This window comes from Protomyctophum parallelum (assembly GCF_964188405.1).
Source record: "Protomyctophum parallelum genome assembly, chromosome: 21".
Taxonomy (NCBI): domain Eukaryota; kingdom Metazoa; phylum Chordata; class Actinopteri; order Myctophiformes; family Myctophidae; genus Protomyctophum; species Protomyctophum parallelum.
In genome coordinates, this window is record NC_139713.1 from 32,575,229 (window position 1) to 32,719,407 (window position 144,179).

Below are 144,179 nucleotides of genomic sequence, written 5' to 3' on the forward strand. Positions count from 1 at the left end.
TAAGGGTAGGGTGTTTGGTTGGAAGACACAATAATCATTTTGAATAATGCTTCAGTTTCAACAGCATTTCCCATTTAGAAATACAACGAACTGGCTGAGAGGCAATGTATCTGTGGTAGACATATACTGTAGTAGAACAGTATAGCTGTTTGTGAAAAATGACTAAAATTAACTTTAGTCTGTAGTAAAATGAGAGTGACCTCACCCTGGAGACCAACCAAATGTTAAATACATGTTTTTCATTTAAATACATACAGTATAACATATTGCAATATCATGCAACATTTAAGTATAACATTTCTATTAGTGGTAAAATGAAGATAAGAAGAATAATGTAAGAATCATATTAGCCTATACCCGTATCTCCACAGCACTTTAGTGTTTTGATCCAGGGCATGAAGTAGGAACGTTTGATGTTAGGTGCAGAAGGCTGCAATATTGTCTACAGGGTAATTGCCTCTAAGTGGATTTTTGTTTTGTTTATGTTGACAAGTATAGTAGAGTTTGTCCCGTGTTCATTGCCTTGGGAGAGCCTTCTATAATCCTCGCTGGTTAAAGTATTAACTTTGTTTGTCAGGAATGAGAGGGCCTAAGGTGACGAAAACTCATGTCCATGTTATTATTTTCCAAAGGCCATTCCACCACGTTTTTGCACATTATTCTCACAAAGCAGGCAGAAATGTATGAAGATAAAGGACATGAGGCAAAGTGTTGGGTTATAATGTAGAAGCTTCTGTCATCCTCTTCATATTGTATCAATCAACTGTCTATAGATGACCATAATATAGTTGATTGATCATTAATGCTTTTTAAAATGCTTTCCCTGGTGGGTATTGAAGAGCAAATTGTTATGTTTTTTTAACTTTTTTTATATTACTTTTTTTAATGCCAACTTTGCAAAGTTGTAGGCTATATCGCAATGCTTTTACAAAAGAGCAGTTATTGTAGTCACACCACATAGTTTTTGCAAAGTAACTTTTCACTTATTGGTGAAGATTATTTTGATTGCTGTCCATTTAGAGACAAATCTACTGTAAAAGGCCTATACTGCCTTATGTAGCCTAACAACCTCTCGTGGAGGAAATTGCACAGTGGATGTGTAGCAGTGAAAACACGAGATTGACGTTTCAAATGATATGACTGGCGATGCAAACATAATTGACACCCATAATGCCCCTCTGTATAGGAAGACTAACCTGTAGCTAGATGTTGCCTCCAGGCAATTTTATGATATACTGCAAAACAGACATGCTAGATCTCACAGGTGGGCAGCATCTTTTTCCAGAGGGCCATACTGACTTACGTATGTATAGTGCTGAATTGTATTAAAAAATGTGTTATGCATATTTTTTTTTAACAGAGCTGTAGGCTACTGTACAGTATATGTCACTCTGGTGTACTAAGGTTACAATGAAAATGTTACTTGCGTAAAACAAGCTACCTCTATGCACTCAACTTAACTTATCTTGGCATAGTTGTCTTATATGCACCACTTCATACAATAGGTATGTGCACGATTCTCAAGGCAGACTGTTTGGCAATAATAAACATTTGATATTGGGTATCAACAGTTATCGCGGCATCAGTGGAATGCAGTGCATGTCAAATAGTAAATAATTGCCAAAATCTGCTGCCTTTTATCATTTCAATTTGTTTGTACTGTATGTTACCCATGTGTTGGCTAGATACCACTTTTTTGGTTCCAAAACTTCACTTACTTCTATAAGTAAACAAAGTATAATTGTAATGTGGTAATGTACGCCGTCAGTCCATCACATAAGAAAAAACAAACACCTCTGTATTCTTTTTTGCAGAATGCCCATAGCATATTTTTTCTTTCTTTTATTTTTCTCCCTTTTTTGTGGTCATATAGGCCTACAGTACAGCTGTTTGTGAGATTCTAGAACAGCAACAGCCTCTAGGCTGTTGTACTCCTCTACAGTGTAAGATCATTAAATATCAAGAGAGCTACCTGCCAGATTGTGTGTATAACTCCTTGTAACGTAAAGTGTGGATATATTCTTGTCTGCTGCCTGGAGAAAGGAACAATGCTAACAATAACTTCACCTGTTGGTTGCTGCTTATGGGCTTAGCATGTATTTGACTGGAAGATCGACCATTGTATCCCTAACATAGTCATTTTGGTACAGGATTTAGTTTTCATTGTGTTGGCCATTTCTTTGCTTTTCTCTTTTGTCTCTGTATGGCTTCCTGTTGTCTGGGTAGCTCTGGGCTTTGTGAACTTTGAAAGATCTGTCTCTTTTCTGTGCTTCCAAGCGTAAATGTTTGCAGTGCTGGGCTGCATGGGGAATCATTTCTGCTCGCATGATACGAACAAGTGAGACTGAGTGAAATGGAGGTTGTAAGAAATGGGAATATAAATCTGCTTTTTACATTGGCTCAGGGAATGGCTCCTCATTTTATTTCAAATGTTCTGCCATTGCCCACTTACAGTAAAAATAGCATTAGTTCAACATCTCTTGAAATGATTAGTTGGTTTACAAGAATACATGTTTTCTTTGTGAAGCTCCTTTTGGGTACACTATCACACAGAGAAACAATGCACGTGGGCCTCTCAGTGATTGCCTTTTCCTAAGGTAAACAGGATTTTAAATAGATTATGGTCCGTGTCGAGTAGTTTCACCACTAGAACCCTATAGCATCCCTATTCTGCGGGGAACATTCACCGAAAATAGCCAATCTGCAAGCTCATCCAAATGCTTGAGTTTGTGAGCTTGTAGATTGGCAGGGGAGGAGTGGCCCAAAGCAGGTTACACGGTTAAAGACAGCATTTACCTCCTTGAGCAGAGCACTTCCCACTCTCAAAGCATTTTGCCAAGGCAATTTCCCACTAAAGAGGGTGAAATCCTCCCTATCAATTGCTTCCACCATCTTAGCAATTACCTCATGAAACATTAAACCCAAATGAGTATGATTTATTAGAACGCTGTACCATGATAATTCTGATAATTAAGGCCCAAAGTTGTATCCCTCACCTGGAGTTTGCCCTACTATTGCTACAATGTATTTGGTGTGGGCTGCATTACATTTACTTGAGTACTGCACAAGTACATTTTGCGAGTATATATCTGCACAAAAATGCACTCCTTGAATTCTTGTATACTTTTGACTTTCACTCATTTGAATATATTATGAATTAACCACTTAAGCCCTTTTTAAAATGTAGTGAGGAGTGGGAGGATTTACAGGGGAGGGTGGAAAGTGTGGTAGAGAAGTGCCCTGTAGCAGGCCAAATTATGTGAGCCAATTTATTTGTTTTCAATTGATGACTTCCTAAATGTATTCTGTAATATGTAGCTCAGAAATGTTGCTGGCTGTCTTTAAAGCTATGTGCTCAGTCAGTACATCCACAGAAATGACTGTCGCTGCATAACATTTATAATTTAACATGACTTATTTTGGCACATTGTTCTGCATTGTAATGTGGCACTCATGTGAATCCTGTATGTGTCTTGCAGCATCCTTCAGCCCTCTTGTTTTATTTGATTGAGCTGTGAAAATGCTTCATGCGAAAGAAAATACCTTCCTAGTATGTGGTTCTAAAATGTATGGTAACAACCATACATTTTTATTGCAATACTCACTCATTTCCCAATACAGAGGGAAATCAACTTAAAGGGACACTTCACCCTTTTGCAAAAAGAAAAAGAAAAAATGTTAATCACGTTTAGAAGATTTAGAACACTTTCCTGGGGGTCTTAATATGTGGTTTTAGATATTTTAGATTTTAGCAGTGAGCTGGGCTCACTGCTAAAATCTAAAATATCTAAAACCACAAATTACACACATAAAGACCCCCAGGAAAGTGTTCTAAATCGTCATTAACATATATTTTTTTGCAAAAAAGGTAAAGTTTCCCTTTAAGATGGCTCAGGGTCCATTCAGCAAAATTAAGTCCAATTAAGGGTTGCACGCTTAAAAATGTCAGTATAATGAAACGTTTACAAATTTATTTTGTAACAGACTACACGACTAGTCTAAAAATCAAGGAAACACACAGTAAAAAGCCACATTTCCATCTATAAGGCCAAACCTCAATGAACACAAAACATTGTGATTATGATGAAGTTACAAAATGAGTCTTCATTTACAAAATGGCAAAAGAGCATAATGAACAGATTATCACAGGTGTATAAATAAGTAATTGGTTAATACTCATGGGGCCAGCCATACATCACTTTCTCTTGGAACAAACAATACTAGACCTACAATCTTGTTCAAAACAATGAAAATAACTAATTATATTTTCATTGGTATGACCATGACGGGCCACAGATAAATTAAGCAGGGGCCGCATGCTGCACACAGGCCGCGGGGTGACTGTTATGACTTTAACTTTATAGAGTAGGTGAAGAAATTGTTAAATGTGCCACTATGCGACACCGACATCTTGTGTGAGCTTGTAAATCTTCTGTTTCAGGTGTGTCTTGACTCTTAGTCTTGAGATTTTAACTTGCCCATTGGTGTGCCTTAATTGGACACAAAAGCACTGGCCTAGTGTGAAACAATAAGTCTTGTGTGTCATGTTGTGCTGCAGTTGCTTCCTGTGAGGTAGGCGTTGACTAGCTGGACTTTGTAATCATATGTATGTATTTGTGTACATGTGTTACAGGATGGGTATTGGTTCGGGATTAAAATGTCAGTGATAAGTGGAGGACAATCAATGCATGCATGATGCAGCCAAAATGACAACTCACTCAATGGTCATCAAGCAAATTAAAGAGAACACAATGAGTTACCGTATTTGCAGAGCATGAGAAAAAAACTGGGCAGTACAATTACGCTTCTGCACTGTTCATGGATTTATAGATGAGACTTTTGTTGTTCAAGCTTCCAATGATATAATTAAGCAAAGTATCTTAAAAGCTTTAACATTCTCTAAAAGTATAGTTCCACACCCCACTTTCGTTTTACAAAACCCAAGCATATTAAAATGGCCGCTTTAGATGGCACAACCATTTTCACTACTATACAAAGAAGCTCGATCTAGCAACAAGCAGCAATCATCTCCATCAAGAAAATGTATCCTCTTAAGAACTTTCTTTTCTTTTTTATTTCATTCCACCAGTAATGTATTCTAAAGTTATACACTTACCAGTGCCAGAACCATTTTAGTAAAGATTCAAAGGAAAATCAGGCTAATCTTTGCACAAAGAGAAATAAAATGCAAGAGAGAAACGTTGCAATAAAGATGCCCACATTTTCACAGTTGAATGCACTGAGTGGTCCCCAAGTAGGACAATTCTTCACCAGAGCATCCTTAAATTTAACATTCAGCCAGAGTTTACAGCAAGTGACTAATCCTTTGCTTAGCATTATGGTCACATGCAGAGCGAGGACAGCTCTGCTCTGATGCAGTGGAACCACTGATTTGGCACTGGAATCAGAGCAAAAGGTGTTTGAGTAAGGAATGGACATCGATATTTCACATGGTTAATCATAATCAATCGATGAATGATGGACAGTTGGACACGGTCTGCTTGCCTGGTGCAATGACAAATAACTGAATGTGATTTTGATAAATGCGTCAAGCTTACTAGATTTGCTACCTAAGCACAAGCATTTCAATCAGCCAGCCATGAAATGTCCACAGGCGATGTCATGATTATCAGCAAATCTACCCACAGGAGATGGTTTTCTGCTGAACGTGTTGTACAGAAGTGACTCATAATCTTCTAAGCTTAAACAATCAAACCAACAAACAAACTAAAAACAAACAACTAAGCCTCCTCCATGTAAGCCAAATCATGATTTCTCTTTCCGTTTTACGGGATTAGGCAACAGGTGGTGCTGTACTTCCCCAATCTTCCACCACTGAGACTATAGCGTTTCGAATTCAAGCCATACGAAAACAATTGGCCAATGCATTTTCACAGGAGGGAAGGACTGCATGGGACCGTTTGTGTCACTGGACTCACTGCACCAGCAACTCCTACAGACTGGACCAGTGGTGGGTGTAGAACGGAGAAACGGTGAGAAGTAAGGTGTTCCTCCACGTGTACTCAACGGCAGGTGAGCCTGTACCGATCAACAGTCACATACAGTGTATACATGGGAGAAAAAGGGAAAAATAACAACATATAAATGGGGCTAGATGTGTACAGTAGAGGTTGCAAATATTACAATCAAATTGGAATAATTATAAAGCTTTAACAATCATGGCTTCTGGGGCTCCCAAGCCCCAGATAAAGAACCACTGTTTCACTGCCAGTCTTAAAAACATAATAATTGCGGAATTGGAATTGGGATGCATATTGTTCTTATAGATTTGGGAAAGTGGTACAAAGAAACATTGCTCTTCATATTAAATATAGCCTTTTAATGAGAAATAGATTATTATATGAAACATTCATTTGAAATAAGCTGATATAATGATTTCAACAGAACAGCAAAAAAGTACATAGGCAAGGTATTAAGAGCGGTATCTTCAATCAAACGTTTCCATGGGTATACATACAGTATGCGACACTGCAATGATGTAATGTCAGTAGAATAAATGTGTGCTTGTTTTATGTACTTTATGTAGTGGTTCAGATCTAAATCATAATGTACATTATATTTTGATAATCAAAACAGTCAAAAATGTTTGTACTCTTGAGTCATAATCATATCATTCATATGAGAAATGGGTGCCCTGTACTTTGTGCTAACATACTCAAACAATGGGCTATTTCTTTTTGTCTTTTATTTTTTTTCTTCTTTTTTGGCAATAGTAATTTTGTTTTCCTTTTGATTACTATCACTTATGTCTTTTGATGTCCTGACTGTAATAGAACAGTTAATATTTACAAATATAATGCACATAGGGGACAAGAAATATCCACCATCCCAGGCTTCTGTCTCCTGCTGGTGGTCGACTTCCCCACATGCACAAACTGAACCTACGCTCTTCTCTCAGGTTGAGATGAAAGGGCAAATTCCCATACAAATTCAAGGTCTGAAATTCCGACTCATATATATGTGTATATATATATATATATATATATATATATATATATATATATATATATATAGTTAATTGTTCTGTATAGTTTTTTAAGAGTAAATTTCCTCCACCTCTGAACATGTTAAAGGGATACGTAACAGGCACTTAATAATAATAATAATAATAATAATAATAATAATACATAGGTAGTGTCATTTAATAATTGTGTATGTTAATTAAAACACTTTGATGGAAGATGGAAGTTCCAGCAGCATGAAAACAGAAAAGGTCAACCTGAATCTCTGGAAAAGAAACTCCAAGATGACATTGTAGTGGAGTAGAGACAATGGGAATTGCGTACGGTAAAGAGAAGCTTCATGTTTTAGCATCGCCAAAATGGTAATCCAAGCTTTAATATATCAATTTATCATCCCATTTTCTTTCTCTCTAGACCATATAAACCCAGCAGCTTCATGACACCAATCATGCTGAATGTAATTTTCCCTGTCCACTGTGCTATCTTCTATTTGAAATCAACTCAGTAGATAAGCTTCAAGGGAAGCAGAAAAATAAATAAAATAACAAAACTTAAACAATAGACCATTTTGATATCTCTGGAAAAATCTGTATTAAATGGGAATGGGAGGTGGGCCTTTATGCATTATGTTTACCTCGGGTAAGGGTATGGCTTTAAGTTGTCCTTTTGCAGATGTGCGTGTGGATGAAGAATGTTTTAAACTTTTGCTCTCGGTGCTGAAAATCTCCACAAGCCAGCAGTCACAGACATGTACATTTTGCAAAGCTGTACAAAATAGCATTTGATTGTTCATCTTCAGACCACGATATTGCACTCACGCACCAGGAGGCACCGCCTTGTGAGAAACACAGCTCGAATTTCAAACACAGGAAGAAGCGCTCCGAATGCAGGGAATCGGCTTAGACTGGAGTCACTTACTCTCAAATGACACATTCAATTAACGAACAGCGATAAGCGTCAAGCGAAGAAAAGATACACACATATATATATATTTATATATATTTATATATAAACAGCTGGCTTTTGTTATTAGACATGACGATCCACTGCTGTCCTGCTGTGTGCCTTCAGGCCTGATTTATATACCTAGCCTTGCGACAGTGTTGCGGGCCGGAAATTGCCGATCTGCAAGCGCGCAATGTCATGCAATGCAGCGCGTTTGTGAGCTTGTAGATCTGCTATGTCCATCGTGGGGAACACTGTCGTACGACGGAATATAAACCAGGCGTTGTGTGTCGGTACAATGACAAAGTGCCTCATATGTCACAAAGAGCAATGCAGATTCATTGTGGATTTGAAATGTAATTAAGAGTCTATAGCTGATGCGAAGAGTACTTGCTCACTAGGCTATTTACCTCTTAAAATGTATAAACATTTTTTTATATTAAACTGTCCATTATTTCTTGAAATATTAGCTGAAATAAAAGGATGATATCTGGTCTGCCCTTATGTCACGTATTATCTTTAAAAATGTTTTTACTCAGTAAAGAATGGCAGTTTCAGATATAACCTTTGTTCCCTCGGAGTAAAATCAAGGCCTCTTTTTCAGAAGATGGATTTAAACTTTTTTTTGTTCTTCTTATTTTTCTTCTCTCTCTCTCTCTATTAAATTCTTTTAGGGAATGACAGACATGCTGGGACAAATATGGTACAGTCTTCATAGTGGAAACCATGGATCTCCTTTATCTGCCTAACAGGCGTTTCATCTCGGCCTTTCTCCTTTTTCTCTTTAACATTACACTTACAAAGTTGTTAATATTACATCAAAAAAGCAGAACAAAAAATGGTCAAAAAAACAAAAACAAAAAAGGGAAAACAAAACTAAGATTAATATCCCTCTCAGTTATCGTTGTGGGGTGTCTCTGTTCACTTTTAACTCAATTTGTTAATGTGACTATCTCAGCAGAGTTTGGTAGTCAGGTGATCTGACTGTTTCAGTATCTCTGTGTTGTACATGTCCAAGGCATGGTTCACCCGAATCATCTCACTGTTGTTGAGCTTGAGCCGGTGCTTCAGCATACAAGAAAACAAGTCCAGCTGGGGCTTTCCGGGTGCGACTGGAGGCGCAAGGCGATTAATCCTATCCCTAATGTCCAGCAGCAGAAGCATGACAGAGGATGACGAGTAGAACTGAGTTCCTTGGGTGTACGACTGGTTGACCTGCTGCACGGCGCTGCGCAGCAGGTCAGCGTTAAAGCGCAGGCTGTAGCCAAACACTTGAATGTCAGAGATCTTGATGTAGATCTGCCGTTTATTCGGGTCTCCAAGGTCCACAGGACCCTGACCAGTGTCGTTACGCAGGCCGGTTGGGATCTTAGCGCGGCTACGCAGGTAGATGTGCACCGTTTCGAAGAAGGTCTTCCACCGGTTGCCTAGAAGCAAAGTCCAGTTGAAGCACTGAGTATTCTGCAGGCGCACCTTTTCCCAGCGTGGATAGCCATGCTCACCAAAGGGCATGCTCCAGCCCTCCGAGTGGCTGCCACTGAAAGGGTTGACATAAACAAAGAACATGGGATCAATGCTGCTGTTACGCATCTGGCAGATTTTCATGGATAGGCCAATTATCATATGGAGGTAGTCCATCCGGTTCTTGTTACTCTTCAGGGTCAGGGACATGCGCTTACGCCACCGTGGGTCAAAAAATGTCTCCAGGCGTATCTCGTTGCTGATGAATGTGGTGTGAATGTAGAGTCGTGAATCCATCTTCTGCAGCAAGTACTTGAGCTCCAGGTCTTGGAAATCTAGGTCCGTTTCAAAACTGATGAACTGTTCGCTGCGTTCCGAATCCACATTCTGGGGCTCGCAGCGCCCACGGTACAACTTATAGCCCTTGTTGCAGGAGCCACATTGTGAGATGTTGGCCAGGCTGCACATGGCACAGCTGTTGTTGCCACCAATGACGCATGGTATGGGGCGTTGGCACAGTGTGACGCCTGTGTGGCACACACATGTCCTCTGGCTCTCCAGGAAAGTTCCCCAGAATCCATTCTCGTTGCAGTAGAGGAAGGACTGAACCCTGTTAAGCCACTGCATCACAGACCTGTGGAATAGACAGAGAAAGAAAGATATGGGGATAGCAAGGGACACAGAAGATAAGAGATAATAAAACAGAGGGAAAATGGGATAAAGCCAAGGGATACAATTTGTAATGATTAGTTAATAGTTGGAAATACTGAAGTCAATTTTTAATTCTGCTGTCACCACTAAAGCCTGGTGCTGTTTGTTATAGCCTAGTCAGTGCACAGGAGGATAATGTATTCCTTTCAAGGCGACTGAGTCCCTTTATTTCCCTCAAGTGGGAAGCATTACTTGCTATGCTAATCTTGTCTCCTCTTTACCCCTCAGGCATCTTTCCCTGTCATCTTGACAGTCCTAGAACTTCCTTCCTTTGTGAATGTAGGAGGTGAATTCTGAATCCCGATTTCTCAGAGAGGGATGGGCTCAAGGTTAGCTTGACATGCTAATGAACCTGAGTGATAACTATGATGGATGACCTTGTTGGCAGGCCAGAAATCCCCCAAGCTATGCTCAAAATGATCTTAGAACAGATCGCTTATAAGGAGAGAGGAAACACTTATTTTGACCCTATAGCAACTTCCAAAGTGTAAGACAATTGTTTAATGTTAAAGGTATGCATATGGTGCTGGCATTATTTAAGATTCACATGTGGGACACAAAATTTAATTTAATTTGTCAGTTGTGATGTTGATCACAGTTTTATGTAAACAAAGCTGTGGAAAAAAAGTATTGCTTTTCCCACCATTTTATCCATTTGCACTTTAGTTAATAATAATTAAAATGTTGTTTGGAGACAGCCATCACATTACAATGATGCAAACGACGTGGCCTTATAGATGTGAAGCAGGGAAATAACGAAACATATGCAACAGATGTGTTCTAAGTGTGACATCTAGTGGCTGCATGTACTGAAGGGTGATAATAATAATAACAAGGGCAATAATAATAATAATAATAATCATAATAATATACATTGTGTAATTGCATTGTGTAATACATTGTGTATTCTTCAATAGATATGACATTACATGTAACTCAAATATAGATATGACATCTGTTCCTTCATCTGTTCAATGGCAAACCTTACTCACCAAATATTAAACTATTCCCGTTCATTTTGATTGTCTATTTATTACCGTTTTAGACACAGTCGTAACAATTTACTCGCTTGAATTTATTCGCAATAACTGGTGGGCTATGCTATGTGAAATTCTGGGGTAAAATATGTACCATCCTATAACTGCCTCCCTCGATAAGCCATTACAGAGCATCATGCTGCTAGTTTTATTTTTTGCCTTATTTGCCTCTCTGCAAAGCTTGGCGTGTTGTTTTGCCACAGGGAATAAAATGGAAATGAGGGGGAATGAATGCTGTTTGTTTTCACGAATCAGAGCACAATCTCTGGGTTTGTAATGGGGCATCAGACAGTTCTGGTACACTGGTGACACACATCACAGCCCCCTCTACAGCATGTGATAGAGCAGGGCAAGAAACAGATGAAGCTACATATAGAACAACCAAGATGGTAGAAAGAAATATGTTGTTGTGGCTCAGGAGGCCAGAGCGCTCATCTTGGAATCAGAAGGTTCCCGGTTCAATGCCCGGCTCAACCTGGCTGCATGTCGTAAGTGTCCTTGAAAAGACATTGAACCCCCTACTTCTGCTGGTTGGTGCCTTAATTGCACGGTTGCCTCTGCTGTGTGTGTGAGTGGGTGCATATACTGCACATTGTGAAGCACTGGGGAAAGGTGCTTTAAAAATGCAACATTTACCATTTTTATTTGCCACGAGGGAGGGAGATGGAGTAGACAAAAAAGTACAGTAGGAATGTGAGTGGATATCATTGTGTGAGAGCGTAATGTCTGTGAACATTATAATAATGACATGACAAAAACACCTCGGTCAGGATACTTTCTATTTCTAATATGCATATGAGAGTGCTTTAGCCCACCACCCTGTCAAAATCGATTGTAAATGCAGCTAAACATTATTCATTATACATTATTTGGAAAGGTACATTCATATCTGTAAACATGCTCAATTCCAAGCATGAATAATTAAGGCTGATGCATAGCCTAGATGCAAATGGTCTGGCTGGGAGTGATGCTACTTCATATCTGTCACTATTAATCATTTTATATGAGATGAGTTGTGTTTTCACCATATATGAGGTAACCTATTATATTATTACAGTATACATATACTCACTGTTTATTCATGCTAGTTCAGCAAAGCACTACCCACACAGTTTCTGCATTCACTGTCCACATCGTGCAAGTGAAACAGTGTGAGCCACCAGCTGGCAAATGCCAATCATTTACCTTGGATTTCATGTTTTTCTGGTGCCAGATTAGCTGGTTCCATGGCTGGGTTTATCAGACATGGGGCGGTGATGACAAATTATTCTAATTAGGGCCAGCTCTCATTTAGGAATGGAGAGGGTTATTAGGTGCCTTTCTAACTTTATTGAGCTAATGTAATTATTTTTGACTAGTTTGATTGAACGTTACATTTAGATAATTGATGAAGCACTCATGTTGCTGAAATTGGAACTGGACGTAGAAATCATATCATCCATGAGGGAAGTAAGCTTCCTTCACCTGGTAAGGACCAATGTAAGTCCTTGTAGCTCCAAGGTTGTACAGTTGTACTGCTTTCATATGATGTACTGAAAACCATGTTGCCAGGAGCCAACTGAAGGAAACCTGTTCAATGTACAGTGAATGCTAATATTGTAGGCTACCCTTTCAATGCTTCCTGTATATGCAACTTTTCTAGGTATGCATGTGTAACCTGCAGAGCACCTAGTTTACAGATGTACCCCCGCGGGTATCTATCTAGTTGGTACTGTACAAGTTGCATGCCTACAGTGTACAGTATATTCTTGTGTGTGTACACTACCTCTTTACTCTATGGGTATTTTGTGTGTGTACTGCACATTAGTTGTGTTTGAGGACCAAGGCCGTCAAAGAGCCAATGGCCCTATACTGACTGGCAAGGCCAATAAGCTATTAGACTGGTGTTATATTGCATTACTGTATATTGGAATGGGTTCCAGGAAAAGCACTCTTATTTATGCTTGTCAATTTGGTTATGGGCTTCATTTCAACAGAATTTAGTTCTTTGACCTCATCTATAAATACAGTACATGTTCCTGTGCATTCTCTAAGCTATGTAATTTCATTGTTATGTGAAATCACACGCGCATGTGTGTCTGTCTGTCTGCAGACACACACACACACACACACACACACACACACACACACACACGTCAATGTTAGTAAGCCCTACTACTAGCGTTGCTGATATATATATATATATTTCTTTTATTTTTATTTATTTTGTACTTTAATATTTCTATGGGTAGTCTGTTGAGTTAGTAGTGTTGGATGACAATGTCTAAGGACTAGTTCTAAGCCTGTTTTAAGCCAAAATTATGCTCCTTCTTAACCCATTTAGGCCTGAGGCCTCTAAATCCTGACCTAAGTTTTCTGAAAAACCTCAAATATGTATATAGCAGCATCAAAATGTTTTTTTTTAATACTGTAATACTGTACAGAACCCCAAAATGGGTTCCCGGCCTGAGGGGGTATAAAACACCAAAAGGGGTTTCCGCCCAGAATGGGTTTGTGTTGTGTTCGGAAAATGGCTGATCTACAAGCTCACACGGCGACACATTGTGACCTTGTTTGACAGAGCTTAAATTAATTATTGATCGTTGCGGAGAAAAATCAGTGGTCTGAATATCCTCTAAGGAGTGAGTATGAGGAGTGTATTTAGAAATCATGCAAATTTCTAACAATAAAGTCCACATTTACAGCTTTGTTCCGCTGCTGCCACCTTGACAATTTGACAAATGATCCAATATATTAAGGTCTACTAATACCTTAAATAGCACCCGTTTTGTTGGCGTCGTTGTCAGCTTCATCAGCAATTATTAATTGCGAAGTTGGTGAAGTTGTGATTATTTAGCATGAACAATTATAAGTATATGGTGTAATTCAAACTCATTTGTCACTCATTTGGGAGGTGACGGGAAAAGGATATTAACCACTTAAGTCCCCACATTTCCACAAATGCTGTGAGCTTGTAGATCTGCTATTTTCAACAAAACATTTTTGAATGTCTACCTATTAGACATGCCCAAAATAGGGACACCATGGTTAAGGTCAGGTGATTAATCTTGTTCACATGCCATGTGCACACATCTACAGCAGGTTTTGATCAGTAATCAGTGTACTGTATAAACACAACATTAAGTGAGTGTAGAAAATCCATAGAATAGACGACATGATAAATTAACTGTGGGAATGCAGCAGTGTGCTCTTGTAATCTAAAATTCACATCAAATGGAGATAATACAAAATATATTTACTGTATGTATGCATTACTGTACATACTACAGCCTATAATAACTAGAAGGTATATTAAAAGGTGTGTGCTTGCTGCATGGTTCGTTCTTAGTCAAACATTATGAACATTTAAACACTCAGGGTTGCAAGTAAAATGAGGAAATTAAACTAAAACAGAACGGAGCAGGTTCAAGAAAAATACCGTACTAAACCAAAGTCTAAACGAAAGCCACCTATAGGCCATACAGGGACACGTGCTAGCTCGCACGCACGCACGCACGCACGCACGCACGCACGCACGCACGCACGCACGCACGCACGCACGCACGCACGCACAGCTTGCTTGCTTTAATAGTGATGGCAATGACTCCCTCCATCTGATGCAAAGCGCAGTCACACACAAGCAAGTAAACAAACACCCTGCCTTTCTCCACTGTGCTGTCAGGGGCTCTTGATGCACGCTCCAGCGAGCACAGAGTGCACTGCAGCTCTTTGATAACGCTTCAGGACAAACCTTTGCCAACTCGCATACGAGTGTGCATGTGCTCTTTTTTTTACCTTATAGTGACAGTTGACAGGGGCTCATTTTCAGACTACTTAAATGAATATTTTACATATTATTTTTCTGTTTCCATTTGTCTGTTGACATCCCTGACACAGTTTGAATTATTTGGGGTGTGGTGTGGATGAGGGGTATTCTATTTAGCATGCAGTATACTGTAGGCTACTTAGCATACCATTTCAGAAGTGTTTTCACAATTCTGGATGTGGAAATTCCTAGGTATTTCATGTATTTCAGGTAGTGTTGGTGCCAGGGCCGGCCCGAGTCAAGTGGAACAGTTCCTCGCTTAGGGCACCAGGTCGCTAAGGGCGCTGTGTAGCCCTCAAAATAATATAATAAAATAAAATAAATGTAATATGTATGTGTGGGGGCGACCCTGAACCGGCCCTGGTTGGTGCCACTGCACTGTAGCCGAGCATTGCTCTAAGTTGTGACAGATGTGTGCAATGACCTATAGCCAGAAAACTCCCACTGTAAAAGCAAGATTGAGCCGGGATACTTTGGGCATATGCAAGCCTCAGTACTAAATAGACTTGATGGACGGAAACAACAGCGTTGAAGTTGAAATATATAATGGATATCATTGTTCCATTGTGCATGATTCGAGAGGCAGCACTGAAAACAAAACTTCTGCAGCATCTCTTTCTAGTATTAAATCATCTGCGGTATCTCTGCTTCTCTATCCATGCTAACTAACTATAGACGCTAATACCGCTAATACCAAAAACTTCAACACCAAAATTATCTGCCCCCGAAAATCAACAACCCTTTGTTTACGTTGCTCAATAAAGTCACATCCGATCTGCTTGGCGCCAGTGGAAATGTGACCGTCGATGCCATATTTCTACCCACCTCTCCCTAGGCATCTGGTGGTTGGGATTGTGGTGACAGCGGATGCTGAGGCCAAAGAGCTTGCGGGCAGTGCGCTGGATCTTGAGCCGCTGCGTCTCCAGGGAGCTCTGGAGGAGCCTGTAGCGAGCCTGCAGGTCCCAGTCACTGCCCCACAGGAGATGCACGCTGCTCACCGGCAGGAAGTGAGTGGAGGGCAGTCTCTTCAGGAAGGACTTGAACTCATCTGGGCGACAGGGAGAGGATGCAGTGACAGTGAGTGATGCGAAGTAAGGACAGAAGGGTGGAGAGAGAGAGAGAGAGAGAGAGAGAGACAGAGAGAGAGAGAGAGAGAGAGAGAGAGAGAGAGAGAGAGAGAGAGAGAGAGAGAGGGCGGGGGTGTGAAAGAGAAAAGGGGGTGACGGTAGGGGCAAAGTGAAAAGTAAAGAATTGAATGTGGACAGGGAAAGAGAAGATGGATGAGAAATACATGTGTGGATTGGTTTGCAGGGTTAAAGCGTGTGGGAGGTATTGAGTGAGAGAGAGAGAGAAGGGGAGAAATTGGATGGAACATTTGTTGTATGTTATTGTGAAGTTGTGGCTTCTCCCATTTCAGTATGTCCGCCTGAGTAATCAGTACTTTTTTATTTTTTTTACAGTTCTGATAGAAAAAAAGCCAAAACTAAATTTACAGTTTTGTACTGTATACAATCTACTTTTGTTTAAATAATTTCAAGGCAAACAAGCTAAATAAATAATTATAAACAATTAATTACATTCTCTTAGCATACATGGTCAGTGAAAAATAACCATGAGAAGGTCAGAAGCAGAAGCACTTAAATCTTTAGGCAATTTAAAATGTTTCACTGGTTTCTACTATGAATCAAATTGATGATTGAATAGTTTAAGTAAACAAATTAGACAACTAATTAAATTGCTCACAATTGCAATTTCCTCTGATTTCAATAGCAATTACCTCATTGCTTTGTTCGTGTGGATGATTAGTTATAAGCACCCCAGTATTTTAAGCTCAACCATCTACGGTAAATAAGTAGACTGTATATGTATGTGTGTGTATATATACGTATATATGTGTGTGCAATTTAATCATACTATTTTATGTGATAGAGAACACAAAAAAATCAACCTCTGTCGAATAAGCCTATAGTTATTTAGCACTATTAATAGAACATATGGCCTTATAAAACATTCTGTCGTGAAATCCTATAAGCATAATTGAATTGTCAGTATTACTGAGAAGACTGTCGCCTGTGATGTTGTAAAGCAGGACACAGAAGAGGGTTCAAGCCCATCCTCTCCCAAGGTGAGCTCTTTAATGTTCTCTGCAGCCAATCATAGTCTGCCTCTAACAAGCTTTCAATCTTTCTGCAACCCAGAGAGCTTCAGTCGGAAGCGGAGACCATCAGCATATGAAACGGATACACTAAAAGGCGCTACAAACTGGCTATCTTCTTCTGAGTATCTCCCTCCTACACACACACACACTGAAGAACTCTAGTTCCCTCCAATCCAATTCCCGTCAACATCAATGTCTGTCCTTCCTATAGACCTTCCCCTGACCCTGCCCAGCTCTCTCATGCCCGTCTCAAACAGCAGCCCATTTAACATGTTATCAATGGCTGTGAACTTGTGCCTTTGTGGAAATTGAGACATTTTTAGCTAAGAAATTGAGACTATTAAAGTGACAAATTGAGACACAATGCCAAAAATAACTATCTTAGTTAATTAAGAAACAAGGCACGAGGGGGAGTGCTATATCGGGGTTACTGTATTGGCACAGCTGTGCCAATAACCATCGCCATGCACAGCTGTGCCAATAAATCATAACCTCAAGTGTTTTATTGCTTTTATACAACAATTACCAACAAAATATAACAATTCAAAATGTATTCATATTGTGGGGCAATTCACTCTCAAAATAAACTTTGTGTCATATTTTCCTTGGAAATACATGGTGTCTGACTGAGACAATAAGAATCAACCCATGCCAACTTGAGGAATATGAGATAAATAGAGCTTGTGTTTGTGAAACTGAATACACACCACACACAAAACAGCGAAAATAACTAGCAGCTACCCCAGAAATGAAAGATTTTTACGTCCGGTTCGCGGAATCAGATTTTGGGCTCTTCAAAATACCGTATTGTACCGAATATAAGACCACTCTGATTATAAGATGAACCCATTTTTCAAGACTCATTTGTGGAAAAAGAACTATAGGGATGTATCGATAAGACAATTTGGCCGATATGGATATCCAATATAATTAATTGCTATTATGGCCGATAACCGATATAACCGCTGTCGATATGATCTCATTCTGTATTAAAAATATAATTATTTTGACCATTCTGAAAAAAGGCTGAATTTGAAAAAAGCAATGCCGCTTTATTCCAAAACTAGGGATGCACCGTTATTGTTAAATGTTCAACTATTGACTCTTTCGAAGGCTTCCCCAGAAAACACTGATATAATTTGCAGCCTTCATCATCACAAAAGGCTTTTTCAGGCTTTCTTTAATTTATTTATATGTGTGTGTGTGTGTGTGTGTGTGTGTGTGTGTGTGTGTGTGTGTGTGTGTGTGTGTGTGTGTGTGTGTGAAGATCCCTGATGTCCTCAGTATTTGCACATATATTAAAATGCTGGTCGGTCCCATATATGGACAGACCATATATGGGCGTAGCGGTCAGTCTGTGGCTTTCATGGTAGTGCCTATTGTGGTTTTAGCTAAGACCTGGTAACTGTTAATAGGTTGATCCTTGGGCCAGATCACTCTAACCTTGACCTTAAACTTGGCAAGGAAAGAGTTAATTAATGAGTTGATCCTTGGGCCAGATCACTCTAACCTTTCCAAACGCTACTGACGGTGATTGATTCTTTGCTATTAGTGCCCCTAATGACAAATCCCCTTGGGGTAACCCCCCCCCCCCCCCCCCCCCCCATGAGGAGCATAAGCTAACAAAAGCCACCCTTTTTTAAAATCATACCTGAAAACAACTTAAATTATTACCTTTAATCGTCTCCATCAAATTTTATAATTAAAGTTATTGTTGCTGTTGAACTAATGGTATTATTAATCAAACACAATGCCTTAATTACCTAATCCATTATATCAAAGTATTATCCCAATGCCTTCAATTCAGTAGTCCTCCTCTATAGGAATTTAAGTTTGGATATTTTTCAGTGTGTCACCTCCAGTGACTCATCCTCACCCTGTCCTCTGTGATCCATAAATATATTTATACGTTTCTGCCGGGTTTTATTTGCACACTTTTATAACGTATCAATAATATATAAGCATTGTGCCTTGCCAGGTGGATATTGGGCACGCTCCTTAGGGAATATCTCTACCTTTTATTCTGACTTAATCAGTGGGGTTGAACTTGAGAGCTCTCTTTTCCCGTGCGGGTGCGCACGTATTTGGGGAGTCTGGGAGACATGTGGGTCATCAACTGGAGTATAGTATGGAGTGTAAAGAGTGTAAAGAGGAAATATTGCTATACACATTTCACACAAGCACAGTATTAAAACATAACCTAGTACGCAAATCTTTCATGAGAGGTATGTAAAACTGCCTATTGCTTTGGGTTCACACAGTCAGTGTAGTGATTGCACACATTTTCACCTCTAATACAGTGTTCTCTGCCAAACATGGATTAAGAAGTCACTGTTTTGATTAATAGCTCTGGCTTTGTCTCTTCTAAAACAGAAGGTGTCCAAATGGGTCCTTGAATAATGCAATAGACCACTTTATTGCTGATTGGCTGCTGAGAAGTTAACATGCGAAGCGTTATGCAGTGTGTGTTCTACCAAAGGTGACTTGTTAAATAGTGACACCCCCACACACGCATAAAAAAAACAATTGAGGGTGTGAATTAAAGCTTGGTACACTGTAGGCCTGCACGATGTGGACAACATTTACTGTACCTCGAAATGTAGGCAAAATATCTCAATACAATACAATGTGACTATGGGTTCACACTTATTTGTTATTTTAAGTGCAACAGTCCCCAACTTTGTCATATCACATTTACAGCTAAGAGTGTCTCCCTACATTCAGTTAAAAGAAAAGTATAATAGGGAAAATGAGGATAAAAAAAGAAGAGGAAACATAGTGTACAGTAGAAAAGTACAGTAGAAAGTTTTTTCAGCATAATAAATCTACATTTAATGCAGGGTCTGATATTAATATCTTGCATCTATCTAATGATACTGTTATATTATTCAGCCTTCGTACACTGTTACTGTATATCAGGGTTCCCCAATTAATTTTCCTCAAGGGCCATATTTTGACTAGCGTACCAGGCTGGGGGCCGAGTCTGCACGCGCGAGGTCGAGGTCTTGCCCTGAAAATTCATTTTCAGGGCAAGACCCCATTTGAAAAGGATGCCCAGTTTGACATGCATAGGCTACTGACCCCCATTTAATGCCATTTATATCTGGGACCCTTAAAAAAAAGAAAAAAAAAACATTTTTTTTTTTTTTTTTCATTCTTTCATGGGCCACAAGGGGGCGCTCTGTGGGCCGCAAATGGCCCACGGGCCGCCTATTAGGGTACCCTGCTGTATATGATTGTTTACAGACTTACAATGTCAGCACAGGTACCCATTGACAATGGCTACAATGGGCCATTGTACAATTTGAGAATTAATGTGTTAGTTTACCTCAAGGGCTCTATTGGGTCTACTGTAGGCTATTCATATTATGATAATAAGTAGTGGAAAGAAACCCACTGAGTAACGATGTTATTAGACTGGGAATATTGACTGACTCTAGCTGTATTCGTTTATAAAAACTAGGTAGAAAGTAGGCCACATATGGGTCTTTGCTGCATCAAAATTTAGACAGACAAGATGTCTAACTAATGAAAATGTCAACTACTATACAGTGCAGTTATGCGTTGACAGATATTCCCAGAAAACTATTGCTATAAAAATGGCTTGCTTACCAGAGTTCTCAAAGTCCTTGTAAGAGGTGGCCCAGGACTCAGCCATCCCTAGCAGGGTGTTCTCCATGATCTGGATGTCAGTGATGGGACAGTTGCATTGTGGGTACTCCTCGGCGCACTGACAGATGCACTGGCTGTTGCGGCATACGTACTCACCCTCACCATTACACATGATATAGCTCAGAGCTGACTGGACAAACTTCTCCTGCAGATATTCTGGGAAGATGACCTGAAGACCTGGAATACATATAAATAAATCAGAGGTTTCAGTACCTTGACAAGTGCTAGATGACAATGTATTCTAAAGGTTTTAAAGGCAACCTAAATCCCATTGTTCTGTTGTGAGGCAATCAATAATATACTTCCCTTCTTCTCTGCGAAATGCTTGCACACGCCCTTACATCAGAACATTGTGATAAAGATTGAAAATCCCATTTTACCACATTAAAGGAGAATTCCGCACTAGCCGTTTTTTATTGAATTCTGTTGATAATGTGTATATTAACAAAAATCACACCTGTGTGAAGTGAGGGGCGCTCTTATCATCGTACATCATCATGAATCATCATCTCATACTGGCCAATCGGAAAGCCTGTTGCCACAAATTTACGTCACATTTGACCTAATTTCTCCTTTCATTGTCAAATTTGAGACGTGTGGGGACAAGTTGACGTAAATTTTCCCTTCATTGTCAATGGCATTTAATGTTTGTGTGGTGGACATTTGACCAAATTTCTCCTTTCATTGTCGATGGCAAATATGAGACGTGTGGGGACAAGATTACGTACATTTTCCCTTCATTGTCAATGGCATTTAATGTTTGTGTTGCGGACATTTTGTGGCGACAAAAGCGGTATAGGAGGGGCTAGCGCCCCTCAAAAGAATAAAATAAAATAAATAAATATAGATATAGGGCGCTGGTCCTTTAAGAAACGGTCGGTAGGGCAGGGCCTTACACCGTAAATTACACCCAAATAAATGAGTTCTAGCGTAAGGCCTGTATGTACTGTAGGGTAAATCCGCGAATTCGGTATGGAACGCTCAGCGTGTTATTTTGTGACAAATGGATACGTGTCTTCATCTTACGGTAAGAAAAACAGCTTGTGCGAAATTCTCTCCTTTAAAAGCCTGGCATCCTATTGAGCATGTCACTATAGGCAAACATGTTTCACGATTTGATTTGTTCTACCTTATAAAACAGGGTTAGTTCATCTTAATTATCTACTTTATATCAACTATAAATCAGACCCAGAATTATAGTTTCTTTTTGAATAAGACAGTACTTGAGCATACTTTTATGTTCACAATGGCGTGATGCATGCTAACAGTTAACCCATTCTGAACGGGCACCCATTTTGGTGTCAGCATCATGTTATGCTTTATCTATTGAAAAATAGCAGATCTACAAGCTCATATCGCGCCACCGAGTGGCGCGATACGAGCTTGTAGGTCTGCTATTTTTGAAAAAAATCGAAGAACGACTGACATTTTTAGAATCTGATCTCAGGTCAGAATGGGTTCATCAGACCAGTGTGTGTCCGGCGGAAACCTCGTGTGAATCTGATCTCAGGTCAGAATGGGTTAAGGGAATATAATAAGGTTTTTCCTCACGCATATAACCCACGGGACAGAAACAATTACTGGGATGAGAAAAGTGGTGTTGTTTGGTTGATTCCCTTTCCTGGATTGTTATGACAGATCGTTCATGCATGTTATAATGGTGTGTGCTTAAAAGTTTGTCTGGGGTTGACTTTGAGCTGTCTTCCTGCAGAGGACCGTCTCATAATGTGACAAAATGCAACAGTGATTGATGCCTGCTGTCTTCCTGTGTCTTGGCTTATTGAAGACTATACGGTCATGTGTTCCCTTGTGGCAACGCGTGTGTGTGAGTGTGTGTGTGTGTGTGTGTGTGTCGCAAAATTACTTCTGTATCACTAGGCAATCACTTAAACACGCACTACAGGTAAAAGCCACACTATAGTGTTGCAATCTAGATTGCAGTTCAACCATTGCACTTACAAATGACAAGGTATTTAATACTTTTCAGATTTCTAGTCCATCCATATCTCACCCACAGGATCTCATATAGAATTGAAGCCCTGACAGCTAAGTGCAAAGCCCTTTTCTCCACAGTCCTGGACAGAAAAAATAAATCCCTGGCACTACAAGCTATATTGGATTGGAAAAGAACTAGAATAGATTTAGCCTTCTATTCTGAAACAGCATCGTGTGTGTGTGTGTGTGTGTGTGTGTGTGTGTGTGTGTGTGTGTGTGTGTGTGTGTCCAGAACAGTAATGAAAACATGATTGTATTATTGCATACATGCATTGGTAATGGCACTCAAATATATGAAAATAGGCAGACATTTCAGTTAATTAAACTATTATCATAGTATTTTTTTAAATGAAGGAAATAATCCTTATTTTTAGCACAGCGAATAGGGTCCAGTATTTCTGTGATGCTCAACAGTGTGATAAGTGCACCCCTAGGGGTTGGTGCAGGCACTACATGTATGGGGTATGTGAAAGAAAGTGCATATAGAAAATGGAATATATTTTCCCATTACGTTAATGATAAAGCATTTACTCAAAACTGGATATTGAAATAAATTAATCTGCTCAGGTGGCAATAAATGCAACTCTTTTACTCTTTTAAAGGGTGGGATATTATTAAATCATATAGGCTGACTATGGCGTTCTCCAGCAGCTTTGTGAGCAAAATACTTCAGAAATCAGGGAAACTCCAGAACATCAGGGGTACTGAACCAAATAGGGAAAGAAAAAATAAATAAATTGAGAACGCCTGCTTGATACCACTCTATATGTTGTCAAATGACAAATGGCGGTCATCAATCTACAGTACACGCATCACATAGCTTGTGCATCTACTATTTATTTTATCCTTATTTATTTTTTGTGCCTAAAATGGGGGAAATGAAAACAGAAAACTGGTTAAAAGATAAGAAAGATGATTCTTTGTGACATGGTTATAATAAATGAAACCTTGTCTCAAAAAAGGAGAAAATGGCAGCAGTTCATCGTCCAGATGAAGAGAATAACCCAACATTTTGGGTAGTTCCGCCAGAAAGATCAGCAGCTCACTCACTAAATACCAGTACGTGTATTGAATCTCAGTGTTGCCACGGTGTGGGTTGTTACTACAGAGCAGAGAATGTATCAGTGTTTTTTTTTTTTCGCCGCTTCATTGCACTTTAATTATGTTGGTATGCTGACTTTTCTCCTGCTTAAGTGTGTAACCTTGCCTTGTATCGCCCTTCCTATAGATATCAGTCTTCTCTTGTCTTGTCCACCTCATCAGAGCTATACTGCCCATCAGCGATAGAGCGGACTGAGGCAAGTGGGAGTGAGTGAGTAGAAGGGATGGATGGCTCATATCTGACCACAAAAGAGTTAGGTTGCGTGTGTGGGGCTTTTTCTCCATCAGGCCTGTCTGCGGCCCCCGGAGCCAATATTCATTTAGCTTGATGTATTCCTGGGCCTGAAACTTTAATGTGATTTGTGGGAGAATCCAGATGGCGAGTTCACGGATCGACGCCGCTCACTGACAGTGCCGGTGCCAGCGGCCCGGTGCACAATAACACCGAGTGCCTCCTCGCCACCCCCCCCCCCCGCGCCTCTCAGCAGACCCGCCCTCCCACACACACACACACACACTACACACACTCACGCACACACACACACACACACACACTTTTCTGATATTACAGGGCTCGTGCCAGGAGACTGCAGGAGGAGCCATTGGATACAGTGACTGACACACTGCTCAGCACTCTCAGTCTCTCTCTTTCTCTCTCTTGATTTCATTCTCTCCCTGCCTTCTCTATCTGCATGTCTCTGCCTCTGTGTGCGTGCATGGCTCCCTGATCCTCTCTCTCTCTCTCTCGTCTCACTTCACCACCCTCAGTCCTGCTCTCGTTCCCTCACTCATCCTCATGGTCCCTCACTCATACCACTCATCCTTTTTTGCTCTCATTCCCATCTTCAATCACAGTTTTCATCCCTGTTCCTTCATGTCTCCTATTCACCCCAATTACCTGCGGTGTATCCTTACTCAAACATTTCATTGCTGTCGCGGTGGAAACCTTGCATGTCCAGAACTATTGGTATTCAGGAAATGGACAAAAAGGGCCTGTGTTCCAATTGACCCAATGCAGTTATTTATAGGGTTAATTGGTTAAATATTAATACAGTACAAGCTCACATGTTGCATTGAGACTCAATGTGAGCTTATAGATCATTGTCAACATATCAACATTGTCATAATATTATGACAAAGTATGAAATAAGACATGCCGTAATCAAATATTTGACATTTTAGATCATTCCACTCGACTCATGTAACAAGATGAAGTAAAAAACTGCATCCAGACTATCAACAAAATGTTGGTGCATTGATAAAAAGCACTGATGTGTGTGAGAGCTGGAGTCCTCGGGCTAAAAATGCACTGACAAATTCCGTTTCTGGCTTTGAGTGTTTCAATTTGGTAAAATTGAGAATGATTGGGCCATATGGCTGTGAAACGGAGATACTTTTCCAGTGGAGAAACATTCGATGTTGGAGCATGCAGCATTGCAGCAACCTAGCACACTGGGGAGTTACAGTAAACTGAGTATCCCTAAAGAGCCGCTGATGAAATGGAAGGTGAATATTGCAGTTCCTACGCAGCCATTTGATAACCTCCAACTTCATGCTCTGCCAGTGCACATAATTCCCTGCAACCCGTCTGCCTGGCTTGCTCTAAATAAATAGCACCTCAAAATGGCAGTTAATCTGATTGCATACATCAGAGGCCGAGATAGTTCCTGCACGTCCACTGCATATAGGCCCTCACACACTTCCATGAATGCTAAAAATGTTGGCCCCCGCATCTGTGACTTTGTTGTTTCGCTTCGTTTCTTTTCCTGAGAGCGTTCTATTTTTACAGTGTGATAGATGGGGAGTGGAGGCCGCAACCGAGGCTTGTAACTGCCTTGGCAAGCAGTCGCCCTCATTGTGATGTCACACTCCGCCTCATAAGCTACAGTTTCATTAAAGATTAATTGACCATTGTGGTGGTCGCAAATTCACAAAATAATCATTACTTAATCCACTGGTGCAGTAAAGTGCATTACTTCAATGGGGGCATTAAATTACCATCAGAGGTTACTGTTGCAGCCAGGATAAAACACCACAGACCTCTAAAAATGTAAATCTGCCTGTTTCTCCTCAATGCAAAAGTCCATATCCCTTGTTATCAAAGGGGCACATGGTGTTAAGACTTGAAGTGTTGCCTCAGTTCACATGAGGGCACATCGTGCGAATGAACGCTATAGTAAAAGTGCAGCTAATGTAGCTAGTCATTCCCTTTCCATCTCTTCTGGTCCGTGAGGGTGTGTGTTCAAGCCAAAAGCTCTGTCAGAGAAATAACACATTGCACCATATAGCCTTCCTCAGCTCCTAAAATGTGACAGATCTTTTTAATATATAGTTCTGGGTGTGCATTTAAATGGCTCGAGCATTCCTACGTCTGTTCTGAGTAGATTATCCTCAGTGTCGTCAGCGTGGCACAAGCCAGCAGCCTTCCTGCGCCGTGAAACAGGACTGCCAAGCTTAGATTATTTTGTTTGATCTACAGCCTCATTTAAGTAGTAATGAACAGGTATAACTGTACGGCACACTGACTTAATATAGCTATTATTCCCAAATACCCTAAATTAAATCACTGATTCCATTTCGCAAGGGAAGCACAAAATGGAACTCTTTCTCCACTTGTGTGTTGAGCACCCAGTTGGAGCTCATTGGACTTTTATGAATGCGGAAAGATGCTTATGCAACAGAAAATCAATAGTGTCAAATCCCATTTCCTGGAACACACCTACATACTGACTGCATTATACGTGTATGTAATGTACCCTTCTTATCAATCTGTACCTGGGTGACTCTGGTATAGGAGGAACTTGGTGGTGATATTGTGTACAATATCACCGTACAGGCGGCGAGGTTGGAAATAACCCACACTGCATAGCAAAAATAACAAGAAGCAAGGCGGTAATTACTATAAAAGCAGAAAATTACATATATACTGTATATAAATTGCCCTGGCATTCATGGCTTGCTGCGCCTGCCTCCTGAAAAAGGGTTTGGCCGAAATTGCATGTTGCAGCAATTGGTGGATTGGGGTAGGCAGGCAGTATGGAGAGCTAGATGGGCTGTCCGTGGTGGTGCTGCGCTAGATGAGCTGTCCGTGGTGCTGAGCTATTGCCAATTGTGCTGAACACTGGACACAGACACACAGGGTGAGTCAGGGCAATACCGAGGCACTGATTACTTTTTTTCTCTGCGTCTCTTTCCCGTGCCAGCACAAAGATCACCGCAGGGACAATGGCATTATCGATTAATCAGCGATAAAGCTTTGCCAATATTTCATTTTAAGTATTTCTAATTGCCATTATAGTATTGGCAGTATACAATGACTATACGGATGTCAGGGGTTCCCAATAGAGAGAGAGAGAGAGAGAGAGAGAGAGAGAGAGAGAGAGAAAAAAACATTTATGATTTTGAGGAAATTTTCCTCTCCTTTCCAATTGCCCCCCCCCCCCATGGTGTCCCCTGCCACATCCCCTGGGGGGCTACGACCCCCATATTGAAAACCTGTCGTGTAAGAATAGCGCTTCATAGTGCAATTGGAGACATGCATGTTGTTGGGTGTTTGTGTGGTTCAGTCGCAATGCTCAAGCTGTTCAACTATGTGGCATATTGCTGTTGGAGGCGCTCTGCCATGTGTCCCTGCACAGTAGTGGTACCAGGGCATTGGCTGGTGAGATGTTCCGTTTGTATTCGCACGCACGCACACACGCACGCACGCACGCACGCATGCACGCACGCACGCACTCACACACTCACGCAAACACACGCACGCAAACACACGCCACACACACACCTGGCTCTGGCAAAATATCACATGTTTCACAAGTAGCAGATAGGGTGACGAGAGGTGTGATGACAGGCTTTGATATTTCCATTTCTGCTACAAGATACCAATGCCCTGAAAGTGTCAAGATTCTGAATTTCCACATTTCATGAATAACCGAAAAAGTGAGCCGTTTTATAGCATCAGAATAACATTTAACTCATTCAGTTTCCCTCTTGTATTTTTTCGCCTTTATTTTTTAATTTTTGTAGAGAGGAACAGCGACAGTAGGCCGAGAGAGATGGGGGGGGGGTGACATGCAGTAAAGGCCATCGGGATCGGGAGTCGAACCCGTGGCACACTGCCAGACTGGATTACCAGCCAAGGTACCTGGACCACTGAGCCACTGCACAGGCCACCCCTCTTGTATTTAATGCTGTACAGCAGTTATGCACTTTACAAAACAACAACAAATAATATGTTGAGAAATAAAGTAATGTTTAAGGCATTTAAGAGCAGGTGAGCACACAAACGGGAGATGTTGTGATTTGAAGCAACCTGCTGAGACAAATACTTCTGATGCCTAGGACGTCCACGCACGTCCACAAACGCGGGGTGCCTGGGACTTGTGGGGACATCTTAAGGTCTTTTTTTATCGAAAAACGGCTGTTGCTAGCCTTGCTCAGCCCATTCCGACCTGTTTCGTGTGTGCGTGCACCCATTACTTCCTTGTTTATGTCCCGACAAAACCCCTTATTGTCTCCACCAGGCCGAGGCATGGCGAGAGAGTATGTTTTGCACTCGGTCCGTGTATGTCCGTCCGTGTGTGTCCCCGTCCGTCTGTGTACAGCTAATCTCCGGCACCGTTAAAGACCTTTTAAGGTTCAAGAAAAACAACAAAAAAAGTGTTGTAACCTGCCGTTTCTTCTTTCTAATTATTTGTTCGGCCCAAAACATTGTTTGTCATGATTTGTCACGACAAGAGTTGGCTTTGTCCATGGCGTAAAAGTCTTTAAATAAATACTTTTTGAAAAGTCTATGACGAAAATGAACAGGGAATTATTTTCCGGGTCTCTCGAGGGGGCGGGACTGCGACGCTCTATAGAGGGTATGCGAGTCATCATCATCATCATACCGGAAGTTATACATGAACGCCTACTGAGTGGCAAAAAACTACTTTCTGGCCTTGACAGCCCATACAACAACAAAAAAGTCCTATCTGATTGCATTAAGTGACTTTAAACAACACTTTATGCATGCGCATACCCTCTATTATAGCGACACCGCTATAGGCCACAGCCTGACCTGCCGTGGTGGAGACCTGTGCCCCGAGGGGCACTTTATCTAGCTTTCTCTGAGTCTATGCTGCTATCCTATGGGTGACACAACACTTGTAAAAAGGTAGTTCCATTATTCTAATAAGTCTAAACAGAAAAAAGATGAAGATGAAGAAAACAAGGAGAAGCTTCCAATTAATTGCATCTCTTCCAGAAGGGGACGAGGGGGCATCTTTGGCTGTGTGTGGAGAACTGTGCTTGAAGAGACAGCCTCCTGAAGCTGCTGAGAGGAGGCGGATGAAAAAGTAGATTTATGGTTCTGCTGGCCCAAGTGGAAACTCACTCTTGATTGACCACTTCCAATTGAAAGCTGACCTCTGGGTCAACAGCAAGAGATTTAATCAGGTACCGGGGGCTCAGGATGCTATGGAGAGGTGAAGAAATGTGCTCAGCCATCCATCTTGACAATTTTTTTTTAGTATTGTCGGTTATGGGCCTCTGGAAGTATGCTTTCATGAGTGAAAAGGTTGCCATTGTCTAATGCATGGACAAAAGGCAGTGCAATTTCTACAGTATGTCATCCGCCAGTGAGATGGCAGCAGCCTGTCCCAGTGATATTTGGTTGAATGGTACAACACAGTAAAACCATGAGTGTTCATTTAGATCTGAGAGAGTTATAAATGGCTGATGATTTTACTGTGTATCAGCTGTAAAATATATCTCAGTATTTTGTGTTTGTGTGGTGGTGTGTTGGGGTGTCCGGTTTAAAAAGATGCGACAAGGATATTAGGTCAGCCATTGAATTTCTGTGTACAGAGGAAATTAAATTGACAGAGCAAGAGAGATGAATAAATTGCGAGTGTTTGTAATTGTGCTCATCATCTTTGCTCTTCATGTTTTTCATTAAAGTTTTTCCTAAGGAAAATTATGTAACCAAGGACATGCATGTTTACTGATGGACTTTGGTCAACAAATCCATTTCTCAACATGTCTGTCATCAAAAGCAACTTAATTGATTTGAATGTCTGTTTGTTTTCCCTATAATGTTTACAGCATTTTCAGCTGAAAAGAGGGGCAGGCATCGAGCAACAGAGCAATGAGTATCTAATTCATCACTCTCCGCACGACTTGCCTACAGGGCCAGTTTAATTTATTTTCACTTCACCACTTTGAAAACTGTTGGCTCAGGCTATTCTAACATATTCATAAATCTTCCCAGATAGGCTCATGGAGAGCTCCAGGAAGGTGGAGAGAGAGAGGAGAGAGAAAGGATGAGGTGGGGGTAGAGGAGAAGAAAAAAAAGCAAATTACTTTGCTTTTGTTTTCGAGCTAATTTATGACAGCCATATTGGAGGTGATTCGGGTCCATGCAGTATAATGGTTTGTCGAGTTGTGCAGGCAAGGCCTAGTCTAGCTCTGTCCTTCCTTTTAGCCCTGGTCGGGTGCTCTTAAAATGCAGCCAGCTCCCTTGCTCTCTGCCTTGGTGATATCAGATCTAACAGAATTGGACAGGTGAAATGTGTGTTGTGTCACCCATCTGAAGAAGGAAAAACAAAATCAATATCAAGTCAGTGGATGGTAGCAAGTAAAGATGCATCATACGAGTGTTGAATGGAGAGCATTGTTTCTCCGGCTCCTGTAAGCAGATGAGAGCTTTCACATGACTAGATGATGAAAGACCTGGCTATTTAACACTCACTCGTTAATTCCCTCCTTCATTTAATTCTCACTCTCCTCAATAGGCTGCTGGTTTTATTTATAGGTCCCAGTTGAGACACAAAGTGAGCATCAGGCCAAACCAATATCCTTGGGTTTCTAAGCTTCGGCTTGGAGAGAAGACAAATAGATAAATAAACAACAAATTAATGAGGGCGAAAAGAAAGTCGCTTAAATACCAATTATAGAAAATCTTTCCTAAAAGCAGTTAGTCAATTGGACTTATTGTTGTTCAACTGTATTTTGATCAGCCTTAGGAAAATGTAGTTTTGTTGCGCAGATACAGACGTACAGTACAACGTACAGTACAGTACAGACGTACAGTACAGACAGACAGACAGACAGACAGACAGACAGACAGACAGTTGAATTGATCCCATGGATAAATGCAGGTGTTTGCGAACGCAGTGAGCCACTTACTATGACAGCAAGGGCTGAATGTCTGTGTGTGTGTCTGTCCCACTGTTACACCACCCGCCCGCCACCAGAGGGCGCAGCTGTAGCACACACACACACAGGGCGCAGCTGTAGCACACACACACACACACACACACACACACACACGCACACGCACACACACACGCACACACAACCACACACACACAAGCTGCGTTCGCTTCACGCGTTTGCGCGTCTTACTTGTATAGGGTGCCAGGTGTTATGTCACAGTATGTTCCTATTCCCAACCCATATTATTCCGGTAAAACTTGTACTAAAAAATCTGTATATATATTTCTTTTTTTGGCTGGACTGTGTGGCTGTGTGGCCGTGTGACCGTGTGGCCAGCCCTATGAACTGGTGATGCTGAATGAGTCACTGACTGGCTGTGTCACTGACTGATGGATGTACACCATTGGTCGGCCAACAGAGCAGAGCGTTGGAATTTGTATCATTTGCTACTTGCAATGTATGCTATTAAATTAGGCTGGTGCATTAGACTAAGTGATTTCTGGAAAATGCTAGTTTGAATTTACTGATATATTAATACTGATATATTAATGGCAGATAGAGATATTTAGGTTATTTTGACCAAGATCACTAAGACAAAGACCACATACAGTATGACCGTAGGATGATAGCCAGTAAGCTACTAGCTGCTGACAACACATCTCCAATATAAACAATTGGAGAGGGGTGGGGCAGAGAAAGGCCATTATTGCACCACGATAAATGGTCTTCCGCAGTAACTAAGCTTTTGTAATCTACCTACAGTACACATTTAAAAACCAATTGTTATGTAATTCTATGTCCTCTGAACATGTAAAATGTTGACGTTGCAAAATAAATTCTGTACACATTTTTGCCAAGCTATAATAGGATTTAGGTAGAAAATTGCCAACATTTCCCTTTAACAATATCATTTTAAATACCTAGAGAATGCCCAAAGAAGCCAGCCAGGAGGCTGGTTTACTTAATATTTTACCTATCAATTTTGACTGTGGGAGAGAAGAGAAGTGAGTTTAGGAGTAGCTTTGATACGTAGGTAACCCTTCATGTCAGATTTTCCGCAGTATTCCACTCAAGTGAAAGGAAGAAAAGGGCATATCTGAGGCCGATTGTTATATTCACACTGTGTTATCTGTGACTCACAGCCACACCAGCTCACAAAAAGCAGACCAGACAGAAAAGAAATCCCTCGACTGCCTAAAATGTTCAAGGAAGGAATGTACCCATAGTCCCATACTATATTCTTTTTTTGTACATCTGCGGCATAGCCGGGGCATCAGACAGCTAATTCAGGTCAGTCAGGGTGGCAGGCAGTCATCCAACATATATTTAACAGTGCTTGTGAATCAATAGAAGTACCTCAGCATGCAAACGTACGGCACACTGTCACACAGTGCCTTGCTGCTCAACCCGGACCACCATATTAATACGCTACACATGCTGGTCATGTTTTATACTGCATAGGCCTACAGGTATACCTATCGTATCCCCACAGTTCGTCCCTGATGCTTAACAACTGTTAAAGATCCCCTCCACTCAAAACCTTGTTATGGATAACTCATCTTGGAAGCACGACTCTCTCCGACTATAGGCCTACTGTACAGACTGCTTTTCGTGCATAATTTTTTTACAATAGACAACTTTTCTGCATTGTTCTGCGAGAGAGGGAGAACGTCTCCATACTGTACTTCCCTGAATATCTGAGTTGGTGATGTAACCGTAAGAACAGTATTTGTGACAAAGAGTGACCTATTATGGTGGTCTATATGTAAATTACAGTTGAGCAATGTGGTAACTTGAAACTTTTAGCATACGCATGCACAGACGGCTGATTAGTTGCCAACATTCACAGCTAGCTTATGTGTCAACTAAAGAAACTTAGCAAACCATGGCAGATTTTAGGATGGTGTGCAGAGCTAGGAACTTCCTTCCACTATACCTAAGAACTGCATGCTAAATAGTAATAGTTATAATTCCTAATATTACATTTATATGCCTATAGCAGCATAGAGAATATCCTTGTTTGTAGTGCACATTTATGCCATGATAGCTCAGATGATAAAAACAAAACTGTCAAACTAAACACGGTCTAAAAGGTTTCTTTTTATCTATAGCTTTACAATATATGCAAATAATTGGAAATATGAATGTTGCAGCCTGCCATCTCACTATTGTGAATCGTAGCTAAGTTCTGTCTTGGCAATACCCAGCAATGCAAACAATTTATTTACTTCATTGATGCTCAGCCATAGACCAAAAAAGGGTTCAATATACTGTATGATGTGGCTCGAAAAAGGCCAGCCATATAGAAGAGGTATTGTCTGTATCTCTGTCCCCACAAACGTAGCCGATCCATGTCGTGTGAAACATCATATACGACATACAGTGACAGCACAGCTGCTTCAACACCAACCACCACCACACTTTGTAACTCTGCCGCACTACAGTAACACTGAATGAATATTTTCAAATAAAGAAGAAGCTATTAATATTTCACTGACTATGTCAAACTACCCTAGATATTATGTATACAATGGTAGCTTTACTTTCCACTGTCATTCGAAGGAGAGTCTGAATCACAACATCCCATCTTTTATGTGTTGGGGGTGGGGGGCTGGCCCCTTATCCTTTTTAATAGTTGTGCCCCAGACCTTACAGTACATCTGTATTCAGCTTCTACTGTGAGATTATAGTGTGTAGGGGAATCAAGCCACTTAGCCACGATGGCAATCATTCATTTTGCTGCTGTATTGTCTGAAAGCCTTTTCAATTGCACAGGGAAGTCATGCCATTATTAGACTGTGGATTGTTCCATACAGGCAGAACAAAGAGCTAGTCACAAGTTTCATCTCAATTTTGTTTCACTAACATCTTGACTTTCAGGTCAAGTATGCACTGCAGATCTGGCAGTTAATTGACTTCATGATTGTGTGTGCAACCTTTATTAGTGAACATTTTGGAACCTAGATTTTCAGGCCACTATACAGCCTTCACATCTAGTCCTAATTGCACGGATCAGAGCAATGGTCACTGAGTTATTGTCATTTGAAGTGTTAAACACAGCTCTAACACTGCGGTAGTAGTGACTCATTATGTGTGCAATTTGGGTTTTTTTGTGCGAGTATTCTCTGTGTCAAGTTGGTGTGACTATTCTCATGCCAGACCCCTGAACTGTGTGTCAGGGGTCACTGAGGGGCTACATGAGCGTCAGGGGTCACTGAGGGGCTACATGAGCGCCAGGGGTCCCGAGGGGCTACATGTGGTCGAGGAGCACCATTGCTCCTCGACCACATGTAGCCCCTCGGGACGCTGGTTGTACAATGTGGCCAGCACAATTAATGTCACAAAATATGTTCAGTGGTGGAAAATATACTCAATTGTCTTACTTAAGTAAAAGTATGAATACTGCAATGTAGAACTATTATTATTAAGTTAAAGTCCAGAATTCAAAATGTACTTGAGTAAAAGTACAAAAGGTACTGTATTGGTACCAAAAGTAGAAAGTACTCATTATGCAGAATGTCCCATTTTACCAGTTTTCAACTGCATAAGAATCGGCAGAATCGGCAGCAGGAGCAGCAGAAATGTATATAGGGCTGAAGTGCCTAATGTATGTTTTGTAATAATAATTAAAATCTACAAGTAACTAGTAACTAAAGTTTTCAAATAATTGTAGTGGAGAAAAAGTACAATATTTTCCTCTGAAATGTGGGGAAGTAGAAGTAAAAGTATTGAAAAGTAAAAGTACCTCAAAAGTGTACTTAAGTGAATTTTTTAGTCACTTTCCACCACTGCAAATGTTATTGTTTGTTGCAGAACTATTCATTTGTGCACTCAATCGTTCATTTATTCCTTCATTTACCAATCTTCACCAAATTGCGTACTGTAGGTCCACATGATCCCGGGAGTCATGTAACAATCAGCCGCAAACAGCTTTTTGATATTCCACACTGTTTGCCTGTAATTGGCTTACACATTATGTGGGAGAAGACTTATGAATGCTGCATCCAGTCAACCAAAAATTATAATCGCATGATCACAAATATGAAGGGTTGGACTGCATGGATGTCATATAGAAACACTATTGGAAGGTTTGCATTTACTGAAGGTACCTAGAGCATTGTCACTCAAAGGCGAATAAGGAGGAAATAAGTGCAAATAAAAGTTTAATTAAAAGAAAGAAATGGAGTGGGCTCGCTATTACTGCATCCTTGAACTAGCCTGTGTGGTGCTGCATACTAATACAAACAAATCCATTTCCTTATTTAATTCATGAGCAATTAAATTTGTCTGCACTAGATTAAGGTTTTAGAAACTTGGTGTTTCAAAACATTGCGGTGGCCTTCTCTCCAAAACTCACTCAGTGACAACAAACATGCATTGCTTATTTTTGGTTGGCATGGCCAGCTGTTGTTAACAGGTTCCGTCCATCCACCAGGTTCCGTCCACACGTCCTAGGGGGGGGGGGGGGGGGGCATGTTTTCCCGGCACCCTAGAGCTCCTATTTTGAAGGAATCCCGGGACTGATTGTGTTAACCATCTCGGGCCAGCTATTGTTAATAATAATAACTAGGGCTGTCAAACGATTAAAAGATTTAATCAGGTTAATCACAGCTTAAAAATATATGAATCATGATTAATCACCATTCAAACTAAAAGAAATATGGCATGTTTTTCCTGTATATTGTTGTGGGAATGGTGAGATAAGTGTCAGAAGGTGGATATACAGTATATATATACACACACACACACACACACACACACACACACACACACACACACACACACACGTAACTATGTATGCATATTATTATTCTATATAACAAATCCAGTGTGGTAGGATGGTGTATCTCTGTCTCTCACACCGTTGTCGTGCTATGTGATTTGAGCCTGTGTAAATTGTGCAGCTTTTTATGGCAATAACCAACACATGTTGGTTATGCCATCCAGATAGGGCTAGATAGTGCAGAGTGGATGGGATTATGGGATGTATGGGTGGGTCATCCAAGCATGGATTAATTGCGTAAATAAATAAATAAATAAATAATAATCAAATTAATTCAGCCCTAATAATAACATGATACCCTTGCATCCCTATTCTGGGCATGTTATAATAAACATCAAGAGAAAACAGACAAACATTTGTTGCGCTTGCGATTGGTGTAGAGGGAAAAATGAGGGGATCAAGTATAGACTACTAGCTGGGACCCCGTCAATAAAATATGTAGGGTTTACCTCTACCATGGAAGTTAGATCATGATGTATGACCTGCAAATGTTACATGCCCTCCTGAAATTTCTCAGGAGGGAAGCTAGTACAGTATCTATCTGTCCAATTCTGCTGCGAGGTGGCCAATTCTCTGTAACGTTATGGTACAGTTGACTGCATCCTGCAGCAACCTATGGTACGGCTCAGTGGAGGGTAGATAAAGAAATGAGAGTGAGAGAATGAAGAGCAAGAAAGAAGCACAGAGAAATAGGCCGCGAAGACTAATGGGGTGAGTGAAAGATGGATAAAGGTAGTGGTGAGAGGAGAGTTTCCAGGAGAAAGACTTCAGAAAGAAAGAACTGCGATAGAGGGAAAAAAGATAGTGGTGGATAGGAAATGCGAGTACAGAGATCTGAGTGCACTTGGCACAGTCCATCTTCCCCATTCCAACCCCTTCTCAGCGACATGCTGTGTCTGAACAATGATCTATCTCTGGACCCTAACTCATGGTCAGCCCCCCCCCCCTCTGTGGCCAGGACAGTGTTTTGCAGGACATTCACCAGAGCTAGCATAACATTGCAACGTGATGACAGGCCCAGCCCCAACCCTGACCCCTGCTTTATAGTGGCAATGATGGCCCCCGTCACTCTAAGCTGACCTTTGAAATCTCAGGGGTCCCGTCCGCTGTGAGCTTCAACTGAAAGCTGGTGGTTTGGCGTGGCTGGCCCGCGGGGTAGTGTGCTTTATCTCAACTGCAACCCACAGTGACAGCTCGGGGGGATTTTACATTTGGAGCTTTAGCTTGACACGGACAAATAATAACAAACTGTACTGTGCTCAGACGTGCAGTATACTGCACATGACCATCCATTTGTGTTGAGGTTTTGAATTGGCACGGACGGACAGACGATAAGCTATATGATTATTATGGCTGACCGTTTGCACACCAGTGCTTTATGTGGGTGCTGTTTAGAGTAGACCACACATTTAAACTTGCTGCACATTGACAGGTTTGAGCTGTCTTTCATTGCTTTCATATCTTCAAATCAACAACAGCAACATCAGAGCAGCCAACTTTTGCCTACAGTCTTCACATTATGTTCACTCTTAATAAAAACACAAGTGCATCCAATGGCCACTGATCCCAAGATAGTCATATTTCAAATAAAGGAAAGTGTCATGTGCATACTGTACTCATGGATAATGCTGTCAGTGATCCATGATCTTCCACTTTGTCTCCTCCCCATCGTTTAAATGCCAGCACTTTTGCACTCTTGCTAATTGTCTGGTAAAAGGTCAATGGGCATTTGAAAATGAGACACATGGTGGGTGTTCATTAAATGTGATGAGAGCTGCTTGTGAACAATAGACTGGCCATAGGCCCACTCAACTCCTCTCTCCTCAGGTAATAGTTTTAAAAGTACATTAAAAGCCCTATATGCTGTATAGTCTTTGTCAAAATTAATGATGAATAGCAAAAAGGGATGGATCAATAACCTACTGTACAGTGACAATCTCACAATGCATTGTGAATTTGTGATGCCATTATGTTCTGAGCTTTTAGATTGGCCATTTTCTTCATGTTTGACATTTTCCTGATTTTTATTTTCTGTTTTAGGAGAATGCTGTCAGAACATTTTTTTATAGTTTTACTCACAATATAGCAAGCCCAAAATACACCAGGTTTGTGGTTTAATAGTATGTTGTCGCAGGAGAATCATGACTAAATGCTACAGCTGTTGTTGCTATTGTTATTTCAGGCATTGTCTCCGAGAACATTATAAAGATCAATGTGGTCTCTTTGTGTGGCTGAAGGACAACCGTCTTCTTTTACCCCCCCAGAGACAACCGTGCCCATTGTCCAGGCTGCTTTTCATGAACCACCACAAGAAGAGAGAAGAAAAGACTGTCCCAAATGAATGAACCAAGTTGCCAATTGACTGCTAATTACCACAATATGCTCTAATTTGATACTATACTACAAAAATCTATTCTCCTAAGTGGCCCTGGATAAAGGAAACACATTAGAACGAGTATCCCCATGGCCAAGAGTCTACATCCCGTGTGCATTTACTTATAATCATGCAAATGTTGCTCTTTGTTTTTGTCTTTCTTCTGTTCTGTATTACTTCAACTCACAAGAGAGAGTGATTGCAATTCAATCTTACTAATGGCAACCACAATTCCCTCAATGTGACCTTTCTTAATTCACTTGTAGATACTGATGACGTTCATTGGCACACGATTAAGGGACAATTGGGGTGATCACCTTGTGAGTGAAACTATTGCATATCAATTTGTCATTAATGACAAACTAATGACAAACTAATGACAAACTAACTAACTATATAAACTTTATTACCGGCTCGTGGCCAGGCAGGTAAGACAGTACATCACATATATGAGAATAAAAATAAATACAAATACAGTACATTTACCCAGCCCCACAGGTTACTACTCTAGACGAGGCACTCATGCCAGTGTCCTCTGATGGTAGCAGTGTACCATACAGAACTACGGCCTGGGTCTGTCATCTGTCCAATGAGTCCATTCAGTGAGTGATCCAGCCTGCTCATGAATTTGAATGTCAGAATGTAGTGAGACCCAATGAACAGAAAAGCCCACTGGCTCTAGTGCTCCTGGGTTTTTATACATGTACAGTATATGAATACAAACACCGAAACACGCAATCTGCAAATGAATAAAACATAAATAAAAAGATAAAAAACGCTCATGCAAACACACATCAGCAATAACTCAGCACAAGCATATAGCCCTTATTTGCATATCTCTGTGGTGATTAGCCAATCAAGTCTGATTCACACATAGGAGGGGCTAGTCCCTGCCGGACAGGGACAATATACAGAAGTATAGAGACACACATGTGTGCGCTCGCACACCCACACAAGCAAGCATTCAGTCTTTCCTGACTGTTGAGGGTTTGTGATTGAATATCGTATTGAAATCGCAGGGGTCAGCTGTTGTGGTTTGATGCCGACTGCAGAGTGTAGTAACAAACTCATCAGTTTGTCAACCACCATGTCACGTGCATGACTTCTTGTACTGTGCTACTTGATATTAATGGGTACCTATTTGTCAAAATATAACCCTGGTATTAAATAAGAACAAAAACACACCATCTGGCATACTTGCGTCACTACAAATAATTCCCTGGAGATAGATTGAACTGCATATGGTTAAACGAAAATAAGTGAATTGATCTGAAATGCTACAGCACATCCCACCCATCCAATACACAGTAAAAACACTCAAAGTGATTGAAAAGGTTTGGCCCACAGCTATCTTATAGACACTGGATGTCAAGCTCAACTAGTTGCCTTGAGGTGAAAGGGATAATATCTTAAGTTAATATGCATGTGGTTTTCATGAGAGGATGATGTTGTACTGTGAATCAAGGGAGAGTATCATTATGAGTGTATTGGAGAGGCATAGCCCTAAAAGCACTCTAAGGATGCCGGTGTGAAGTGCCATCTCTTTGAATAGTGCCATGATTGTCAAACGCATCAGTCTGGTGACAAACACCCCTAATTGAAAGCAAACATTATGGCCGCTTTAAAGAGAATGGATTGTCAACAGCAGAACACTATATAAAGCTACACTTTAATTGGCATAATATGAAAGGAAACACCTTTCAAGTCAAAAGCTGATCTGAAAACCATTTCCATTCACTCAAGAGTTTGTATCAAGCCAAAAGATAAATGATTCTTCTTGGGCCTGATTATATCAATTTGATAGCAACACATTAGACTTCAAAGTAACTGAGTTAAATACACCGGATGCATGACAATAAAGCCTTTATAAAACCTATAGACTCCTTTTACTAAGTGGCAGGGGGGAACTTGAAAGTATGTCTTTGACAGACCACGTAATTCTCTGAATCCAGAAGAGCAATAATGATGCCTTTGGGGAGAGCTGGGAAGACAGAGTTGAAAATAGTCTGAGCTGCTTAAAGAGTTTTTTTTAATATCGTCGGTAAACTCCAATAAATAAAATAAATTATCACTACACTCACTTGACCACTGTTTCACCGGCTTTCATCATTCTTTCTCCGAAAACGCAATAATTCACACTAACCATCACTGTTTTAGTGTTTTTAAAACAAACGAATACATAAATATTAACATTGGCTTAGTTTTATATAATGAGTCATGACACATGACAAAAATGCTTCATGGGGTTGGGGGGGGGGGTTAGTCCATTGGATTTACAATGGACTAACCCCCCAATTTACAATTGTGGAGGCACTGCATTACATATGTAGCATACATTCTGTATTAATAGTCTCCTCCATTTGAACATATACATTATGCATACAGTAAAATCACACCTGTGTGAACTGAGTGGTGCAACTCCCCTCTCCCCCTGCCCCTCTCTCTCTCTAATTAGCAGGCAACAGTGCAACACTATCTCTCTCTCTCTCTCTGTTTTTGGCACAACAGCGCCACCTTTGCCCCTACTGGTACTCATTGGGACATAGTCCCATAGGGACATTGCTGTTCCTTGGTGTGGTTGCACCACTCAAAAACCTACATGATAACTGCTATATAGCTTCTGCTCATCACAAGCACTTTGAAGAGTTTGCACAGCTAGTGCACGCTATTCTACTTTATTCAAAGACAGGACTCGTCGAGAGTTACTGTAGAGACCATGTAGTGCTGAAATAAGAGCAGACGTGGCAGGCTGCGAATCTTACCCAAAGCCCCAGAGGAGAATCGGAAGCAAATTTCATCCCAACCATCACACTTAATTCAAAAAAACAAATTGATATTCAATTCACGGGATGGTGAAAACCATACCCCAAACTCCCCTTAACAGGATTCCTTGATGTATGAACAGAATGTTCTTTTCATTTTAGGATTGGACTGGGGCTAAAATAAAGTATTGACCCTGATGCTGACCTCCTGCCTAACCCTCGTTAGATATAGATGGCCCTGTGGTGCAGGGCTGTCGGTGTGCTGCGTTTGTTTACCTTGCAGATGAAGCTTGCTCTCGGGGCTCTGCAGGAGGATGGAACTAACAGAGTCCAGATTGTCATAGCTACTGCATCCCAGCGGCCCCGTCCGTGTTTCTGTCACCTGCAAAAGAATTACCACGCAAATGAGATAAAGCAGTTGAAGAGAATGTGTGTGTGTGCGTGTGCAATGTGCATGATAAGGGATTATGTGTGCATCAGTTTCTGCCTTCCTGTATGCCACTGTGGTTATTGTGGCTATATTGGGAAGTATAAAGGAAAGCTAAACATGTTGTTTTCTTCATATCAACAACATTCCACGGGAATCACTCCACTAATCAAGCACGAGAAACATTAGTTCATAATAAGATGGTGAATTATACATGATATGCATAATTGGACAGTTATTAGGCTGTCTGCCTGTCTGATCGACTCAAGACTTTCATATGCACTATGCACACAAAAGTTAGCACAAACGTTTAGCACCATAGAGAGCCCAAGAGTCATGTGTTAAACTATCAGATTCTTGCAAAAGAACAAAGTCCAATATTCACAGCAACAGAGCACTACGGGGATGACAGCTTTCTGTAGGCCAACCTGGAAGTTACTCACACCATGAGGTCCCACCACAGATTTCCCTATAGATGTTTTTGCATTGAGTTTTGGATTTGGAATTTAGAAAATAATAAGCTCTGTGGCAAACTGGCAAACAAAGGCTTATGATATTAACATGTTTGCTTCAACAAGGTAATTATCCCGAATCAACACGCTTTTTTTGAACCACAAAGGCAATTCATATAATTAGTTTTAAAAAGCACATAATGCCTTCACCATTCATGGTTGGGATATTGATGAGTGAAAAATATATTGAAAAGAAATCCCATTACGAACTCACTTCTGGGCGTTAGGACTACGCTCTATTCCAAATGAGAGGTGAAACTGAGTCAATGATTCACACAGCCTTTCTATATTGGACTTACCAAGTCTCCTCTTATATTTAACCAACAATAGTGTCTCACTTCTGGAGCTTGGGTTCATTTAAGGGACCTTTAAAAGCTTTATTTTCTTTTAAAATAAGTGAAACATTAATAGGCACTGTTCTTCAAAGAGCTGTTGGTCCCTATCATAAACAATAAGGGCATGCTATAAAGTTGCTGCAGTGGTCCCCATTTTCCCATGGCATACTCCAGTCAGAAGAGATAATTGGACAATTAAAATGTGGAGAAGCTGCTCTTAAGTTTACCACCTCTCACACTTTAATAAGAGTGTGCTCTTTTGAAAAAGACAAGACATGAACCCTGTTTTTGATGCCTTTGCTCACTAAGAGCTACCTGGCAGTGCTCAACAGTACTTCCACATGATTCCAAGAAGCCAGATTAGATGCTACTCAGCAAAGGAGATTAACAGAGCGAAAGGAGAATATTGGCAAGAACCTTAAGCACATTTTACTTGAGGGTGTCTTAGACAGGTATTATCATGATGCCCCAGGGACAAAGTGCCTTTGTATCATCAACATATTTTCCAGTTGAAAATATGTAGTATGTTGTTGCCATGTGTCATGTCGACAGATTGTCACTGAAGCATAAATCAGGCTTTTAAGTCTTCTGAAAAATGGATGTGGATGGATGCTTGCACAGAATAAATCTTTTTATTATGTACACAGTATTTGCCATTACTAGCTCTGTAATAATGATGGAGCAGCCTCTCTTGGAGGAAAACAAACAGTTGTCGTGGAAGCTTTCCATTCTGTCTACCTATAAGCCTAGCAGTGCAGCATAAAAGAACCCTACCTAAACTTCAAATAGTAAACCAATTAGCTAAATATTCCAGACATACATTTATTTTAGAGGCATAATGATGACGAGTGAAGAGTTGACAGACAGTAATATATCTGTTTTTTAATTCAGACTATACTCAAACTACTGTAATGTGTACAGAAGTGAGAAGTCCTTCTTTGACATTATTACTAATATGCTGCTTTCTGTCATCTCTACAAAAAATATAAAATCTTAGGGTCCGATTCTCAGTCTTCTGAAAATAAGGCTTTGGAGGGATGGAGAACATCCATGATCACATCAGGAGCTCCAGCCCAATCACAGTCTGACAAAAATATACAAGTGATGGACAAACAAGATCTGTCAATCTGTCTCCAAGATGCTCACCGCCAGAAACCTTATAGGAGGCTGTGAGCCTGCTAGAGCAGTATCTGTCCGTGTGTGTGTGTGTGTGTGTGTGTGTGTGTGTGTGTGTGAGAGAGAGAGAGATTGACAATGTGACACCATTTGCCTGTCTTTAATGTTGATGCCATGCCAGATGGTGTGCTGACAAGCAGGAAATTAGACAGATGCATATCTTACCCTTGGCATCAGGCCGCCGGGATAAAATTCAATGGGGAATGGACAGGAACAAACTATAGTCATGAAACGTTTGTGTTCAGTATAATAATAAAATGGTGTCCCCTTGAGTTGCTGGGGCGTTCTCCAAGTACACAGGAATTTTACCTCTCCTAAATATTAGTAGAAGCTTATGCTTATTATGCTTATTAATACAGCACCCAGGGAGCAGTTACCTGTAGGAGTTGACCACTTGGATGGCAAGGGTGTAAACTTTCATATTTAACATTTTAGATTTTTGTATCGTTTTCAACGATCTGAGATCTGATCGCCTGTGCTTTGGTATTCTTGCTCAAGGACACTTTGACACATAGACTGGACGACCGAGGTTCGAACCGGCGACCAATCTGACCCCCAGACGACGTCTCTCTACTTACTCAGCTTGTTGAGCAAATCATGTAACGAATTAATCTTAAGAAACATACCATGATGTAATATCATAAAATGATAAAAGCCACACAAGAATGATATAATCACTTACGACAGCATGATGCAAATATGTGCAACACTTTGTCATCTTAACTTTTTTCCTTTTTTTTTTTTTAAATGTGAGGACTTTTATGCCACTTGTTCTGTGTCTGAACGTTCCATTTGTGACAGATGCCAGACATCGATGCCGGCCTTCCCAACCTGTATCTGCAGTGTTGAGCGCTGCCAAAACAAGGTCTTTGAAAGGCTCTTCGCGTTCGCAGCCTTGCATAAAGTGCATGTGCAGATTGATTACAGTTCAGGCCTCGCCTATCACGTCAGTTTGTTTTAAAGCTTCTAAACAATTCATGCACACTAATGACAATGCATACATTCAGCTTTTTAGACATTTATTAGTTTGTGTCCGTCTGTCTGTCTGTCGTACATATATAGTATCATATTGCACATGGCAGTTTTATCACGTTGAAATTCTTGTCTAAGAATTATTATCCATAGTGACAAAGAGACACACTCATCCATAAGGCTTTATAGCTGACCCTTGTAATCTGAATGACCTCCCATAAAAAAGCAGCATCTCTCTCTCTCTCTCTCTCGTTGTGTGGTGGATTATGAAAATGCAGTGGAACGTAATAAAAATACAAGGAGCAATATAAGGACTGAAATGGGCCAAGGGGGATTTAGGGGGGGATTTGGATTATTAAGCAGAACACAATGCTTGAATCCAATGGGCTCATCCAATATCGTCACCCACAGTCTTAACGGTGGTACTGTAACACATAGGCTGCTTGTCACCTGTCATGATGAAAAGTATCTATGCCTTCTTTGTACAAACTCTCTGTGTCGTCATACAGAACTGGTTCTCAACATGAGGTCCGGGGACCCCCAGGGGTCCTTGAGGGGTTCCATGAGGTCCCCAGAAATAATAGCCTATATATTTAATATAATCTTATATAATCTAGGCTATTAAAAAATAGTCAATCTATTTGGTTATTTTTTTTAATAATTTAGAAAAACATAATAAAATTGTTCTCTTGTCCAGGAGTGGCCAAATAGGTCAGATGAGATGAGATCAGATCAGATCAGGTCCTTAATATGAAAATATTTGAGAACCAACCACTGACCTACATTATAGCACTGGGTTTTCAATGTGCAGCCTGGGACCCCCCCAAGGGGTACAGTCTTGTATTCGCTGAGGGTGGGCTTTCTGGCGACAGTGGAGTGGATGTAGTTCTATTGTACTAGCAGGCTACCAAGGCAATGTAGTAGGGAGTCCTTGCTTCAGTGAAGAGGGGGCTTCAGATGCCTGGGGACATGCTGGGTACCCCAGGGGCTAAAGTGATTGATAGTTTAGAGATCAAGTTGACCCTTGCGGCTCTGTAACAGGAGTGTACAAATGGAACCATTTGTACACACTGGCTGGCAGATACAAAGCTAAAAGCTACCATTCATTTTCAATGGAAGCCAGTGGCATGAAGATCCAAAGCTACACACAGAGTTTGTAGCGAAATCTACAAAGCTACAATCCAAGTACTGCAGTATACAAAGCTACGAAATGACAAAAGCCCTGTTAAACCAAATGTTACACTCGCCTTCATTATACATGAGATCATGTTCACGTTCATGTACTGAATGTTCTTCAATGTGCATTAAAAAGATTAAGAATAAATGTCTTGGCCCTCATTTGGCCCTCATTTATCAATGGAGTGTACAGACCACCTTAAATTATGCCATGGTCCACGTGGGATTTATCAAGCAATACTTGTACCATCTAAATTAGTGTTGAAACTCAGTGGCCTTGGTGTGGGCAGCTCCATCTGTAACTGGCTATTTGATTTTCTGACGGGTAGGCCCCAGTGTGTTCGCATAGGAGAGAGAAGCTCATCCACAATTCTCACCAGAACCGGTGCGCCCCAAGGCTGCTGCCTCAGTCCTCTGCTGTACAGCTTGTTTACGTTTGATTGTGTCGCCAGATACGAGAATAACATCATAATTAAATTTGCGGATGATACCACAGTGATCGGACTAATAACCGACGGTGATGAGAGGGCCTATAGGAGGGAGATAGAGGATCTAACTCTATGGTGCGATAACAACAACCTCTCACTTAACACCAATAAGACCAAATAAATCATTGTAGACTTTAGGAAGTCCAAAGGCATCCACACCCCCATTTCCATCAAAGGGTCATCTGTCGACATAGTTGATAACTTTAAATTCCTGGGCATACACAGACACATTCACATGGTCACTCAACAACGAGTACATCCTCAAGAAGGCGCAGCAGCGACTGTACTTTCTGAGGCGCCTTAACATTTTTGGCTTAAGTACAAAAGGACTAGTGAACTTTTATCGCTGTATAATTGAAAGTGTCTTAACTGGCTGTATCACAGTGTGGTACGGTAACACGACCGCTCAGGACTGCAACAGGTTGCAGAGGACCATTAAAACAGCAGCTAAAATCATCGGCACTACAGAATTACCCAGTCTCCATAACATCTACACCACTCGCTGTATGAAAAAAGCCCATAACATCATGGAAGACACCAGCCACCCCGCAAATACCCTGTTCAAACTACTCCCCTCCAAAAAACGCTACCAGAGCATCAAATCTCGTACCACCCGTCTCAGTAACAGTTTTTACCCCCAGGCAGTCAGGCTGCTGAACAGCTGACCTTGAACTGTATTGCACTTCACTTCACTTGCACTTTTCTTTTCCTGTTTTTTGTCTTTTCTTGCACTATAGATGTTTGTTTATGTCCTGTGTATGTAAGACGGAGAGTGCTCTGAGCAAAATAAATTTCATTGTATGTATACTCTGTATCTATACAAATGACAAATAAACCTGAACCTGAACCTGAACCTGAACAGCTAATCCTAGTGTAATTTGGTCATTCATTTGATAAATCTATCTATCAGCTATTCCTAGTGTAAATTTGGTAATTCATTTGATAAATCTCACAGCTGAAACAGACTAAATAACACCTTAAACTTTCTCGAATACCCCCCCCCCCCCCCCCCCCCCACACACACACACACACACAACTTGCAAGCCCAACTGTGTGTTGTTCATTTAACTCATGAGCAGTGCGTGTGTGACAAAACTGCGGAAGAAAAGAAAGAAAATGACAATTATGCATCTTTTTTCATTCTAGTCACAAGTAAAGATACTATGAACGAAAACCTGAACCATGAATAAATAATAAATAGCTACGGTGTCCGATTCCCGTATAGCCAACCTTTAACACCAATCACATCATCATGAAGTTTGGGTTTTGATTTGAACCCTGAGCACGAGCAGTGCGCACTTGGAGATGTGCACTTCATGGTCTTGAGTGCAAAAATAGATATTTGATTGTTGTAAGGACACCGGCAGTTTGACTCGGCCATAGTCGTTCAATTCTGAAGGAATTGTTATAATTCAAAGGTGTCAATAATCTGTGAGGTGTCTATTTTATTGTCTCTTTATCAAACAATATCCAGCGAGAAGCAATTGTCGGAAAGAACAGAACGCATAAATGACTCACTTCACCAACGTCTCCATATCATGAAGATATTCCAGCACAGCGCTCCCAAAATCCTCTTGCACATACTGTATGCGCTCATATGTCTAAATTGCTGGATTAAACATCTAACTTAAAACATTGTAAATATGTTATATTGTTTTTTGATTGCTTGTAGGCCTACCAATTTCATACATCAGATTATGTTTAGATCCCGGGCAGACAATGCTGCTCCGTTTGTCTACAATGCACAAACGGGTGTAGACAAAGCCTACACAAGCTGCAGACCAGAATTCACCCTTTGTCAAGTCCCGCCCCTGGTTGTGCCCCTCTTTGCACCCATTGGTTGCTGTTTCGTGGTTGGACAAAAATCCTCTCTCACCATCCACTACCATTGAAATAACGTGTTTTTCAGTTTCTTCGTATTGATATTCTGTGCATTAAATTCTTATTTTAAACTTGATGTCAGTAAAAAGGAACATCACAGGTGCAGCATGGTGACTGACATATCATGTGTTTTTTGTTTTTCCAAAAATTATGTTTTAGCCGTAGTCTGAAAATCCCACCTCTTCAGACTCCATCTTGGACCGTATAGCACTTGCTATAGCACTCGCCCTAGCCCAACGACCTTACAGGCGAATGCAAAGGCACAACTTAGATAGCATTTTATGTAGACATAGCACTATAGTATTATGTATAGTTTCATTATATATCATATATGTTCGTAGCTTACATATGATTCATGATGTATCGCCATGTTTTTGTTCTTGCTTAATGTAAATCGCTCTGGATTAAGAGCGTCTGCTAAATGCATAAAATTGTAGTTCGAGTTATGAACTTGTAGATCTGCTATTTTCGCAGATTGTTCACCTATTATGACATGCTGAGAAAGGACGCTAGGGTATGGTTAAATAATTATTCTAATAATCAAAATTACTACAGCTCCTAGTCTTTCGAAAACTGATACCAAGACTGTGACGTGCTGCACCATTTTCAGACATGCTGTCACTGAAGCTTGAATAGAAAAATATATATATGTTAAAGGCTTTTTTCTTCTTTTCGAGATTAGTACATTTTTTTGGTCCTTTTTCAAGAGTCTGGGATGCTTTTTTTGCTTTGCAAATGTATTTCTAAAGTTTGCACTAGAAATGATTGCTCGACCAAAAGCTCAGAACAATTTAAAAGTTAATGTGTTTCTCAGCACAGCAGTCATGCATCCATTTGATGCTCTGGGTATATTTTCCCTCTTTACTCTTGTGGTTTGTATTTGTGGGCAGTTCTATATTATCATAGTGTAACATGAAGATGCTGAATGCTTTCCTCCGAGAAGGAAATACAAACATATGTTACTTGTGTACATGTCAGAGGGTTTTCTTTGGATTGTGTGAGCAGCTCACATGTGATGTCTATACCAGTACACATGCTGGGGCTGTTTGTTTTGTTTTTCCCCCTCCAAGTACAGTTTCACAGCTTGTGATATGAAATGTCTTAATATTTGAAATAATGGGGATGCATACAGTACTTAGTTTAGACTAGTCATTGGTTAGACATGGGTTAAGGTTAGGTTTAGGTGTGCTGCCCTGTGGGAGGTTAGGTTTAGGGTGAGGGTTTGAGATAGGTTGCAGTTGTAGGACTAATGTCTGGTCTAACCAATGACTAGTCTAAATAAAAAACTGTCTAAACTAAGTACTGCACCCGAAATAATGATGAGGGTATCATTAGCTATGGCAATTGTATAATCCCCCAAAAATGTAAAGTTATATTGAAATTGACACACTTTTAGGAGAGACAGACAGACAGACAGACAGACAGACAGACAGAACACAAACATATTACTGTACATATGCCCATTGAAGGAGATTTGCTGTACATATGCCTATTGAAGGAGATTTGGATCCTTAGATGGCCTTGTCTCTCTCCCTATAAACACCAGGCCATTAACCCACAAATCCTGTGTTGGTTTAAAATAACAATTTCTAACCCACCTTCCAAGACAAGGCAATCTCCCTTTTTATTGGTTTTATTGCTCTTATCCGATTAACCACCTAAGCCAGAAAATTGGAAGCTGTTAATGTCCAACATTGTGTTTTGACTTCTTTGACAGACATTTTTGCTTCAATCTCGGGAAATTGGAATATATTGTATCCAACTAACACCAAGTCTCCCACGCGTCTCCCATCATTGAACTCACTAAAATGTATTCAAAGGTAGCAAACTACAGTATCTTGCAGTATCATTGGATCTAGCCCCTGCAGTTGGCAGTGACCCAACTCTTCTACTATTCGTCTGTGACAAGACATGGGTAACCTCCTCTCCTGAAGCAAGGACTCCCTGCTACGTTACCTTAGTAACATGCTATGATTCTACAATCTATTAGAATTTGCGTCCACTACCCTCGGCGATAAAGGGACAGTACAACAGAAGTAGAAGTCGAGACCCACAAACTTTGCCACAGGATCTGCACTGCATTTCCATCTGACACACTGAACCATCAACAAACAGCCCTATAACCCACATGGAAACTTGGATTCAACACGCGAGAAGACACAGCCTATATACAGAATTGTCCGTCTGTTCAGCGAGGGCACGTCTAAAGTGAAGAAGATACGGGCTCTGCAGAGATGAGCCTCTTTCTAGTTTTAATCTATGTGAACAGAACTTTGAGCTAGTGCTTGTGAAGTTGTGAACTCAACTCGCACAACACTGCTTACAAGTATGATCAATCTTGCCAAAACAAAACAAGAAAACATGTTAAAACAAGTCCCAGAGCCATTCTCTTGCTTTGTCTAATAATGTAATTCTTTCATGTTGTATTGTAATTCTTGTAACATCTTTATGAGGCAACGGTGAATGATTTTTCAATCTCCATCCCAGCCAGATGTGCATTACAGTGTGGAGGTTCATAACGTTGTTCCCCGGGAAAAATTACAATGCCCGTGTTCATCGCAGTGATGAATTATGCTGACCAAAGCAACAGTACAGCTCTGGGACTTAACACGCAATAGAGTTGAATTTCATGGCTTACAGATATGAGCTATATTTTTCTTCTGTCAAGACAGACCACACATGTAAGTATAGATGAAATGTACTTTGCAGTCTCATATACGCTATGTTGATGAGTTAGATAAAATAAAAATATGGAAAACATTCACTGACATTGCTAACTGTTAAATCACTTAAATTAACAGTTAGCAATACAATAATACGTATTATTACATACATTCATACATACATTTGAAGTAAGAAAATAAGAAATGTAAGACTATTACAGAAAACCCATAGAGACATTGATATGTTCCGCACTTCAGCTTCAATTCCAACTTGAGAACATGTCAGTGCTGGGTGTAAAACATTTCATAGGAAATTCATAACAAAACAGCTACAGTAACACACCTTTTTTACAGGTCTTCAGTGGACACATGGCATAAAAGTAAGACAGAGTGGGAAGGATCACAGCTATAATTAATAATGTCAAATGTGCATTGACTAACTGCATTTTTGTGTTCTTAAAAAAAATGCTATTAGATGACTGATTTATGTGCATGTAGTAATGACTATAATTTCAATGCCTACCTTTCGACCATCTGTTTTACAACCTGCCAGAGGGCTGTCATTTCTTGTCCTCCTACGCTTGCCCAAAATAAATACACAAGTAACAAGTTTATGTCAAAAATGGAGATGCCGGACGCCACTGTACCAACATCATACCTGACTGACATCATAAACTGGTACTATGATACTTTTGTTTATAACTAAGATGTTCTAATAATTGTAGTGAGTACAATACTTACAATACATACTCTCAGATGTAGTGGTATAGAAGTATAACGTATTGAAAAATGGACACTCAAGTAAAGTAAAAGTACATCGAAATTATACGTTATATTATATTATAAGTACAGGCTACTTGTAACAGAGTATTTCTGCATTGTGGTAATGCTACTCTTACTTCAGTAAAAGAAAACTCTGGGTACCTTTTCCAACACCGTTACTATCAATAGCTAAAGACTGGGCAGGGAGGCTGTGTCAGATTTGTGTAATCAATGTTCTGTTTATTTCTCTAGTGGTGCAAACATTTGTCAGGGTGTTGGTTTCACGTCTCCTAGCAACAACAGAATGTTGAAACCATCTACGTACAGTATAAGGAGGCTTGTGAGAGAAGGAACTCGAGGGATGGAGAGAATGATGCTTCTTTTATGCTCCGTCATACGACGGTGTCGCGTGCCAGAAAAAGGCGATCCACATGTTTGCGACGCGAAGCTACGGCGGCGTGTCGAGAGCTTGTAGAGCGGCTATTTCTGGCATGCGACACCGGCGTATGCCTAAGTACCAAATTGGGCTTAGGAGGGCAAAGGGGACAGGGAGGAACGCTATAGGATGATGGAGTGTCTTCATCAAGGGACCGGCCTCTGCTAAGCCGTCCTAATCTGCCCATCACCTGCCATTCTCTTAATAACTTGCTATTTCTGGCTACATGGAAATTAAGGGACATGTTCCCAAGTAACTCTCCCATGCCTGGGAATATCTCAGAGGACGTATACTATGCCCTCTTCTCTATTGTTATAGTATTACTACAGTATAAACCATATGACTAACTGAAGTCACAGTCACGGGACAATCCTTTGAAAGCTTGAGGAATTACAATGACATACATGCTTGCTAGCTACAAAAGTACAACTTTCCCTGTAAAAGTTTTCCACACATGGATGCCATTTTACAATAATATGTGATATAATGTAACTTAGTAATGCCTTTGAAATGGGAAGGAAAAATTAATTGGCTTTGGGATATCCCTAAATGCAATAGTCAGTGCCTCTGTCAAGTAAGCAACTCAATCACTGCTTCTTTGCAAAATCAGCTTTGCTGCTTGTGGTGGATGAAAATGACTTTAATTAGAGGCACTTTGCCCAAGAGTTGGTTAGTTCAGTTTAAATGTGGGTCATATCATATGCCTTCTAACTGCGGGAAGTTGGGTCTGGGGAGCCCCAAGTGTCCTTGAGGGGATTCCAGGGGGTCCCCACCAAATTGAGAAACAGTTTTTTGCATTTGAGAATAGCTACTGTAATACATGTACAGTAGCTATTTGGAAATATCTACAAGGTCACAGTGCATTGCAGTTTGAGAAGCACTTTGTAATATTATACCAAATACTATTATTAATATGTTATGGCATTATTTCACTCCAAGCCCATACTATTGTAACCTATTGGAAACACGTCGTCTTGATCTATAGCCTGCAGAGGCAGAGGTTAAGGAAGCTGTTACTTTTAGGGTGTGGTGTTGAATGGTGGAATACTGCTCAACCAATTGAACCCAGGCATCCACATTCTGGGGGGAACATTAGCCAACACTAGCAGATCTACAAACTCAGAATGTGCAACAGGATATCTTTAGAAGACATTTTGGTGTAGACATACAAAAGCGGTCCAACCGTCCAAGTAGAGTTGCAACTCAGGTTCACTTTTACTAAGTCTAGGGTTTAAAGGTATATTCAGTGATTTCACTTAATTCAAATATCACTTATTTTTTTGTTTTGTTGTGATAATCCTCTCTACTATAGAGTGTGCTGACCATATAAGGAGTTCCTCCCTGTCCCCAGTTAACCCCTGGGGGTCAAAAAACCATAGGTTTCGTTTTTGACTCTCTATCCTGATTGGACGAAAGGCTGGGTCCCACAGCCAAAAACGAAACCTAAGGTTTTTTGAGTGAAATCACTGAATATACCTTTAAGTGCATAAAAGACTAGTTTGGGGGTCTGGAGAAGGAGGGGATGGAGAAGAAGGCTCTCACCGGTCTCTTTTGAATGTGCCTTGATCGGGGGGTTGGATTTCACAATAAACTTTGTTCGTGCATGTGGCTTCACCTTGAATGGAAATGCAGAACTGCCTTATACTGTAGAATTTCCTCAACTCTCACACCAGGCCTAACAAATGACTTTGCTACTGAAATCTAGGATGAGATAGTGCAGTGCTTCCCAAACGATTCAACCCGTGACCCAAAAGAGAAATGTGATGTCTCCCTGGGACCCTATAGTGAAAATAGCCGATCTAAAAGCTCACAACGCGGCGCGAAGCGACGTGTTGTGAGCTTGTGAGCTTGCTTTTTTGGGGTGAATGTTGCTTGTGAGCTTGCTTTTTGACTGTTTTTTAAAACAGTTTTGAAATAATACTTAAAAACAAAATTGTAGGAAACAAAAAATAAGGGGCCCATAAAAAGTTGTCCAAGACCAACATATGGGTCCCGACCCACTGTTTGTGAAGCGGTGAGATAGAGTAGCTGTGACTGTCACACTGACACCGCCGACGCTGCAGCACCGTCAGGGAAATCTGCATACTGAGTCCTGCTGTAAATCAGCCCAGTGACTATGGGGAGGTGACCTTGTGAATGGATGCGGTAAGCACACTCAACAATAGCAGCACGTATACATACATACATACACATGCATGCTCGCACAAGCAATGTGCGCGGCGACACACGCACACAGACGCACAGTGTCTTTACACACACTTTACAGTCAAGAACCACTTAGTCATACATATTATGCATACACTTAACTGTACAGTTATGCTATGCACGCACGCACACACACAGCTCTTACCCTCCTCCTTCCCCTTGCATAATCAAATCCTACCTTTGCGACACAATAACATCCACTGGGAGAACAACTTTTCTTTCTCCTTTCTCCATTATAATGCTCCACTGGGTATCTTATTTTCATTCTTAAATGACCCCCTCAGCAGGAGTACTCGTGTGTGGCCACCATGCCTCCGTCTCTCTCACACAGACACACATTCTCCTGCTGTTCCATTCTATCAGCAGCATGAGAGGGACCGGTGATTCTCCTTACCGTTTCTGTCGGGCAGAAACTTTGTGTCTCCATATTTCTTTTTTTCGTGAATCAATGCGCTATACTTCGTCATACTACAGTGTCACTCAAAAGTAGGAAAAATACCCGGTCTACAAGCTCACAGCGCATCGTCATGCAACATGTTGTGAGCTTGTAGATTTGTCTATTTCTGCCATTTGGCCAATGATTGACCAGTATTTATAGTATCGTTTTGTTGATTACTTTTGATGCATTGACGATTCATTTAATTACATAATTCATAAAAGTTACAGTTTTGGATTACAAGGTTCCGGCCCGACAGCGACGTGATATTTCGGCACAGACATATTTGGCACCATTATATTTTCCTACTTGAAAACCACATGGACGAATAATAATACGTTAAGACACATTATTGGTCAGACCAAATTACTGCATGAGTCCTTGAAGCTACTGCAGTGATGGGGTAATAATTGAACAAGCACCATATATGTGTACAATTCTGTTCAAAAGGCCAGGGCTGACTGAAAGACGAATAAAGATTTTTGCAGTGAAATTAATTACATATACTAATGTATACATCTCAGTGCGGATTAATGAGAGAATATAATTTGATGGTTTTTCCACTGCTTTCTCTGTACACTAAAAATACATTACTGTGATGTAGTCAAAAAGAGAAAGCTGTACAGCTGGGATCCCCCATACTCTGTGTGTGTGTGTGTGTGTGTGTGTGTGTGTGTGTGTGTGTGTGTATGTTTAAGAGAGTGTTAATTATGTTACACCAGGTCCATTTAATTATGTTACACCAAGTCCATTTAACTAGCGATGTCATACTGGAAACATACTGTTGCATGTGCGCGCACACACACACACACACACACACACACACACACACACACACACACACACACACACACACACACACACACACACACACACACACACACACACACACACACACACACACACACACACACACACACACACACACACACACACACACACACACACACACACACACACACACTTCCCCATGATGCCGTTTCAGAATAGAAGGCTAAATTAGGTTCTTTGCAGTGGACATGCAGAACATGCAGTGGAAGCAGCTGAGTCTGAGATGCGCACACACACACACACACACACACACGCGCACACTCCTGCTGTGAAGTAAACATCAGCTCCTGGTTTGAGCACACTGCATGTGCCTTGGAGGACGCTCTACTCGCCCTCAGTGTCCTGAAAGTGGGCCTTCTTCTGGCTGTGATGAGGACAAGTGTGTGGGCGTATTGGGTGTGAAAAGCTTTTTTTTCTCCCTCATTCACTCACTCTGGCAAGAATCAGGAGAAAGCTGCAAGAGCTGTTTCTAATTCAGTCTCTGAAAAGGCACATACTCAGCAGGAGACATTGAGGGTCATGGAGAAGCTACAGATTAGTGCATTAATTTGGGATGGTTAACTTTACATCTTTTAAAAATCTATGATTTTATATGATGCCGAGTCATATTATGAGATATGTCAGGTACAGTAATCTAGCAGGTGAGCTGTGTGTGTGTGTGTGTGTGTGTGTGTGTGTGTGTGTGTGTGTGTGTGTGTGTGTGTGTGTGTGTGTGCGTGTTACTACTGTATAGGTAATAACAGAGCCGCTCTGTTACGTACAGTATGTAACCAAAGCATTCCCGGGGGTCCCCAGCCAAAAACATTGAGAACCCCTGGCCTAGGTCACACTCTTGAGATAGGCCATTATACTCCTGGTTTGGGTTGAGAACAGCATTATCCTTCATGAAGGATATAGGGGATTTAAGTGTCACGAAGAGCTGATTTAAGCAAATATAATATTTAACATTTAATTTAATAAAATAAGTGCAGGAGTTGCTTATAATATTCTAATAAAACGTGGATAGCTGACACAAGATGAAAAATCACACCCGTGTGAAGTAAGTGGTGCAACTCTGTGTGGGCGACCCCGCGGCATAAGGAAGTGGTTGCACCACTTAAAAAGTGGTTGAGAATATATATAATGCCATTGACGGTAGGGCACGCACATGCATACGAACACGTACAGACAAAAATACACAAACACAGGCTTGTTTGGGTATTATGGCATGTTCTTATCCTAACACCCTGAGGCTCGATGGCTTATTATTCAAAGCACAATGGGGGGGGGGGGGGGGGGGGGGGAAGCAACAACAGACAAATTCAGATGGATAAAGCCCTGTGTGGGATCTTATAAGAGAAATAACGAGGCTAAAATTCAGCTCAGGGCGTCACCGGGGCAGCAGGGATATGTCTTGGTTTGATTAACGTTTGCATGTAGCTTAGCTCTCTTAAGCAGAGCTAAAGCTAGGGGGAGACAGGAGGGGACACAGCACGGATGAAAGCGTTGATAAATGCAGCCCGGCACTGGATGCTCTCAGGCTATCCTTTAACACGTCTCTAACGTCAATCTGATAGACAGGCATGTGCTTACCCCCGACAACACGGTCAGGCACAGAGAAATGTGCACACGTATGCACATGTACACAGACACGCAGACGGAGCATCCTTTCAGATAGTCATGTTCCTATAAACACTCTTATTTACAGCCATACAATATCTACATGAGGCATATGTTCACTGCCCTTATGGATCGATATGTGATTTATTAAAACTCTGTACACTCGATATTTTTCAAAATATACCTTTTCAAACAAAATGGCATCTGCAAGCCTGCAATGGAAACGTAATTAAAAAGAATGCCAAAGAGCATTATTCGAATTGCTCACTGATGAAGAAAATATTGTATTTTTACTGGGAATCACAAGGTGCACTGGCAAAGGCGTTCAATCTAATGCGAATGTTTTGTGTGCAGTGATTCCACCGCTAAATCAATCTGGTTGTGGTCGTATTTTCTTGGCATGCTAGTTCTTCTATTCAGCCGAGAACAAGAATGTTGAGAGATTGTGGAATATTCAAATAAATTCACTTAGGCAGAAGATATGCTCGGCAACACAAATTTGAACTTGAAACAATATACAGTATTCAGTGTTATTGTTGTGGTAATTTAAGCCATAATAGAAAAAAAGATGACTTGATGAATCATTTATTGAGTCCATTTGAATAATTTGACCAAAATGAGAGCCTTAAAACACAATATATTTTTCAATTGCATAAGAGTATGATTAAATAATATGATAAAGTAGATTTAGACATGATTAAAATGTGTTATAACACATTATATACGTATGAGATATAAAAACGGTGCAATACTGTAGCAGCAGCATTAATAAATGATACATCTGTATTAATTTCATAGGAGAATAAAAAAACACAAAGGACTATATGGCATAGAGGGTTACGGGACCTCAAGGACAAGTGTTGGGAGTTACTGGTAATTGACAATGTGAAACCAGTTTCCTGTCATAATATCAACGCCTCGTAGGGTAAAATTCCATTCACCTTGGAAAATAATAATCCACTAAAACAAAGTGAATCTTACTTTCAATCTACTTACTTGCAGACAGGAAATGTCTAATATATTTCTGTCCTATCGATGTGTGCGTGTTTTCCACTCCTGAACGCACTTTTGCCCTCCAAAGCAGGTCTCATAGCCACATTGAATCAATATTGGAAGCCTGGTTCTGTGTGTGTGTGTGTGTGTGTGTGTGTGTGTGTGTGTGTGTGTGTGTGTGTGTGTGTGTGTGTGTGTGTGTGTGTGTGTGAGAGAGAGTGTGAGTGAGAGACTCAGCTGCTTCCACTGCATGTTCTGATCAGTGTCTTCCGACTGACTTCTTGACTGGAGGAGAACTGTAATTTATGCTGCTTTACCTATTTATAGTCAAGAGACAAGAAGAGGCAAGTGTAGCCTTAGATGATTTATGAGTACATTAATATTGTATATTATGCAGTATCATATTATATGAGTATTATTATCTATTCCATAGAAGTATATTTATAATCTATCTAGTGTAGTATAGGCCTATGTGTATCTTTAAGCTGAACGTGTGAGTTTTGTTGCTCCACACTTGGTCTGGTGTGTCACAGTCCGTTAGTAATTTCTATACTTATTGACACAATTATACTGTACACTGTATGTACACTGAATTATTCATGATGAGGCACCTGATTTACCTGTATATTGATCTCCTGCTCTGTGCTATTTATGCTCCGTTTTATATTTTATTGTCTCTTTTCGTTTTATTATTGCTATGCTCTACTGTCTTGTTTTACTCTGTTCAGCACTTTGGTCAGCTTTGGCTGTGTGAAGGTGCTATACAAATAAAGTTTGATTTGATTTTAAGTATATTATTTGGTTCAAGAAGGGGTGACTGTTGTTCATTAAGTTGTTTTCCTCAGCAGACATGGAAGCCAGAAATATGCTATATGCAATATTGAATTAAAACAAAAGTTGCGTGTTCTGCTGTTCTTCCCATATTTCAGTCAGTCAGTCAGTCAGTCAGTCAGTCAGTCAGTCAGTCAGTCAGTCAGTCAGTCAGTCAGTCAGTCAGTCAGTCACTCTCTCTCACTCACTCACTCACGCAAACCCATTCCCAGTTATTTCTCCCAACTCAATCAAACACACACCTCAACATAGGCTTCTGGTTCATCAGTTTTCCTTAGTGGACTGACAGTCCACTCAGCCTTCCAGAGAACGTGTATCTGATGCAGAGCGGAGCCACTCGTCCCCCCCCTCCCCCACCTACCCTCTGACTCAGCAGCCATTGTCAATTCCACTTAATTTTGTCATGCTTGACTTCCAGCTACCCAGAGTCCTGTCTGCCAGGACTTCTTCATCCACCTGTCACTCAAGGCAACAAAAAGTCAGAAAGCTTCTCCTTGGAGAGAGAAAGGGGACGGGTGGACGGGGGGTGGTGCAGGTGTACATGATAGTATCTATCTCAACTGCTTTGTGAGGGTTTGTGCAGGTGTGAGGGTGCAGGTGTGCATTTTAGCTGATACTGTACATAAATACAGAATATCAACAATCAAGTTTTTTTAAGAAAGTTAGGACACATAACTTTATTCAGTATATTTTGAGATTGTGCGTGCATAATAATAATTAGTTGTAGTTTAAATGGAAATGTTGTGTCATTGATGTGAAGTGCCACCTGCTTCAGACTATTAGAGCGACGGCAACATTGTAATGATCAGTGTTGATGTCGTCGACAAAAACAATGACGAAAAATGTTCGTCGACCACCTTTTTCGGAAAACGAAATAAATAAATAAATAAAAACTAAGCTATGACTAAATATACTTTAAATTTCATCCACGAATAAAAACTAAAATGTTAGGGAGGAACTGGTGGACAAGAGATCCAGTAGAGCTAAAAGACCAGTGATATTATGTATGGTTCCACGCTGCGACGCATTGTGAGCTTGTAAATCAGCTATTTTCAGCATGCAACAAAGTGTAAAATCTGCCATTACGACACCATCAAGGCCCGCCAAAATCCATTTTAGTCGACAATATTGACTGTAGATTTAGTCGACTAAAATCGTATGATATATATTCGACTAAAACATATGATTAAAACGAAATAAAAATGTGCTGTCAAAATCAACAATGATGTAGCCGCAGTCGGTGAATAACCTACGGTCGCAATATGTAATGTTATCGATTAATAATAGTGAAATTCAATAGGCGATAACATAAAAGCTATCAATCAGCACAGGAGCCAAGGCCACGATTCCCCTACAGTATTTCCCCGAGTACTGGGTTTGCCTGTCACTCCCAAAGGAAAAGCTTCTCGGCACCTCATTCAGGTCCAACTCATCAGTCAACTGTTTGTGGATGCACAGGAAAAGCAAGGGGTTGAGGCATGTTGTTGTCATTCGGTTGACAGTTGATTGGATTAAGAGGTTGAACACATGGGTGTACATAAACGCAAGTGGTTTTAGAATAAATAATACACACATTTTCCATAATACCTGAAAGTAAGGGGACAAGCATTTTGGTTCGCCACCTATTCTGGCACCCATGACTGGGTGGAGACCACAGTAATGCAGCCCCAACCTGCACTCCCAGCTGAAGAAAGGCCAAGTGAGCTCCTGGCCAAAATTCCAAGGACAGCATAAAGACCAACCTGAAGAAATTCCACATCACAAGCAATTCATGGGAGTGTGTTGTTGTACTGTACTTGACATGCAGGCACACATGGAATAAACTCTTGAAAGGAGCTGCACGTCATGAAATGCAACTCCGTGCGACAAAGCCACCGCACCGCAGGGACAGTAAGAGGAAAAGGGAATCAACCACCACTCTCCTCTGCCCACACCCAGTGGTGGAAAGTAACTAAGTACATTTACTCAAGCACTGTGCTTAAGTACAATTTTGAGGTATTTGTAGTTTACGTCATCTCAGCAAATCAGCAAATATTGCAAATATTGCAATTTTACTCCACTACATTTATTTGAAAACTTTACTTACTAGTTACTTACTGTAGATTTGATTATTAAAAAACATACATTAACCGCAGCCCTATATACATTTGAACATAGCTGATCTACGAGTATTTCTACATTGCAATATTGCTATTTTACTTATGTAAAACAATAATATTGAGTACTCAGTTAGCAGTAAAGAATGGCAATTAGCTAATGATTATTACTTAAATCATTTTCCATTGCAATGTAATTAGAATCTATAAATGTACAATCTAATTTGTAGATTGGCCTATACAATCAGCCATGGGAGTTAATCGGAAGAGCCATATCTGAATGGGTTTTAAATCAAAAGCATCCGTTATCCATCATTCTTCTCCACGAGGAGAACATTTACTCTGTTTTACACTAAATTGCCAGAAAGCAGTAAAGCACTGTACTTGTTCCACCCTCATATTAATAACTGCAACGCTCAATGCAAAGTAGCATACTGTAGCAACAATGAACTCATAAATATATTGTAACACACACAAGCCAATCACAGCCTACTTGTTACCACTACTACATCCACAACAGTATATATGTAACAATATCTGCTTACAAATCATCTGAATACAAGTCCCACATTTCAGAACCTGATACTTTGTGTGCCAAAACAGTCACCATTATGTAACTGCATAGCTACCATTAAATAAAACTTTTCCAAATATATTAACACTTAGTTTTTTGCTGAGTAACACCAGCTAACCGAGTGCAAAATAATATTAGACAAAAGGTAGTTTAGGGCGAGTCGGCATCATCGTTCTGTTCAATTCCAAGGGTGACATCCTCTGCAGTCCCATGCTTAATTTACAGTTGGTCACGCACCAAAAATAGACAATACGCAACTATAAATCAGGCTTCACGTTGCACTGTGACCATCACACAGTTATACAGTAATCATATTATGTTGGTTTACAGTACTATGTAGGTCTCTATACTGTATACAACTGTGAAAATATGTTTAGGTGAAAGTCAGTTGTGATTGTAATGTTGATCGTTCGATGCAAAGTGAAAAGAATGATGTATGGGATTTCTTTACTCTTTTTATCCCATGATTTTGTAACCCATTTTTTCACCCAGTGTTAATCAAGTGTAGAATCCTCCCTTTGCCAACATGGGGAGAGCAACGGACTGACCTCATGCTTCCTTCAATGCACGAGGCGTCCAAGCCACAGTCACACCGCCAATTAACCGATTGCAATAGCGTTGCAATAAATGTTTTCTGACAAAAGTATCCAACTGAACAAGTTGACCATTTCTAAACACTGTAGGCATTTAAACAGAAATGTACTTCATCCTGTGAGTCTGAGACCAAAATTATATTGCTTTCACACAGCTGGTGAGAACCTAGCTTGACTAAAAATAGCATAGACAGAGCTTTTATAATGCACATAATAATATACTGTGCATACAATATCTTTGTAGAGATATATAGATCATCATCATAATTGTTCGGTCACGCCAGACCTCCCGGTCCTTCATTGCCATCCCCAGTTCCTGCTTACTGATGCATGTGTCCCTAGCGATGACATCAGGGAACGACAGTTTTCTTTTACTTTTAACATCTTACTAAGCTGGGATGACCAGATCCTATGCATGTCATTGCAGGCTGACCAGACCATACCCTTCCTACTGTAGTTTGAAAGTCCTTTTGGGAAGAATATATATGAACCCAAATACTTGTAGTCATCAACCTGTTTCAGAGGAGTGTTGTTAAGTGTTTTTATAATGTGGTTATTGTTGGATTTGCATCTATTTACGTGTTCAGTTTTCGTCTCGTTGAGCTAAAGACCAACACTGTTGGAGGCCTGCTCAAGAGACTGAAGGAGAGCCTGAGCGTACTCCAAGGATTGACTGATAAGCGCGATGTCATCAGCTAAATCAGTGTCGGTTAGGTATTTAGCAAGATGACGAGAGCTTCTCCTAGGGTTTAGTTGGTAGCCCTCATCATTGATAGTATCAACTGACATACGAAGATAGATAGATAGATAGATAGATAGATAGATAGATAGATAGATAGATAGATAGATAGATAGATAGATAGATAGATAGATAGATAGATAGATAGATAGATAGATAGATAGATAGATAGAGATAGAGATAGAGAGATAGATAATGTATTTATTGATTGCAAACCTTTATGGCATTGGTGGAGATCTGGATCTCGTGCAGCTTCCGCATGGTACCATCGCGGTCAATGAAGTAGGACGAGGCCAGTTGATGGAGAGCTTCTACGTTCTGCGTGGCATTGGCCAGTTTCCTGTCCAGCTTGCTCTTCGCCATGTACATGGTCAGCGCTTCCTCTCCTATAAGGAACAGAGAGGGGCGGGGGGGAGTTTAACACCGGTTACCATTCTGTACATATCATAACCACACAGATAGATTGATTAAAATAACATTTTGATCCTTAAAATAAGGAGCGTTAACTTAAGGCTTTAACTCTTAATTTAGTCTGAAAACTCACCTCTTCAGAGTCAGACTCTATATCTTGGCCCGTAGCACTAGCCTCGGTGACCTTACACTTTACAGGCTTATGCAAAGGCTAAACGTATTTAATGTAGTTTTATAATTTAGCATTTTATTAGATTTATAATTTAGCATTTCATGTAGACGTAGCACTCGGTAATGGGAATATAATCTACTGTTAGACATATGTTAGTTTCTTAGCTTGCTTATAATTCTTGATGACTATTTCTATATATTATTATGTATTACTATTTCTATGTACATATTTCTATGGACTAATAATATCTATGAAGACATGAATTACACAAACAGTGTGTAAACAGTATGATCTTCTCAGATTTGTGAGCAGCCTTTGAACACAAGCCATCACTTTGCAGATCAATACGGAGCTGCAGTGCAAGCTACTTCTTTATTGCGTGCTGTATCCTAACATCACAGTCTCGACTTTCCTTGATGAGACCACAAACAATGTCGTGATTCTTTCTTTTCCTCAACACACTAACCACATGAACCCTATAGCCTCCCTAATCTGGGGCAAAAACAAATGACAAATATCATCTTATACATCGCTATTATCTGAATTATTTGGTATACAGGGAAAAATGGCGGAGGCCTACTATAGATTAGGATTAGGTCAATAAAGTAATACATGTAATAATAATAATAATAGAGCTTTATCTGAGGATCCCAAGGAACACGTTTTGTAGGCAGAAAGAAGAGGAACTCTGAAATTTAGTGCGGTCCTGCACCAGATACGTAGAGCCTTAAAAGTTCTAAACAGAGTAAAGATCCTAAAATTGAGCTGCAGCATTGATGTCGAAGGAGATGAGAGCCTTTTGGCGACGCAAAGATGAAAGCGTGAATGACCTTTTCCAGATCGGTGGGTGACATACATGACTTAAGTTTGGAGATGTATTTACATAATTATTTAGTACATAACTGATGAAAATGGGATTGAGGAACATAGCGGGACGTTGCCAGGTAAGACACAGAATCACCTAAAGTGACAGAGAAGTATCTGCCGGTTAGATATGATGTTGTGAACCATTTCAGGGAAACACCATAAATACCAACATGGTCCTCAAGATGGTTTAGTAAGAACAGAATGTTGAGGACCAGGACTGAGCAGTGTCCAGAGTCAGCGGCCAACCCGGGAGGGGGTGTGGGTGGGGGGGTTCCTGTGCTTTGAAGGGCCTCCAAGGCCACCATACTCTTCACTCTTTGTTCATGTTACATCCTAATACATCCTGATACTGGGGGGGTCAAATTATGACAGGCAATTCCTGCTATCAAAATATGACACTTGTGATTTGGGCTGGGAGGAGCAGTTAGGACTAAGGCCCTATACGTCCTCTCTGGGGGGGGGGGGGGGGTCATACTGGGGGTCCTGATACTGGGGGGTCAAATTATGACAGTCAAAATATGACCCCCCCAGTCAAAAGACACTCATGCTTTCCAAGGTGTGATTTGGGCTGGGAGGAGGAGTAGGAGGAGTGGGCTGGGAGTGACTTCTCACCTGCCTCTCGTTCAAAACATGAACGTGAGCGATCATCGAGCGATAATATTGAAACGAGGGAAAGGTAAGCAAGTAAAAATATGTCTCCGGTTATTTTCCGGAACGGAGTAAAAGCGGCCATATCTTCCAGGCACCCCAAGCTTCTATTTTGAAGGATTCCCTGCACTAATTGTGTTAAAGTTGACCCAGAGTAAAGTATCCCAAAGTAATCCCCAAAAAGTAATCTAAACATTGTAGGCTTGTATCTTCTCTTTTGTTAAATAAAGTAGTTCTCAAAGTTATAAAACAAAGATGCAATGCATTGCTCACTGGAAAAAATAAACGTATATCCTTCTCACCCAACCTTTAAGTCAGGAGTCCTCCGCTGGTTCCTTTGTTGACAAGCTCTGATTTGTTTGTTCAGAGTACCAAGCCTCAGAAATGTCCGACCAAACTTTACTTCTACCCACACGCAAAGTTCTTCGGTCAAACTTCATATTGGTTTGAGTTCAGTTCTGATTTAGCTTAGTATTGGCTTGAAAAGAGTGTGTTTGACAAATGAGTAACAACCACACCAAACACTCTTCTAACTGCCCAAAATGGAACCTCTGCTCAGCGCCTCACTTCCTGTCTCTTTATAGCTTCTTGATAGTTCACTTCCTGGAATTGGACAAGGAAGCTTTGAGCAAGAACTATTCCTGGAACTATTGCTCACATTTCCCCACAGCTTCCCCTATGACCAAACTTTGTCATTTTATCAACAGTAAATGTATGACCATGGCTCAACTACACAAAACACAATATATTATAGTCTCCGTACACTACATTTCAGTGTTAAATATTCAACCATAGTTTCAACCAATATATTCCCTTGTTATTACCCAGTATGTTTCATTTTCTTTCAATACACATACAAGGACAGGAAATACATTATTTCACACATTTATGTGGCAGTGTCACATATTGGTTTACATGATATTGATTGCCTACATAATATTACAGAACCTATATTACCACAAAATGGCCTGATGGTGTCACTAGAGGTAATGTCTTGGGGTCACTCAAATGAGAAAAAACTCATTTTTTTTTGTTATTCATGTCCTCACTGTATTGCATTACTGCTTGTTTTTTTAATGTCGTTGCCTTGCTTTTCTTTTATTCTCCATTGTTCTGTAAAGCACTTTGAGCTGCATTTCATGTCATGAAAGGTGCTATACAAATAAAGTTTTATTATTATTATTATCCTCCTGGGAGCATAGATACACTCATCAAGTTTCATGACAATCCCCAGATTAGATTATAAAATATTGCAATTGGACATTTTGGTCTATGGGTGGCACTAGAGGTGCCACAAGGTCACCATTGCTAGGTTGCATCCTCCTGGCAGATTGAAGGCGCAATGACAATTCCATGGCAATCCATAAAGTTACGTTGTTTTAGAGATCCTGTTATAAAAATATAAAGTACATTAAACAAGTGTTACAAAAACTGAGAAGTTAAGTTGAATTTCTTCTCTCTTAGGATATCACCACAGGGAGGAGTGTGAACACTGTAACATCAACAATAGTAAATCATGAAGCAACAACAAACATGGGCGCTCTGATTTTCTCTTTGCATGCATGTTTGTTGACACAGTATAAAAGGTTGTGCAGCTCATTCTGTGTACACATATGACCTCTCTTTTCTCCCTAACACACTCCTCACAACCCATAGAAACACACATGTCTAGATGCTTGACAAGTTAACTAACACACAATGACGATCCCAAGTCATGCCCACAAGCACACACAAGCTTGCCTATTATATTGCTGTTCAAAGGGCAAACTATATCCCCGGAACTCATTCCAGTGTACGTCACATACGTTCAGACGCCTTATGCCGGGAATGGTTATTTGCCCCCAAGTGATGCATTGTGAATGGTCACTTAACTAGTGGCGATCGTGACCGGGGGAAGGTGGCAGTCAAGGCCAATGTCTCATGCCTGGTTGGCGTGGAACCACAATGGGGACAAGTCCCCATTCTGTGTCCCTGCCACGCTCCCTTCCCCGGGGCTTAGGAAAGTTACTCACAAATCCTTGACTTACTGCACAAGGATAATGGTAGGACATTAGCCCTTGATCAGTGACTTTGCCCTCATTGCAAGTTACTGTAGCTCAAAGTAGGTCTACTGTACATAAAATATGTTGCACTTGCCACTCCTGGCTCAGAAAAATCATTAGCTCCTGCCCTTCTAACACTGCCCCCCTTTAATTCATTCATGTGTAAGTGTGAGTTCTGTAAGGAATACATTGTCTTACACTTCCACGGGGCACTCTGCCAAAATGTGTTCACATTGTCTGTGTCTTTGGGAAAATGATTTCATTACCCATTTTATGGATATACATTATTGCCATGCTGAAGCACAGTTTTATAGGGTAGAGTAATGAAATAATACAAGCTGATGGATATATAAAAGCAATACGTGAGTTAGGTATTGATTTACCTGTATATCATTAAAACACTGCCTGCCAAAAAGCTCTCAGTATGTGTTGGAGCGTGTGAGTGTGTGTTCCTTCCCTTCCCCTTTCCCCGATTCTCTCTAATCGGGGATCTCCATAATGGGCAGTCACAACACGACATCAACAGACATCGTCAGTTTGCGCTAACATCAGGGATCTCCATAATGGGGACTAAAACCGCAGGCAAGGAGCTCCATATATGGACATAATCTGTCCATTTAAGATACACGGACCTCTTCATGAATGGGCATTTGCATGTCAATTTACACTGATGTCAGTAATGACTATACTGTATTTGGGCTGATAATGTTATCATGCAGCAAGCTCGTTTCTATGGTTATTGCTGACCTGTTCTGACATTCCATACTGTATGTTGACACTCCCCACCCGTCCTTCCTGTTCTGACATTCCATTATGTTGATATGCTGTACACCTTTAGGGTGAGATCTTACTGGTTGTAACTGTCCAAGCTATATAATGTGCATATCTGCATGTCCGCTACAGTCAACGTCAGTCTGTCACACTGACCTGTGTCCTTGCCTCCTTGGTCAGACATAGTCCGACCGTTCTGTCTCAAACTTGGCCTGATTGGCTAACCTGACCCGTCGGCTTAACTGATTCGCAGAGCTTCGCATTTTGTGCCACAATAACAGCATTGTTCCCGACACGCATGGCCCCACATATATAATGAGGAATCCACATACAGTACAAGCGGTATATCCAAAGAAATCCTATTGTTTAATGGAATATACTGTATATACACATGGTAATGAGGCTTTGAAGTGCAAATTGGAGTTTAGAGGAACAAGATCCCTGAGTGTTCAATTATGGTGCTAAGTGTAGGATTATGGGCCAGCTTATCGAAAACATTACACTTAAATGCTGAACAGAAAGGATCTAACACGATTGCAGTGCCAAAAGCATTTTTCAACCAAAAGTCAACATTCTGCACTGTGCCCATGGCACAAACTAATCTGCACAATTAATCAAAAGTAATTGAAAATCGTCATTGTAGGGTTCCACAATAATTATGTCATCGAGAAACTTGGCAATTAATTCAAACATCTTAATTGGGCAGCTGTTGCACCTTGCCCTCATATCACCATAACTCAAGGATTAATAACCAGAAGATTGTAGAACTAATCTCCCCTTCCATTAGGCTCACCGCGACACAATAAAATCACAGGGGACATTATGGCCAAAGATATAGCACAGATAAACACATTATTATAAATCGCCTTTTTCCACCGAAAACAATAATCTTCATGATTAACCACTCAGCACTATATACTGGATGTGACCATACAGCAAATAGCAGAAAAACACATACAGTAGTACAGTATACAACACACAACGAAAATAGTGTAAATGGCTGATCTACAAGTGAATATGGTTGGCAATAGTAGATTATTTATTTTGATGATTGGTTATTGGTCATATTGAAATTATTTGCCATATATGTTTTGTTTACAAACGTCTAAAATCCAAACAGAAATATAAATGCTATGACTCTCAACAAAGTGCCCTCAAGGTTGAAGATGACGTGCAGAGACGCTGGGGAGGATGGTAGGCAGAGATGAGGAAGCTACATGTACGCATGGATTTTGAGTGAAACAAAACAAGTGTTCCCCCATGACTCGACACCAACCTGCATTGTTTTTATCGCGTTATACGTTTGATGTGGATTGTCTGCGGACACTCTGGATTACCAAGATTCTGGAGGATCAAACATAATGCATAATTCATAGAATATGGAATAGTAAATGAGGGCAAAGATAGAGCAAAGAAAGGGGTACTGAAAAGCTTTTTTAGGGACATTTTGGGGACGAGATTTGTTCAACAGATATCTTTTGAGGATTTAAACCACATGTGGACAGGAAGTTTAACCACCTTAACCCTGGCATCTCTACTTTGAGAAACTGTTGAAGATTCTTAATGTTCAAAATGAAAAACAAAGAAAATAAATAATTTAATTTCAAATAACTAAAGATAAATAACAATAGGGCTTACGTTTGTTAAAGGGCTAGGAGACTGTAATCATTTCTGTGATACACCATTTTCTCATTTATCATCTACTTTGAATTGCCAATAGTGCATCTGTGGCAGCGGTGAATCATTCTCCCTAGGCTTGGCTGCACTTATTTATATTTTACCATCATATAATATTTCACCAGAATATCATATTTCTGATTTCCATAATTAGTGTCTCGGGGTGAATCACCTTGCAGGGATGTGTATATGATATTGCAACTCTAAACCCCCAACCCATGATTTCCCTCTCTACGACTTAGCTGAATTATTAAAGCCAAGTGTTTGACATTCAAGTGAACTCCCAGATTTAAAAATGGGGGGAAAAAAACCCTGCTACAGCAGTTCTTTCCCTGCTAAATGCTTCAAGCTTCAGTTTGTCTGTTTGAGGTATCAGTACCCGAGTAAAGAAAGTATATTTAAAACTGCTCTGTTGTTATTGGACAATGGGACTAACCACAAAGCACCGAGGACCAGTTCCATGGACACAGGCTAAGCCTATTCCAAAAAAAAAGGAAAATAAAAAGCTCCTTTCAAATGAGATCTCCTTAGAAAGGGATGTCTTGGTATAGACCTGGCTTAATCTCTCTGTGTGTGTGTGTGTGTGTGTGTGTGTGTGTGTGTGTGTGTGTGTGTGTGTGTGTGTGTGTGTGTGTGCGTGCGTGTCTTTCAGTGCTTTCCATCTCAAAAAGGGTGATTATAAACCTTAAAGCTATCGTTTAGATTCAGAAGATGTGCACAGCAACGTCTCATGAGCACTAGTCAGTGTTATAGGGTTGAGGACATTTTTATACGTGTGGAAAGAATAGTTAATAGAATAGTTTCGTAATTTAACTATTTGTAATTCTGTGTATTTGTAATTAAATGTCAATTAAGTGCAACCCTTTTGGTCGAGCTGGGTGTAGCTACAGTAACTGGGCTTCAAGACTCTCATAGGGGATTCACACTATGGTCCCGGGTGCGCACTCGGGACCACTTGGCAGATGTTGTGGTAGTGTGAATGATGCGTACCGTTCCCGGGAGCGGATCGCCCAACCGTCCCCGGGACCGCATGGGGGGAGCTGGGGTCTCTGGACCGTTGAAGTGTATTCAGATACGGATCGTTCCAATGTGAATGCATGCGTACCTAAAGAAGGAAGTGGACTGTTTTTTTTAAAGAACGTGACATAATCTCTAGTCGACGAGCCAAGCGTCAACAAAAAAAAAACACAGCCGCTGCACGATGCGTAACACCAGCGCATTTCTCAACGCCGCCCTTCTCCTGTTGAATCTGCTTATACGCGCAGCACCGCGCTGATCTTATTCTGCAGACTACACGTGGCTCTTGGGCTTTGCTTGGCACAGTTTCCAAAGTAAAACAAAATAATAATAATGCTAAAGTAGAATCCATAGCAAACTAATACACTGGAGCACAGAACTGACTGACACAGTGAATAGCAGGCAGGCTGACAGTGAAGTAGTATAACGGCAAAAAGCCAAAGAGGCAATGCAATTCAGTGTGTCTGGATTTATTTGAGACAATGTCGCACAGTTGATGGTCAGTGTCCGTGCGCGCCAGCCATCAAGCAATCAGGAGGATTAAAGTGTGTTATGCAAGTGTACCCGGGTGCGCTGTTGAATCTCGGGCAATGTGAATCATGGCCATATCGGGGACCAGGCAACCGTATTCGGAAACGGTTCCAATGAAACAGATTCAGTCCGTCTCAGTGTGAATCCCCTATCAGGCTTCGTACACACCTACACGGGTAGCTTTTTCGATTTTGTTTTTGAAAATCTCCACATATACAGTATGTATCTGAAAACATTATAGGTTAGAAATAAGCCACGTAGTAGCAAACATGCTTTGCTGGGCCGGGCATTATTCTTCATGAATGGAACCTAATCATCCTACTGAACCCTACTATCCCTACTGAAAAAAACAAACCACTAAACATTTGTTTGTAACCCTCCATGGTGAGTAAAAAAAAAAACAAGAATGACTCATAACTGCCAGGTGCAGAAGTTCTCGTCTATGAACATCTATAATTAGTTTGTGCTCACAGCTTCACGTTGCAGCGTTCAGAGCATGCAGCCAATACGGCTTGATGTTGCAGCGTTCAGAGTATGGGACTTATGCCGTTCAGACTATGGGTTTTATGGGTAAGTCTCCCATCAGAGGCAGCCTAGAGGCAGGCAGGCAGTCAATCATGAAAAAGTGTCTACTACGGTCGCTAGTAGAGGTAGGTGAACATGTAGTCCAGGCGCTTTTCAAAAATCGGTACAAGCATGAAAGTGAACAGTGAATCTCTTTTACCTCCCAGGGTGGCTGAGATGAGGATATGGGTTCCATACTTCTTGATGATGGTGTCAATGAACTGTTGAGTGGAGGGTCTGCGGCCCAGCAGCCGGACGCTTCGCTGGAACTCTGGCATCAGCGGCACAGGGTTCCGGATCAGGTCCCTCCTCTCAATCGCTGTGTTCCTCACCTTCCAACGTGCAAACTCCCTGTGGAAATTCACACAGGAAACTATTCATAAACAATGGTTATAGTTATTCACTGTATATCCTATACACTTATATCCTATGCAAAGCCAGATCTCATCTAAAAAAAAAAACACAGTGTTGTCAAATAGAGTACTTTGAGTTTTTGGATCTGATATTAAATACTTGATGATCAAGTGAAACAGATTGATAGAAGTAAATTCAAATACACGTACGTTTGTTCAAAATACAGTTAAGCCTATTTTTTTTCCTGTGTCACTTGCCAAAAATAGCTTATTTTCACGTGGAAAACATGTGAAAAAAGTTTGTTCTATATGCTTGCATCTGAGCTCACTGCCACGCACTTCAAGCGATATACTGTAGCTTGATTTATACTTAGTTGTACAATGGTGTCCCACACCTACAATAGCTCACAATGTGTTGTAGGGGTGAGCCGCCATGGTTGTAACACGACATGGTTGTAACATGCATGTTATCTCTTGATTGGTCAACGCCATCATGACGTCATCGTGTCAGTATGTGTACAGCATCCTACTTTACGTGCCACAGCAAGTGTTTACCTTCATCCTGGGAATTATTGGCTTTACTTTACTTTTCTTAAAATGCGTAAAAATGTTCACCTGGAGTATCTGTGCGCTACAATTTTTTACTTTGATGTTGGTGAGTAAAACTTCTCATGGATGTCTTCATGCTTATGTTCTTCATTAGTTTGCACCGTGTTTAGACACAATGCACGTTAGTTCTGGTCTGTAAGCAATGCCAAAGAAGGACTTGCAAAGTGGTTCAATTGTAACACACGCCATACCATTTCATACCATTATACTGTATGTAATATTTACATATTTGACATATTGGCCAATATTATGTTCAGTCGTTCAATTACAGAGTGTATTCTAAATTAGTTTAGTGTTGTATAACATTGTACAACTCAATCAAACAAACGTTTTATCTTTTTTGTGTAATCAATGTATTTTCACATTTAACTGACTTAAACGCTCAAACTGGTACAGCCGGTAAGCCACATCCATGGTATGAAAACAATGTTAAAGAGTTAATTCAATGAAATAGAACTGATTTAAGCTGAAAACGATATGTTTAATGGTGTTTTTTAGCGGTATTACATTTATCGCGCATGCCGTTACAATTAATCCCTTATGCGCAAAAAATGTAACACTGGAACAGTGTCCACGTTCGGTTTAATAACTCCCGACCTGTTTCATCTATTGAAAAACTTGAAGTGGTTTATGATAGCAGACCTGTAGGTCCGTTGCTCTGAGTAAAAGAGTGAAACGTGCAAAGTGTTACAACCATGGTGGCTCTCCTATCGGTATTAGGATGCATTGTGAGCTTGTAGATCTGCTATTTTCAGGCCACCTACATGCAACAATACATCAGGCTTAAGATCCACAGACTGGCACTGCTACCTCACTCAGTTGAAAGTACACGGGGAAGAAAGCGAGAGTGAGGAGAAAAACACACACAAAACAATCAGTACGTAATCAATTACCACTGCCCTAAGGATAGAATTGACAGCCAGGTTTTTCTGCAGGACTCCTGAATCCTAAGTCCTAAATGAAGACTCTATATTATCTAATCAGACTCTAATGCCAAGTATAGCCATGGGCTAACTCCATGGGTTGCAATTGTGTTTGCTAACTAGGAAGAGAGATCAGCATCAAACTATCCTATTTGCCAAGGGGCTATATCAGGCAAAGCTAGAAAATTAGAGAAACTCAAACTGTGCTAGAGTTCAATCATCATTAGAGACAATTTAAAAATATATTATTGAGGGACATGTGTTGTATATTTTAAATTAATTCCCTCACTAAAAACAAATTCACATCACAGCTAAAAACAGAGAGAAAATAACTGTATTAAGATGTTTCTTTTTATTGCCACTATGATTACATTCAACGTGAACACTGCTTATTGTGAATTAATTTAAAGACAAGTTCAATCATGCTGGTGGGGTAATAGTAAATAGCAAGCCACAGAAACAGCTAAATAACAGCCATAACTCCATGTAAAACCATGTAACATGCATTGCCTAATTGGACAAAACCATATCCTATGCAAAAAGATAAGTGTTACTTATCCTTGGGGTTGTTTATTTATTTTTCGGTAAAAAATAAGCCCTCAAAAAGAGCAACCTTTTAATTTGCACTTTAGCACAAAAGTTCACTGCAAAGTTTAGAAGCCTCATTCACACGTATCAAACACCATCAAACAAATGTTTGGTCATTTCTTTGTATTTTTAGGCCACCACAATGCTTTTCCATTGGGAGTCACATGGTTTGGGGGGGGGGGGGGGGGCAGAACACCACCAGCAATCCGCAATCAAACACAAATGTTGAAATTGACCAAACACTTGTGTTTGATTGTCCCCCTCCCCCGCATTAAACAAAAATGTTTGGTCAAACCATGTGACTTCCATTGGAAAAGCATGGAGGCGGCCATGAAACACAGGCAGAGCACAGAACAGTTGTTCTTTATGTGTGTATGGAGCCTCAAAAAACTAAACATTTGTTTGATCGGTGTTTGATATAATAATAATAATAATAATAAACTTTATTTGTATAGCACTTTTCATACATAAATGCAGCTCAAAGTGCTTCACAGGGCAGGACACAAAAATAAAATACAATAAAACACAAGTAGTTAAAATGATAAAACAATAGCAGAGAACAAAACTGAATATAAGAACATAAAATAAATAAAAACACATAAAATAAAATAAATTAAAAATAAAATAAAACTCAACTAAAAGCAAGGGTGAAGAGGTGAGTCTTGAGTTGAGATTTAAAAATGTCTACAGAGGGTGCGTGTCTGAGCTCGAATGGAAGTTTATTCCAGGCTGTTGGGCCATAGAAGCAAAAAGCTGCCTCACCATACTTTTTTGTGCACTTCTTTTTAGGCACTTCAAGTAGGCCAGCATTGGAGGACCTGAGGGGGCGGCTATGATGTGTGAATCAGTGGTACCAAAATGAAATGTCACCAAGCATTGAAATCAGTGGCTGATTGGCTGTATGCTGGTATTTTGTTTTTATTAAAAAATATATTCACTGCAAAATCACACCGTGCACTGACTTCAGAGCCAATTTAGGTTTTGACACCCTCCTAGTAAGACAGGTTTGTTAATGGAATTCAGCATGTTTGGCTTTCTAGGATGTTCAATAAACTGTATCATGTTGTAGGAGACATCACAAGGCACCAATTGAAATTTCGGCCTAGAATTTTGCTATCATCCTGGATGTTGTACCTCAAAACTAGACTAGCCTATGTACAGTATGTACAGTATGCTTGAAAATTGTTCAGCCCATGAAAAAAGAAAAGAAAATGCATTATATATGCAGGCTTAATGATCACACACCCACTTCACAGGTGTGCATTCACGTGCACAAGAAACAATCACATATGCTGTCTGTCTGTCTGTCTGTCTGTCTGTCTGTCTGTCTGTCTGTCTGTCTGTTGGCATGCGGCCAAAGGTACTAGAAGGGTAACGGCAAGGATAACTCTAAACTGTAAGGTTAACGACTCATTGCTCTGGTAGATACAGTATATAGATCAAACTTTATCGATCCCGAGGTAAATTGAGGTGGAATGGCAGCAAGGCAGACTGCATGAAACATGCAGGTCAGAGTACAACTAACAATTACAAAAAAATTAAAATGTACAAGACAAGACGTCTGTACTTGCCCCCTGCACTTGGACTGACATGAGTTAGCATAATAGATATAAAATTCTCAACACATTAAGAATAATATTCCTACTGGTACTGCGTTTCTTACTGTGTATGGAGATACAAATGTAAATTCACGATAGATACTGTAGATAGATAGATAGATAGATAGATAGATAGATAGATAGATAGATAGATAGATAGATAGATAGATAGATAGATAATACTGTATATGAAATGGTATATTTCAGATTAGGTGTGTAAGGAACGAGGGAGGGAGAGACTAAGAAAAACAGGGACAGTTAAACAACAAAAGCTACTATCACATTAAGAATAATATTCCTACTGCGTTTCTTACTGTGTATGGAGATACAAATGTAAATTCACGATAGATACTGTAGATAGATAGATAGATAGATAGATAGATAGATAGATAGATAGATAGATAGATAGATAGATAGATAGATAGATAGATAGATAGACCATACTGTATATGAAATGGTATATTCCAGATTAGGTGTGTAAGGAACGAGAGACTAAGAAAAACAGGGACAGTTAAACAACAAAAGCTACTATCAATTCCAATTTGTGCTTATCTTCCTTTGGATCGCATTCCCGGGAAAGAAAAGCAGTCTCTTTCATTTTTCTCATTGAGCCACATCAATAAAAACCCCAATGTGTTCATGAAGTTCATGAACGTGTTTCATCGTGGGTATATTTCCCTCGATACCATCAAAGACATTTACTGGGGAAAAGACAGACATAGCATCATGCCAGCTCTCCAGAAAAGTGTACAGAATACATATCATGTGAATTACAAGGAGCATAAAAACCTCGGGGTATACACTGGACAAAAGCAATGGCATCTTTTAAATGCATGATGTTTGTCATAGAAATCTCAATATGACTCAGAGATGACTTCTATACAAGGATGAGACCAGAATGTGATGAGACAGTCTATTTTAATAGGAGTGCTCCCATGAGAACCGCACTGGCAGCATCCGGATATAAATTCCTACAGCATTCTGTCCTCCCACACAATATATACACTTCAGTGACATAGAAACAGGGGTATTTATGACCTTAAATGAGGGGAGAGAGCAGGCGAGCCGCTCATTGGAGGATCCTTATCTGAGAGCTGTGACATCCGTAGAACAGGATGAGGCATGGCTGTCACCTGGCTGGGTCATAATGACCATCAACCAAGGAGGTTGAGACCTGGTTTACAGGCCCTGTACGTTATAATGAGCACCGTCAGCTGTTTCTATGTTTAAACAAGTCAGTGGACAAAGCGCCTCTAGCCTGCGTTAGACAGGATGTTTCAAACGACCTAACCATAATTTATATGGTCAGACAACAATTTATCTCACATTATTTTTGTTGCAGATTTGTTCCCTTACCATAGCATCATTGCTTTACTGCTTATCAAGCTATTGCAAAAGTGGTTTGAAAAGTGCTATTAAAAAACTAACTAACCCCTCGGGGCACAGGTCTCCACCAGGGTTGATATTTGGATAAAATCTGAAGGACTAATATAAAAGAAGTGTTCCTTGGGGTGTAGGGAGTGTGCATATAACGCTGTACGCAGATCGGTGTAGTTATACTGTATGTGAAGACGCGACTTGGCCTGTTCTAGCGCCACCATGAAGCTGATTTGAAAACTGTCAAGTGGCATTTCTTCCCTCGTGGGAATATGCGTGAACAGTTTCACCGCAATCGGACACTGCGTTGATGAGTGTGCGGTATTTTGTACAAAACGGGCTACTCCTGAAAACGTTGGAAGCCAATCTTAGCCAATCGGGATGGAATAATGAGAAATCAAACAAACCCGTCTTGATCACATGACTATGGAGATCATGTGTATCGATTTGCGTGACATTCAGATAAAATCTGAAGGAGTAATATAAGAAAATGTGTTTTACATATGTCAGCCACCTGCGGCACTATAAAGAGCAGATGTGGAAAGGTTCCAGGCAAAGGTTTTTCCTCCAGGGAGTGTGCATAGAGGGTTTACACAGATGGGTGCAGTTATAGGTAAAAACACGAATCGGACAGTTATAGCGCCACCATGAGGCTGAGTTGTGGCATTTCTTCCTCAGCCTAGTGGGAATGTGTGTGCAAAATTTCACAGAAATCACACAATGTGTTGATGATTTGCGGCACTTTGTCTGAAACGGACCACACATACTTTCTCCCCATGCCTTCGGCCTGGCTGGTGGAGACAATAATAATCATTTCTCAAAGCCTACACTGCTACACTGAAGAGTACAAATCTATTAGCTCTGTCTGTCTGTCTGTCTGTCTGTGTGTCTGTCTGTGGTAAACATGATTGGATCTTACTTTGAAAAGTTGAAATGTTGAAATCTGTATACAGTGGTGGCTGGTGGCTCAGCCAGTTTGTGCATAGACCATTGCATAGCATATGACATGAAACAATTGAAGAAAATATGTGTAAATGATAGAAATATAATTATGAACACCGACAAAATGAAAAGAAGAATGCATTGCTAAATATTACCGAATATATTATTTAATAATAACAACAGCTACCCAGAGCTTCCGTCTAAACCTTTCCATTCCATCCCCGCGTCTCAAGGACTCTCACAATGATTTAGCCCTGAATAGCTCCTTGGGCCCCATAAATTGACCCATTACTTAGTTCCAATTCTGTGAGAGCAGATCAGCTTGCTTCAATCAGCCTGTGTCTTTTACTGCCCTATTCCCTGCACCACTAGTCCTCTCCCCCTCTCCCTTTGGACTGTCGATTGAGTCACATTTAACGTAATCTATATCCATAGGAGATGAATATGGATCCCAGTCAGGAAGTATGTTGTAGGACTTAAGTGGTTAAAACAACATGTTTTTGACAGGTTAAAGCACTATATTCTTATAGTAAACATTGCTATAGAGTGTTTGTTCAGTAGCATCTCCTGGTCTTTCCAGCTCTTTAATAAACTGAAAATCCATTTTCAGGTGAGTTGCAAAATTCCAGCCAGTCAGGAGAGCAGGAGAGCTAGTACCCAATTATCAGCTTAAATTGTGTCTGCTCATTTCTTTGTGTCATCACCACTTCCAATTCCACTTCTGTATCCAGTGTGAATACTCATCATCATCAATCATTCATGATTGGATAAATCTGGTACCCCGAAAATGCATTTTATGTTTAAAATGAACACATCAGTACATAGACAGCATTTGATAACAGTTTGCTATACAGTGTATCAAGTGCTTTATGTGCTTATTATTTCAAAACAGTTTAATTTGTCATTTCAAAGAAAAGTTGAGTTTGATATTGATATTGATGTTTTTGAGTGGTGCAACCACTCCTACATCCAGCAATGTCCGTTTACCTGTGTGAGCACGAGTGGTGTGCGCATGCGTGAAATTGGAACGAGAGAAGTATATGACATGGCTGCCACCTGCTGGACGCAAATCCAACTTCTGACTAGGTTCGCAAAAGAAGGAAAGGGACAAAATAATAATGAAAAAATAGTTCTCAGCGATGCGGATTGATATCCATAATAAAGCTAATCTGACGGAGCAGAGAGAGAGAGAGAGAGAGAGAGAGAGAGAGAGAGGAGGAGGGGGGGGGGGGGGAGAGGGGAGTTGCACCACTCGGTTCACACAGGTGTGATTTTTTAAAACACATTTAAAATGTGAAATTTCAAAGGAAAGTACAGAAATAAAGAAATGTGTTCAGCGATGCACAATCTGGGAACCCATCGACAGAGAAGAAAATTAAAATATATATTTTTAAGGAGGAGATGAAGGTTGGGGTATACTGTAGTTGGCAAGGATATAGTCAGCAAGAATTTCAAGCCATTTTCACAGCCGCTGTAGTATACTGTAGTAGTGCACTGCCAGTGGTGGGAAAAGTACTCAAATGTTGTACTGAAGTAATAGTATTTACTGCAATGCAGATCATACTCTGTTACAAAATCAAAATGTACTTAAAGTACTAAAAGTAAAAGCTGTACTCATATTGCAGAATGTCCCATTTCACAAGTTCAAAATCTGTACCAAATCTTTTGAAAATACCCGATCTACAAGCTCACAAATGCATCGCATCGCGACGCATTGTGAGCTTGTATATCTGCTATTTTCAATTTGCAGAAATGAAGTGGTTAGTGTAACCTGTGTTTTCTAATTAAAAGAAAATCCCCAAAGGAACTAGTAACTAAAGTTTTAAATTGTAGTGGAGAAAAAGTATTTTTTTTGGCTCTGAGATGTAGTGGTGTAGAAGTAAAGGTATTGGAAATTGGAAATACCTCAAAAGTGTACTTAAGTACACTTAAGTACAAGTACTTAAGAAAGTGTACTTAGTTACTTTCCACCACTGTGCAGTGCAAGAAATGCATTACTATGCGGACAAGAGCAAAACCATTATTGTTTTGTTTAATCCCATAAATCACAGCATATTGTCCCTATCAGATATACAGTAGATTACACATTTTAGCATCGCTGAAACCTTTCTTGAGAAAAATCCAAACATCCCAATTTTTCAAAGTCAGAAATATATACGACTGCTTTTCTTGAGGGAGGCTCGCAGCTCTCACATACATACAGTACATGCACGCTACGCACGCACTCACACGTGCATGCATCTGCAATTGTGCACGCGCACAGGTGTATGCTGATTCAGCTAATACCTTTGTTCCAATGCTTTTTTTTGCAACGCACGCACGCGTGCACGTGCACGTGCACACACACACACACACACACACACACACACACACACACACACACACACACACACACACACACACACACACACACACACACACACACACACACACACACACACACACACACACACACACACACACACACACACACAGGTGTATGAAATGCATAGGCTACACAAACTAGAAAAAAGTGCTTGTCGGAACCAGGGGGGCAGTCAGACAGATATTTTGTGAAGCCACTAAGGAAATCGGGACTTCCTGAAAGTTCATATAATGGCCTGTTGTGGCGCTGTCATTGGGCCCAAAAAAACCCATAGCTCCATAGAGGTCCATGTATTTGGGCCCAACTTCACCTAGACTGTATTACCTTAATAAACATGCATGGTCATGAATACTTTCTGCTTCCAGTCACTAGTTTAAAGTCTCATTTCTCATAATATTCTTTTTGGAAAATGATGGTCCCATTTATTAAAAGAATTACCATAAAGTCGCGTAAGTTCTGAGAGGCGTGGCTACCGTTGCAGTCTATGATCGGGAGCCACCCCCCGTTCGAGTCAAAATAAAAACCAACGAAGAAGAAGCGGGGAAGTCCCGCCTCGTTGTCTGGGCCAGCCAATGGCCAGCTGGGCCCAAACGGATCTAGAAAGATGGCGATTTACAATTCAAGGACTGACAGGCTTCATCTTACGTCCATATCAGACCCGTCCATATTTTTTTTACAGTCTATGGTCGGAACACAGGTCACGTTGTGGTTATTGTGGCCTCCTGGTGGCGCTATAACAAGCTGATCTGAAACATTTAGTTTAGTTCAGAAGCACATACTGTGTAAGCACGCACACACACACACACACACACACACACACACACACGTGCAGCAATATATATATATTTTTTTTAAGATATTTTTTTGCGGCTTACGCCTTTTATTGATTTTTGAAGGGACAGACAGTAGGCTGACAGGAAACGGGAGAGAGATGGGGGGATGACATGCAGTAAAGGCCGTGTCGGGTCCGGGAGTCGAACCCGCGGCACACTGCGACTGGATTACCAGTCCGGTGCCCAGACCGTTACGCTACGGCCTGGGCCACGTGCAGCAATATTAACAATGCCAAGAGAACTGCAAATGATTATCAGATTTGCTGCAGCAACCAGAATCTCTCTCCCCTCACTCTGGTTCCCACTGTATCCCTCTTTGCTGTGCATGTCCCTCTCCCTTACATATCAATTCATTTTACGTAAGTACATCCTCTTCATGGCACCGGCTCTGCCGATTAGCACAGCAAACATATGTGGCAGCCATATGTATTGGGGCCTTCTGCCCCAGATTAGGCAGGCCGGCCAGCAGATGGAACCTGCGATATGATTCAGTGGTTTATTTCCCAGCTCCAAGCACAGTTTAATGACCGCTCAAAGCAAGTAAAGAGGAGATAAATGGCATTGCCGCCGCAATTGGATGGGAGAAGAGATGGATGATTATCACCATTATCAGACTTAAGTAATTAGTCAATGAATCTGTGTGTTGGAAATTGGAATACGATTATCCTATTATAAGGAACCTCTGTCCGTCAGTCTGTCCGTCAGTCTGTCCGTCAGTCCGTCAGTCAGTCAGTCAGTCAGTCAGTGGTCCGCAACTCCGCATGGTTCATCTCAGTGGGTTGAGCAATTGATCTCAACTTGGGCAGTGAGGAAGCCCGTTTTTCACATTCCCAAAATGTAAGCTTAATTTTTTCATCTTCAGTTTTTTTGTGTGTAAACATACCCTTATTTGGAGTTCAGGCTCTATGTTTCTGTATTTAGGGGTTTAGGTCTTATATTTCCCCGAGTTATGTATCTTATTTTTTTGTAGCAGTGTTCTTGTCTTGTGCTTCATGTCTACTAGGCCTACTACCCTTGTAGTAAAGTATAAAAAGAGCTTGGTTAACCCATAATCATATATCCACAGTAGACCTTTGATCATGCCAAAACAGGATTTTCTCCATTTGTTCTTGTAATGGCTTTTTAGCAACAGTTTGCTTGATGATGAGGAAGCAGCTAGCTATATAGGCTACCCTGCAAATTCCCCAAAGCACTAGTCATTTGGGCAGCCATTTTCTTTCATTCCCTCCCATGTGGTTTTCCCAGCATCCACTGTTCATGTTTACTTGACTAAACAGTGCTGAGACAGACATTAGCGTATAATCACAACACAACCAGCACACAGCTGATTTCACTTGGATCTGAATGAGAACATTTCTCACCACCAGAGATCGTTTGTTCTAATGAGTGTAGCCTGTCTGCTTCTAAAATAGACCCAGAGTCGGAAGAAAGCCTGCACGAAAGTAATTTTCGGAGCACACAAGTGTAATGCAGTGTAATGTTTTAATTTGCGACATGACCAGTCACATGCAGTCAGTCTGACACTCTCTTAAGTGAGAACGCATAAATATAAACGTGCACTGCAAATCCAGCGAAAACATACAGTACTGAAGCAAACAGAAGAACGCCAAGACAATAGTTGGTATGCATAAAGTGAGTAGTGAATCGAGTAGTAAAGTGAGTTTAACGCTGTTTAACGGGTTTTTTTAATGCAATAGAAATTTCTGTTTGTATGTATGGGCTGTCAATCAGACAGGACTTTTCCGTTTGGATAAATGGGCTGTCAAAGCCAGAAAGTCGTTTTTGCCACTTAGTTGGCGTTCCCGCATAACTTTGGGTATGATGATGTCCCGCGCATACCCTCTATTCTCTGCTGAACTGATTGATATGGAGGAAGTGATGCTTTGATGAACCTAACATATACAGTAAGTGGATATTTTCATTTGCAGTGTGAGTTCGCTGCTTACTTTAAAATTGATTCATTCTAATCCACAGTTGAAACAAAAATCTGATAACAGCACTTGTAAATACCTGCCAACCTTCCGGATAAATCTGCATGCTAAACCCTCTTATCGGGATAGCAATGTGAAAGCTGCATGACAATAATCTTAAACACAACCTCCCATAGGATTAACATGCATTACATTTCTATATATATTATAATTTTGTGATTTCTCCACTGTATATCTGATGTTATTTTCTGTCATAGTTTCTCATGAGTTCCTGTTTGCAAGAGAGGATGCATGCAAGAGTGTGTATGCTCCGGTGATGACATGAAACATTTCTATTCTTGCATTTCTTCCCTATTCCTTCAGTTTAATTGGCAACAGGTGTATAGGTTGGTGCCATGTCATTGTTCCGACAGCGCATTAGTCCAACGTTGCGTTGGACCAACTCACCCCATTACTAACCCTATATCCCTACAAGCGATCCACAAGCTCGTAGCTTGTAGATCTGCTATTTTAGAGAAATCTTGAAAATGTGGCGCAAATCTTTGAATATATATTTTTTCAGAGCGAATGTTTTTAACTCAAATCTTTGCTTCTGGGAGTCCCTGGAACAACATATTTTCAGATGGGGGTCAGCGGCCAGCCAATTCCATATATTTTTGGGTCTCGACGTGACATGAAAATGTTTGAGAACCACCGACATAGAAACATGGGTTTTTCAGAAAAACTGTCAGGATCTAGAAGACATTTGTAGAATCGTCCTCCGGTCTAAATGGGTTAAAAAAAAGTTAACCCATTCTTTACGGGAACCCGTTTTGGTGTTGGCATTATGTTATGCTTTAGCTATTGAAAAATAGCAGATCTACAAGATCATATCGCGCCACCGAGTGGCGCGATACGAGCTTGTAGGTCTGCTATTTTTGAAAAATCGAAGAGCGACTGACATTTTTAGAATCTGATCTCAGGTCAGAATGGGTTAAATACATACTGTATGAAAAATGATCACTGCAGATAAAGCTTATTATGGCACCGCCTCACATGCAGACATTCTAATACGGTACAGTACACCACTTTGAGCCTTTTCCGACATAGATTGTAGCAGAGCCGTAGAAGAGGAGAGTGGTGGCATAACCAGGGTGTCCAAGCCTGGTATGAGATTTATCCCGCGGGGACATAATATCAGTCCACTATAAATGTTTCAATCTGTTCATCAGTTATTTTCTGATTTGAATGATTATAGCTCTAATAGCAAAAATGGCCATTGGGTAAATATGGCTAATAGAAAGCTGTGCTTAACCCATTCTGACCTGAGATCAGATTCATACAAGGTTTCCACTGGACACACACTGGTCTGATTAACCCATTCTGACCTGAGATCAGATTCTAAAAAATGTCAGTCGTTCTTCGATTTTTCAAAAAATAGCAGACCTACAAGCTCGTATCGCGCCACTCGGTGGCGCGATATGAGCTTGTAGATCTGCTATTTTTCAATAGCTAAAGCATAACATGATGCCAACACCAAAATGGGTGCCCAGTCAGAATGGGTTAAAGGAGTAGTTGTTAAAAACATGCAGTAAAACATGCAGGTCTCTATACTGCCTCCCCATGGTCAGCCAGGGGGCACTTGATGGAAGGAAAATGAACTGGTTGTACGTTCCAAGCCCCCAGTAAGGCTATTCAACGTTGAAGATGCCACTACCTACTGGCGAAATGAGGAATTGCAGCACTTTAATGGAGGTGGACGGACGTTCATGACGTCACGTGCGTAAGCCCGGACCTCAAAATTGAGGTCCGGGGCTAGGCTAGGCTAAACATCCGCTCGCTCGTGCCATTGAGTTATAATCAGGGGGGGCAGTCAGACAGATATTTTGTGAAGCCACAAGGAAATCGGGATTTCCTGAAAGTTCATATGATGGCCTGTTGTGGCGCTGTCATTGGGCCCAAAAAAACCCCATAGCCCCATAGAAGTCCATGTATTTGGGCCCAACTTCACCTAGACTGTATTACCTTAATAAACATGGTCATGAATACTTTCTGCTTCCAGTCACTAGTTTAAAGTCTCATTTCTAATGTCATAATATTCTTTTTGGAAAATTATGGTCCCATTTATAAAAAGAATGACCATAAAGTTGCGCATGTTCTGAGGGGCGTGGCTACCGTTACAGTCTATGATCGAGACCGAACGCTCCGATTCGGTCTCTATCCTTTATAGCTCTATGGGTTGTTCCATCCACGCGCTACATCCTACCGGGGAAACTCCCCCTGTCAGGTGGCCTGCTCACTCCTCATGCATTGAAGGAAGCATAAGCTCAGTTTGGGGCTCTCCCCAGGTCAGCAGAGGGAGAGTAGCGACCAGGATTACAGCTTTGGCAAGTGGCACCGGGTGACAAAATGAGCTACAAAATGGTGGGATAAAAATTAAGAGAAAACAAAACAACAGATACAGTATATGCTCAATAATCACTGGCGGACAACCTGCTACCTTACTTACAAAGGCACACTAAATATCCCCGTGGCATGATCAACTGAATCCCTGCCATCGTGTTGTATGCAAAACCATGCTAATTTGGCTCTGATAGTTGCACACCATGAAGGCCTCAATAAACAGAACTGGCATGCTATTGGGGCTAAGGGAGACTGTGATCCAATAAGCATAACTCCCCCAAGAGTCACTTTGGACAGTATAGTGATTTTGTCTTTCCCCATGGATGGTATTGACTTATTTTCTTTCTTTTCTTGTTTGACCTGAGATCAGATTCTAAAAATGAAAATGAAAAATGAAAATGACAGTTTTCTGAAAAAGCTATGTTTCTATGTCAGTCGTTTGATTTTTCAAAAATAGCAGACCTGTAAGCTCGTAGCGCGCCACTCGGTGGCACGCTACCCAAAATGGGTTAATTATGTGCATGTAGAGTTCCCACTTAAATACAAAGAGGCAATGTGGTGTGATTTGAGCTTCTGTGACTTTATTGGTGTATATGTCCGTATATATTTAGACTGGAATGAACTACTGTGCTATATATACAAAGAGGCAATGTGGTGTGATTTGAGCTTCTGTGACTTTATTGGTGTATATGTCCGTATATATTTAGACTGGAATGAACTACTGTGCTATATGTAAGCAGGTTGGGGGAGAGGCTTATTGTCGGTATCGGCTGATAACGTGGGAGTCCGCTACAATGTGCTAGACCCCTGGGAGATGGATTGCTGAGGCTCACTCCCAGCACTTACTGCACGACTTTTCTGCACCCGAACCGTGCTACTCATATGCTAGCCTGGCCCAGCCAGCGTGCTTTCTGGTATAGAGGGGCGGGTAGCGCATGGAGCAAGCGCTGTATCTGAGCGTCCCTGCCCCCCTCCGCCCCTCCCCTCCCTAGTAGAGCAGCCTTGTCATGGGTTCGATGAGCTTCCCGGACACAAAAAGATAAATAACCAACACTGACGACAATTTCATGGAATTATTATCTATGCCAGGATGGCAGAGACTATTTCTTTTGCTGCAGCTGGTGTGTGTGTGTGTGTGTGTGTGTGTGTGTGTGTGTGTGTGTGTGTGTGTGTGTAGGAACACAATTGTTGCTCTGGCTCAGCAATGACATCATCAAACCTATTATCTAAAAGCTAACAACATACAGTATCGCAACGTGATGCATTGTTAGCTTGCAGATCTGCAACCTCTTGTGTTGGTCTTAAAGCTACAGGAGACATTAACCAAAGCCAGTGTGAGGATAAGATATGCCTACTTATTGAAATATAAACAAACCAATTAAAATATTTAGCACATTTTACATATCTAAACATTTTTCACTTTCCTTCTGTCGGATGAATATTGAAGAATGTTAGTAATGCGTTGCGTTAAATGATTGTGGAATAGTTTTGTTATAATTGGCGAACTTGCTTAATGTCCGGTATTGTGGAAAGCATGCAAAGCTCATTACTTTTCCCAAGTGTAAAGACCGAACAGCTGAAACAGCTTTTCAGTGCGATATGTGCATGTCAATGTGAAACAGATTTGTGCCAAGCCATGCTGCTATGCTGGGCACGGCGTAATCACAAATGAGATCTTCGCTTGCCCAGACATGCCCAGACGTTTGCTGAAGCATCAGTTTAGTCTGTGCTGACCCCAGCGGAGCCTGGTCCGTGTATGCTACGTCTGGACTATGAATTGACCTTTAGGCTATCACAGTGTTACACTATGTGTGTCTTAGTGTTGACAACATGCCACTGCTGACTCCACTTGTCGAAGTGTTCACTGCCCAAATGTCTCCATACAGCCCGTCACTGTGGTTGTACCGTAATGATGTAATGACAGTTCTTTATTACAGTGGTTCCCAAAGTGGGGTCCGGGGACCCCTAGGGGTCCTTGAGGGAGTTCCAGGGGGTCCCCAGCTAAATGAAAGTTTGGAACTAAATGGACCCTTATGGGTCTGTAACTCTGAGAGTGTATATAAATCCGTTTGTACACTCTCAGAGTTAAATTAGCATTGATTTTACAATAATATCAATTGGGGTCTCAGAGATAGAAATGCCATTAAATGGGGGTCCGTAGTCTGGGGGTCCTTGAAATCTCCTCTTATGGGGGTCCTTGGCATATATTTTCAAATGGGGGGTCCATGGGCCAAGTTGTCATTTTGGGGGTCCTTGACATGAAAAAGTTGAGGAACCACTCCTTCATTATATCTCGCCCCCCATTGCCCTGCGCCTGTTCATACACACTGTGGAGTGTCAATCTGGGCCCCACCAATCAAGCTAGCCCACCTACCGCTTCAAAAGTTATCAACCAATAATCACCATTATAGGTTACTTATGATCTTATCTACCTAATGCATGTATACTGTGGCCGGTTAAGACTGATATGAGGTTAGGGGGCTTAACGTGGCCGGTTAAAACTGATATAACATGGCCGGTTAAAACTGATATGAGGTTAGGGGACTTAACGTGACTGGTTAAGACGGAGGTTATAGGGTTACGTTTAGGGTTAGAGTTAGGGTTAGATTTAGTCGGACAACAGACATCTCTGCATTCCCTAATTGTAGCCAGTAGGCTCCCAGTACACATGCAGCAGGTCGATAAGATCGTGGTGATGAGTGATTGCGAACGCAGTGAGCCACTTACTATGACAGCAGGGGCTGAGTGTCTGTGTGTGTGTGTGTGTGTCACGCTGTGTGGTGTCACGCTGTTACACCACCGGCCCGCCACCAGAGGGCGCAGCTGTGGCACGCACGCACGCACGCACACACACACACACACACACACACACACAGGGCGCAGCTGTAGCACACACACACACAACCACACACACACGAGCTGCGTTCGCTTCACGCGTTTGCGCGTCTTACTTGTAAAGTATATATCAACATTAATGTATTACAACAATGAATACACAGTATGTGACAGTCCATCTGCACTAAATATATGAATGAATTATGGACAGTCTATAATCAACAATGAGTTGATAGACATGTACAGTCTATCATCAGTGCAAGAGTCAACAGTCAACAGTTTACAGGTCATATACTGTGCATATTAGGGCATTAACATAATAATCGAATAGTCGACTAGTCGACTAGCAAAACACTAGTCGACACTGTTAATTGACATCCGATTATTCGCTAATATTAATTTTTAATACTTTTTATGATTTTTTTTTTTTTTTTTTTTTGCTTTTCTACAGCAGACATGCAGTCATGCAGCTGTGAGCTCGGTTGTTTTGTTGGTAGTTCGCCAACTTCAGTACTAATCCATTCTTGGCTGATTGTTTTCATATCATATACAAGCCTACTGTACGTGGGTTTTGCCGTCACCCTCACTCGTGCCGTCACCCTCACTCGTGTAGGTGCGGTGGGCGGCGGTGGCACTAGCAGCATTCAAGACAGATTTTCTTTGGGAAAAGCATATGCGATATGCCTCATAGGCTCATAAGATCAATGGGGACAACTGCAGTGTGTAAATACTTTTACTATTGGTGAGTTTATTACTGTAGTTTGTTCAACAAGTTAGATTGGAGACGTGTCATCGTCATCCGGTACAGTAAAGTATAGCAGGAGTTCCTCCTCGCTCTGCCCAATATTATCCAGTTTGGTGACAGTCAAACTACAGTAGCTCTTGCCGTGATTTCATGTTTCTTCATGCTTATCCAACAAAAGTCCAGGCGTGCCGCGTGTGGCATTATTAAAAACAAACAGCCGCACGATCATAGTTCTAATATTCGCAAAAGACTCGCGATGGAGTTAAGTAGTTGATCATCTGATTCATAGCCTGGCAGCCTGCTAGCTAGCAAACCTCCCCCTAGCTTGTAGCTCCTTCTAAAAACCAAACGAACTGTTGTTGTAACTTGTTGTTGAACATTTATGGTTGTATGAAAAACATCGCAAGGTTCATTCCTTCGCCTCCTCCCCGCTTCAGTCTCCACTCCAAAACATTGTGAACAACGTAACATGCTATGCAGTATGCTGTTCCGTAGAACGGTCTTGCGCATAAAAAATAGCAGATCTACAAGCTCACAACGCGTCCATCCGTGAGTCATTGTGGACTTGCAACTTTGACTTGAAACAGCTGAGCTAATTTCGGCCAACCAGAGCGGCATTCAGCGTAATCTAGTAAGAGTGGCGACACTCGCGTTGACTCCCACTGTAACAATGGAATGCGGAAGTGCTCATTCTATCTCAATGGGATACAGTTCCAATGTTTGGAACTATAGCCCATAGGTGTCGCCACTCTCTTAGTACTATTCCACACGGCCTGCATTGAGTGCATTCACCGGCTCTGTTTTGCTTCACTCGCTGGCTGTTTCAGAACGCGATGTTTTAATGCTTGTTTGGATGGAATAAATATCATATTTTACCGCCGACTAATCGACTATAAATCGATTTTGATGGTAGTCGAGTCGACTATCAAAAATCACGTTTGGTTAATGCCCTAGTGCATATAGACAGCTAGAAGACAAGGCAAGGAAAGTTTAGTTGCGAACGCAGTGAGCCACTTACTATGACAGCAAGGGCTGAATGTCTGTGTGTGTGTGTGTGTGTGTGTGTGTGTGTGTGTGTGTGTGTCACGCTGTTACACCACCCGCCCGCCACCAGAGGGCGCAGCTGTAGCACACACACACACACACACACACACACACACACACACACACACACACAACCACACACACACGAGCTGCGTTCGCTTCCCGCGTTTGCGCGTCTTACTTGTGAGTAACTGGTTATCGGTTGATTTTCATTCGAATCCAGTGGCCCACAAGCGGGAGCCGAGGCCCGGACAGAGACTTCAGCACCACGGACAGAGAACACAGCGCAGCCCTCGGTCAGCTGATCGATGGAGGGTACCAGTATGTGGCAATGTTCACAATGCTAAATCAATGGGAAATATTTACACCTGGGAAGGCCTTTAGACAGACTATTTCCTGAGGTGGAAAGTAAGTAAGTAAGTAAGTAAGTAAGTAAGCACTACTCAATAGTCGAGGTAGTTTTTACTTTACTTGAGTATCCATTTTTCAATAATGTAAGTATACTTCCACTTCACTACATCTCAGAGGCAAACTTACTTTTTACTCCACTAGGCTGATACCGACAATAAGCATATCTGACCTTACTTACTTATACTACTTACTTACTAATGTTTAATATTTAAAGTGACTAATATTTTTATAAATATATATTTATATTATTTTACAAAACCAACGGATAAAACCCTACATATGTTGTACTGTATTGTTAGTTTGTGTTTGAAAATAGCCAATGTAGAAGCTCACAACGACACACGCAGCTGGGTTGTGATCTGTAGTTTTTGAGGGTTTTTAACTTTTTTTGTACTTTAAGTCCAATCCACTTTATTTATATTATTCCACAACTGCAAAAAGCAGTGGTGGAAAAAGTACTCAAATCTTTTACTTAAGTAAAAGTATAAATCCTGCAATGTAAATGTATTCCGTTACAAGTAGTAAAAGTACTAAAAGTACTCATATTGCAGAATGTCCCATTTCAAAGTTTCAAATTTCAAAATGTGTACAAAAATGAGACGCATTGTGAGTTTGTATAGACCTACTATTCAAATTGCTGTAATGTAGCTGGGTTGAAGTGGTTAATGTATGTTTTCTAATCAAAATTAAAATCTCCAAAGTAACTATAGTAACTAAAGTTTTCAAATAATTCTATTGGAGTAAAAGTAAAAAATTTGGCTCAGTGGAGTAGAACGAAAGTATTGTAAATTGTTAATACTCGATCATATTACAAATACCTCAAAACACTGAACAGTACTTGTAAATGTACTTACAGTAGCTACTGACAAAAAGTTTAAAGCTAAATACACTGCAACGCTAAAACATGTAGAGCAAGACCACGCAGTAAAAAAAAAGAACACATAAGAACAAAGCCAAACAAAAACCACAGACATTCTCAAACGGAATTAAAAGCCAAGGTGTAAATTGGTGTGTGAGATTAAAAGGTCTTGATATTCTGATGCCAATAATTGTGTGACTGCCAGGCAGTGGGCGACACGCCGCAGCTAAATAACCAATTAAGACTATATTATGTTGAACTTTGCAGAGAGAGCATCGGGCTGCCTCTCCAGGGGTGCTATATAGAGCCATTTGTGCACCTGTATGACATGTGCATGATTAAGCTGTGGCTCATTGCGGGGGTTATGTAAGCAGCGTTCATACCGTGGAAAATCTACATACATTAGTCAACTGTAACAAAACGGTTAGACTGACTGTATCAGTACATGTTCCATCCAGGTCTCCATGTTTCCAGACAAAGTTACACTTCATGGTGGGGAAACTGTACATACTGTACATCACATCAAAGCACCCTGTTTGTAACTTTGTTATGCAATGTGTAAGAGAGAGAGAGAGAGAGAGAGAGAGAGAGATGCATATTAGCAGTACAGAATTTGTGCCCACTGTCACAGGTCATTTTAGACCCATCTGTACATCCTGTGGTTTAGTTAACTCAATCTGTCTCTCCAACCGTTCATCTGAATTCAGTATATTTTATTTATTTCAGGGATAGTAGTGGTCTTGTTTAGAGCTGGGATCGGGCAACCACAGGTGGGTCTTGACAAAGGGTGAATTGTGCAGAGGCAGTATGTATGTATATTATAGCCTACTGTATATTGCCCTGATTCAGTCAATACACAATCATGGAACCTTTCTTGGCTTTAACTAACACACACACACACACACACACACACACACACACACACACCTCTCATTTTATCAAACACAAGTCAGGATTGTTCTGAAAAACACCACGCACACGCACGCGCACACGCGCACACACACACACACACACACACACACACACACACACACACACACACACACACACACACACACACACACACACACACACACACACACACACACACACACACACACACACACACACACTCTCATTTTATCAAACACAAGTCAGGATTGTTCTGCCAGCAGTGGAATCCTTCAACTGAAGCAGTGATTCACAGAAAAACAACACACACGCACGCATGCACGCGCGTACACACACGAGCACGCATGCATGTACAATTGTACACACACACACACACACACACACACACACACACACACACACACACACACACACACACACACACACACACACACACACACACACACACACACACACACGCACACACACACAGGTGCTATGTGAGCGAGGTATCCCCCCATATTAGATTGGAGTGCTAAGGTATCTTGGAGGGCAGTGCATCTTGGGAGTTATTTCTACCTGTTTCCATTGCAGAGAGGCCCCAGCACCTTTATCTGGAACCTTAAAACCTAGTCTATTCCCATGGCGCCGCAGTAATATGTAGCAGCCCAAGGGAAAAAACACACAATCTAGGGCCTTTCATAATCATAGCTCAGCTAAAGCAGAGCTATAAATCAAACAGCGACAGATACAATTGAATTCCTGGACGATTTTGAACTACCAAGACCCTTTAAACACATTAGAGAATTAATCTTAATCCATATGCCCTCTTTTAGTTTTGTATTTTTTATTTTTTTCTGTTAAGCACAAATATGTGCAATGATATTTTGGGTTGCCCTGAGCTGCTGGTGTTTTATTTAATTTGTCCAGATACTGGTGTGCGCTGCAAACACAGTCAGTAAACAGAACCGGAAGGTTGATAATAACCCAGTGTATACTTACGGTATACATATCCAATAACGTTTCCAAGTTAGTGGGCGTATATACATATAGGCAAATGGAAATTATGAATCACATGACTCAGTGGTATACATGCCAATATGCCATACTAGACATTCTCTCTCTTTCATACATTGTTTTTATGAATAACATAACAGCTTTGATGATGTATATTATCGCCTTCGGCTCATGCCTGCGGCCACAGCTGTGATGTTATTAACTATTTACACACATTCCCTGATGTGTTGTATTGCTTACGGTAACCACCCAAATATGAAATGCCCTGTTTTGAGCATAGATCTGCAATTTTCGCTATGAAAATGTGTAAACAATTCTGAATATTTGAAACATTTAGCCTATTATGACATTCCCAAAGTAAGGATGCCATGGTTGAAAGTGGTTAACTAAAGTAGAGAGGTACGTTTGTTTTCTAGAACAGCTATAGCATTTGTTTTTGTCCCTGTCCTTTACGTTAAACATCTTCATGATGTGATATCTTGGAACATATAGTCACAGTACATCTGTACAGAATGGTGGCATCATTCTGGCAATGACCCTACTGTTGACAATGACAAGAGAGAGAGAGATGTTGAGAAGCAAGGGTTATGCCAAGGTTATGCTGAGACAAGATCAGGAGAAAGAGAAAGATAAAAAGATTAGTGTAACTGAAATAGAACGGACTGGCTTTTATCTAAACAACTGGGGTCTTAGTTTGGGAGGATTGTTTTTTTCTTCTGCCAAATACCGTTTGAGCTTTTCACAACTCAATTTCTCTGCTTCTGTTCTTAAAAAGTGATGTTCTTTTCTAAAGTTGGGTTTAACGATCCAAACAGATGGAGACAGAAAAGGAGATAAAAAAAAATTAAGCATTGTTTGAGGACAAGTTTGATTGTGTCCGTCCCATACTATTACATGTATTGGATTATGGACAGTATGAAATCTCTCCGAAAGTCTGTCAGTTGTTAGGGATAGCTTCTGACAAAAATGTGTGTGATATACTGAATCGTTTTGAAAGGTATCACTAGTATCACTTGGGACGGGAGGTACAGCAGAGCAGTGTCCTTGGGCAAGACACTGAACCCCACATTTCCTCCAATGAGTCGGCCGGTGCTAGCTTGCCACCATTGGTGTGTGAATGTGAGAAGTGAGGGCACTGGCGTCGACTGTTCACCAATATTCACCTCCCAATGTATGAATTCATGGATCAGAGTGAGTGCATTTTCAGGCACCGGCGGCAACAGCCCGACACCCTACCCTAACCTCACAGGGAAGCCATGGCTGATTTTTAACCGGCAACACATGTTGCAGCTGTTATCGGCTGTTGCGCCGTCGGCCGCCGAACGTACCGACACGGAGCGGCAGTGGAGTGCCATAATCCCTCCACCTTCCCTAGCAGGTGCCACCCCTCCCCCCCAGCAGCGTCGCATCTTGTTGCCGGTGCCAGAGAATGCACTCGCCCCTTCTGCATTGTAAGCGCTTTGCTATGCATAGACAAGTGCAATAAAAATGCATACTGCTTGTGCCTATACTGTATTAGCGTATATGTTTCCCCCCCCCCCATTCTCCACCCCTGTCCTCTTGCCCACCTGCTGCCCCCACTTTTGCCTTGTGACCCGTTGTGCTAGGTCATCAATTCTATGAATTGTGATCATGTGGAAGTAAAGCTATGCCACTTTAATAACCCACCAAGTGATAACTGTAACATATTTTGAGATATGTATGATAAATTCCCCAAAGAACATTATTAAATTGCTTCGCTACAGACATTACCTCAGCAATAAAATTACTTAAGTGTGCACAAACTTACGTAACTATCTAATTTGACATCTGCATAAAAAAGTTGGCAGCAATATAAAAGATCAAACAATATCTGGAATGTTTCAGTAAACGGGATGTGATTGCCTAAATGGAATGTGAGTGCTGGCATAATAGCTTAGCTGGTGTGCTCTGCAATTGTGATGAGCCAATAAAATGGATCTAATCAAAAACAATCTTTTAATTCACTTTAATCTTGAGGATTTGATGGAAGAAAGTGCGCGGGTGAATGACCTGAGCATGTATTTGGATCTAATTAGCTGTGTAACGTGAGAAGTTTTGCTGATGAGCCAGACTGAGCACGGGGGAGAGGGTTGCATATAAACTCATTTGAATATACACAACATAGCAGTTGGGTTAGAGTTATACCCAGCCACCCACAACACTGGGCTGGGACCAACTGATTAATTTTGATCACTTAATTACAAAAAACATAACGCAATTAAATATATATATATTCAACCAACAGACAACCAACACCAGTGCACACAATGGGAGAAGAAGCCATCAGACAGATTTGTGTGGCCCAGTGGTTTTGACATTGATTAACTCAAATCTATTTTAATTTAAATAAAAAATCCTCCTCAGGTCAAATATTGATATGCGATTAATTTGATTAATTAAATAAGTGTTTTAATCAAGTCCCAGCCCTACCTGAAGTATGTAATAATCTACATGTCCAGATGTATGCAGATGATGCTGTTGTACTTGCCCATGGTAAAAGCTATGCAGATGTGTCAATAATTCTAACCTCAGCCCTGACAAGCATTCAAGACTGGCTTATAGATTAATGTCTGCTCTTGAATGCCAAAAAGACAGTCTGCATGGCCTTCTCCAAAAGACCAGTTGTGTTGGAGTCCTCAGGTGTGTTTCTGGGTGGATAGGAACTTGACCTTGTCCCAGAGTTCAAGTAGCCTACCTCGGAGTCATATTAGACTCAACCCTAACCATTAAAAACATGTGAAGAAAGTCACTAATAAGTTTAAATTCAACCTTCACATTTTTAAATTAGACCATTGCTGACAGTTGGAGCGGCCAGATGGTATCTTCACTGTATGATCCTATCACACATTGAATACTGTTTCACAAACTGGCCTTGCACAGGTGTGACTGCTCTCAAACCCATAGAACAGCTCTGCAAGAGCGCGCTCAAAGTGTTTGACAGGAAGCCCCACTCATATCATCATTGTAACATCCTCCGGAGGCTAAAAAGACCCTACATGGTCTGTGCCCGCTCCCCCTAGGTGAATTCATTAAACGAAAGCCTGATAGGGGAATCAGTACCAGAGCCACCACTCGAGGAGACTGCGAAGTGCCGCACCGGCAAACAACATTCGGCCAAAATGTCCTCTCAGTACAGGGTTCAATTCAATTCAATTCAATTTTATTATAGTGTCAAATCACAACGAGTTGTCTCAAGACCCTTTACAACCAACAAAGATCCACCCAGAGCAAGCAATATTGCGAATTTGCGACAATGGTAACGAAAACGGGGGTAGAGGGAGAGAGAGAGAGATAGACAGAGAGAAATAGACAGAAATTATCACCAAAAGCACGTTCTTTATATTTACAAAACTCAAGTTGGCTTGACATACAGGGTTTTGTAGCATGGAATGGCCTTCCTCTGCGTATAAGGTACTGTGCTACATTTCCCTCTTTTAAATACAATCTGGAAAAAATGGTTGCTTGAAAACCAAAGCTGCAACCATTCATGATTATTTTAGGTGTATTTATTTTGTTATGATGTGTTCCCTATGTAATGTTATGTAAATGTATTCCACTGTTTGACTGTCTGTTTTTCCGTTTTGTGTTTCCTGTGAGGACTGCGGATGAAAATGTGCAACTGTGCTATATCTGGTGTATTTACGTCCAACGTCCCTTAATATGCATTGTCCTGTCCAAATAAACAAATAAAGTAAAGTAAAGTAATATATTTTTCCAATGTCTGATAACTGGTTGAAATTATCACCAAAAGCACGTTCTTTATATTTACAAAACTCAAGTTGGCTTGACATACAGTAGGTTTCCTATAGTTTAAATGTTCTCCTCCCTTTTTCCAAGTCATTTAATTCATACCAAACATTGCTTTCCCCCATTTGCATAGAAGAGCTACGAAGGTCAACGCAGACATGCAGTAAAATGAAACAAATGCTACTGTCAATGCCCCAGATGCTGCTCATTGTATCCCATCTATTTGCTGCTGAACTGAATTTGCTATGCAATAACTCTCAGTCATCTGCTAAATACAATGAGGGGATTCCACCCATGTGCTGTGACTGCATTAGTTCATAGCTAACTAATATGACGCCATTACACTGTCTTCTCCCTAAGAATAGAGAAAGGTTTTATTGGAATGGCATAAATGCAGTAAATATTGACCTGCACTGTTACACAGCACATGGTGAACTGCAGAGGCTGAAAATATGGAATGACAAGAAATGAGACTCCAGCTCCTTGGAGAGTTACATGTGAATGACTTGAACTGAGACTTCAGAACCTGGACAGTTACTGTATACAGTATATACACACACACACACACACACACACACACACACACACACACACACACACACACACACACACAGTATATACACAGTATATACACTGTGAATGACTTGATCAGAGACTTCAGCACCATAGACAGTTACATCTGTACTGTGATGACTTGAACTGAGACTGAATTGCAGCACCACGGACAGTTACATGACTTGAACTGAGACTCCAGCGTAATGGACAGTTACAACATCCAGACAAAAGGTGGTAATCAATCACAGCTGGTTCAGGTGTGGAGAGAAAACCATGCAACCCGTCTAAGTCTTTGTCTGTCAACCTGCCGTCCCTATTTCAGGCATGTCCTTATAGCCACAATCTTTCAAAATGGGAAAAAGGACAGAGATAATAAGAAGGAAAAGGTAGCAAATCTGCTTTTCCCCCATTTGTTATACAACAAAAGTATATAGTGGTTAAGTGACTAACCCATATGAGTGACAGTAATTCATCATCTTCATCTTCAGTAACTTTCTGGCAGTTTAGATGGTGTTAATCTGCATAGCAAGAACAATGTTTGATTGATAGTATCAACCTTGAAATGTTCTTCGCTTGAAATGTTCTTAGCTTGAAATGTTCTTAGCTCATCACTGTTATGTTCTTAGCTTATACACGATTCATGATAACTACTTTTTATATATGTGATGTATGACATGCTTTGTTTTTGCTTAAATGTAAGTCGCTCTGGATCAAGAGCGTCTGCTAAATGCCTAAATTGTAAATTGTAAATTTGAAATGGGAATCGGTTAACCATTTGATGTAGCCTACAAGGAAGGCTGGTACATTATGACAATGACTGCAATACAAATCAACTATATATGGGATAATGAACAGTGAGGCTATTGGAAAATAAACCCTGACCCTGGTGAAGCAGAACTGACCCAAGCATTATCACACCTTTTAAATGGTTACTGTACTCACAAAGTCAATCAATAACTTGAAACAAAATATTGCTTTACAGCATCCACTTCAATGCTAATGTAAATCGAGGCAAGGCACTGGTCTGTTATTGAGAAAAGCTACTATCTGTTTACTATCAAGAGACTCCAGAATACCTTCAAAGTTTCTTTATTAAAAATTGTTAATTTATAATTAATTACAATTAATAATTGTGTTAATTAAAGATGAACATAATATAGGCAAAACATTTCAAACATATTGAAACATTGTCTAACATAAAAACGTAAAATGTGATACGGTATATTGAACTCTGGCAGGGCTTGCATTTTCTGCCGATTCCAATATTTTCAATATTTTCATGTGACATGCACCGTTGCACGACAAAGTACAAAATAAAGTGGTTACGAGAACTGAAAGATAACGGTTCAGGAAGAGCCTGTGCATTTAGTGGTCTTAATGGACTGGTATCATCTTACATACAGTATCCTGACATGGATATATATTTTTGAATTTAGTTGTCTGATTAAGCCAGTTGGAACGGCAAGTCATACTCTCATGATGTGATGATTTGAATCAAATAAAAAATCACTGAACTACGTCCAAACTATTGCACTTAGCATATAGCTACTGTACCATATGGTGCAAATGGTATGAGATAATGATGTCAACACACATACTCCGAAATGAACATACAAGTATCTTCTCCACATCAGAGCTTGTTGCCTCTGTGGAGACGCATCGTGAGTCTCGAGGGAGAGTGGCGCAGACGTCCCACACAGTGAATTAGTCAGTACTTAACCCTGACACTTCCTCCTAGCCTCCCGTTTTCTCCTCTAATTACCATCTCTTCCCTGCCAGTAATTAAGTCGTCCCACAGCGGGGGCTGATTATTGTTAGGTTGGAAAGGGGAAGTGGCACTGAGTCCCTCCCCAGATCAGCCCCTGTTGATTCCCCCAAAATTGCAGCTGAGCAAAGGAGATCAACGCCCAGTCTCTGTTTCAGCCCTGTGATTGCGCGGAGCCCCAGGAAATGTGTGTGTGTGTGTGTGTGTGTGTGTGTGTGTGTGTGTGTGTGTGTGTGTGTGTGTGTGTGTGTTTGTGTGTGTGTGTGTGTGTGTGTTTGCATTGTTTTGAACACAAAAGCTGTTGACAATCATTTGGCCTAATCGCTGGTACGAATTATTAAAGTTAACCCTTTGATGTAGTGTTCAACTGTTTTGTAAAGCACATTTTAAGTTACTGGGCCTACATCTTATTTGAACTCAACCGGACTAAGCACTTTAGGGATGTTTATGGTGTAAAAAGAAAAAGAAAAACACTACTGTAGATGATGGGGGAAAAAAAATATGATCATTAATTTTGTTATTATGATTAGGTCTAGTTTTATTATGCTAAAATATTTTTTCACAATCCCAATTTCATCCTTGAATAAACTGTTCAATCAGTCAGCTAATACTGCACCACAAATGGCTATGGCACCTGCCACTTCTGTGGCTTGTGGTCCTCTGACACTCAGGGGAACAGACACTGTAGTACGCTTCAAGCGTGGCAAGGGGTTACAAGCCAGATCAGATGGAATTGCTGTCATGACAGGGGCTCTCTCTTGAATGTCTGGGGATAACAGATGTATTCTGTGTGTATCGAGCAGATCAATGCACAACAGGTGTGCAGCCACACCCAGCTCAGAATCCAATTAATTTGCTTTTCTGAAAAATGTTCTTCCACTGTACAAATAAGGAAAGCCTTCCGATATGTCTATGTATATCGTGTAACCTGTAATGTATTGTATACTTCCGATTGTATACTTTTATGAATCTGTGCTCCTAACCATCATCATGGTCATGATCATGGTTGTGAGTTAAATAAATGATGATGATGATGATGATGATGATTTGGAATCTGGATAGATTTGCTTGATTGGCATGGCTTCATATTCATATTCCACCCCATATTCATAAGAAAATGGGGTAGAAAAAATGCTTTCCTCGGCTGAACCAGAATATGCCTGACCCAAGTTCACCCTCAGGCCCAAACAAAGGCGCAGAGAGAATCTGTAAGTAAGATGACATATTGCTCAACACAGCAATCTGTATTCTGACCGCGAGTTGGGGGATCCAATCAAGACTAGCCCTGAAGAAATGGAAGATTTCCTGGCAATACTACTATTCGTGGGTGTTTTCAGCTTCCCAGCCACAGAGGACTACTGGCACCACGAATCATGTTTCACTTTCAACATGATAGCTGATATCATGCCCAGGAAAAGATTCAGGCTGTTATGCCGGTGCATTCAGTTTAGTGATAATCAGCAATGCAATGACAGCCAAGACCAGTTCAACAAAATTAACCCACTTTGTGTGTCCTGATCCCATCCACCTACAAGCACAGTCTGGATGAGGTCATGGTGGCATTCAGTATAAAGTCTAAAAGCTAAATGTACAAGCTTGCAAAGCATTGCAAGGACCTGTGAGCTGAGCTAGTAGATCGACTGTTTCCCGCGAAGAGATTCGGTGTAAGCTTGTGCTACCTCTAGGGGCCAAAGTACTGTTGACAACGTTAGCGTTATGCAAAACCACAACACCGGGGGCTTTCAGTCTTCTTCTGCGACAACGTGATTCACCAGTTTCAACTTGCAGTCAAGTGCATCGACACTGTCTGATCAAAGCGCATTGGCGGAGATCCCCTGGTAGCAGACAAAGAGGTGATTGCTGAAAGGATGTGGAGCTTTTGATTACAGGTCTGCTGAAGGGGAGATCGCAGTGAAATGGCTTGACAACAAACATGTCAACCCGCTGAGCAATGCCTGTGGGACTGGGACTGTCAAACGATGGAGCAAAGAGGCCGACGCACCGATTTCCGTCACATGCCCATCACTCATTCCCGCCTACAAGCAGCACATGGGAGGCATTGATTTTCTTTTGACATGCCGGTACAATTGCACAAGACCCCACACACCGAGTCAAGGTACAGTGGTATGTTTGCTTGGAATTGGATACATCCTTGACTTCAACAAGAGGTACTGGCATTCACCCACAGTTTGAAGCAAGTCAGCGTCCAAAGTTCCCCAGTCCATCCTACTCCTCTCTACCACACGTCATATAAGAAGAGACATTACACCTCAAGATCCTCATAACCACAACCACACGTGTGTTTTGACAACTGCGGACATTTGCTACTGCAGTGTGACAAGCGGGGGAAGATCAACCACTGTCCAAAGAGTGTGTTCAGATGCTAGGGATTTGACTAATTCTACGTGTTTTGGTATTTGTAAATGCATTTTGATACACATGCTATTAGTCATATTAATTTAGTTTGTATTTATTTTTTATTAATAGTCATATAGATATGAATAGAAATATATTTACGGTAAGTGTAGTGCATGCAGAATCTATGTAGATACTTGAACATAGACTTTTACTATGAGCCTATATTAGAATATTATTGCCTCAAGGGGGAAACAAATATTAAGGCTCCAATGTAGATCTGGGGCCAGTCTGTGATATCAGTCCTCCATGATATCCGTCTACAGTATGTATCAATGACATACAGTATAGTATGACCCCAGATTTGGGCCCAATCAGAGAGAGCTATATAGGCTACTGCCTTCCATTACAAAAATCTATAAATGTGCAGAATCTCTGCATATCTTTCCTTTGTCAGTGCAGGGGTTTGCGAGAGGACAGGCACACACATCTTATAGGTGGCAAGCCTCCTGCAGAGCCATGCCATAAAAATAGAAATGCTGGAATTACACAGCCCCAATGGCTGTAAGTCACGAGTCTAATGTGACAGATCCGAAAATTGGCTAATGAAAGTCAGTTTCTGGATATAGAGAGACGTGCAGTAATGTTAAAGAGAGAAGGCGTAGGGGGCAGTAGGGGAGTATGCTGTTGTGAGGGAGCCCCTGATTAGTTCTCACCTTCACACTGACCTCGCTGTCAGGCTACCTGCCTGCCCTCTCTCCCCCATTTTGACACACACACACACACACACACACACACACACACACACACACACACACACACACACACACACACACACACACACACACACACACACACACACACACACACACACACACACACACACACACACACACACACACACACACACATCCTTCTCTCTGTCTCTGTCAATCATACCTTCTCTCTCATGCACTTTTGGCCTCTCCATTGCTGTCTTGCTGCTTAATGGTGACTCAACTCCTTCAATATTTCTGTCTTCTCACTATACATCATGTCCCATCTCTCTTGACTTTCTGATCTCTCTCTCTCTCTCTCTCTCTCTCTCTCTCTCTCTCTCTCTCTCTCTCTCTCTCTCCCCCTCCCTATCTCTCTCTCCCCCTCCCTCTCTCTCTCTCCCCCTCCCTCTCTCTCCCCCTCCCTCCCTCTCCCTCTCTCTGCGTGTGTGGCTGCCGCCCGCTGAATTAAACATTCCCCTCAGCCTGTCTCAGCAAATCTGCAGACTGCATCTAAATGACCGGCCCCGTTGCTCTCTCCAATTACGGATGGCTCATCTTCCAAACTCATTCAGCAGAGGCCGCGAGTAGGACAAGAGATATGTATTGTCTCCGTTAAAAATAAACGTGGCCTAGATCAGTGCCCTCTGACAGGCATTAAATTCACACAGAACACATGAAGGAGTTCACAGAAAGCTCATTATACTGTACAATACTGTACAATGCTGAACGGTGCGTTAAAGTAACACAGGGTCCTAAACCCTACAGTATATGCAGGGTCTCCCAGGGGTCTATCTATACTTGGTCCACTCCTTTTTCGCGGGAAATAGCTATTCTCGCTGAATGTTCACCGCCCCCGAATAGGTTGCTTAAGGCAGGACTGAAATGCTGCATCCGTCTCATCAAAGCGGAGGTTAACTAGATGTTTGCGTATGCAAATATGTCCTGCATATCATTCACTAATGTCTAGTTCTACTTCTGATCAGGTGACTGTCTGTGAACTGATTAGAGGAGAGACTAATTAAGCTGATGAAGAAAATGTTCAATTAGAGAGGTGCATAATCCCCTTACATTGAACAAATTGTGCTAGACCAGGGTGGCAAATTAATGAGGATGTCTTGTCTCTCAAACACCACAGCTGGATTTATGCAGCATGTATGCTAAACATGGGGTTCGTTTAATTTCATGTCATGAACATGGACTTGTGAAGATCATAAATCTCCAAGCTTACAATATTGTGTTAAATTATTTGTTTCACTACTAAGATAACTAATCTTAATTATAAGACCATAATACAGACTAAAATAAAAATATTTTTTACGCATATAATAATGCAATATAACTATTTATATAATTCATTGTGATTTAAATCTCAAACAAACACTTGCCCGGTCGGGGGAACCTGAAATCAAACTCCACCTGCCCGAAGGTTTTATTTACATGCCAGGGGCAGGTGGCATTAGTGTTGATGCCTGAAAGGCATCATTAAAAGCCTAGCAACCACATGCTGAACAATTTTGCACCTATTGAGCTTGTTTGTTTATTTCTACACCATTGCAATAGTAGAGGATGCAATAAATAAAAACTTGTATCATGATTTTGGTGTCTTTCTAAAACTATTCTGAGATGATGAAAACTAAAGGACCAAGTGAAGACTGAATTTGAGACTGTAAGTGTCCAAGTGTGAATACATAATTTGACGCAAATAAAGTATATTCATGAGGTTGGTTGAGGTTTCTGCATATGGCTATGCAAAAGATAATGTAGAGTTTCTCACTTTGGATGAAATGTGATGCTATAATTGCTATAATTAAGATTGCACTAAGAGTGTTTAACAGCATGTGTCAAAATAGATGTGTTATGCCCTGCTTACATTCACAATATGTAATAGTTTCTTATTTATTATTTCTTTAAACTTTTTATTGAGCCAATTACAAAGCAGTTTTTTCTTTTTTGTGTATGTTACATAACTTCTGCAATACTGATTTGAGCTTTGTGCTAAATCTGAAGCTGAGCGCACACTATAGGAGAAATGGGGAGATTTGGGGTTGGAAGCCTCTACACAATCGGCTTTCCCGTGCTTCAAGGCTGATCGGAAACGATTATCTGCCCAGATTATCCTGTCTTGTGAGGGGTTCAAAGATCCAATCTCAAACCTACAGAAGAGCGGGCCGGCCTGATCAAACATGTTTCATATTTATTTGGATGATTACATCGCTAGTAGCTACTGTCCGAGTGGATACTAGACCAACTGGAAAACAAACAGTGCTTAACATATTGATAGCCAGGTATTAAAATAATTCTTCAGCCACCTCCTATGTATTTCATTGCTTTTACCTTATTCTGTCGACCCACTGGACACGGAGCGGGAACCGCATATAAACAAAGGCTAGTGGTGGACGATCATCTTTTCTTTCAGGCGGAGAATACATTTTGTAAACGGGATCATTGGTTCTTTAGTTATGGGCCGTTGAATATATTGTTTTTCCCAAAAACACAATCTGGAAAAAGAATATATGTATATATTTTTTTCACTTCCGGTTCATTTCTGGTTGTATACGTCTCCTAGCAAGCTCCTGGGTCGTCCATGGCAGTCAATGTGCTACTCTATCAATGCCGCCCTCTAGTGGCATCTATAGGCTATTACTGCCGCACGCATACACCACCGGTAACACCTACTTCCGGGAACACGGAAGCATTTCAGGCGTGGACCTTATTGTGTGTTGTGATCCAGAAAGCTGAAGCGGATCCGTGCGTCCCCCGACTTTTTTTATTGCCATGCCGTAACAAAACCGATCACTTCTTACTGTACATCTGTACGATAGTCTGTGCAACTGGAGGAAACCGCAAAACAATCCAGTCCAAACATAGTATACCGTTTTTGTCGTTCATTTGGACATCTGACTCTGAGTGATGCCTAAGTGTTGTTTTTCCACAGATCATTGTAAGAATTGATTTAAAACCCAGGACATATTCTCAGTGTTTGATCAGTGGCTGAGGTTAGCCTCCCCATTCACTCACCACAGCATCCCCTCTCAACCCCTGATCAATGAGGGCCGTGCTATTTTCAGAAACATTTTCATTCTAAATAACAACCTCCATCTCGCTCCTTTGATTACAGTGAAATGTTGATTTGCAGCCTTTAAAATGCATTAATGGTTATACCAGATTTGCATTTATATTGGATTTTCCCTCAGCCACACAAGAACTTGAGATAGAGGCCCACAAACAAAGACCAAACAGTGAACTCGCATCATCTGAAACACATTCGACCTCATAATAGAGTACAAGCTACAGAGATGCTAGCCTGAGCAAAACAGGCCATTGAGTTTCACCACTCACTCAAGCAGAGATTGATATGCACAGTCAATAACGATTCAATCTGAGGCAAGTAGTGCAACACACAGCAAGCATCGAGAGTGGCTGTCTTGTGTATGATGAATGCTATACAGGAAATGCACACTCATGCATAGCATCTGCATAAAATGTTGAGAAAACGGTTGTTCAGCTTTGCGATTGCAATTGACAGTGACATGTCAGTGACAATTGCTACTTGCAAAGCTTTCTAATCATTTCTTTAAGGGACATGCATAAATCTAGGTGTAGAGGGTAATTGTTGGCCTGTGGGGTCTTTTCCCTTCAAATGATGGTGACCTTTTCAGATTACCCAGCAAGTGGCTGGCACATCCAAATCTGTGTGTTTGGCCTTCGGAATGAGGCACAGTGCCCGGGTTATTAAAGATGAGGGAGATTTGTTTGTTGCTGATCAGGTTGGCATTGTCCCGGCAGTACGCCTCCAGGGTAATCTCTCTTGATAAGAGAGTCGGAGAGGAATGGATGCTTTGTCTCTCCACAAATCTGATTCAGCCACTTTCCACCACTAAAACGCCAAGACAGAGGGAGCCCCTGGGGAAATTTACAAAGCGATTCAGTCCTCATTGCCGGTTAGAGTAGAGCATTTATTACTTTTTTGACGTACTTGTTTGGAAGCCAGAAAGAAGTAGAACAACTAAAATACAAAAAACTGCAAATGGTCGCTTTGTTACTTCTTAAGGTATAATTGATTTAATAAAGAACTCCATGGCCTTTGAGATTGTCCTAAAAATGTTGTGCTTGATAAACACAGTAGTAGTTATATTACACGTATTACTGAACATCACATCATTTAAGAGACTATAATTGTCTCCACCAGGCCGAAGGCATGTGGGGAGAGTATGTTTTGCACTCCGTCCGTCCGTTTGTGTGTCCGTCCGTCCGTCCGTCCGTGTGTCCGTGACCAGCTAATCTCGGCCACCGTTAACCTGGTCGATGCCACATTTTGCACACACACTCCCTGGATGCCAACCATGAACCTCTGCCCCAAACTTTCCAGAACGGCCTGTTATAGCGCCACCAGGAGGCCGCTTTGTGCAAAACAAGTTTTTGCACAGTACACCTACAGATTTTGTCCAAACATCACGCAAATTGGTACACAGTCTCTCTAGAGCCATTCAACGAAACGGGTCTTTCAGATTTATCAGACTCCATCCTGATTGGTTAAGATTGGCTTCCAAAGTTCACAGGAGTGCTCAGTTTCAAACAAAATGCTGCAAATCATGAACACATCGCGTGATTTCCGTGAAATTGTGCACCCACATTCCCACTAGGCCGAGGACGAAATGCCACATGAACAATTTCAACTCAGCCTCAAGGTGGCGCTATAACTGGCCGAAAAGTGTTTTTACCTCTAACTGCACGGATCTGTGGATAACCTGGTGGAGACCTGTGCCCGGAAGGGCACTTTTTCTAGTTTAGACATCGTTACAGGGGAATTCAAAATCGAAAATTATATTCTGGGGTCTGTATGATTATTTACAGTGATACACTGAATGTTGCAGTATTTATGTATATTCTCATTAGTTGCAGATCTACAAGCTCACAATGCATCGTGATTCGTGACACATTGTGAGCTTTTAACCCATTCTGACCTGAGATCAGATTCATACGAGGTTTCCGCCGGACACACACTGGTCCTGATGAACCCATTCTGACCTGAGATCAGATTCTAAAAATGTCAAAAATAGCAGACCTACAAGCTCGTATCGCGCCACTCGGTGGCGCGATATGAGCTTGTAGATCTGCTATTTTTAAATAGCTAAAGCATAACATGATGCCGACACCAAAATGGGTGCCCGGTCAGAATGGGTTAAATGGCCGAAATATATGTATGGGGCTGAAGTGGGTAATGTATGTTTTGTAATAATAATCAAAATGTACAAATTAACTAGTTACTAAAGTTTTCAAATAAATGTAGTGGAGTAAAAGTACAATATTTGGATCTGAGGTAAAAGTAAAAGTATTGGAAATACCTCACAATTGTATTTAAATAATTGTACTTATGACCAGAGGATTGCAAAAGGGGAGTATTATAGGTTTTTATGATTTTGTCCTTGCATGCCACTTGATAGACGTCTCAGAGAACTTTGTCCCAGCCCTGCACATGTCTGACAGATGTGACTGCAGATATTACATTTTTAATGGTAAGTGCACTCTACTCTTCGCGGCATCCATGCAGTATTTAATTGACCTGTGATGAGCAAGGCAATTTGATGCCTCTATAATGGTTTAAAAAAAGAGAGGGGAAGAAATAGCAAAAAACAAGAGAGAAAGTGGGGAGATACAATAGGGGGCTGCTTTGTGCCCAGCAAACCCCCTCCTCACCCTCCCTCCACACACTGACGGCTGCATGATGTCTTTGGGATTTAGCCCATTCTGAACGGGCACCCATTTTGGTGTCGGCATCATGTTATGCTTTAGCTATTTAAAAATAGCAGATCTACAAGCTCATATCGCGCCACCGAGTGGCGCGATACGAGCTTGTAGGTCTGCTATTTTTGTAAAAATCGAAGAACGACTGACATTTTTAGAATCTGATCTCAGGTCAGAATGGGTTAATCAGACCAGTGTGTGTCCAGTGGAAAACCTCGTATGAATCTGATCTCAGGTCAGAATGGGTTAAGACGCACAGCTTCTGAGATTCCTGCCTGTGTGCAACGTCCCAGTCAAGCTCCATATTATGCAAATGAGCTGTTTACTGTTCATGTGACAATATTAAGGCTGTCAAGGCAGCAGGGAGTTGGGCTGCAGTATAAGCTATCAACAGACACCCTGTTAGAGAATTGCCAAATGAAGGTGTAAAACCATTCTTTCACATTCTCTCTCTCGCTCTCTCCCTGAGACCTTACGCTACACAGTACAAGGAAATCAAAGTACATGACTGTGACAAGGATGCTCCTAGATTTCAATTTGCAATACCTCACCAGTCAGCTGTAAGAAGATTTGCAATGCAAAAGGCAAAGCAAACAGAGGCGGAAAAAGATACATATTTTGAATGTCATGACAGCAGTGTGTCAAAACACACTGCTTGGCGCCAAGAATACATGAAAGTGTTGTAGCCTACTACAACAATGCATGAAGTCGTTTTAAAGCTGCTACAGTATAAACAATAATATGTCAAAATTGTAATGACTTTTTATATTATTATTATTATTCAGACAGCCAGCAATGGGTAGAATGCTCCTAAAGAAATGTAGTCTCTGTGACACATCTGCATTCAAAGATTTTCCTAGAAGCTTTGTCATTGGTCGATCTGCGACCAGGTTTTTTTTCGTCCAATGACAAAGCTTCTAGGAACATCTTTGAATGCAGATTGCGGCCACTAGATCGCGTGTCACAGAGCGTTCTACGCATTGCTGGCTGTCTGAATGCCATTTTTTGACATATTATTTAATTATTTGTATTGTATGCCATTATTTGCTACTCTCAAATGAGAGTAAATGACAATAACTCCATTGTTACTAATAAGTCATTTTGGTAAACATTTTAGTTTTGACATTTTCAAGGTTGCAGAGCTCTTCTGCTGCACATTGCAGTGTTCTGCACATGACTGATCAATCATGATGTTCTAATTTAAATAATCCCTGGGACTGTCTTGAAGGGTTCATATTTCGTTGTGCCTCAAATTCTCAGGGCAATATCTTTGTACGTTACTTCTTACTTCCCACATTAATCATTTGGATTGCATCTTCCTTCAATATGACACACAATGACTTAAGTAAATCAGTATACTTATGTGACAAATTAAACTAAACTAAATTAAACAGAAATGTAATGCTTGAGATTGACACAGTTCCGACACAGCTCTCCTGAATTAAAAAAAACAAAAACATCTATCATCATCGAGACTATTTTACAATTTTAGCCACACCATGTAGCCATACAATGTAGCTGTTTTAAAAGAAAATATTTCTATTAATCGTCCGACACAGAGGAATTAATGATTGTACACCGGTGTTTTCAATTCAGAGCAAATCTTCTCGGAGCCATTATATTACACATAATGATAGACAGACCCAGAGTTCCGAGGTAACAGAACAGATACCGACCCGACCCGAGTGATTTTGATCAAAATGTATCCGACCCGTACGGGTTTCGGATCCTGTCGGGTATTTTCGGCGAATAAATAATGGGCCTTGAAATGAAAAGCGTTGAAAACCACTGACCTAGACCACAACTCGCTGCCAGGTGTCATGTCCTAATAATACATCATTATGTCAAAGTAACATAAAACTCTCTCTCTCTCGCTCCCTCGCACGCACGCACGCACGCACGCACACACACACACACACACACACACACGCACGCACGCACACGCACACACACGCACACACAGCTAAGAACATGTTCATAAAGATATCATTGGGGTTTAGGGAAGGTCTAGGGTTAAGGCAACTTAATCTCATGGGGATTTGTATCATTGTATGATAACCTAAGCAGAACTTTTCATATAATATCCTATGAAAAGTGATGACTCTCTCTACTCCTCTACACAGCTTAGAAATACTGCCACACTAGACATGCAATTAAGCTCACTGCTAAATCATCTTCACAAAATGTTCTGCTGGAAGCATGCTAATTTTTTTAATGTTATCCAATACAGTACAGGGCTTACAGGAACCAAATTTAGTACAGCAGGTGTTTATAAATAGGTGAAGCAGACAAAAAAATCGAGACAATGATGCTGTTATCTATCCTACATGCTGCATTAGCCCTCAGTTTCACTAAGATCACTAATACTGTCAAATAAAATGTGCCATACAATTGCCTGACAATCAGGCTCTCTATATTCAGGTTCTATATATTTTTAGCATGATGTAGAACACTACACGGACATAATATTTAACAAGTTGAATGCAGATCTAAAGACACATCCCTGTGGCATAGTTAGAAGCAAATGGTTGAGATGTTTGTCAATGTTTGTCAATCATTCACACTGCAGCTGGCTATACTCTATAGCAGAGATTGCATGAGCAATGAGTATTATACTTACACATTTAAAAAACCACACACATGTATTTCTGCATAGCCAAATAAGCTCAGACCATTAATAACATGATGGCAGATTCTCAAACTATTGTTTTACACAAATATTTAGTCCCACAAATAAAAGGTCCCATTTTGAATTGTGCCAGTCAGCTGCAATCAATTTAAACCACCTTACAGAAATGATCAATAGTATACAGCAAAGCATTTTCATAAATACATGGTAATAAGAATAAAATCAGGTATTCTTGAAAGTGCCTGAATGTAATGTAACTGTGTGTTTAACTTTTTCCAGCTGAACAAGTGTTATGTTAAAGCCCACAACTCAGTGGTGTGGTTATTCATCATTTGCCTCTTTAGTCTTTGCACACCTAACAAAGGCGATTTGCGCAGGTGCGGTAGCAATTTGATTTGTGTTGGCACTATGGCAAATCGTCCATGGGTGTGCTGAATGCATTTACCATTGAAATACCACAGCTTGCTGGCTGGTGCCGTGGGAATAAAGAAAAAGCATTAAGAAGACAGCATCGTAAAACCTTGCATATGGCATCATCAGCACGAAATGCTTGACTGAATGTAGACTCACCTATAAATTTTATATCTGGTTGTAAATCCTTGGCGGAATCTTTCCACGAAGGAGAGGTAACTCCGAGAGTGGTGGAAAGGTCCGCGGTCAGAGATGAGCCAGTCATATTGCTTGGTAACATGCTGCTCAGTGGCTGACGGATCCTGGCGGGAAGACTGAACTGTTATATGGTCCCATATAAACAGGAAGCAGATGACCTCAATAAACCTCCAGTTCATGCTTTTTTTTAAGCCGCTCTCTGTTCATTCTCGCTCCATTCTGTGGAGACCTTAAGAGAAACAAAGGGAAGGAGGGGGAAAGAAAGACAAATATTAACATTGATTGACAAATTCTATGTAACCACATGAACCCTTAGTTGACCCTTGTCACCCAGGCCTCTAAAAATCGGTCAGCTCCTTTTTTCCCCTCTATACCAAATCTCTAGTCGATCCACAAGCTCACAACGTGGCGGGCTGTGACACGTGAGCTGTAGATTAGCTTTCTTCACTGTTATGTTCGCCCCAGAATATAGGGATGCCAGGGTTCATGTGCTAACTGTAAAGTTTGGCCGGACGGCCAAGGCTCCAAGAATCAGACCACTGACACTGTCCAAGAACGCAAAACACAAAACACAGAAGTGCAATAATATTCACATTGACGGACTGTCCAAAAAATTGTCACATCAAAATAAGAACACAGGCAAAAGGCCAAAAGAACAGCAACCTAGGTAACTACATTTACAGGCTAAACCCTTCCATGGCATGAAGTGCTCCATAAAAGCTCTCCCTCTGGCTGCTCTCTAGCTTGCCCAAACCAAACTGAAACCAAACTGATATACAATTACATCATTACTTAAACCATTTCCATTTCATATTTCAGGTGCCACTTTACTCACACAATTAGAAAAGCTCTGCAATATAAAACACCCCTCCCCTTAACAGTACTAATGGCACCACCCAGGCACCAGGAGAATTGCCAGCACTGCAGAAGAGAGGTGACCGACCAACAATCAATTCAGCATGTTAAAAATCATCGCAATGTCCATGTTCAGTGTCCAATTAATTCAGATCGATACCTTTTGAGGAACACACAACACTGACACTTCCAAGCAGGCCAGCTTTGATTAATTGGAAGCAACAGTGTGAACTGATGAGTGTGTGTGCCTTCTTCATGTTAGTCTCTATAGGGCACGGGCTACTATTAACAATATAGTAATTGTAATGGGAAAATATTGTTGACAGAGCATGCTATGTTTATTGCTGTCATGCATTATCATATTCTTTTTTATCAGAACCATCATCCTTCATAGTACACCCCATGCACATATTGTGCCTCTTCATACTAACGAGGAATGTTGCCCTTTTGCAATACGAGTATGAATTACATCCCTGGTTGTGTGGCCTTCTCTTCCTGACGACTAATTGGTGCCATGATAAGTTCAGACAGGGTTAAGAGGCTGCTTTATGATATGTTATGACATCCAGCTGCTAATGTGGGAGAATTCTGTCTCCATTTCCCCCAGGGTATAAATTACTGAAACAAACTTTCGTCTATTGACTCACGATTTCATGGATTGTTGGAAATCATTTGGGCCTAAACAGAGCTTTTATAAAGCACTAAATGAGCTCTCACTTTGGTGCATCAATTAAAAGATGATTCTTTGGGAGGTTAATATACTGGAATGAGTGCACAGTGTCTGTTACACTTCAGGGGACACCGTTTTTTATATTCATAGCTATATTTCAGACACAATATATTAAAGCCATTGGACCGTTTTACAATACCAGGAAGCATGAGCACCAGGTCCTTTACAACAAGTCAAAATAATATTAAAGGACAACTTTAGTTTTTTTCAACCAAGGTTCATGTTTTAGGTTGTTATGAGAGAAAGTAAAAGATGAGTGTAAATTTATTTTCATTTGCTGCTTTCTTTCGTTTTAGGGATTTTAGCTGTTTTTGACAGGGGGGCGGGGGCATTCGAGCATGGGGCTAAATATGTATTTCTTTACAAAATGTTATAGCGATTACTTTTTTAATTCTTTACTATAGTCCTACTAGACCCCAAGAAATTACATCTGGCCACAAAAGATCACAAGATCTATACTGAATGTGATGGTAGCCTACTGGGGGGAAGCACTGTGTGTCATAGGCTCAATTTGCCAGTTTGACACATTCAATATATCCTGTGATCTTTTGTGGCCAAATGTAATTTCTTGGGGTCTAGTAGGACTATAAAAAAAGAATAAAAGAAGAAATCGCTATACAATTTTGTAAAGAAATACATATTTAGCCCCATGCTCGAATGCCCCCGCCCCCCTGTAAAAAACTGCTAAAATCCCTAAAGCGAAAGAACGCAGCAAATGAAAAAAAGATTACACTCACCTTTTACTTTCTCTCATAACAACCTAAAACATGACCCTTGGTTGAAAAAAACTAAAGTTGTCCTTTAACAAAGATTTACGATGTGTTTGCTGGAACACTCAAGATGTAATAACACTGAAGTACGAGGATCAGACTCTCCTCCAAATGTCTATTGACATAAGTCATGGAAGGTGTGGTTCTCTTCACTTTAATTCCATTATTTTGTCTACCCTCACAAATGAAGATTACTGACCATAACCTACATGCTGCATCACTTGACCCTGCAAAGCTACACTTCCATTTCAGACCGTTACGACTTTGAGAGCGGCAAAGACAATATTGTATCCTCTAGTATTAAGAAAGACAAGTGGTTCTTGTAACATTACGATCGACTTGCCAGTAGAATCGTTTATTTTAGTTACTGTTAAGGGAACCCTTTTCATCTGTAATTGCATGTAAGGATTTTGGCCCCTGGCCGTAGAGCACCCAACAGTGCGCTATCAAATTAACGCTACTGTACGCCAAAATTCTCCTTTTTTCATGCTTTATTAGACAATAACAAGTTATAAAAGAACAGGGGAAATGTAATGAACTTAATCTTTTCCTGTAAAATAGAGGGTGAATCATTTGATTACAAAAGCTAAAGTAATTGCAGTAATACCCTACTGGGCCAACACATACTGGAGGCTAATGATGCTGGCACAAATATGAATTACTTTTTCTGCCAAGTTATTGTTTACTAAAGTGAGCCATTTTTAATTCTTGTCACTGTGTCTTTAATGAATGTGGTATATCGGCATCTGCGAGATGCTGTCTTACTGTAGCCTACTTACTGTATATTCTACAACAGGTCGTTAAGAGGAAGCAATCTGATTGGTTGAAACGGTTTCTAGCCGTTGATCAAACCACTACTGTTCACCACCTAATCAAAACAAAGAATTCAGCCGCTCTGTTTTCCCAGAGCGCTAGCAAACTCGGTGGCTAGGCTAGCTAGTTTCTTTGGACATTTGTGGTCGTAGTGAATACATCTGTCATTAAAAAAATATATTTTTTCAGCGATTTTCTTTGTTTTAAGGGTAACTGTTGTAGAATTGCAATATTACACTCGAGGGTGTTGTTTAACGTGATTATTGCCACTTCAGTGATGCTTGCGGAACTCGACTTCGTCTCGTTCCTGACCGCATCCCTGTCGTGGCAATAATCACGTTAAACAACACCCTCTCGTGTAATATTGCTTAATTAGGTACTGGAAGAGATCAAAACCAGGATGCCCTGAGGTAGCTTAGAACATGCCAGGTACTTTGCACTTTGTTCATTCAAAATTCTAATAAATTAATAAAACAAAATACATACAGTATCTAAAATGCAATGGTATTTATGATTTAGTCATTTTCTGAATCAACAACATCAAACCAGGTTTGGGAGAAGGGAAATAGGGCAACTTTCTTTCTTACTCCCCCCCCCCCCCCCCCTCCCCCATTAACCTGAGCAATGACAAAACATGACGGCATAATTTAATGGCCTGCTTTAAGCTGGCCATCTAATTATCTTAGCTTAATTTGATGTTGGCCGTCAAAATGTAACAATGCATTGTCTAATTGAGAGGGGTGACTGGAAGGAGGGGGTTCATAAATGATATTGCTGTGCTGAGAGGGAGTAAACACAAAGTTCCAATTAATGAGCTCACTGTATGCATGTGTGTGTGTGTGTGTGTGTGTGTGTGTGTGTGTGTGTGTGTGTGTGTGTGTGTGTGTGTGTGTGTGTGTGTGTGTGTGTGTGTGTGCGTGCGTGTGCGTGTGCTAGTGTGTGTGTGTACACGCTTGTGCGTGTGTGCATGCGCGACTGTGCGTGTGTGTGTGCGTGCATGCATGCATGCATGCGTGAAGGCAAATCACTTGGTTTTATGCCTATATGCCATAGTTATATTAATGGGCACTTAACAAATTAATCCTGTGTCATTAAGACAGGTTATTTAATTGGGAAAAGAGATCAAAAGGGCACTCATAAGAGCTGGCTCCAGTAGGAAGCAATACTTCAGACAGAACAGGACAAACAGTAAGACAGCACAAACAATTCAAGCTGCAGTTTTCCAAGCACATGCCGTTCCCATGTGCAACTGTATTTTGTACTCAATATGTACTGAATGTAAGTTGTATGTTCAAGTTTTATGTTCACAGTTTTACAAATACGATGTTGGATCCTTAACTAAAAGGCCTATCTACACTCCGGTCTCCTGCGTCTTTATTTTACAGATAGATAGATAGATAGAGTTTTTATTAAAGTGTCCTACATCATAAGATGCCCAGCCCGCACGGGCTTACAAGACACTCACAAAATTGTACGTAATACATTATACACAAATAGACAGTTACTCATGGATACATCGTTCTCCAACGTAACTGCCATGCCTTCTCTATGAATTTTCCAAAAACAAAAACTTCATTACTGAACAACCAATTTAACATAAAACACTCAGACATCCAAAACAGATCTGGGTTCTTATCCTGAATTTTTTCAAATAAAACGTTTCTTAAATCATGGTATAGTGGACAATAGAAAACAAAATGAAACTCATCCTCTACAACTCCCAGGTCACAAAGAGCACAGTCGCTGCTCCTCAGGAATGCCAGTATATCTGCCAACCTCAACTGCCAGAGGTAAAGCACCAGATCTTAACTGGGCACAGAGGGACCTCTGTCCTCTTTTTAAATTAAATACAACATTACAAGGGCAGATCATCATGTTATCTATCTGCTAAGCTAACCGTCATAAATGCAAGAGCAGAATAAGGCATGTGTTTGCTACACCTCTGCCAGTGCTCCATTCAAAGGAGGAAACATACTGTAAATGATACACAATGCAGTGCCACTGTACGTATTCAAAATAAATAAAGAAGTAACATAACCTGTCAATCTGTTATATTCTCAAAAATAACAAAACAAACAACTGAGTTTGTGCTTTTGTTTGATGTTATAATTCTGTAACAGCAGTGAGTTTGTGCTTAGCCTTTTGTTTGATGCTATAATTCTTTAGCAGCATTGAGCTTGTACATAGCCTTTGTTGATGTTACCATTCTGTAACAGCAGTCAGTTTGTGCTTAGCCTTTTTGTTTGATGCCATAATTCTGTAAAAAGGTGAGAGTCAGCAGGGGAACAGCGGTGGAAAATGGGCTTTGGCCAAAGCCCCAATGCATGTCAGTTCTATCACCTTTGTTTGTTTCTGCCTGCGGAGATCAAAGACACCGCAGACACCCTGGCACGACATCTACGCAGCTGCATGGGCACACAAACTGGCAAGCCACCATGGCACACAATGACACACGCACACACAAGACCTGGTCACACCCATACTGCCCTAGAAACCCAAGTGCAGTAAGGTTTAATTTGAAGTGCTTCGTTTGGCCAGTGATGTAGCACTAATTGTTTATCTGCCCTGATCATGAAGGCAAATAAATAAGTCAGTGCATGGTTCATAAATGTAGTTACTGTACTGCACTTGTAGGGCAGCATACTGGTCTCACGAGGTCAGACCCACCATATGGCTGAACGATTGAGCGATTTTTCTGACCAATATTGCGATTTGACTCGCCAAATGGACACCTCTGTGTTTAATTAACTACAATAAGTATGTGTGTTAAGTGTAATGTTTGAAATAATTGTAAACAGCTCTCTGGATACAGACCATCAATGCAATGTAATTATCTGTCTTTCTACTTATGTGCACTTGCTATTAGGCTACATATCTAATCTTCAATGCACAATGTTATGATTCTCATCATTTAATATTCACATTTAGATATTCAGTTCAATTGTTTTATTAGTTTTTTATTGATATTTCACCAAATAAAAGCATATTAATTGTATATTTGTAGGCTACACTTTGACAGATGTGTCATCAATTATAAGAGATAATTTTGTCTGAGGTTTAAAGATTTGCAAAGTCTAAAAGAATTGCAGACAATCTTATGACTTTAACTTTAATGTTTATGAGCTTGTTGGCTGGCTATTTTCCCACAACGGGTCCTGGTGTAAGATGATATAATATGACTTGAGTAATTTATTTTCTTTTTAATGACGGCTCTACTTGGATCTTGGTACAACTTCGCGGACCTCGGGGACCTAATTCAGATACATTTACATGCACCACAATGGGGACCGGGGGGGGGGGGGGGGGGGGGGGCTTGGGGGACACACACTGTTACTGTAGCATTAACATAAATAGGGGACAGCGGGACAGCATCCCCTGTCATGCGAAGGTGTTGCAGCGGGATGTTTTTACTGTACCACGACAGGTCTTGCACAAAACTCTTTGGTTGGACGTCTGTAATATCAAAACCTAAATAATGCCATATCACTGAAGTGCCCGATCTCTTTGGGATTGAATTGTGCGGACTCTGGCTCGGCATGCTTGCCGGCTGCTGTTACTATAGCAGCCACCAACGCGAATAGACGTAAAGGGTTACTTTGTATTGGGCACTGGGGACGTACGTGTACGGCACTGCAGTCACATGCAACTGCACATGCAACATGCACCTTTTTTTGTGTCTTTCACCTTTATTTTATATTTTTTATGGAGGGAGTCGAACCCGCGGCACACTGCCAAACTGGATTACAAGCCAAGGTGCCTGAACCGCTGAGCCACGGCCCAGACTGCAGGGACACTTCTGATTGGTTAGAATAGAGAGCACAGCACAGAAGTGTCGTAAACACTGGATCAGACTCACTCCGGTTGAAAATTATGATTAATTAAATAAAAAAACATCACAGCCTTTGCGATTTGCTAATCGTGTGGTTTGCAATTTCGGTTTGAAAATAATTTCTACCATTATCAATTCTATCCGATCGGCTAGGCTACTGCAAGACTTATGGCTCACCTCAACCAAGCAATGCATTATGCCAATATGCCATTTAGGTTGAAATCATGATATAACTTTATGTTGTGATAATAAGCAGCAGTAGCCTCACTGCCTCAGTCATGAACTACATGTCTTCCGTTCCGTGTGCAACACACTGCTGCCGAATGTGACATTTACAAGACAATGGTAAAGTCGGGGGGGTTGACGACTTTACCATTGTCCAGCTGGAGAGGGAGGTGTGAGTGAAGATCTTCAGACGAGTGGGGGAGAAAGGGGGACGGCGGTCGATTTGGCCGACTGGCAGACTGAGTAGGAGTGATTTTTTTTTCAGACATGCTAGTGTTAATTAACATGACACAATGCTGACTTCAGCAATTTACTAATATTCTTGCCATTAGTTGTGGAGATTCCCAGTAACTATAGTATTTTCTAGACATATTTGCACAATGCATTGTTAATATTTTAAACTGTGATAAAGAAAAAAGGCACATGTGAATAATCATTAAAATTCATATCACAGGCATGATGAAATGTAATGGAAAAAGAAAATCAACACCTCCAGACCTAAGACACATACTCACATAGTCTCCCTCAAAACCGGTCTCCATCTCACTCTCTCTTTCCATCTCTCACACACACACACACACACACACACACACACACACACACACACACACACACACACACACACACACACACACACACACACACACACACACACACACACACACACACACACACACACACACACACACACAGATAATAGAGCTCATTTTCTGTGCAGATACACTTCTCCAGGCAAGAATGGTCTGCTTTTATCCGCCTCTTGCATCCCTTTCTTTACAAGGCTTATGCAGGTACAGTATAGCCCTGAGGTATTGAGATAGTATTCAGACCAGCACCACTCTAGACTGCACTACGGGCACTTTCACCATTCACTGCATCAGCATGGAATCCAAACATGCACTTTTTAATAGAACTTCAGGGTAATGCGTTACCGTCCACATTTCTGTGCGCCTGTGTGTGTGTGTGTGTGTGTGTGTGTGTGTGTGTGTGTGTGTGTGAGAGAGAGAGAGAGAGAGAACACGTATGCATGCTCACATACACATGTGCATGCCTGGCCTGTGGGTATATGTGCGTGTGTGTGTGTGTGTGTGTGTGTGTGTGTGTACATTGGTGGTGTGATTGATTCCTTGCAATGAAAATGAAATGGATGAAGAAAAGAAATCTGTGTTGTTAATGGACCTGGGAGCTTAGTCGTTTAGTTTACACCACCTGAGGTATCATTGCTGGCTGAATTTCTGCAAGCCCCCCCCCCCCCACCACCACCCCACACCCCACACACACCCACATCCCACAGTGAGCATCTCTGCTAGAGTTGGGAATTGGTTGAAATGTCGAGAGGAGTATACCAACCACATCGAAGCACATTTTGAGATAACGGTTCCCACTAATGATTCCCAGGTTTTTCATTGCTCTTTAAAAGTCTGTATTATCTTTCCTCCTGTTGTGTGTGCAAGTGACTGAGGCTGTGACTGACATTACCAGCTATAATAGACACTCTTAGAGGTTTCGTCTCCCAAATGTGTAATGCCAACAATGTCACAACAGATGTTCCAACAAAACCGATCCTTTAAAAAAAAAGAAGTAATGCGTCCGTGCGTGCGTGCGTGACTATGTGTGTGTGTGTGTGTGTGTGTGTGTGTGTGAGAGAGAGAGAGAGAGAGAGATAATCAATAAAGTGGTCGTTAAGGAATCAGATTGTTAAGAAATCGGTATCATTAAAATACCAAAGGTTTTCCCTCTTCATTCATAAAGCTGCAATATGATTATTAAAGCAGATGTGTACCTTCTATAGCAGTCAGACTGTTATTGTCAGGTGTTCTCTATAATACATTATGAGTTCAGAATGAAGAGTTGAGGGTAAGTAAGTCATCAACCTTGAGACAACATAGCAACTCTCACTCCGGTTCTCTTGTCGTGCCCATTTTGCATAAATCTAAAAAAAAAACCATCACAAATCTTGTGCGTTTTCTTTTTTCGGACAAACGCCTGGGGGGTAACTGCAGTGTATTCTGAATATTGATGTGTTTACTGAAGCCGAGTGAATGACTGAGACAAGGACAGGGGAGCGAGAGCTGGGGACACGCGGAGAGACTCGATCACGTGTGTTCCTGAATAATCTGGGTAAATAGAGGAGGATGTCTGCCTCAGCAAAAGACAAGAGAGAACAAGGGAGGCTTTTTTACCTCCGTTCCCCTTTTGAACAGCCTTATTCATGGCGCGGCTCCTCCTCCGTTCTGGCTCATTCAAGGGGATTCAATCGCCATGCTGGTCCCGTCGCTAGCTTTTGCCAATCGATGCCCTCTCCCCAGCATGGGGGCCTAAGTATACCTCTTTGTTCTATCAAATTCACCTCAATGAGGAGGTTTGTTCTACTTATTTGTATTCTGAGTCCCAGAGAAGCAGGAGATCAGAGGAGAATCAAGCCTTCTGCAAGGAGACAGACAGGTAGGCTCTAGGGGACTGTGTATGTACTGTATAGATATATTTGCACTATATACCAGCTTATCCAGCGGTTGTGTATGTTGGCTTGGGTACAATATACAGCATGTGCTGTCTTCTAGCATTTTCCAGGTGGAGTCCTTGTCACACTGTAATTAGACTAAATACATTCAAATAATAAATAATAATAGACATTAATCATAAAGTATACTGCAAACCCTTTCACATTGGGCTAGAGTGCTCTTGAACATCTATGACTTCTATGGGATATTTTACCTTAACTCATGTGTTAAAGCCAAAAATAGCAAAAAATTGCTGATCTACAAGCTCACAACACATCACATTCCGAACTTGTAGGTATGATATTTTCAAAACAATTAAACATTATTTAAAAGAATTTCACCTATAATGACATAGGCCTACCCGAGATATAGTGACACCAGGTTGAAAGTGTTTAATATAAACGGATGTCACTGAAGGGGGTTATTTGGGAGAAAATGACTGCAAGGGAATGACAGAAATGGGGGAGGGAGTGGACATGCCACTCCAGTCTCGGCAGAATTATGAGAATTATTATAACCAAGCTCTCGGCCACGTCTGGACAGGCGTGGTAATGGCCTGCCACTTGCAATTGCTGGAAAGTAACAGAGGAATGGGAGGGTCAGCCGTGGCTAACTTCATTTGTACTGGATTCTTTCTCCCTCCAATCTTTTTTGCTTCACTCCTTTTGTTGCTTTATTTAGGACTGCAGTGGCATCCTGACCTTCAGAAGACATGGCTCAGCAAGCAATGCTCTGTTCGATAATTAAATGCCCCTGGTCGGTCGACAACCAATCAGCTCAGCTTGGGGATCAATGGCTGATTTTAAAGAACAAACTAATTCACTAATGGTCTGAGTTATTGTTCCAATTTACCTGGCTGCTGAATTATTGTGTTCAAATCTATTCTGGACGGGGGGGGGGGGGGGGGGGTGAGATCAATGCAAGACGAGGGCGAGAGGTGATGAGGACGAGGAGAAATGCTGGGGATGTCATGCGAGGAAGAGGCTCCTCCGATATGCAGACCATGAGTAACAGCAACGCTGGGTCATGTTACACAGTTCCTCTAAAGAGGGACGATCTCTGTCTAAAAGCCAAGTAATTAGTAAGATTTCAGATAGAGCGTGAGACCAACAGCTTGGCTGCTAAAGGTGTAGCAGTGTATGATCCAGATAAATTAGGCGCATCGGCTATCCTAACAGACAATTTAATTGAGCATGAGATACAGTATGCTGGTGAATTGATGTGTAAACGTGTATCCTATGAAAAAATTAAGGGAGGTTGTTTCCTCCAAACGGAAATGAATTAATCAAGACATAAAAGATCATTCACGGTTGCCCATCCACGTGAATGGAAGTGTAGTGAATGTCTGACTTTCTTTATTTCCAGAATGATTTTTCATTAGTTCCTATTAAAGCAATCAATCCACGCAGCTCACATTTTAATTTGCATCATGCTCGAGAGCACTGAGTAAATTATTCCACAGTATTTGTGAACTGTCACTCCTAGATCAATTTATTTTGATTTATTTGTGTATTACCTGTGTTTTCCAATGAGGTCAAATTAAACACATATCTCTGAAAGTGAGATGCTCAAAGAGATGAAGTGAGAGTTGAACCTACTGATCCCAGAAGGAAAATGTAGGTGCCATAACTGCCATAGCAGCAATTGCAGTATGAAAGAAACAGCAGAGGTAACTCCACATTTAATAATGAGCTTGCTAGCCTTAGAAGGCACATCTATCATTATATCTACTGCCACTGCGCCAGTCAATAATATGGCAAATAATACATGTACTAGCAGTCTAGCAGAGTGCACAGATGGATCTATGCATGCAGGAGTAAATGTAATAGTGCAGGATTATAGTTTGGTCTCCAAAAGACAAAGCTTGAAAACAAATTCCTAGAAAATGTAGACTAGTGAACACTTCTTCCTTGGCCCTTAATTGTCACCAAGTGTGAGAGGCTAGCTACATGCAGTAGCACTTGCAGGCTAAGTTATACATCACTCTACCTCCCACCGCTGCTGTGTGCATTACAGATGAAGATTGATCATTTGTCAGATAGCAAATTGGCTTTCAAGTGCTTTCTCTAATTACTTTGTGAATTTATTGATGAGAAACCACACTCTGCTTTCCCTCAAATCAACTCAGGGAACCATTTGTATTTTTGATGTTTGTTGTCCATTGCTTTTCCTTCTGAAGCCAGGAGATGGAAAATCAAAGTAGGGCAAAGAGGTCCAAACCTAATAGGTTTTATATGCTGCTGTTCCTGGTTGTAATGCCCCATTGAAACAATGTAAGATGAAAGGCAAAAGTGCCAGAGCCACATTATTCCCCGAGCTGGTCACACTCAAAGTGCACCCAGAGGACTTTGTGACATGAATCAGAGCCTGAACAGGAGCCTCGGAGAGGATGTAAATGACACTGTTCACACTGCGGTTCCTCCTTGCTCATGCATGTAAATGTCAAGTGATGTTATCATGAGGGTGCCTTCTGCCGCTTAGATACTGTACAAAAGGTCTGCTGTATGTTCTCAACAGTCTATTGTTGCTAGGACACACTATGCGAGATTCCAGGTCCATATATGGGCAGTTGCAGAGTTTCTTAATCACTACACGCCTACTGTATATGTAGATACTTCTTTGTATAGTGAAAATGGCATTGTACGTATATAGATGGCCATTTTTGCTAAATTTGAAAGGGAAAAATAAACATTTTTCACCAGGCACCAACCAGGGTTAATGTGGTAAACATTCATTTTAAAAATAATTAAATACCGGTAGTTCAATTGTAAATATTATCAAACAAAGGCTATCAAACAAATCAGACTACATTTCCCAAAAGGAAATGAAAGAATTTAATTTAGTCTTACCAGAAGCAAGGATAAAACACATCCCCTCCGGTGATAAAAACGAATGACCAGAAGGGTGATATCAGAGGACTATAGATAGTGTTCCCATCCCCCTCAGCAAATCAAATCCTACAAGCTCAGAGCTTGTAGATGGGCTATTTATTTTCCGGCTATAGAAAAAAGAAAGAAAAGGGACAAATATATATATCTAAATAATATCGCTTAAGATTAAGAGCTGAATCCACCTCAGCATAAACCGGAACTTGTAGATCGGCTATTTGAACTATTTAAAAAAAACTATTTCAGCCTAGGCGTTCAAAAGTGTGATGGAGGTGGGCACAAAGCTACTAGCCCCTTTTAGTGAGTTTTGACGCCCTGTATCGCCGGCCTGAGGACATTAGTTCGTAGTGGGTATGTAGAGGCCTATTTGAGAGGCCTTTTTGTCCGTTTTTTATGGATGCTGCTGAGTGACTCCTGGTTCCTCCCGATGATCTTGCCACTGATCCTAAATTCCTAACCACCCTGGTTCCGGTTGATGGCACGCATCACACCAAACCATGATGTGATCTTGAAGGTCATTATATTCAGAGGGGGGTGATCAGCTATCACCGCGGACCCTGACACATCTCTCTGTTTTTGCTGTCAGACTCTGGGCTAGCCCGACATCCCCGCGAGTATGATGCATGGCCTCGACTCATTATGAAGGTGACGGATAGGTGAAGGTGATAACTTATCACCTAAAACTGGAGTATGTATGAGCCTTTAGAGTTTAGACAGCCTACAGTACATCTCCCAAAAGGAAATGCGTTGAATAGAATTCAGTCTTACCAGAAGCAGGAATAAAACATATTCCTACTGGCGATAAAAACAAATGATCATGAAAAGCAGAGGAATGGAATCCCCTCCGTCCCCATTATAGCAAATCAAATCCTGCATGGTTGGTCAGCTGTTTACATAATAGGAAAGGGTAGGCTCAAAGCTCCAAAAACCTAGGGCTATATCTTGCGCAACCCCTTATCTCTTATCCCTAAACTATTTAAAAAATAGTTTTTTTAAATAGTTAAAATAGCCGATCTACAAGTTCAAAGGTGTCGATGTAGATCGGCTATTTTAAAATGTTTTAGAAAATAGTAAAAAATGGCAACGAAGTTTAGGGATAAGGGAAAAACATTTTAAAATAGTTCAAGATATAGCCGTTAATTAATAATAGATTAACAAGTGGGGCCTAATGGTCCAGTCACATGCCACATATAGGCTCTGGCCTGACAGTGCGTTGTTCGAGTCCTGTTCATGACAACCTTTGCTGCGTGTTTCTCCCTCTTTCCTGTCTGTCTTCACTGTAACTATCAATAAAGGCACAAAAGCGAAAAAACAAATCTTTAAAATTATAATAGAATATCATCTACTAACAGTGTGGCTTTCCTGTACAATCTGTAGCTATCGAAAACAAGTTAGGCTTGTTAGGGGCTCCATCTCGCGCCAGGAGCCCTATTTCTTTCATTTTGGGATTTAGTATTGTGTAATAGGCGTTCTTGTGCCACCACCTAAATCCTTAAAACACCTCCGCTACCCATTACAATATGCATAGGTGTGTTTGGGGCGTTACGCAATTTAAACCAATCAGTGTGCCAGGTGCCATTCCCTTTAAGAGATCTATTATCCATAATCCATTATGCCCTGGATCTTGACTTATGGAAGAGCAACGCATGCTGCCTGGAATACATTTATTTTAGATACAGGGGGTTGTTTTGTGTCCAGTATTCTGTGCCCAGTATCTGACTATTCTGCCATCCACTCCACGGCCAACACAGCTAAGTTGTGTTACAATACATGTCCATGCAGCTTCGTTCTGAAATACTCTCTGAGGGAGCACACTCCAGGTGCTCTCTGCTCATTCAGATATTCAGGCCAGTCGGAGCATCTCAGATTCTTTCAGTGTATTTCCGAACCCACCCGTTGTCAAAGGTGCTGGCTGGCGTTTATGCTGAGGTGCAGCTACCACTTTGTATTGCACGTGAGTGGCTGGCTCCTTCACTCAGATCAAAAGATGCACTGAGAGGCTCTCACATTGAATAAAAATGACAAATAAGCTGCCTTTCCCTTCCCATTTAAATTAGCATGTTTTTGAGGATATTATTATTATTACTATTACTATTATTAGAGAAAAATAAACATAGATACATCTACCTATAAATGCCTCTGTATGGACATGTGTACGTGCACGTATGTGCACGTACCTCAAGAACCGTTCGACAGACCCTGCAGGGAGTGCAGTGCAGTGTCCAGTATCGAGTCGGTCGGACCCACGGTTGTCCAGAACTGCCACAAAGCCTCTGCCCGTGGTCTGGACAGGGCCCCTGCCAAGGCTCCATATATGGAGCTGGCCTGTTCTGACATAACACTCCAGATTTGGGCATGCCTGACACAGAACTCCACATAAGGGACACAGGCAAATGGGTGGACGGAACGGGTACTCTGACACGGGTACAAAGGGTACGGCATAGCCGGGTGGGGCATGGATCTCCAACTTCCATCATGGCCGACTTGGTGCTCTACAGCTGGGCACCGGTCTAGTAAACCTTTAGTATATTTAAGTAACTTTTGAGTATCTCTATAGGCCTAAGTCTTAGAGACAGATACTCAAAAGTTACTTAAAGATACAGATACACTCGGCCCAGTCCTCTTATCAGGGATACAGAATGTGGTCGCCCTATAGCGTAGCAGCATCAGCTGATACAATAGTTCTTGAACAATGCCTGCGCATCACCAATATGTGCTAAGATGCTAATGTATGCTTTAGCCTACATCTTCAAAAGTCAATTGAAAACATTTATTCAGTCTTACTTGCTGAATTGGTTTCCCTCATCCCATTGGCTGAAGCTTTCGTGAGCATTTTGTGGTAATGTTGCTGAGCTGTATAAGCAGTCTAGTAACTAAGTGGTTGCTCTGATAGTGCCGGTATTTCCTGAATGTTCACAAAGCAGTTTTTTTTTTCCATGTCCACAAGGTATACTGTAAGGCTAATATTAATGCATACAAGGCCCTGTCCGTTGCACTTTGCATGTTTGGAAGATGTATGTAGGCCACACATCTGTGCATCTGTTAGTTTCTTTTTATCTATTTTCAGGTGTGCGCACTGTGCATTTAATACAACATCCTACGCACAACGGCATATTATGCCTTAAGCCTTTAATGAACCTGCAGTGAAAGTCATCCCAAGCACAGCTGATAATTACTGCAATTACCTGCGGAATTAAACCCCCCTCCCCCTTTACTAGGACAGATCATAATTGCTTGTGGCTTCGAAACTAGCATTTGTATCTCACCATCAATACCGTATAGGAGAAGGTTGGAAGGGGTGACGAAAATGTTGTTGCGAGGCAACGGTGATTCTTCGGTTGAACTGCATCGCTACGTTTTATTTCACGTGAATTATGTGAAGGTGTTTATCCCCTGGGAGAGATGGGGGATCTAACCACTTTCAACATGCTTATTATTGTGCAGCTTATATTGTGCATGTTACTATAGGCCATTTGTTTTTGTTTCAATGTTTTGCTATTCTCCCTGTTGTATATCTCTGCTGTCGGGAAGAAACCACCTAACTCCAAAATGTTCATTTTTCAAGAAATGAAAAAATATATAAAAAATTAAATAATAATAATAATAATAATTATTATAATTATTATTATTATTAATTTATTTATTTTCAGAAAATATTTAAAAAAAGTTAAACAATGCAATACTGCCTCATCAAAGTTGGTATTGTGACTTTATATACTGTCAATTACTTGCATGAGATGGGGAGAGTTCGTGGAGTTAGTTGCTTTAAGCAGGAGTTAAGAGGTTTTGTCCGAAGTGTTGTGAATACTGTTTATTGGCTCAAAATATTTTTGAGGGGTGCCTCCGCTCCATTACGCAGCTATGTGTGTCCGTATGTATGTGTGTTCCTGTACATGTCCCTGTGTCCGAGCATGGAAAGCTGCAACACGGTAACTCTGTCATTTCTTGACACATGACCGGCCCCCTGGGCGTGTTCCTGGGGGCCTCGATGTTCCGTGGACCCCCCAGGGACCGGTAAGATAACATCTGAAGTACCAGAAGAAAATACATAATTTTATTCTTATGCAACTGCTACACAAGGTGTAACAATAAAGAAACCTTTAATCATTAACCTACTTGAATGTGTATAGGGCTTAAGTGGCTCAGATACAGGAGAGAGGGGGCTCTTCTCGTCCTGGTTAATTGATCACCAGATCCTTGAGGCTCTTCCAAGGGACGGCAATAAATATCATTCTTCGGCCGTTCAAAAAGAGACAAAACGGTTCTTAAACGGTTAGTCCCAATAATACTTGATTCGGATTGGCTGGTTTCTGATTAGACCAAGTAGTAAATCTCACGATAATCCACACCTTCAATCACTTTATATCATTCCCAGCTGAGTTACATTGATTGTATTACATATGTTTGTAACCGTTTTAGAAAAGCAATAAGCCACTCGAGGTCTCAGGTTACTGGGTATTTTATAATGTCTGAGAGGGTCGCGTCATGTCTCACTACGCCTCTCAGCCATTATAAAATATCCGTTAACATATGAGACCTGTTGTGGCTTATTGCTTTAATCTACAACCTCAATATCTTTGTAACATTTTGACTAATCTTGAGAATAGCATGAACATGTGTGAATCTCTTTTTGAAGGATTAATCTGTAAAAAATAAGTGGAAGTTTTTTTTAGCATGTGTCCAAATACAGTATAGTTGTCGATGTTGAGGGGTTTTAGTATGCTTGGTGGTATGCTACAAGTTCACAACTCATCACGATGCAACGCATTTGCCTAGTGGGCCGACCAATGAATGTGCTCCGATCATTACGGTAATTATCAGAACATGGAGGGATGTTTTTCAGTAAAAGTGGTGTTATTATAGGGTTTGTTTGTGTGTGCCTCGACAGAGCGGGGCGGCAAAGTATCTGCAATCTGCGTGCCGGTTATGGTGGGCCTGTCTGGGCCAAATGTCAGGGCCGAATTGCACCAGTCCAGCCCTGGATGGGGCGGGGGTCCGTGGCCAAATACATATGAACATATGATCCTTGACAATTGAAACATACTTTATCACTCTTAATAAACCCCATCACCAGCGGCAATTATATTTGGACGCGTCCTAAATAACAGATTTCCATACTGTAGCCTATATTACAGACTAAGCCGACAAAAAGAGGCAGATTAAGAAACTGTTTCGCCAGCACATTCACACGTGTTCATGCAGTCTCATGCACTAACCTTTACCGGAACTTTAAATTATTTTTTGCAGTCAGCACTTGTTTTCCCGGTACTCCATGACAGAAATACGGAACAGCTGCTTCCATCTCCAGGGACCGGACCACTGGCATTGTGCGGAGTAAGGTTCTGTCCCACTGCAGTGGGTTATTTTCGTTTCCCCACCACCACCCCCATCCTGACTCGCTCCTCACACCCTGATGCAATGCCATCCGTGAATTTACTGACCTAATTTTCTCCTCAGTTGAATGTTTATTATTCCATTTCCTTCCTTGACACAAGCTCTGCTTCTCAGGCTTCCCTGACTTCCCTGGTAAGACTCTGAGTGGGGTGGTAAACGATACACTCAACCCATGATTTGATACGATCCACGATGCTGCAGGGTTCAACATTATAATTTTTAATAATTTCTCAGACAAAAACTAGAAAAATGCATTATTTTAGTGTCATGCATCGGAAATAGCAGATATAAAAGGTCCCAACTACTTAAGCCCTATATACAGTATACTGACTTGTACAAATAGCCAACCTACAAGCTCACAACGTGTCATGATGTGATGTGCTGCAAGATCCATTTCTTATAGATCTGCAGCAAGCACTTTGTAGATCTGATATTTTTCGATATTTATACTTCACCACTTCAATTCCCATTGTCACAACTAATCTGTGCTTCTCAGGGTCCCTGCCTGGCCTGCTATATCTGACCACCACGCTCTCCGAGAAGAGGAGGTGTGAGGTGTTAAGGCGACGGTCAATGCTCCCATTGTTCTTATAATTCTGTGTCATACATTTGTGAAATGGAGGGAAAGCGGAGGCACAGAGCAGAGTCGGAGGGTCCCATAAATCAGAGAAATCTGCTGAGACGACACAGAGCAGATGGTGAAAAAAACCCGACTCGTGCTACCATCTCAATTCCTTGCACGTGAAGCGTTGCGAAGCTAAACAGCTCAGTACGAGCCAGGAGCTTGCATCGCCTCACAGAATTATGGTATTAGGATATCACTATTACAGAGTTGTTTTGCTTTAGTTCCAAAGGCTGATTCTCTTTTTCACAATCAATAATACATATTCATCATAATCATTTTGCTGGCTATTACCCACTTGACCCTTAGCATCCATATTCTGGGGAGAAGATTCAGCAAAAATATTTGGTGTAGACTTTAGAGCAGACTCAGTAGAGGTTCCCAAACCCTGGTCTGGGCCATGCATCAGTTATTTGATCTGCTAGTATTTTCCTCTAGACCAAATCTAGTTGCGATATATAGCTGATCTACAAGCTCGCAACGCGACACATTGTGAGCCTGTAGATCAGCTATGCATTTGCCAAATGTTGGCCCCAGAATAAGGACGCCATGGTTAACAATAGAAACGATGAACAACTAGTAATCACACAACTCGTTCACGGCTGCAGGTAGAAATTTTACATAGCTATTATTATTAGGACATGCCTCCTAGTGGAGATTTGGTTTGATTTTCTTCTAGCCTCCAGATGAACTGGACCCAGGCTCTTCTGATAGCATGGATGCATTCGAGTGTCATGATTAGACTGGTGCCAAAGGCTCCCTTGACAACGATAATTATACCTGACTCAAATTGGGCTGAAAATAATTATAATTTGAACGAGAACTATGTTGATGGTTTGGTACATTCTAGCAGCAGACCTAGAAAGGCCAATGTATATGAGGAGGGGGGGAGGGACTATATGAATCATGTAATGATGAAGTCAAGTCCTCTATTGATGTTAGCCATGAATGCCCATATGGCCTGAATACAATTGCTAAAAAATAGATTTTCATAATTGTTAGGTAGGCTACAGACGCTATGATACTCTAATAGTCTACACATACACACAGAGGCATAAGCATTCATGCACACACACAAATACACCAATACATACAGACACATGTACGGCAAGCACAAGCACGCATGTGTGCTTGCGTGTGCGCGCGTGCGCGCGCAAGCACACACACACACACACACACACACACACACACACACACACACACACACACACACACACACACAGAGCAGACATTTTCAGGCCTGATATGACTAAAAGGATTGTGCATTTCTGCTGAGGGAAGCTTTTTATTTTCTTTGGTACATTCCTTCTCCACTTCTTGGGGGGTTATCGTTGGTAAAAATGTGCCCTTGATACGGGTTATAACAGCCGACTCGTGCCCTTTTACTACTGTATGTTAAGCTTGAAAATAGAGTGCACATGACCTCCTGCCTTTGAAATCCCACCTCTGCCACTCATCTTTCTCCTGTGAGAAGCCTTTCTTTATCACAAGGCTAACGGGTTGATTTAGCATGTCAACAACTACTGTGTTTCTTTCTTCCAATACAAGAAAGTAATAAACAAAGATTATGCCATGTTCATACTTCTGCACACCAGGGCTCAGTTCAAGTACTGTATGGACATGAACGCTGATCAATTCCTTGTCTAATGTCAGCCTGAAAGGAGATGTCTTCAGTTCTTCAATAATTCACAGTTCATATTTCACAAACTTGCTCTTAAGCCACAGCATAACAGAAATTATGTAATGTTGTCTACAAAAAAAAAAAAATCCCCACAAATTGTGCCAGCACCAAACCTAGACAGGACTATTGTACGCCAGTAAAGCAAGACAATTCAAGTTCAGCGTTTTGTGAAACTTGAACTGAAGATTATGAAGGTAGAATATTGCAGCATCACATAATTGCCCGTCGTGACCACATCTAAGAACAAATGTACCTTGGAAGTAACCTGCTTTTACCGAGCCAAGACACGCGTACAGCACAATATGACTTCTATTGCACTTTTTCTGCTCACCACTGTGACTTGTACACACCATGGCCTCTGCTTTGCCCTACATTGTAGATGTGCTGAATTTGCAAAAAGCCTGCGAGGGTGTACGGCTCAGGCTGGTTCACCTACACTGGCCTCTCGATCATTAAAACTAACAGCACCACCTCCATCAGCGAGACAGCACAGGTCTTTGGGGAGAGAGTGTGTGTGTGTGTGTGTGTGTGTGTGTACACACACACACACGCACGAGTGCACGTCATGTCTACTTGTTGTGTCTCAGCATGCTTTTCTTTGTCCCCAGGTACCCTTGTCTCCGAGGATCGAATCAACGCTGCCTTGTCATACAGGACGCACGCACGCACACACGCACACACACACACACACACACACACACGCACACACACACACACACACACACACACACAATGTGGTATGGGTGAGTGAGCAGCTCTACAGGATCAATGGACAGAGACTTGTGTGCAGCCTCATGGACTGCATATCACAACATACCAGCAACCAACCCTATGGAATGAACGGACTGACATCATTCAAAATCACATGGTGCTGGAAACATGTAAAGAAAACGTTTGCAGTTCATTCTTTCAATCTTTGATAATGTTAAATGATAAATAACTAAATAACATTGATAATCATTTCAGTTAAAAAGGTTGACAAAGGCATGTTCTGAAATTGGTCTGTATGTGGGGCATATAGTGGCATAGACATGTCCACCCCAGAGTTCAAAATTAAATATAGAATATATAATAATCTGTCACTCAGATCAGTATTCTTCAGTATTCCAAGCACAGCCTTCATTCAGTTACTGGGAATTATACTGAACAAAATGTGCCGTAAGAAACAGATCACAGTAAACAGAATCCCATTAAATCATATATGAGATGTGTCTGTGTTTGCAGTACACCCCCTGTGTCTTCTCCCAGTAAGAGCATTGCCAACTGTCTGACGCAAATGAAACATGAGCCTTTTCCCTGTCTGGCTCAGGCACGTCTGGTTTCTGCAGGATTTGCGTGTGAAAAGGGTATTTCAGCGTAACAAATAGGCCCACCGTGGATGCATGTGTGCATCTTTATTCATATTGCAGAAATAGCGGATCCCCCCCCCCCCTTTTTTGTAGAGAAGCATCACAAATTAATGATGGAAGGGATTTGTCTGCTGTGTGTAAAATAAGCATACATATAAGCCAATCTGGGAAACAACAGATAACACCGATTTGAATAATGTATGCACACATCATGGCTTGGTGATTTTACGAGACTCCCAAATTATAGGGACACTTAACTGGAGAGTGTTGATGGAGTGGGTTGCCAGGTTAGGCGTAACTCAATCAGTTGCATTTGCTGGGGTAAACAAAATATGCTCGTCAGGGCGGACTCAATCAATGTGTGTTTCCAGCATCAACTAAAGGCGGAACTACAGTATAGTGTCATCCGATGATGGCTGAGTAGTAGACATTTGGATTTTATTTAGTTTATAGTCAATGCCATGCAGGAAAGAAATATATGCAGCTTCCAATTATCTTACTTTGACAAAATAATGTATCACTTTGACAAGCAGATCATTGGCCCAACATGTACTGACATTTATACTGACATTTATAAGGGAATGACTTTACAGAATTCTGTAAAGTCTCTTTTAACTCATAGCAGATGAGCGTTAATATGAATCTGGTTAACATCAACCTGTTTACAAAATGGATACAGCTATGCAACGCACTATAGTCCAGCCCCTCAAAACACAACACAAAGTCAGTCACACGTGAGCTCCGTCTCTCGGTGTGATGTAGTATTTCCCTGCATGCTTGTACAGTAGATTACAGATTTTTTGCACGTGACACTGACACCGTCATACTCTGTAGTAACTATAGAACAGGGCTGTGTAGAGAGCACTGGGGGGCAGGGGCTGAAACTCCAGAAAAGGGCACATGTGTGGGCGCGCATAGCACGCCGATTTTTGGGGGTTGTCTTTTTGTGGAGTCCTTCCCTTGTGCCATTTCATGTCATTGGACAGTAAAATAAGCAATATGTTCTCATTAGTCTGAAACTAAAACTGACTGATTGAAAGATAATTCATTATGATAGTGGAATTTATCATTACTTGTCAAATGTTCGTTTTGAAGGGCCAATGGCACTTATTGGCCCCCCACACAAGCTCTTATTGGCCCCCCACACAAGCCCTTTTTGGCCCCCACATAAGCCCTTATTGGCCCCCCACACAAGCCCCTTATTTGCCCCCCCAAATAAGCCCTTGTTTTCCCCCCCACACAAGCCCTTATTGGTCCCCCACATAAGCCCTTATTGGTCCCCCACAAGCCCTTATTGGCCCCCACATACGCTCGTATTGGCCCCCCACACATGTCCTTATGTGGCACCCTCAAAACAATATATAATAATAATTTATATAGGCTATATATTTTTTTCTTTTTAGATAAAGGGCACTTGCAAAAGGGCAGGTGCTCAAGCCCCCTAGCCCCCCCCCCCCCCCCCCCTCTGCACGTGCCTGCTATAGAGTATAATTTAAGCTGTATAAGGTATCAAAAAAGTCAATTTTCAGTACTAGATGGTATCGAATAAAGAATACTTTTAGTACCCATCCATAATGAAGTCTGACACTATAGTTTCATGAGTCAATAGATGAGCTAGGTTTTTATCTAACCAGCATAGGACCCTGCCGACACTGACACTTCTACATATGCTGATAAGATCAAAGGAGACATCCTAGACTCTGGATGCAGTATAAAGGTCGCGTCAGCCAGGTTAACATATCTGTGAACTCAGCCTCTAAATAGATAGCAAACAACTAATTTAGCTGAGTGTGCAGCTTCATCAGATATTTGATATCTGATAAACAATCAAGCCATGATATACAGTAATTACAGAGTAATTTCTACATACAATATGCAGTATACAGCACTGTTCAGTCTTATCCTACGTCCTAAGTCAATTGTCATACAAATACAGTGAGTTATCTCACTGTGACTTTCCTAGAAAAGGAAACCACTTTTGCATTTCTCCCCAGGCGGGTCTTTCCCTTCCTTTTTTATCTGAGCTAAGGAAGCCTACTGGTGTATTTTCAGGTGAACATATTTTTAAAGCCGCCGCTTTATGAATCCTCTCAAGACTTTTGAAAAGCGGTTCCATAATTCTCTTCAGTGCCCGTCTGCCTCCGCCATCTCTCATCTTTCCTCCCTGTCTCCTCACTCAACCTCCCCCATGCTTCCACTCTCTGTCACCCCAACTCCACCAAAAGAGGATCAGGGGAGAGGCCCCCTGCAATTTCCCTCCATCTCTAATAGGCACTTTGTCGCGTTACACGATCACCAGGTGTCAAGATTAAAGAATGGCTACTGCTTCCCAAGGTAGACAGAGATGGGAGACAGAGGAAATAGCAGTCTATAATTACTGTTAAATCGAGCACACTGCCTCTTCTCCCTCCATGTCCTCCCCATACACCTGGCCCAATGTCAATGTGAGGGGCCGAGCAAGCAAAGTCGGGAGAAAAGTTGACTACACTGGCCACTTTTTTTTCTACTGCTGATATTGCAGTTAAGTTTAAGGGATTCTGGACCAACTGACGGACTTGGAGCTTCCCCCCCCCCCCCCCCCAACCCCCAATAGTCTCCTCTTTGAAGTCCGGCTATTGGTGCAACACAGGCCACTAAAGGCCGGGGCCCCTACCAGATCAAGAGATATCCAAAACTATGATAGCTGGGAAGTTCCAGCTAAAGAACACCCTGCATTAAAATGTGTGATAAGAAAATTCTAAAGTAGGCACTGTGATGAAAGTGGTAACTTGCTATGCAGTGTTCGTCACAAGGTGTGACTGGACGAGTGATGGGGAACGTGGTGATAAGTGGAGATGTGGCTGAGTGGTAGAAGAGGATCAGGATTAGAGTGAGAAAAGATGGGAGGATTTTCTGGGTGAGCAGGAAAAGTCAGGACAGTACAGATTGTGGGGAATGCCACCACGTTGTATGCTTTCCCTATATTGTTTACATATGCACCTGCTGTAACTTTAAATTTGATTCTGGTAATAAATGTACCCTTTTTGAGCGGTGCCTTCGCTCCATTACGCAGCTATGTGTGTCCCTATACATACGTGTATGTGTGTTTGTGTGTCATTTCTCGACCGTTTCGGACGCGGGAATGCTCGCCGGAACTGGGCCAGCCCCCTGAGCTCGTTCCTGGGGGTCTGGATGTTCCGGGGACCCCCACATGGTAACTCTGTCATTTCTCGACCATTTCGGACGCGGGAAGGCTTGCCGGAACCGGGCCGCCCTGGGGGTCTGGATGTTCCAGGGTACACGATAACTGTCATTTCTCGAAGATCTTTTGCAAACACAAGCACAGTGCACTACAATACAGTACAGAGTGTGTGATTTTGGTGTGATTTTTCTTTAGTTAACTTTCCTTTTGAAAAAGTTTGCCAAAAGTGATCTCCACAGTAGTTTGGTAGGAAATAACTTCACTCTTACAGTTAGGAAGGAGGCATTGTTTGAGTTTAAAAGTTCCTCTTATGAGCTATTATTGATCATGGAGGTGCTTTGAATCTGTTAATGTCTGAACTCTATTGTGAAGGGTGTCGAACCAGGATACTATTTATCATTTTAAAATGTAGGCGATGCTCTATAATTCTGAGCATGATGAAAATAAAAATCGGGGGCGCCTGGTGGCCTAATGCAGGGGTTCTCAACCCGCGGGGCACGACCCCTCAGGTGGTCACCAAGAGTTTACATAGAACTTTCCTTAATGATTATATCTGGTTTCAGCATTCATTTATAATATATTTTCTCTATTATTAAGGTTATTTTTGCAGTCAGTTTGTCTCTCCCCTTATCTCTACCTCTTTCCTGTCAGTCTTCACTTGAAACTATATCATTAAAGGCAGAATAGCCAAAGAACTAATCTTAAAAAACTAAAACAAAACTAAAAACGGTAACTGAAATACTTGACCTGCCATAGGGTGAATACAGCAAATATTTTTGAACACCCCCTCCCCCACCTCCACCATAACGCGTTAATGTGTTTTTTCTAAATTCCTATCGTGTCAACATTTATCAATTTGGCAGTTTTGCACATCCCTAGCTGAAAGCAGGACAATATATTATTAAACATGTGCTTAATATATAATTAGCATTTAAGCATAGAAGAATATTGGCAAAGAATTTCATTTGACATGACGGAATATGAAAATGTAATAAAACATTCTACTTCCAGATCTGCTCATTTGAATGAAAAATAAAGGCATGTGTTTTCCCCTGGTGAGCTAAAAAAAAAACACAAACACACCATGGGGGAGGGGGATAAACCGCAGAATAATAATTATAAAAAAAAGAAAAACAGAAATGGGACCGACTCCAAGCAAAGGCAGAGGCACAGATGAAATATCTTAGCTGTCTATTCATTTTTCAGAGGCTGGCAGACCACCTCTCCGGCAGCAACTCCTATTCTTCAGCTTCACTCCCCTCCATACACTACACATCAGGCGTACAAGGGGGTTGAGGCTTGCCACCAGCAGTGAAGAGAAGCCAGCTGGCAGGGTCTCCTCCCCCTGCCAGGATGCCATTGTTTATTAACCCATTCTGACCTGAGATCAGATTCATACGAGGTTTCCGCCGGACACACACTGGTCTGATCAACCCATTCTGACCTGAGATCAGATTCTAAAAATGTCAGTCGCTCTTCGATTTTTCAAAAATAGCAGACCTACAAGCTCGTATCGCGCCACTCGGTGGCGCGATATGAGCTTGTAGATCTGCTATCTTTCAATAGCTAAAGCATAACATGATGCCGACACCAAAATGGGTGCCCGTTCAGTATGGGTTAATAATCCCAGCAGCCTTGGTAGGGGGCCACAGTAGAGAGCAGTGATGGAGCCCTGAAGCAGCCACGTTGTTTCTCTCCAGTCCTGTCAGGGGCCTGAACTCGGGTGTTTAGTCAAGCCAACATTCAAGCAACCCATGGGGGGGGGGGGGTGTGCTGGGATTCTGTTGAAGCCTTGGGGGTCTGTATCACCACACATATATACCATATACAGTAGAATAATATGAAATATTCCGCTAAACTCGGTCCAACTGGCAGAAGCATCAGAGGTTTTCTTACAAAGGACAATATTGCCGCTGTCAGGCAGAAACCTTGTATCTCAATATTTCTTACCGGTATGTTTTTTTTTCATTCATTAATGCTGTATTTTAAATTATGTCATATGACAATGGCAAGCATGGAATTGCAATGTGCAATCTCACAATGTAAGCTTGTAGATCAGCTATTTTCACTATTTGTGAAGGTTTCACCTACACTGACATGCCCAAATTATAGGGACTTGAATTCGATCGGCCTTTGGCCGGTTTCACTCTAGCGCCGAGCCACGCCATCCAGGTGACCAGTGTTCTGTACCATACTGTACTGTACTGTAGCAGACTGTACTGTACTGAACTGTGCTCCACTATGCTGTACTGTACTGTACTGTACTGTACTGTACTGTACTGTACTGTACTGTACTGTACTGTACTGTACTGTACTGTACTGTACTGTACTGTCTGTGCTGTGCTGTACGGTACTGTATTGTTCCATACTGTACTGTACTGTATTGTTCCATACTGTACTGTACTGTAATGTACTGTACAGTGCTGTACTGTACTGTCTGTACTGTAGCAGACTGTACTGTACAGTACTGCAATGTACTGTAGCAGACTGTACTGTACAGTACTGTATTGTTCCGTTCTGTACTGTTCTATACTGTACTGTACGCTGTGCTGTACGGTACGGTACTGTACTGTACTGTACTGTTCCGTACTGTACTGTATCGTACTGTACCGTACTGTAATGTTCCGTACTGTATTGTTCCATACTGTGCTGTACTGTACTGTATTGTTCCGTACTGTATTGTTCCGTACTGTGCTGTACTGAACTGAATTGTTCCATACTGTACTGCACTGTACTGTACTGCATTGTTCCATACTGTACTGTGCATTGTTCCGTACTGTACTGTACTGTGCCGTAATGTGCTGTAGCAGACTGTGCTGTGCTGTACTGTAGCAGACTGTACTGTGCTGTGCTGTACTGTAGCAGACTGTGCTGTGCTGTACTGTAGCAGACTGTACTGTGCTGTGCTGTACTGTAGCAGACTGTGCTGTACTGTACTGTAGCATACTGTGCTGTACTGTAGCATACTGTGCTGTAGCAGACTGTACTGTACTGTAATGTAGCAGACTGTACTGTACTGTACTGTACTGTACTCAGTACAGTACAGTACAGTACTGTACTGTACTGTACTGTAGCAGACTGTACTGTACTGTAATGTAGCAGACTGTACTTACTGTACTGCGGTTAAGCGGTTATGTCTGTCTGTGGGTAACATGTAACCAATGAAAAGTATTAATAAGCGCATGTGACTAATAATAATAACAACTAGCACATTGGATCGATTGAAACAGTTTTTTTCCCTTTCCTGAAAAATAACAGTTTTGGACATACAAGGTTTCTACCTGACAGCAATGATACTGTGAGTAGAAGTGAAAATACCACACAGGCATAGATAATTTGCTGGGTTTCAAAAGATACTGTATCAAGTGTGACATTCAGAATGTCAGCGCTATTTCACTCGGTACAATATGTATGCTAAGATTAATTAGCTGGTATGAAAGATCGCTTATAGGAACATCAAAAATGTTCAAACCTTAAATGCCAAGCATAATAAACGTGGCAAAACTAAACCGCCGTGAAGGGAAACTTAGCCTATTTTGAAGCTAAAACGAGGAGCGACGAACACATCATTTCAAGTCCAAGCAGGTTTATGGAATGACGCAAAATGGCATATTTGAAATAAACAACATATAGGGTATTTTCGCCCACACTTTATACTCTCCTCACATCAAAACATACTGTATTTGGCCTTGGGTTCAAAATTGGCAAAGATTCTCATTAAAGGTATTTGTGGTATAAGATACCTCATGATTAAAATATTAAGCTGCCAAACTTAATTTAGACTCTGTGCCTTGCTATTGATTTGATGCCATGATGTGAAGCTTTATGGTATAGTTCTAATGTACGGTATCAGACATACCGTACCCCCCCCCCCCCCCCCCGACATCTCCGACCCCGTAAGACCTGACCCCCCCGGAGCGCACCGAAGCTATCAAAATGCTATATTAAATAACCTGCCACTGTGCCCACAAACGCATGTCCAAGAGGAAAACAATCAAAACATAATAATAATATCTCAAACTTATATAGCGCGAGTACCCAAAGACGCTTTACATGGGGGGCTTTACAGAGGCAAACAACATACTAACAAATAATTTAAGCAAAATGGCAATGCAACGAACAATAGCTCAACTGTTTAAGATAGCTGTTGAAGAAGCTGATAATGTAGTTAAAAAAGTTAGAAAAACAACACCAGGGGCTGAAGATGCAGAGCAAATTGAGACTATAGAGTGGCTTGAGACTGACAGTGAGACAGATGGGGAGGAGGCAGAGACCTAGCCTGGATAATAAGCCAGCAGAGACCCTGCAAGTACTGACAGCATGCAGGAGCAGATCCAGTAGCAAGCACAGGTAATAATAATAATAATAATAATAATACTAATAACTAGAAATATTGTTCCTGAAGAAACAATGTGGGGTTGCAATCCAAAAGATTGTAGGCCTACTATAAATACTGTAGTACTTTGTAGTCAAGGTCCCCCCAAAAATGTACTACAGTATGTTCTGCTCCATTCTCAACATCTTTTGGTTTCCAAAAACAGTCATTTATTGTAAGTAAACACAAAACAGTAAAGAGCTGTTTAATTTGTGCTTATTTTAATTTAATTTGCTTTGATGGGGAAAATAGTTATCAGATATCTGATATCTTCAGAAGAAGACGTTGCACATTGCAAGAGAAAATTGGACTAATGCTTTGTAAGACCTGTTGTGTTTGTATTGTGTTATAGGTTAGGTATACTGTGCCAAAATGCAGTTTTCTATGCATTTAAGGGGTATTGGGGGGTTTGACCCCCCCAAATTTTTTTCCAGTCAGGGAGGCGTCACAGACACTAATTTCTGGGGAGCTCCTGCAAGAACTGAAAGCCACTTTCACCCCTTGATACATTACAGTAGGAAACACTAAGAGGGAACTAAGAACCAGAATCACAGAACATAAAAGCAATATCAGAACTAGAAATGTGTGGTTGCCGCAATCGCGTATATAGGCCCCTCCACTAATTGGGAGATTGGAATCTTTGGGAGATTCGGACGAAATCAGAATAAAAAAGTAGAGCAAAAAGTGTGTTTTGAAGAAAATTAAAATTTGGTGGAAATTCTTTCGTGACGGAAATGGGTGTCTCCTTATATGGGGAGATGCGTCATGACCCAAGGAATCCATGGAAAAGGACATTTCGATTTTTACGACTTACAGTTATAGGGAAAAACATAAAGTGGGCTGTTATAGTGCCACCATGAGGCTGACTGATGTAATTCCTTTTCAATTAATTTTCATAATTATTATGAACCTCTCCCCCTAGTCTTGTAAATATGGCACTTACGGTATCCGAGGGAAAAATACTGGCGTTAGAGGGTTCTAACGCCAGCACACGTAGACCAGGAAGAGTGCAGCAACAACACTTCATGGACTAACCTGTCACATCATCTAGATCAGAATCAGATGTAAACTAAAAATCACACACGTGTGAACTGAGTGGTGCAATTCCCCCCTCCCCCCCCCCCCCCCCCCCCCCCCTCTCTCTCTCTCTCTCTCTCTCACTCTCTCTCATTAGAGTCACTACCCCTCTCACTGTTTCTGGCGCCCCCTACTGCTATTATTAAGTCACATACTCATGCTCACACAGACACACGAACAAGTACGAGACAGACACACACACAGACACACAAACAAGTACGAGGACATTGCAAGCTGGTTGTAGGAGTGGTTGCACCACTCAAAAACTAAAACCAATTGCGCGATTGAATAGGAGTTCTAGCGTTTGACCCACATGGACGGTAAATCCGCTAATTCCTTATGAAACGCTCGGCATGTTTTCTTTCAATGACGAATGGATACGCGTCTTCATATACGGTAAGAACACAGCTTGTGCGAAACTCCCCTTTAAGCATTTATTTCATATTTACATCTCTGACACCGTGACACGTATTTCAGACATGCTCTAGTATGTGAAGAGTCTGCCTGTGCTTGTGCTATTAACTAAATAAAATCACACCAGTGTGAACCAAGTGGTGCAACTCCCATCTATTGGTTCTCTGTATCGTTCCAATTTGTATCATTCCAATTTCTTCTCTGTATCGTTTCAATTTCTTCTCTGTATCGTTTGCGTCCAGCAGGTGGCAGCCATGTCACATACTTATCTCGCTCCATGCTCACACAGGGGTACACACACACACACACACACACACACAAACAGGCACACGGACATTGTAAGCTGGATGTAGAAGTGGTTGCACCACTTAAAAATAAAGTTTTTCTCCTCTGGTGAAAAGCTGGAGTTTGCGCCATGGCAGGCTCTCAGTCAAATCTGGTCACATATATTCTTTCAGAGCAAACGTTTTTTTGTATTTCGACGTCAGGCCTAAATGGGTTAATCAGAAACTATATATAAACATGTAATTTCCATGTGTATGTAAATAGTAAATACTAACACTGACGAATGCCTGCGTGCCAAAACGCGTCTGTTTGGTAGACTGCTGCTGCGGATCCTTTATTATTAAACAAGACTCCTAATAGTACTACAGAGAGTGCGGATTGTATATTCCTTTGAACATAAAAGATGGCCACCTAGAAGGAAACTTGCATAAGGCAGCAGCAAGGTTAGAGATTACCATAGTAACAAGTGTAAAGGCAACATTAAAATGATCAGACAGACTTGCATGAATCTTTAACCAATCATTGCCCCTCGGGCTATAATGTGACAGGATGTTATGCAGTAAACCCCTCAACTCCCACTGCCATACTCGGGATGCAGATTGGTCCATGTTGTCCATTGGCAGAGACAGGATTAGCATTTGTTAACATGCAGAACCTATGAATAGATTTTTGAAACAATTTACCTGTCTAAAATGCAAGGCAAACTGTCAAAAGTATTTGGCCTTCTGCTGCCCCTGGACGGTGCTGCCAGTGAGTGCACTGCACTGACCAACTGTGCCTTGTGAATCACAAGAACCTAAAGCTTGATTTATACTCGTTGTTGTGTGATTTCATAGTACGGTCTGCTGTTTTGGGCTGGAAGAAGAAGAAGAAGAAAATGTAATAATAATACAGTTTAAACATTCTATGTTGGGTAGCACAATCAGCAGAACGATATGAGCCCAACTGTATGCAACCTGGAGATAATTACAAATAGACTTCGAGAGAATACATTATTTTTCCAAAGTAACGTTGGTGTCTGCGTGCTATAACGTCAAAATGGCCCATTTAAAACCACCTATAACCAGTAGAGAATGGGTAGTACATTGTGGTTGGTGTTCAGTCAGATATAATGAACTGCTTGAAATAATAAGCCTTCAATATCCAGACTTATAATTGGAATGTATAAAAGAAAATGTCTATCTTTAGCAGCTTTTAACCACTTATTTCTATTCTCATGTCATCAGTTATTCTCTAAACCTGCCATATAAGCTCATTACATTGCATATAGTGCTCATTTAATAATTCTTCAAGATAAAATAGCATTGGTATTGGTATTCCAAATAATTCAAATTCACCAATGGTCTTTAACAACGCCTCAGGGCCTCTTGGGTTCCGGAGTGCATATATATTTGGCTGATAAATAATAGATTGCGGTTTCTTTATGAATTTTGCACACATGTCATAATTTATTCCTTGATTGATTAAGAAAGAGGGGCCTGGAACTTCTCATATGAGTTGAGAGAACCCCTACTGGGAAAAGAGAGAGAGAGAGAGAGAGAGAGAGAGAGAGAGAGAGGTGTACATGAGCAATGTTCATGCCCACTGGCACTAAATAACCGGCTCAATCTTGCTCCTGAAGGCTAACGAATTATAGAGAAGCAAGTTTTTCGTTCTCTCACTATTATTATTAGCCTATATTAACGAATTGACAGGGCAAAAAGGGGAAAAAAAGTATAATGGACTTGTCTAATACTCTAATTAACCACTTAACCCCTCATATTACACTTACTTGGACAATGGTGGCATACAAGGATAGCTAAAATAGCCGATCTACAAACTCTCTAAAATTATCCAAATGACTAGTGTGCAACCACTTCCAAGAATGCAATGAAAAGTCATTGGCCAACTGACCGATCTCAGTATGAACATCATA

At 41.1% G+C, this 144,179-nt stretch overlaps 1 protein-coding gene across 1 annotated transcript; it reads right to left on the bottom strand.

Moving 5' to 3' along the window:
- Positions 1 to 8,882: 8,882 nt before the first annotated feature.
- Positions 8,883 to 111,454, bottom strand: brinp1 (bone morphogenetic protein/retinoic acid inducible neural-specific 1; the record flags this gene model as incomplete). Its single annotated transcript, XM_083794478.1, has 7 exons — positions 8,883 to 10,023; positions 15,768 to 15,990; positions 20,713 to 20,949; positions 41,261 to 41,366; positions 62,926 to 63,095; positions 71,570 to 71,760; positions 111,237 to 111,454. 7 exons carry the CDS (start codon positions 111,452 to 111,454, stop codon positions 8,883 to 8,885), a joined length of 2,286 nt encoding a protein of 761 aa, XP_083650604.1.
- Between the last annotated feature and the right edge of the window lie 32,725 nt (positions 111,455 to 144,179).